Raw genomic sequence first — 144,179 nt, forward strand, 5'->3', positions numbered from 1 at the left:
TGATCTGACAATACATCTGTTCTTTCTCATTTTGAGATGATAAAATATCTACCCTAGTTTGTTGTGGCACAGTGGGAGAGAAGAAATATAGTCCTATTAATCATTCTTAACTATCAGCTTATTAAGTTATACTTTCTCAACAGGCATGTCTTACATGACTGTTAATAGGCTGCAGGTGTTTTTGTAAAGTCTTTTTATAACACAGTTATGTCATAAAGAGACAGCATGGTGTTAAAAATTGTGGACTAAAAATCAGAAAATCTAGGTTTGAAATTCCAATTTGATTAGCAAGCAGTCATGAAACCTTGAGCAAGGCACCACCCCTTTGCTCTCCAATTATCTCACTTGCAAATAAAGGGATTGATTGTAAATTAGTAAGGTTGTATCTATTAGCACCCAGACCTGTAGGCAGGGGGCCATAACTCAGAGTCCTAAGATAATTACAAATGGTGTTCTAATATAAATCTGCCCATATTCAGGCATCACAAGTTAATCACAGAAGAACTTGTGCTACTACGGCTAAGCATTTTCTACTTCTCTTTTAAAGATTTATTTATTTTTGTTGAAAGGCAGATCTACAGAGAGGAGGAGAGACAAAGATCACCATCTGCTGCTTTACTCCCCAAGAGGCCACAATGGCCAGAGCTGAGTCGATCTGAAGCCAGGAACGTCCTCTGGGTCTCCCACGCGGGTGCAGGGGCCCAAGATTTTAGAACATCTTCATTTGCTTTCCCAGGCCACAAGCAGGGAGCTGGATGGGAAGTGGAGCGGCTGGGACACAAACCAGAGCCCGTATAGGATCCTGGCACATTCAAGGCAAGGACTCTAACCATTAGACTACCACACCAGGCCCTACTGTTAATCTTAAAAAGTAAATTTTGTTGGGGGCCCTGGCTATAGCCTAGTGGCTAAAGTCCTCACTTTGAACACACTTTGAACACATATGGAGATCCCATATGGGCACTAGGTCTAATCCTGGCGGCCCCTCTTCTCATCCAGCTCTCTGCTTCTGGCCTGGGAAAGCAGTTGGGAACGGCCCAAATCCTTGGGACCCTGCACCCACGTTGGAGACCTGAAGGAAGCTCTTGGATCCTGGCTTCGGATGGCTCAGCTCCTGCCATTGTGGCTACTTGGGGAGTGAATCATTGGATGAAAGATCTTCCTCTGTCTGTCTTCCTCTCTGTATATCTGCCATTCCAATAAAAATAAATAAATCTAAATAAATCTTTTTTTAAGCAAATTTTGTGGGGCCCATTGTGATAGTCTAGTGGCTAAAGTCCTCGCCTTGAACTCTCCTAGGACCCCTTTTGGGTGCCGGTTCTAATTCCAGTGGCCTTGCTTCCCATTCAGCTCCCTGCTTGTAGAATGGGAAAGCAGTTGAAGACAGCCCAAGGTCTTGGAACCCTGCACCCATGTGGGAGACCCATAAGAAGCTCCTGGCTCCTGGCCTCAGGTTGGTTGAACTTAAGCCATTGCAGCTACTTGGGGAGTGAAACAGCAGATGGAAGATCTTCCTCTGTCTCTCCTCAACACTGTGTATCTGACTTCCCAATAAAAATTTTTAAAAAAAATTTTTAAAGTAAATTTTGTTGTCTAACAATTGTGAAAGTACACAGGGTCAGAGTAGAGTATGTAACCTGAAAAAAAAAAAAACCTGAATGATTCATATGAATGAAACTTTTTTTTTTAAATGAGCCCAGCACATTAAGCCATTGCCTATGTTGCCAGAATTATATACAAGAATACTGCTTCACATCCTGGTTGCTCTGCTTCCGGTCCAGTTCCCTACCAATGGGAATCAGTGAAATACAGCCCAAGTGACTGGGCCACTGCCACACATGTGGGGATCTGGATGGAGATCCAAGCACCTTGCTTCGGCCTGGTACAGACTTTGCCACTGTGGTCATTTGGGGAGTGAACCAACAGGTGAAAGATTTTCTCTCTTTCTCCCTCTCTGTCTCTCTCCATTCAACCCCTGCCCCTCTGTAACCTCCATATTTCAAATAAATGGAATATGTATTTTCAAAAAGTGCTGAAAGTATCCAAAAATTTAGTGTAGGCTAAACTGGTGAAGACACTTGTACTCATATACATACAAGAAAGGCTGCACTCCAAAAAAAATCTGTAAATCCATTTTTGAAAAACTCTATAAACAGGGGCCTGATTGTTACTCACAAAACATAAATAGCCTTTAAACCACACAGTAATAGCAAATGATTGAGTTCTTGGTTCTGTGTGGGGCTTGTATCATACAAAAGATGAGTTCCCAGCCTTGAGAATATATACAAACAAAATGAAATCTACATGTGAGCCAGTTACCAGTAACCCCACGGTTAGAGCAGTGCAATGCACAATAACTAAGATATGGAACCAACCCAAATGTCCATCAACTAATGGCTAGATAAAGAAAATGTGGTACATATATGCTATGGAATATTCCTCAGCCATAAAAAGAATGAAATTTTATTGTTTGCAGCAAACTGGACTCAGCTGGAAACCACTATGCTTAGTGAAGCCAGTCCTCAAAAGACAAATATTATATGCTGTCTCTGATCTATAACAATTAATACACCAAGCACAAAAAGCAATCTCTGTAAGTCATATTAATATACTTGAAATGGACTGCTATATATGGTAAGTGTCTATATGCATGAGTAACATTCTTATTTTAATTAACTTTTATTATCTGTAGTTGTATTATTTCCTTTCTCCTTTACCAAAAGGTAAACTTTCTAATAATTTGAGTAAAAATAATCCAGGAGGAAATAGAGAGGCAGAAGGGGAGGGGAAGGGAGGAACCCCTAGGCTTCTAAATCTACATCATGAAAAATGGGAAATCTACTCGTTTTATGTGAATTTTAACAGGTAAATGCAAAAAAGGATGGAAAAAAAACTGGAAACAAAAGATGAATTTCTTCCTCAGTTCTTGGGAAGAAAATTGGAAGTCAGCGATTATTAAAAGAGCTTGGTCTTGGTGCTGGCCTCATGGAGTAGCAGGTAGGATTCCATATGCAATAAGAGCATCCCATATGGACATTGATTTGTGTCCTGGCTTCTTCACTTCTGATCCATCTCCCTGCTAATGTTCAAAAAAAGCAGCAGAAGATGACCCAAGTGTTTGGGAGTCCCAGATGAAGCTCCTATCTCCAGACCTTCCCTTGGTCCAGTGCAGTCTATTGTGTCCATAGAAGGAATGAATCAGTGGAAGGGAGATTTCTCAGTGAGACTCTTTCAAAATAGATAAAATTTAAAAAAAATAATAAAGAATTTAGCCTTACAGACTTTTCTCTCTCTTTCTAACCTTTTGATGCTGCTGAAGGGCATCCAGTTCTCAGTGTGCTTCTACTGCAGTCCTACCCTGTCCTGCAGCCTCAAGGGCTCCACGTGGCTCCCAAAGCCCTTTCTTGTTTTTCTTTTTTTCCTACTTCCCTTGAGCTGCGTGTGTGTGTGTGTGTGTGTGTGTGTGTGTGTTATGGTACAATTCCATAGGGTCTCCGATTCCTCCCACCCCCCACGTTCCCATCCCCGGCTGATTTTCCCCATATTATTACATAGTGTAGGTTTTCATAAGGAATTATAATTCCATCAGACAATGAATAACCAACACATGGGCACCACTGAACTAACATGCATGGGTGAAAAAAAAAACACAAAAGACTCTTGGGAGAAATGATGGCACCATGCAATACATGAGCCAGTGATAAATTTAATAAGAGAAGTCATTTGGAAGAAATGAAAATATTATCAAAAACATTAAAACAACAAGGGAGGCACCAAAAACAGTATGCAAACAGTTATTGAACTTACAGTTTCCATGATGACTTCCTTATATTAGAAAGAACATATGCTATTTGTCTTTTTGGGATTGACTTTATTCACTGAGCATAATGTTCTCCAGTTGGGACCATCTAGTTGCAAATGGTAGAATTTCATTGTTTTTAATGGCTGAATAATATTCCATGGAATAGATGTCCACAGTTTCTTTAACCACTCCTATTTGGACAGGCATCTGGATTGTTTCCATATCTTTGCTATTGTGGATTGTGCTGCTATAAATATAGGATTAAAGATCCCCTTCTCATGCAATTTTCATTTCCTTTGGATATATTCCTAGAAACAGGATATCTGGGTCGTATAGCAGATTTATTTGCAATTCTTTAAGGACTCTCCATACTGATTTCCATAGTGGTTGTACTAGCCTGCACTTCCACCAGCAGTGAAAGAGGCTACGTTCCCCTCACATGCACTCCAGCAGGTGTTGTTAGTAGATTTCTGAATGTAGGTCAATCTCACTGGAGTTAGTTGGTACCTCAATGTGGTTTTCATGTGTAGCTCCCTGGCAGCTAGGGAGCCTGAGCATCTTTTTAAATGTCTGTTAGTCATTTGAATCTGTTCTTTTGAAAAATGTCTGTTCATTTCCTTTTCCCATTTTTCCACAGGTTTTTTTTTTTTTCCTTTAACTGTCCCTGGGTTTCTGAAGCTCTTTGCAAAGTCTGGATATTAGTTTCCTATTGGTTGTGTAGTTTGCAAAGATTTCCTCCAATTCTGTTGGTTGCTTATTCACTTTGTTAATTGTTTCCTTTGTTAATTGTTTCCTTTGCTGTACAGAAGCTTTTTAGTTTAATGTAGTCCCATTTGTTTATTTTGTCTTTGCCTGTGCTTTTGGTGTCTTTCCTAAGAAGTCTTTCCCCGTTCCTGTAACTTGGAGTATGCTTCCTATGTTCTCCTTTAATAGTTTGGCGGTTTTTGGTTGTGGATCTAGATCCTTGAAACATTCATAACTGACTTTTGTACAATGTGACAGGTGTGGGTCTTGCTTCTTAATTCTGCAAGCTACTATCCAGTTGTCCCAACAGCATTTGTTGAAGAGACCATCCTTTTTCCCTGGGTTGTTTTCAGTTTTCTTTCAAAGATTAGTTGTCTATAAATGTGTGGGTTCCCTTCTGATGTTTCTATTCAGTTCCATTTATCTTCTTCTTCGTTTCTGTACCAGTATCAGACTGTTTTGATGACCACTACTCTGTATAGTATGTCTTGAGGTCTGGAATTGTGATTCCTCCAGCTTGATTTTTATTCTTCAGAATAGCTTTGGCTATTCGTGGTCTTTTGTGTTTCCAGATGAGCTTTTGTATCATCTTTCCTATTTCTGAGTTGAATGTTGTTGGGATTTTGATTGGGATTGCCTTAAATTTGTATATTACTTTTGATTATATGGACATTTTGATTATGTTGATCCTGCCAATCCAGGAACATGGTAAGTTTCTCCATTTATCAATGTCATCTTCTATTTCTTTTTCTAGTGTTTTATAGTTTTCATCATAGAGGCATTCCACATATTTAGTTAGTTTAATACCCAAATATTTAATATTCTTCTCTGCTATTTTAAAGGGGACTGTACATACAATTTCTTTCTCAGCAATGCCGTTATTTGTGTAAGTAGTTCCATCAATTTGTGTTCATTAATTTTGTTTCCTGCTACCCTGCCAAAGTCTCTTTTTTTTTTTACTATGTTTTTATTTTTTAATTGTTAATAACATTGTATTATGTGATACAGTTCTATAGGTGCTTGGATTTCCCCCGCTCCTCCCACAACTCTCCCCCGCATGGTGCATAACCACAGTTCAAGGTCAGCTGAGATTCCTTCATTGCAAGCACACACCCAGCATTGAGTCCAGCATCTTATTGTCCTGATAACTTCAGCGGCTTCTTGGGGAGGCCTTCCCTGGTCTGAAGGCAAAGCTAACAGAGTAAAATCCTGGTCAGTTAAAAGCCCCAACAAAACATCATCAACAGTATATAGTGTTATGGAATTGATTGACATAGTATTGAGTAAACAATATGTTAAAAATAATGCAAGTTCAACAAAGTCTCTTATGAATTCCAATAGTCTCACCCACCGTCCTGTAGCTCTTGACCATTTGCACCCCAATTATCAATGTAAAAACCATCAAAAAATTGTACCTTGTTAACTATAAAATTATTTTTGTTTGAAAGGTTTATAAAGAGAGAGAGATGAGAGAACTCTTTCAGTCACTGGTTAATCCCTAAAAAATTACTGTAATGGCCAAAGCTGAACTTCTGAAGCCAGGAGCCAGAAGTTTCTTCCACTTTTCTTCTCTCACATGGGTACAGTGGTCCAAGGACTTGAGCCATCCTCTACTGTTTTCCCAGACCATAATCAGGGTGCTGGATGGGAAGTAGAGCATCTGAGACAGGAACCAGCATGCCCATATGGGAGACTGGTGCTAGTGTATGGAAATAAGACCACCACAGACTCAACAGCCACTTGTGGAAAAGAAGTAACCATGTCTTTACTGCAGAGGATGTCAGCTGACATTTCTCACCAATGGCTGAGCTCCAAATTTCTCATCATGAGCTTCAGTAGGGTGTGGGAGCAAGCAAGCAGGAAGATACAGCTATTAGCCTTGAACTGTCAAAACATTACACAGTTCCTGACACTTTCTATATGTTTAAAGAACTTTTTACCTCAGCGCTGATGGGACCAGCCTTGTCTCTTTTGACTCAGATTTAGCTTGTCTCCCCACATCCGCTGTACAGACCACCTCCTACGCCTCCTAAGTGACCTACAGGTGAGCCTGTTTTTCAATGAGACCTTCAGGCAAGCTTGCTTTTCTCCTTCACTAGCCGGTGGAGGATTAGCTGGTTGAGCCACCACAGTGGTCGTCCCTATATACAGCTTTGAAAGAGACTACCTGTTATTTACAAGAGCAAAAACATGAAAAATCTAAATGTTCATTTTAGAGACATGATCAAGTAAATTCAGATACATTCTACTATACTATAATCTTAATATATTATGCAATCATCAATAGCATAGCAGTATGAAAATGTTTATAAAAAATTTTAAGGACATATGTTTAAAATACAAAAGAAAGAAACTAAATGCATGTTCTTTATGGACTCTAGTATATAAAAAATACACTGGAAAGATTAGAAGGAAATATGACTGTAATTATTGCATAGTGAAATCACAATTAATTGCTTTTCTTTAATTAGTAATTAATCTTTGCCTTTAAATTTTCCTCTATCACTTCAGTAGCACTTCTATTATTTAAAAAGAAAGAAAAATGAGGGAGGAAAAATGTTCACACACATAAATCTCTCATTGAAATTTTAGAAATTAAAAAGTATTATTAACTGGCAATTTGGAAATAGAATTTTGTGGAAAAAGGAGCACTCCCTTTCCAATTTTTTTTTTTTTTTTGCAAAAGATTTTAATTAGGAGACTTGTTTTCAAAGAAACACATTAATTTAAGTTACAAAATTATATTTTGCGATTCTGAAAATAACCCTTATCGCTACTGCTTTGACATTTTGTAGATTCAATGAGAGATAATACTGACACTTAGCCTCTGAATTAAAGAGATTGGATTATATATTTATATATGTTACACATACATACATATATGTGAAAATAACACAGGCATACCACGAAGAGAAAAAGTGGAGGGGAAGAGGATATGCAGTGAAAAAAATCTACCCCCATTACAATTCTTGGCCAAATGAAGCAAGTAGTCTCTGGCCCATCTCTGCAGAAACTTTTCTTGCACATTATTCCATGTACATGATGTTTCACACTAAGCAGTCATGTGCCTGTCACCAAGAGCATAGGATCTCGGTAAAGGGAGAGGAGACACAGGGACGAGGGGAGACAATTGGGTATTGACAATTGAGTATTGGTTTGGCCCTTAGAGCTTGCTTTCAAGGGATGTTTCCAAAAGATAGATGTTCTAACAATATACAGCGAGCCGGACCACCACAACCAAAGTCAGGAGCCAGGTAAGCGATACAATGCAGACTTACTTAACATACCTGGTCTTAAGATGTTGTTTGAGCAAGAAAGGCCCCCTGCCCAACCCCTTTTCTACATGCTGGATACTTCCCCAACCCCTATTTGAAAAACACTGGCCAACTGAGTCTCATTTAGGTACTATATCTTCCCGTTGTTTGCTTTATATTTTCCAACTCAATAAAGCTTTCCTCTAAGCAACTCTCACTTGAGGCCAACTATTTGGTGATACCCAAGTGACCAGACACATTGTGTACTCTAACAAGACTGGAGATCCAGATGGAGCTTTCCCTAGCCTAGGATCAGAGTGACTAAGAGCAGTAGCAAAGCAATTGCCAGCAACAGCTTGTCCAGGGTTTATAAAGACTATGTTCTGAGCCACTGGCAAGGGAGGTTTTTCTTTATGCCTACCCATCTTAAGTTTCTGACTTGCGGTTAATGTACCTAGGAAAGCAATGGAAGATGTCTCAAGTAGTGGACCACTATCACTCATGTGGGAGACCCAGATTGGAGTCCCTAGAGCCTGATTTCAGTCTGGCCCAGTCCCACATGTTGTAGCCATTTGAATAGTGAATCAAAAATCTGTGTGTGGGGGGGGTGGGGGAGAGATTCTGCCTTTCAGATAAATTAACAGCAACAATTTTTAATTGAGAATTTCATGCATGAAAAATGATAAAAATTGTGACTCTCAGTTTGCCTCTCCCCTACTTTCTGGTATCATGCCTAGAATTTAATTTATCCTTGTATATATATTCTGTAGTAATTTGCAAACTGCCACTTTTCTATGCCTGCTCCATTGGGGTACAAAAGCAAAACAAAACAAAACCACTTTCTTTCCACGATGTATACTGAAGGATAATTACCGGGCTGAAACAAACTTCCCCTATGGGGCCACATCCTCATCTTGGTGGAATGTGCAGTTTTCTGTGCCCTCAACATCCATTCCTTTGTGAGTCCCAAGATGAAGAGAAAAACCAGATGAAAGAGTCTAGCACTATTGAGAACCACTTAATTGGAGTGGGGAAAGTAGCTTGAAACGATCTCTTTAGCCCTGCCAAAGTAAGAGGAAAATGGGGCAGAGCCATTTTTGCCAAGAAATCTCTGAGCCCGAACCCTCGGTTTCTGGTCCAACAATCTCCAAACACCTCCCTCCCTAACCCCCTGACTTTCTGGTTAGCCCTCTATATACACAGGAGCTTCTCAGTTGGCACGATATTCTCCGATTCTCAATGGCATGACTGGCATTTCCAGTGGCACTGGAGGAGTGGTAGAGGGATGCTCCTGGCCCATCAGGTTCCATATGACTGATCCATGCATGTGTGCTATTCACCACCTCTCCCTTGTAAAGTTGGAAGATTAAAGTCTGAAAGTCAACCAGAGGCATTGCTGTCACAGACAAAGGCTACTTTCACAAATCTCAACCCTACCTGGGCATATCGGGCAAATTCAATGACTCAGTCTTGATGACCATCCTTGTAATAATGAAAGAAGAGTTAGCTGTGCTAGCAAAGGCTAGGGGACAGGATGACAAGCACCTGCCAATCAATGTGACAACTGTGTGCAAAGATCAGCTGAGCTGTTTTTTCCACTTCTGACTCCAAATCAGGATTCCAATATACCAAAGGTCAAAGCATTGTGGGAACATGTTGCTAAAAGGTATGCACATTGTCAACAAGCTCCCTCTGCCTTCATGGAGCAAGCTAAGGGAGATGCAACCAAAAGAAAAGCCCTCTCTCTTGCTAGAGACAATGAGAGGCCATCTCAAACAGTGCTCTTTGTGGGACTCTGAAGTATAAGGATATCAGGTCATTCTAAACACCTACTTCATAGCACAGACTCAGGGGCTTTTTCCTGCCAGCAGACCCCTGAAACCACCAAGGAGGTTGAGGTGACATGAACCTCAAGAGACAGTCTGATTGAGCATGTCCATTTACTGTAATGCAAGCACAAACTATCACGGACTAGGAAAGGGACAGGCAGAAGGGCATTTCCAGACAGTCCTCCCACCCAGCAATGAGACTGTAATTGGCTAGAAGGCATGTCTATCTCTCTGGACCCTCCAATGAAGTCAGAGGTTACATATAATGCATAGGCTGGAAGGAATGCCTCAGATCAGAGGCAGGTAGACCTTGAGTTGCATTTGACTTCTTAGAGTTGCTTATCAGAGAAGTCCCAGCACAGCTCCTCCAAGGACAGAGAAGAGAGGCTGGGGTGCATCCTCCTACTCTCACTGCATGACCAGTGAACAGGCCAGGTTGAGATCTCAGCCGAAACCATCACTGAGGGGTTCCTGCAGGGACACGGTGAGCCATGTGCCTACGACCTGCCACATAAACTAAGCAGGCAGAGATCCAGGGGCAATCTCCCACAACAGACTTGGACACACACAGAAAGCCTCAAATATTGACACCAGTCCCCGGATCAAATCTCTTGTGTTAGCCATTACTTTTAAAGTTTTCAGCAGCCAAGAAGTATGAGAAGATGAGAAGGGTGACCAAAACAATGGGAACCAGACAACTTTATGAGTAGGTGTTCTCTGGTTTGCTCCAAGTAACTCTAGACGCTAAGGGAAGGTATCATGGGTAGAGAACCCCAGCCTCTAACATAGTACCAGCAATAGAACATCAGCTAAGTTAGGGGATATCTGAAACAGACAAGATGGTAGCTGGCAAGGGGCAGCTAAGGTCCCTTCTCCTCCCTACAACTCCACTTGCTTGTGCTATAGTTTTGGCAAAATTGTCACCCAGAACCAGCACCACATACACAAAAAAATCACCAACATGGCTGTCTCATTTCTGTCCTTGTGATGACCTACCAGTGGTGTTTATATTATTGTAATAAAATGTACATGACCAACACGCCTTCTGCTATAATGCGCATGACAGCTTTAACATTTGTCATCAGCAAGATGTACTCACAGAAGAAGGACCATTCTCTCTTAACCTCAAGAATGAGGAGCAAAATGTCTCAGTGGAGATTTAAGAAATGAGACTATAAGCTTTGGGCAGAAGGAGGCTATTGGAATGGCAGCAGATAATCTAAAATAGTTTGCTAGGCATGGTTAATTTTTCAGAGGATATCCTGGAAGGCTTATCTCACAATATGGCATGCAGAGGCAACCAGAGCACCACAAACAAGAAAAGCTGAAAGAAATCAGTCTGATTCAGGTTATATAATGTCTCATGTATGAAAACATTTGTTGGATAAACAAGAAGGGCCTTCTCTCTTTATCTCTCTCATTTTAAAAATTATTCATTTTTATTGGAAAGGCAGATTTTACAGAGAGGAGAGACAGAAAGATCTCCATCTGCTGGTTTACTCCCCAAGTAGCCACAATGGTCAGAGCTGAGTCAATCCAGTCAATGGTCAGAGCTGAGCTTCATCTGGATCTCTCCTATGGGTGCAGGGGCCCAAGGGCCTGGACCATCCCCTACTGCTTTCCAGGGCCACAAGCAGGGAGCTGGATGGGAGGTAGAGCAGCTGTGACACAAACCAGCAAAGGGTCTTCTTGGGGCAGGCATTGGCATAAGCGTTAAGCAGCTGCTTGGAATGCCCTCCATCTTGTATCAGAGCGCCTGTGTTCCTGCTTCCTGCTAACGCACATCCTGGTAGGCATAAAGTGATGGTTCTAGTACTTGGCCCCCTGCCTCCCACATTGGAGATCTAGATTAAATTCTGATCTCCTAGCTTTGGCTTGTTCCAGCCCTAGCTTTTGGGAACAATTGGGAAGCAAGCCAGCAGATGGAAAGTTTCCTTCTGTCTATTTCTCTTCAAACAAATGAAAATAAATAATTTCATTAAAAGGGCCCATATGCTCTCCATTTTCTATTTCCTGAACACTCCCTTTGACCTTGCTATTAATACTTTGGGAAGTTGCTTCTCAAGGAGACAGTTTTGTTAAGGAACTAAACTTTTTCACTGTGTTTTTATCACAAGCAGGTGAGCTTGATTTTGAGTAGCTCCTACTGAAGGCTTATTATTTGATGACACCTCGAGTGCCTAGTCTCTTTGTGTCTACTGACATGCACACCTCGCTTACTTCACTTAGCAAACCTTAGAGATATTTCCATATTGGTAGGTATTGAATTGTTTCATTCTATCAAATCCTCTATTCTATCATTATAACACAATGTTAGTCAGCCCCCTACTGATAGACATCGAAATCATTCCAAATTTTTCTTTATTACACACCTGGGCCAAAGACCTGTGTTGATTCCAAAAATCTGATACTTCGAAATCTCCTTCCAAAAAATTTGGCAGCCATATTTACTCCAGGGAAAGGTTTTTGATCAAGATAGATTGCTCATGGCAGCCCTGAGTGCCTGCAATGGCCAGGAAGCTAACACAAATGAGTAGATCAGGCTGGGATAATGAAATGACAAACTGCGGAGCACAGCCAGTTGTTCAAAGAATAAGTTTCTACTTGGTCCCAACATCCTAAGGACGCTTCGGAGGAGAAGCACCCAGTGCACGCTGTGCTATATTTCACAAGATGCCAAGAATCTGAACAACTGCAAGAAACTGCTAGATTTTTTTTTTTTTGTGAAGTTGATAACTCATTCAGAATTTTAGAATTAGCACAACAAACAAAATGCTCATCTCTTAGCAGGAATCATCTGTGGAGCCTTCAGCTAAGCTTGCTTGTCCCCTATATCTAGCAGACTGTCACAGTAGATGGGGTCCTGGTCAGCAGATTGCTGCAAAGCTGGGGTTTCCTTATACTGCATTTCATTCTTCAATTTACTTATCTATATTAAATTTTGCCTGGATTTTATTAACTTCATGGTTACTATCCCCTCAAACTATTTGGATAACTTAATCTGCTCTTGCCCCAAGATTTTCAGTAATCAGTTGCTGACAATATGCTTGCCTGTCTTGTATTTTTATTCCTTTGGAGTGCTGTATTTCTGGTTCTTTCCTTATATGGAAGTACCACATGTTTTAAGACTTGAGTCGCTTTCCTATTAGTATAATCTCTTTTTAGCCAAAAGGAAAGAAAAACTTTGTAATTATTTTTTCTACAACCTTGCATTCAACATACATCAACTCAGAGAAGAAACTATTGGACTGGAGTAAATCAAAAAGACTTGAGTTGTATTTGCTAATCCATGTGAAATTTTTTATACAAACTACACTGTTGTAAAAAGAAAGTCAATATGAAAGAACAAACCCTAAAATTGTTACCTATATATATCAATGTATATGCATGTGTAAGTCAAATCCATGTTTAAAATGTCATAAGATATTTGATATCTTATTATTTTCCTATACAAACATTCACAATAGGACCCATCTGAGAAGGACCATTTTGTTTGATTTTAAGTAGAAGTAAATGTCTGTAAACATAAAAATAATAGTCATAATCAGGAGTGTTGGGTTCACACAAAAGAGAATCAGAACAAGTTTCCTTGCCTGTTTTTAGAAGGCGCTACTGAAAAGCTGATCTTGCGTCACTGTACTCAGAGAGGACCAAATCACTACAAACAAGGAAAGTGGTGAGGAACCATCCAGATCTGTGAGCAAACCATTCCTCGCAAGACGATGTGTGATTTAACCAAGAGGAATCCTCTGGTGCTTCCTTTTATATATCTTGGATGGACACACCCCTATCCTTTAGAAAGTGCTTCCTAAGGAGGCAAAAGTTGAGAACTGGGAAATAAACCCAGATTTCCCAGTTGAATGGCAAAGACCCAACTACTTGAGCCACCAACTGTCTCCAGGGTGTGCACTAACAAAAAGTTGGAATGGAAAATAGACCTGGGACTCAAGTCCAGGCACTCTGAAATAGCACACAGGCATTCCAGCAAAGCAAAGTGTCCAATTCTATTGTAATTTTGCCTTTTAGCAGTTTTGGCAACCAAGAAGGACGCAAAGTATCTGCTGAGAAACACAGGAAATCACAGTTGATCCCTTTTGAGGTCTCCTGTCTTCTTCACATGGCCCCAAAGGTTGTAAGAAAGTTCTTCTAAGGATGGCAGTGTGGCATAACCAGTAAAGCTGACACTTGCAATGCAGGCATCCCACATGAGCATGGGTCAACTGGAGAATTAGTCGTTCCACTTGTGATCTAGCTCCCTGCTGATGCAAGGCAATGGAAAATGACCCAAGTGATTGGATCCCTTCCACCACATGGAAGATGCAGAGAAAACTCCGAGCTCCTGGCTTCGGCCTGCACAGTCTTAGCTATTGTATCATTGGAGGAATGAACCAGAAGATGGGAGATCTCTGTCTCCCTGTGTCTCTGTCTCTGTAGTCCTGCCTTTAAAACTTAAAAAAATAAAGAACAACAACAACAACAAAAATAAGTTATTCTCAAGTTGGATTCTTTCCTTTTTGCAATGCTTACCCTCACTCAGTCTTTCTAGCTTTTGAGTTCAAGGTTAGTTTATGCTTTGAGACCATTTGACCATCTGGGATTTGCAGTATCTGAGTCATATAAAGCCTGGTGGTACACAGCAGTTACTGTGGGGGGATTTTGTGTTTTATCCTCTTTATTTGTTTTTCTTGTCAGCTTAGATGGAGAAACATCATTGGCAAAGTTTTATATAAATTTTGTCTTTGGCTCTGAGATCATTCATATAAACAGAAGAAATATGTTCCCTGTCTCATGCCATGTGGTGTGTTATGCCACCTCAAAAGCACACCATCATGAATAGAATACCCTTGCCAAAACAGTGGTTATATCATTTAGGATGGCCACGTCCCATATTGGAGTGCCTGGGTTTGAGTCCCAGTTCCACTCCCAATTGCCATGAGTACTAACTCCCTGACATCCAACTATAATATCTACTTTGAGTTCCGGGGTCCTGGCTTAGGCCTGAGCCAGCCCCAGAGGTTGTGGGCATTTAAGAAATGAGCCAATGAATGTGATCTTTCTCTGCTTGTCTCTGTTTTGTCTGCCTGTCTTTCAAACAAAATGAAAATAAATACTTTATGCATCTAAACACATATATCATATATATACAGAGTGCCATCACCAGAGGCTGAACATTTGGGGCCTGCTAGATCCTGGGCTATCACTTCCAGAAGCACCAATCAAAACGAGTCTCTGTTATTTATGAAGTCAGCTTGCCTACAATATTTAATTCCAGTAATGGAAAAGTAACTATTACAACACGTTTTGAGTATTTAAATGGAGTCATCACATCGGCTACCTCAAAAATGAGACTTTCAAGAGAGGATAAACTGGTCACAGTAGGGGTTAGTTGCTGGGAGGACCACCGACCTGACAGAAATGTCCATGTATCAAGGCACACTGTGAAACCTTTACCCAGCCCAGTCTTGTGCCTCCCTCTTAGGCTTTTATCTCAGACTCAATGCAAATATACAATACAATCCTTAATTTCTGAATTTTATATGTTTGAGAATTTTTCTCCCCACCCTGAGTTTGGGCATTCACCCTAGTACATAAGCTGTCAAGAAAGACATCCACATCCCATGTGAAAATGCCTGGCTTTCAGTCCTGGCTCTGCCTTTCACTTGCAGCTTCCTACTAATGCCACCCTGGGAGGCAGAGAACAATGGCTCAAACAGTTGGGCTTTGGCCACCCACATTGTAGATAAAGATTGAGTTCCTGACTCCCAGTCTTGCCCTGGTTCAGTTCCAGCCATTATGATCATTTATAGAGAGAACCAGCAAAAGGGGTGGTCCTTTCCTCTATTTCTTTCTGTCTTAAAACAAAAATAATGCCCTAGAAACTGCAAATATTTACAAGAGGCAAAAATCTTAGTAAAGATAATTTATGATGTACATTATATTGAACGTTTCAGATGAGTAACATCACAGTTCAGAATGAAGGTGTGCAGGCAGGGGAGACATTTGGCATAGCAGTGAAGATGCCAGTTAAGATACCCATGACCCACATTGGAGTACATGGGATTGATACCTGACTCTGGAGTCTGATTCCAGTTTCACACTAATGCACACTCTGAGAGTTTGTGGTAATGGCTCAAGTAATTGGATTCCTGTCTGGCATACACTCTTCTTCTGGCTTTGGTCTGCTAGCCATTTCAGGCACTCTGAGAGTGAATAAACAAGTAGAAATGCTCTCCATTTGTCTTTTTGCTTCTCAACAAAGTAAACACAACAACATATTTTACATAAAAAGAAATATAAGGATGAAGTTGCTTTGGTTTGAATGTATTCCCTAATAGTTCATCATCAAAACTTAATCCCCAAATTATATGTTAATGGTGTTTGTGAGTATACTTTAGGAAAGTTATTGGAATTAAGTGAGATTGTTATGGGGAATTCAGCACAAAAGACAAAGGCAACCTTTGTTCTTGTCTCACACGAAAGAAGAATTCCCAAGCAGACAAGTGCAATGAGTGACTTATTAGTTCAGAAATCTTGTTCTGTAACTGCAGGAAGGGCTACAAGAAAGATCTTCATTCTTGTGAGGGTAGAACTTTCTAAACACAATTTTGGGATAAGAAAAAAAAATAGATCAATTAGAGGGTAGAGATGAAATTCAAGAAAAGGCCAGAGTGGTAATCTTGTCTAGTTTGCTCAAAACAAAAAGCCATCAGTAAGGTGTGACTGGTAACTTCTTCCCACCCTCATGATAAGCTGAAATCAGACACTGAATCCTTGCTTCCTCATGATAAAACTGGAGACTCAAAGAAGTGAGGCCTGACACTTTGATCTGGTCCAAGATAGGTATGGGGGAGACAAACACTTTGCATTCTCTTGAAGAGATTTTCTTGCTTCCTTCTTATTTTGTGATAAATATGGAAATTCGGGGAAGTGCGATTCACATTACAATAGGGGCTCCACCGAACAGCCCAATGGTTGATATTATCATAAAACTGGAAGCCAGGAGGAACTTGATATTTTGCTTTTTCAAAGATCAAAATAAAGGAAAAGCAAGGTCTTACATATTTTCTAGGGGACTCTTTTGTTCTCATTTCACCAGGGACCTGAGTCTCAGCTTGGGCCCCCATGATGGCACCAGTGGCTTTATAAGGAAAAGAAGGGGAGACTCAAGCTAGCACGTTTGCCCTGTCTCCCCTGGTGATGTCATCCATCATGGTATGCTCCAGCAAAAGGGCGCTCACTCGATACTTAGATTTTTTAGCTTCATATCCATGAACCAAATATACTTCTCTTTTCTATAAATTCCTAGGTACTCAGTCTTAAGTGTCTTGTTACAGCAATAGATGATGACTAGGACAAAGGTCTCCTGATTAGCCCACCTGGGGACACTTATTGATGTGCAGAACCTTCTAAAAAGGTTACAAACTTTTATTGCCTCCCTTAAAAGACTGTTTATAAAAGACAAATGGAAAGCCTAAATGATTAATCAATAAGAAAAATTGAATCTGCTACCATTTTCACTTAGCTACCATTCCATCCAATGACAAGAAGAAAGCTAAAATGTTTTTTGCTTCTCTGATCAAATGGTTTTGCTTCTTTATTAGAGTCCAGGTATATCAAAACACTTTCTCTGTCACGTTCCTTTAGGGTTTCTGTCTGGAACTCAGACATGTAGCTGAAACACAGAAACTAAACTGAAATGAGTCTCATTTCAAAATACAACTCCCTAGGCATTCAGTTGGCTACCTTGAAAAGCTTGTGTTGTGATTTGAATAAAATGTGGCTCCAGAACACATGATGGACTTCAAGTCTAAAAGCCATGGGTGATGGTACTAAAAACGTGGAAAGTGAATCCAGTTATGCTTAGTCAGATCATCATCAAGGGCATCACCTCTTAAGGTGGCTCATATGAAATGGCTGGTTATATATGAAACACGCCGGATCCAGTACTACTTAATGTCTTACCATGTGACCCTTTCTCCACTCCAATTCCACACTCTATCAGAAAAAAAATCATCACTGATTAACAAACCAGTGGGGCCACTAGATTGTGAACTGTGAACCTCAAAAACCATGAGCCAAAACAAAGCTCCATCCTTCATAAGTATTTTTTTTTTTTTTTTTAGAATAAGGTCCTGCATTTCTTTTTTTTTTTTTTAAGATTTATTTTTATTATTTTTTTTATTGGAAAGGCAGATATACAGAGAGGAGAGACAGAGAGGAAGATCTTCCATCCGATGATTCACTCCCCAAGTGAGCGCAACGGCTGATGCTATGCCGATCCAAAGCCAGGAGCCTCTTCTGGGTCTCCCACGCGGGTGCAGGGTCCCAAAGCTTTGGGCCGTCCTCGACTGCTTTCCCGGGCCACAGGCAGGGAGCTGGATGGGAAGCGGGGCTGCCAGGATTAGAAGCGGCGCCCATATGGGATCCCGGGCGTGCAAGGGGAGGACCTTTAACCACTTGCGCCACCGCGCTGGGCCCCATAAGTATTTTTTTTTACATAATTCTTCTAGGAACCAAAAGTTAAAATAGCTTTGTAAAAACTTTCCATCTATGAAGGAAATGCCCTTTTGTAAAGGCACTCCCTCTCTGCATCAAGAAGAAGAAAGGGAGGATTTTTCTAAAAACTCCTACTATATGGAGAAGGCATTGGCCTAAACTTACTTAACAAGCCTTCCCTATATTTAAGGTGCTGTTTTTGGTGATCTTGGCTGTGAGTTTAACTGAATTTCTTGGCTTGGACCAATTTAGTACCAGCTCTGCACTTTGGAGTGCAGAATTTCCAAATTGCTTTACCCTAAGTGACTAATGGGTAGATGGCATATACAGCTTGGACACATCAGTCTGTGGGGAGCCATGCAGTTGGGTCTGATGGCATGGGTGTGTGATGAGCACTGCTCCTCAGTTAGCAAGTCTGCGAGGCAAGGCCCGGCAGAATGTCTCTGGTAACCTCATTGCTGCCTCACCTCATTGTATGGAACTCAATCACCTCTCTAATGTTTCATAGCATTCTTCTGAGGGTGTTGTTGTTGTTTTTCTGCTAATGTGATGTGGTTCCTGTAACTGGTATGACACCTTTAGTAATGTAAGGCTATGACACACAGCTAAAAGTATACAATATTACAATTGAGCCCACAATGTTTCCAAATATCTTGTTATGTGCCCACTTTTGTCCTGAAGTTTGCCCTAATATAATTAATGTTTTCCTTAAGAAATGGCTTGATAATATCTTGGAACAGATGGCAATCACGGAGGTAAAAAGAGTTTGTTTACCATGCACCTCGAACTTTACAACACACAATATGACACATTTTAGTCTCTTACCACAGAAAGCAAAAGTATATGAGGCATCTTTTATAAAGAAATAGATGTGAACCCCCTCAAAATGGCTTATAATCTTAATCTTATATTGGCACTTATATTTAGGGAAAGAAAACAGTTTATATAGATGAAAGAAAGTTTCTTGTAAAGGCCCTCTGTTTGTAGATTGGCTGAGCTGCCTTGATCCCTTTCACTGCCCTTTAACAAAAGAATGAAAAACAATTGAATTAGCACTAGGTGAAGGTGACAGTAATTAATGCATGATTTGATTACAAGATTTAGCAAAGAATCTATGTTATATGCTTTTATAAAATCCTTTAATTTATGATCTTTTAATTCTGTATTTTTAATATTTCAAGCAATATCAGTTTGTGTTTAGTAAAAATTGATTTTACGTATAAGTAAACCACTTGTCACTATGTAACCACATGCACTGCCAAACGTGAGTTCCTGGCTTCAGCCAGGTGACTGCAGGTTTCAATGAGTAATGGTTTGTTGAAAATATTTTCCTTAGGATTGTTTTTTGTATTCTCTTAACCATGAAGTAAAAATAAAACAATTGGATATTGTGCAAAAGTTTGTGATGATTTGTGTATAAATAAAGAAGACAATTTTTCTGAGTTGTCCATTATGAGCATCATGCCATAGCGGTCCGTGTCTTATCTCTTTTTCCTATCATCTCGCCGATCCATGCATCCTTTGCAAGCTCTCAGTCAGCTGGAGCTGGTCTCCGGCATCAGTCAAAAGGATGATACATGTTCCTAGCACAATGGTATAATATTTTATACTTTAAAAGCTATAAATTGTTAATATCTGGAATTTTCCATTTGATGCTTGTGAATTCTGTTTAACTTTGTGTATTACAGAAAGCAAAACCATAGATAAGAGTACTGTATCAGGCTCCAGACTCTAGTCCCCATCCCTTAGAGCACCATGTTGGTCATTTTACATCACAAACTTCAGGAGGACGTTGGCCAGCGATTGGGATTTTTGTGATAAAACATGGGCATTGGCTAGGAGTGGCCAATTGGGAGCAAGGAGGGATTGGCATTTTGATGTAGGGGAATTTTATAAGCTTGACATACATTCGTTCAAAGCCTAATGGTCCAGACTTCTTGGGCTGTAGGATAATTTTTGAAGAAAGTTCCTGCCGCATGTGAAAACATTGCTCCCTTTTCTGTTTGAACTTAGAGGAGTGCCCCAGAATTGACCCAGATGGGCCCTGGGCAGAAGATCAGAGAAGTGGAGGGGAAAGGCAGAGACATATAGGTGGAGGGGAATAAGAAGAGGTAAAATCAGCAGTCCTTAGCAAAACTTGCATTTATATTATTTATTTTAAAAATTTATGTATGTACTTATTATTTTAAGCCAGAGTTAGAGAGAGAAACAGAATCTTCCATCTGTTGTTTCACTCCCTAAATGGCTACAATGGCTGAGGCTGGGTCAGGCCAAAGCCAGGGGTTCCATCTAGGTTTCCCACACGGGTGACATGGGCCCATAAAAACTTGTCATCTTATTCTACTTTTCCTTGGCCATTAGCAGGGAGCTGGATAACAAGTGGAGCAGCCAAAACATGAAACAGCACCCACAAATGATGACAAAGTGGCTGGTGACAGCTCTATCTGCTCTACCACAATGCTGCTCCCCTACATCTGCATTGGTTAGAAGTGGCAAGGCGATATATGGTCAGGAAGTACTTAAGTAGGGTTTGACAGAAGGGGTACAGGACAGCTGCCAAGAGAAGCACTATAAAAAACCATTTTTGGGTATTAGAGTTCAGAATAAGTAGAACAACTTATTCTGAAACTTAGAATAGGCACTCAAAAGTGTAAGCCACAAAATCGCCTTGGATGAAACAGTCCCACATGGAAGGAGTCACTGCTGTGTTTGGGTGGAGGATGGCACCTTTAGAGAAGGGTCAGAACAAGATCATAGAACTGTCCAGGATCAGATGGGGGTACGGGAGACTCAGTTTTGAGTAGTATGACTTCCTCTTCTGAATCCTTTGGAGTAGTGGTGAGAAAAAAAAAAAAAACAACGATGTGGTTGCAAGGAAACAACGATGTGGTTGCAAGGATTTCAACTGCCACTTTCTCAGGTGATTGTTATCTTCCTGGGTTGGGGCAAATTTTAACTTTGAAAAAAGAAATCCAGGAGGGAAAACTTGACAGTTTAAGCATCCCTGGTGTTGTCAAAATGACCAAATAAGGCCCACTGAAATTGGTTTGGAGTGGCTTTAGGTTGAGAGTTTTACGAAGACCTAGTCTGCTAGGATAAGCTGTAACACAGGCAAGTGATGGTAGAGTTTTGGGGAGGAAGGAATCCAAGCAATGGTGCAGGAATTGGCAAGCCTGGCCTGATGCTGGAATATAATCTCCAAGGGAGAAAGGTGAAGAGGGGAAATTGCCTAGAATGAAAAGGGGCTTGTACATTAATTGAAAAAGGCATGGCGTGGGAAATGGGATGTGGTGCAAAACCCCTGAAGATACAATGGGAAGGAGGGACAGATGGTTTAGGTTTGGAGTGTAAGTTTTGTGAGATGAATCTTAAGAGACCATTCATTCTTGCCACCTGACTTGAGGATTGTGGGTAACAAGAGGTATGCTGTTTCCAACTTACACTTAACCTCCTGGTAACTTAAGAATGAAAGCTTAGGCCTAGTGCAATAGCCTAGTGGCTAAAGTTCTCACCTTGTATGTGTTGGGAACCCATATGGGCACCATTTCTAATCCCAGTGGCCCCATTTCCCATCCAGCTCCCTGCTTGTGGCCTGAGAAAGCAGTGGAGGATGGCCCAAAGTCTTGGGACCCTGCACCCATGTGGGAGACCTGGAAGAGGCTCTTGGCATCGGATTGGCACAGCTCTGGCCATTGCAGCCACTTGAGAAGTAAATCAACAGATGGATGATCTTTCTGTCTCTCCTCTCTCTGCTATCAGCCTTTCCAATAAAAATAAGTAAATCCTTTAAAAAAAAAAAAAGAATGAAAGCTTGTCCATTATCAAATGGATTAGAAGTAGGGAGGTAAAATAGAGGGATGGCTTCTTGTACAAGAAGAGTGACCACCATGTCAGCCTTCTTTGATAAGCAAAGGAAAGCCTCTACCTACCTGCCCCCCCCCAAAAAAAATCACCAAAACCAAGTACCTGCTTTATCTTTCTGAACAAAGCCATGTAAGTAAAGCATACTTGCCAGTCCTGTCCAGGAATTTGCCCTCCGGCCTGGTGGATAGCAGCTGAGATGGCAAAGGAGAGAGGTCTTTTGAGTTAGGGCTGGCCTGAGTGACAGCAGAGAGGCAGCATGAGAGACAAGGATAAACTCTGAAACGGGAAGTAAAAGGATGAAGAGTTTATTCCTACATGAAATTGGTTGTGAAGGGAAGTGAGAAGACCCAAAGCCTCCTGTTTCAGAAGTTTTACCTAACCATTCTTAAGAAACAGACTGTGCTGTGTAATTGCCAAATCAGTCCTTTCTGCTGAGTACAGCAGAGGCTCATGAAGGTAGTGTTAAAAGCAGGGAGGCTGTGGAAGGCTGGTCCACACAGCGTGATGCATTGCTTCTCTGATTGCTTTGTTGTCTCCCAGGGAAATAAAAGGTTTTTTTCTTTGATGTCTTGTTCAGTGGAGGATGGCTACCTATTGTGGGAGTTTTAGAATAAGGCTTCCATGGATGAGGAGGGAGCCTTAAGTTGTAATGTACCTTCTTTCTCACCAAATGGAAACTGGAGAATGTATAATACGATAGGCATATTTGGAGTCTGTGAAAACACTTACTTTTAGATCTTTGAGGGCTCAGGCAAAAGCAATAATCTCTGCTTGTTTTGTAGTTGTGCCTGGTGGTAAAGGACTCCACGTTGTATGATGGCAGAGCCCATCAAAGAGAAGCCCTTAATCGTAGTTGAGCCCCTGTGTATAAGCCAGCACGGGGGTGGATGCGTGGATTTACACAAGGAGAAATTGCAACTGTCAGGAAAGAGGTTTAGGAATAAATCAAAGAATACAAACCAGTTGTGTTGGAGATCTTTAGAGTTAGTGGGGGTGGGAGTTGAAAGGAGAGTGGCAGGATTGAGAGGAGCATCTCTGGAGTTTGACACTGGGTCTCTGTAGTAGTGACACAGAGGGTTTATAAATGGGTAGCTGATATTATAGAGATGGCCTGATGAGATAAAGGGGTCTGAATACAATATGAGATGTGTATTGCGAGATTCTGAGAATTAATTTTCAGCTTTCTAGTATTAGCTGTGAAGTTGCAGCAAGGATACACAGATTGGTTGGCTAATCCAGCATGGTTTTTCCCAGCTGCTTAGAGAAGTAAGCTACTACTGGTTGAATATCAGGGCCAGAAAATTGGGCAAGGGCAAGCAGTCCAAGTGTGAAACTCCTCTTTGCTTCTATATACATAAATGAATGGGTTTAGAGGACTTAGGAAAGCAAGGGCTGGGCTGGGGCTGAAATAAGAGCCTTATTCAGCTGACTAAAGTCAGCCTTATAGAGGCTGGGAATTCAAAGCAGTGATGGGGTTCCCAGAGACTGCCTGACACAGGGATCTAGTGATAACACAAAATTGGGTATTCACATATGAAAAATTGGTCAATTCTAAGAAAGATAACACATTTGATTTTGATTGGGGAATAGGGACTTAACGAGTTAAGGACTTGGGGTCTTGCGTAAACCTCCTGTGTGTAAGGTGTTATGAGTAGTCCTAGCTGGGTTCTTACCTTGGTTTAAAAAAAAACTAATCCTTTTGGGAGGAAACTTGCCAGTGCACCATAGGTTAGAAGCTTGTTAGTCTGTGAGATACATTTTGTTAAGGAAGAGGGTTACACAGGAGGAGATCATCTACACACTGGAGAAGTGTTAGGGTGTAAGGATGATACACAGAGACAATTTGATAAGGCCTGTCCAAAGACATGGAGGCTGTCCCAAAAACCCTGGGGGAGGAACGCTCAGGTAACAGTTAAGAAATTTTAGCACAGGGGTTTGTTTAAATAAGTGCAAAAAGACTTTGAAGGAAAGGATTAAGGATAGTAAACAAAGCATCTTTCAGATCTATAGCAGTGGCACGTGTATGGGAATAGAAGAAAGGAGGGGTTGCAGGCTAGGAAACAGACAGAACTACAGAAAGCACAGCCTCATTTATGATATGTAAATTTCATAACAAGTAGTGATTCACCGGGTGTCTTTTTTTAAAAAAAAAAAAAGGAAAAATGGGGTATTATAAGTGGAATTAGCTGGTCTGAGTCTCCCAGCTGATAGAGTAATGAGTATGGGTTGAAACCCTTGTAAAGCCTGTGGATTCAAGCGACATTGAGGATTTTAAATAAGGAGTGATTATTTGAGGATATTTCTTATGGGAGTATGGTGGAGTACAACTGAGGGATGTTAAGTATCCCAGAAAAAGATGTCTAACTCCTAGGAAAGATACCTGGAAATTCTGAAAGATGTGGAGTTCTGGTTGGAGTGCAGGGGTGGGGAGGGCTAGCAATACGAAGGTAGGGTAGGCAGGCAAGGGTTTGAAGACTATAAGGTAATGTTAGAGTATAGCTGAGACAGTAAGTCCCATTCAAAGGACAGAATCAGACAGATTGGCAGGATAAAGAAAAAGCGAGTGAAGATAGCAGATCCTAATGAGCAAATAAGGCACTGGGTTTTAAGCAGCTCTGAAATTTGGTCATTGGGGCCCAGCGCGGTGGCGCAAGTGGTTAAGGTCCTCGCCTAGCACGCCCGGGATCCCATATGGGCGCCGGTTCTATCCCGGCCAGCCCTGCTTCCCTTCCAGCTCCCTGCCTGTGGCCCGGGAAAGCAGTCGAGGACGGCCCAAAGCTTTGGGACCCTGCACCTGCGTGGGAGACCCGGAAGAGGCTCCTGGCTTCGGATTGGCATAGTATCGGCCATTGTGCTCACTTGGGGAGTGAATCATCGGATGGAAGATCTTCCTCTCTGTCTCTCCTCTCTGTATATCTGCCTTTCCAATAAAAAAAAATAATAAAAATAAATCTAAAAAAAAAAAAAAAGAAATTTGGTCATTGACCCCTGTAACAGACAGAGGGAAGGACTGAAAGTCCATGGGTTCTCACAAAACTGAACATATAAATCTTAGAAAAAAAAAATACTGAACATACATACCAGAGTGAAAGGAGAAAGGACATCATTTTACCTGGTCCCTTGAGGTCTGTACTGGTGTTAGTGATGGTGATGGCAGAGGCCCTCAACTCAGGCTTAGTCCTCAGCAACTGGTTCAAGATCAGGACAGCATAATCCAAGCTCAAGTGTGAAACTGGAAGGAATGACCTCTCTCCCAAGGAGGCAAGGGCTTTCAGACTTCCAGGTTCCTCATATCTTACACACCAGATGTGGCCCCAGCAGAGTCCAGGGATTGCAACAAACTCTTGGCCAGCATCCTTCCATGTTACGCCTGAGATAAGGCCCTGGTAGCTCTGAAGGACATTGATCAAAGGTTTTCTTTTTTCTTTTAACCTAGCTTCCTTGAAATGCAGAAGGAAGTAGTTGGCACTTAGTTTTTCATAATTCCCTGCCTTAAGGGCAGTCTTTTTTATTACCTCTAATATGCATGCTAGGAAATGGGCCATTTTCACACAATCTACAGATTTGCATTGATAAGTCCTCTTGCAGGCATTGGTGGATTAATTCCAGCAGGGTACCAGTTAGGGTCCTGTGTGGGTAAGGAGTTGGCAAAGCTTTGTGATGCCAGCCTAGACACAGGTCTTCTCTTCAGTTGTAGCTGGAGAGGCAATAATAACATAACCTCCTGAAAGGTTGGGTCACAGCAGTGAGTATGACAAAGGAATTTCTTGGTGTCTTGGGCAGAATCTGTGGCACTGGAGACTAGGTGCTCTTCATTTTAGGCTGGATCAGAAAGCGAGGATAGAATGTGGCCATTAAGGACACCTCTGCAACAGCCACTTCTTGGAGGGACAGGATAAGGGCTGGCAGTGAATGGTGAACAACAGAAGGCAGCCGTGGCTATTACGAACATGGAAGAATGCGAGAGAAGGGAACTGCGAAGGTTCACAGGGAAGCGAAGATTCCTTCAAGTGGCTGCCAGGAGCATGATCGGGTACAAGGAGGATGGGCTGGGGGCAAGAGTGGGAAGAAGGAGCACATGAACGGGTCGAAGGGGGACGGGGTGGAGCATGAGTGGGAAGGAGACCTGGTGAAGGATTCGGATGGAGGAAGCTTCCACAGAGGGAACTGAGGTGGTGTAGGGAGGACAGGACAGAGGGACATAATCTTCAACGTTAGAATCAGGCTCAGATTTGGTGTCTTAGAGCTTCAGGGGTTAGGCACCTGATTTTCAAACTGAGGAGAACTTGACAGATGGTGCAGGACTGACAGAGCAGAGGGCGACTATGGAGGTAGAATGGCCATACTTAGGGAACCTCAGATCACTTCCCACTGAGCTTGATGAAGCTAGGTCCTAAAACATCTGGGAGTCAAAGGTCACACTTTTGGGCCACTGACTACTATTGTCTAATTTATATTGTAGCCAAGCCAAATTACAGAAAATGATGAGTCTCTTAGGCTTATTCACCCCTAACACCCAATAAAGACTTTTAAGCTTCTAGAGGAGACACCCATTAAGTGAATCCTTAGATGATCAGGAGTGTGTTTCTCATGTGGAAAGAGAGTTCCAGAATGGGGGAAGGAGAGATGCGGGCATCCCCATATCTAGCTACCTTAAGACACTGAGACCATCTCTGGGTTCTAAGCATCCCCAGGGTTCCAGAAGTCACTTCCAGAAAGGACAATTCTTCAGGCCAGAGGAAGGACTTTGACCAAGTGCCAGGATTTTCAGACAGATAAAGTCCAGTGAGGTTCCCCATATAACTCAAAAGAATTCATCTCACTTCCCAGGATCATGTGGTGTGTCCAAGGAGCACAGACCAGTCACCTTCGTAGGTTTTAGGATCTTCTATGTCTCCATAGAGTCAGGTGGTAGCCAGTAAAGGATAACAGTGTAGATTATTATGCCAGGAGATGTAAGATTCATACACAGACAGCAAGTGGGGGAGCTGAAAATAGGTTCATCCCCTTTCTGCTCTCCTTGCCTGAGGAAGAGGCGTTGCCTACATGCAGAGACCCACATCCACAGCAATGAAGTGGGTGTGAACAGGCAGAAGACACCCTTGAATGAATATGTCTCTCAAACCACATTATACAAATAAACACACTATCTACACACTAACATGAGAAAATCTACAATATGACTGTCAACAATGATATATCTATTTTTAGCTTCTAGAGACAAGGTCCTAAATCACAAATCTCCCTGCTAGCAATTCTGCTATGTGTGAGTGTTCCCATTCTCTCAAGTATGCCATAAGAACTGGAATACTGTTTTTTCAAACAAAACAAAATAAAACCTGATCAAATTTTTAAACAACATTTAAAAAAAAAACTTCAAACACCTCCGTACTAGGCATATATCATAAGAATGTAACATTTTAATCACAAAAAGTAAAATTACAAAATAAAGAGGCACAAATTGTAATCTGCACATCAGATTACTTCTTTCAATGTGTCATCAGCCTTCACAAATAAACATAATAAAAACAAACATGGTAAAATATATATTTAATATTACCTTCATAATAAATTAAAATAAAGCATATGAAAAACGTTGGAACCATGGTATGTACATATGAAAAACTGACCACTGAAAGATGAAAATAATTAATATAACAGTGTAAGTTTTAATATATAAATTAAATGTCATTTCATCAGCTGTTAGTCACATTACTGTAAATTTTATATCATATATTAAAATACTAAAAAGCTAAAAAATTCATTGCAATATAGATACAATGTGGGAAAAATACATATTTGTGGCTATATACACAATCTAAATCAATCAGTTCTATATAACAGCTTTCCAAAATATAAATAGCACTTTACATGCAAGAGAACATACCAGTTGGATGTCCTCATATGAGAAAAATACCCTTTTAATAAGATAGTCACATGGCAGGAGTGGAATGCAGAAGAACATTTGCCTTATACAATCTTGGTCAAGATTTTAAAAATATGAAAAGGGACAGTTTTTTACTATTTTTAATTAACAGTTAAAAAAATTAAGTCTACTGTGATTGTATGTTCTCTAATCATATCACAAACAGAGAAAATGTAAAAAGGGAAAGAGAAAAAAAAACAGAAAACCTGATCCTTTATGAATTTTAAACATCAGCCTGCCTATGGGCTGCATTTAGGCTGCTTTTCTGTCGACAGCTTCCTAAATTACTTTTGCCACTCTGAATTGTGCATCAGCAGTCGGATGAGTTTTCCAGGCTTCATTATGCCATTGTATAACCATAGCTGCCACAATGTAGTGCCACAAGAAGTCTGTCCTTGAGGATTTCTTTACTTGGGTATTCAGGTAACTTCAGCATGTTGATGCTTTAGGAGAAAAATACACCACCATTACACAGGATATCTATGAAACGTCTGATTGTTTTGTCTAGCTGTGAAAACACTGCTCATAATTATAAAACCACTCTGAAATTTGCATTCAAATTGGAAAACCCTGAAGTAGTATTGAAAAAAAAATCTGCTGCAATGCAGTTTCTTTCAGCATGCAAATGTAGTAGAAGAAAATAAGTTCTTTTGAGCTGAAAATAAGCAACAGAGCAATTTAATTTGAAGTGACTGGGTAACTCAATGATACGTATGACAATGTAACCTCAGTGATACTTAAACTATATTCAATTAAATTACAGGTAGCGAGGAGTTCTCCACAAATTTCCTCTACTCCAAAAAGGGGGCACAAGAATCAATGAATAAGTACTTATTTGTCATCAGTGATTCTAAAACCCAAAACAGAGATAATAGTTAAGGTTGTCTTCTCAATGTAGTAGTACTATTGTCAGAGCTTTGAACATTCAGAATTAATACGAGGAAGGCATTTAGGCTAGTGGTTAAAATGCCAGTTAAAGCACCCACATCCCACATCACTGGAGTGTCTGCTTCAATTCCAGCTCCACCTTCTACTTCCAGTTTCCTATTAATGTACATGGTGGCAGGAAGTGGGATGGCTCAAGTAACTGGGCTTCTACAACTTTACATAGGAGACCTGGATTGAATTCCTGGAGTCCAGCTTGGTCTTGGCCCAGGACCAACCTTGATAGGCATTTGGGGAATGAATCAGCAGATGGGAGCTTTCTGTCTCTGCCTCCCAATTGAGTAAATGAATAAAGGAAAACAAAAGTAATCAGGCTAATTTCATAACAAATTTTAAGTAGATCAATTTAACATACCATGTGCTTGAAGTAGGCAACAGATTCGGGGTATACGGCACAGCAGCAATCGTAAAGTTCTGTAATCCACTTCCACCCATGATGTTAGCAAACCCACCATGCGGAACCCTGGAACTAAGAATTCATGTCTTAGTATACTGTAACCATGAAAGGACATTTTTTTTGTGATAGGTACGCCAAATATACTGTTAGGATAAGATTTTGAGAGTTGCAAAACTACAATTTATTGTTGTAAATTGTTTTGTGGCCTATTAGAAAGCTTCCATGGAGACATTCCTCCATATTTTTATAAGCTACACCATGCTTTCAACTGCCGATGCCCACATCTCTACTATTTTACTTAGACTGCTGTATTTACCATTATTTGCTTTTATGTATCTTATAGTTAACTACAGTTATTTTGATGGCCCAAACTGGTCATATTTATATCTGTGTCCCTTGGGATAGTGAAACATCTGGTATCTAGTAGATACTTGTGGACTACTTGTTCAGTAAATAAATGTTTGGCTAATTCAAGCAACAAAAGCTCTTACATGTATTCCAAATGGTTTCTCCATTTGTGGAAAATACATAAGCCCAAAGGCTTTTTGTTCTGCTTTGCTTTTCACAGCTGGTAAGCTAGAATTTTTTATTTTTACATTTCCCTTTCCTTTTTTAGAAACATTTCATTTCAGAATATTTTTAAACTTAGAAAACAAACTTATTGGACACTGAGAGTATTAACCACATTTAAAAAAAAATAACAACTAGCATAGAGGACCACAGAAAGGCTAACTTTTAATTATAACACATTACTAAGAATTTTAATCTTGAGTTCATTGCTATAGAGAATGCAATCACAACTTCTCAATATCTGCCTAGTTGAAAGTCATATGTGAAAATGTGATACTATAGTGCTTTCTGGATAAATTAAGAATGCTAACAAAAAAAAACCTAGTGGGTAAGTATTAAGTGTATATTCAAGACAGAAGCATGATATTGCAATTCCAAATATTTTCTAACACAGGATTCAATGCACAAAGCATAATTTGATTGACTTATTATTGAACCTTAAAGAGCCAAACAATGTTGAAAAAGAAAAACAAAGAAGGTTCACACATTCTGAATTCAAACTCTTTATGACCTACAGTAATCAAAACAGTGCAGTACTGGCATACAGACAGGTACATAAACCAAAAGAACAGAACAAAGAACCCAGAAATAATCCCTCATATACATGGTCAAATCATGTTCAACAAGAGTGTTCAATAAGAGTGCCAAGACATTCAACAGAAAAAGGACAGCATTTTTCAATATGGCATATTGAGAAAATGGAATATTTTCCACAAAAAAAGAGGTTGGACTCTCAGCTTATATCATAAACAAAAACTAACTCCAAAGAGATCAAAGGCTTGGACCCGGTGGCATGGCCTAGCAGCTAAAGCCCTTGCCCTGAACGCGCCGGAATCCCATATGGGCACCGGTTCTAATTCCAGCAGCTCCACTTCCCATCCAGCTCCCTGCTTGTGGCCTGGGAAAGCAATGGAGGATGGCCCAAAGCCTTGGGACCCTGCACCCATGTGGGATACCTGGAGGAAGTTCTTGGATCCTGGGTCCGGATTGGTGCAGCACCACCTATTGCGCTCACTTGGGGAGTGAATCAATGGACGGAAGATCTTCCTCTCTGTCTCTTCTCCTCTCTGTATGTCTGACTTTGCAATAAAAATAAATAAATCTTTTTTTTTTTTAAAGAGAGAGCTCAAAGGCTTAACTGCAAGAGTTAAACTAGGGGTTGATGTTATCGTATAATAGTTAAGCTGCTGCCTGCACCTTCTACAGGCATCAGTTCAAGTCTACATTCAATCTAGCTTCCTCTAATGTGCATGGGAAAGCAGCATAGGAGGTCTAAGTGATTAGGCCCCTGTATCCATGTGGAAGATCTAGAGGAGGCTCTAGGCTCCTAGTGTTGGCCACTGTAGCCATCTGGGGAATAAACCAGCAGATGGCAGATCTCTGTTTCTGTCTTTAAATTACATGGGAATAAGTATATTTAACTTGATAAATTTATTTTTTATTATTTTCTGTGATACAGTTTTATAGGTATAAGATTTATATAGGTATACATAGGTATATACAGGTATATACCTGTTCCCTACTCCACTGCTGGTGGGAGTGTAGACTAGTGCAGTAATTATGGACGTCACTATGGAGAGTGCCCAGACAACTGAAAATTGATCTACTATATGATGCAGCCATCCCACTCTAGGGAATATATTAAAATAAAGTGAAATTTGCATAGAAGAAAGCAAAAGACTATAAAAGTAATACAAAATATTAGTGAAATTAAAAGTTGTTTTTTTAGAAGATAAACAAAATTAATAAATATTAAATAACAATAACTAAGTGAAATAAAAAGACTCAAATAAATAAAATCAAAGATGAGAAATGACATGTACAGCTGATACTACAGAAACACAAAGAATCATTAGGAACTATTATGCTCAACTATGTACCAACAAATTGTAAAACCTAGGAAAAATGAATAAATATCTGAATATTAAAATTGAACTATGAAAACAGTTCAATCTTGAAAAGACCAATAATGAACAATGAGGCTGAATAAGTAATCAAGTATCACAATGAAGAAAGACCAAGGACCAATTAGCTTCATTGTTGCACTCTACCAATTTTTTAAATTATTGATTTTTATTGGAAAGATCAGATTTATGGAGAGAAAGAGAGACAAAGGTCTCCATCCACTGGTTCACTCCCCAAGTGGTCACAACAGTCAGAGCTGAGCCAAACCAAAGCTAGGAGCCAGGTGCAACTTGCAGGTCTCCCAAAGCTACAGGCCATCCTCTACTTACTGCGTTACCAGGCCATAAGCCAGCAGGGGGAGAGAAAATGGAGCAGTCGAGACACAAACAGGCGTCCACATGGGATCCCAGGCATGCAAGGTGAGGATTTAGGCATTGAGCCATCGCATTGGGTTCTCTATGAACTTTTTCAGGATGAATTAACACCAGTTCCTTTTGAACTACTCCAAAAGTTTGAAAGGCACAAACTTGTGTAAATTCAGTCTATGGCGCCAACATAACCTTAATTTCAGAACCAAAGACATAACCAAAAAATACCTATTTGCTCGGAACCTTGAAAAACAGATGGAAAGATGCTCAAAAAAAACAGTACCAAATCAAACCCGACATCACATAAAAAAGATACTAATTATAAAAAGTGGGATTTACCCAGAGATTAAGTATGATTCAATATATGCAAATCAATAAATGTAATACATATTAACAGAACAAAGGATAAGAATCATACAATCATCTCAATACAGAACAAGTTCAACGATAAAAAAAATTTCACGATAAAAAAAATTTAAACAAATTAGGTTTAGATGGAACATAACTCAGCATAATTAAGGCCACACATGACAAACCCACAGACAACACATGGGGAAAAGGCAACAGCACTACTTTTATGATCTGGAGCCAGAAAATATGCACTCTTTCTATTCTTGTTCACAATAATACTGAAACAGCCATTAGGCAAGAGAAAACAATTTTTAACAGCTCACAAACAGGAAAAGGGAAAGTCAAATTACCCCTTTTAGAGATGACATTATTCTAAAGACAGAGAAATCAAGAACTATTAAGTGAATACAGTAAAGTTTCAGGAAACAAAATTAACACGCAAAAATCAGCAGTTTTTAATACACCAATAAAAAGTGCACTGAAAAGGAAAGTGTAACAGAAATCCCACTCACAATACCTACCCCAACAGAACCCTACCCCAACAGAATACCTACCCCAACAGAACACCTACCCCAACAGAACACCTACCCCAACAGAACACCTACCCCAACAGAACACCTACCCCAACAGAACACCTACCCCAACAGAACACCTACCCCACCAGAACACCTACCCCAACAGAATCTTAGAATCAGTTTCACCAAAGATATGAAAGAGCAGTACCACAAAAATTACAGAACACTGATAAAAAAAAAAAAAACTTAGCCACAAAAAATGAAACAACTTTCCATTATCATGGATTAAAAGAATTAAAACTGTTAAAGTATCTATATTGTTCAAAGCAATTTAGAGATCTAATATAATCCCTTCAAAAATCAATGAAATAGCTCACAGAACTAGGAAAAAAAAAAAAAAACTGTCCTACAATTCATCCTGAAGCGCAAAAGACTAAAAATAGACCAAAAAAAATGGGCCCGGCACGGTGGTGCAAGTGGTTAAGGTCCTTGCCTTGCACACCCAGGATCCCATATGGGCGCCGGTTCTATCCCAGCAGCCCTGCTTCCCAATCTGCTCCCTGCCTGTGGCCCGGGAAAGCAGTCGAGGACGGCCCAAAGCTTTGGGACCCTGCACCTGCGTGGGAGACCCGGAAGAGTCTCCTGGCTTTGGATTGGCATAGCATTGGCCTTTGTGCTCACTTGGGGAGTGAATCATCGGACGGAAGATCTTCCTCTCTGTCTCTCCTCTCTGTATATCTGCCTTTCCAATAAATAAATAATAAAAATAAATCTTTAAAAAAAAAAATAAAAATAGACCAAAAAAAAAAAATAAACCTTGAATGAAAAGAACAGAACTAGAGGCAACCTAACACAAAATTTCAAGACACACTACAGAGGTAATCAAACAAAACAGTATGGCACTGGCATAAAAATATAGAGAGCAATAAAGAGCATACATCCCAGAAACGAATCCATGTATTTACTATCTGTGACCACATGCCAAAAACAAACATTGGCAAAGGACAGTCTCTCCAGTAAATCATGCTGCAAAAACTGGATATCCACATACAGAAAAGTTATACCTTACCTATCTACATACACCCTATAAAAAATAAAACCGAAATGATCAATGGTCTAAATATGACATAAAATTATGAAACCACAAAAAACCCCTGCAGAATTATAAAAAAAAAAAAAAGAGAGAGAGAAGGAGAGAGAGCTTCTGAACAGCAGAGGAAACAATCAGAGTGAAGAGGCAGCTGACAGAATGGGAAAATATTTCAGACTATAGATCTGACAAAAGATTAGTATCTAGCATATATAAGGATCTAAAAAAATCTCAACAACAAAAAATGAATAATACAGTTATGAAATGGGCAAAAGACTTGAACAGGCATTTCTCATAAGAAATATAAATGGCAAAAAAATTTATTAAAAAAAGCCCAATATCATTAACCATCAGAGAACTGCAAGTCCAAATCACGATGAGGTAACGTCTCACTCTAGCTAGAATGGCTAATTCAAAAGAGGAGGAAAAAAAACCCCACCAAAAATTATATCAGGATATACAGAAAAGGGAACCATATACATTGCTGGTACAAATGCAAATTAGCCATTACAAAATGTGTGAATGTCCCTCAAAAAACTAAAAATTGTATCTAGCACATGATCCAGCTATCCCAGTTCTGGTTATATCTCTAGGAAATGAAATCAGCACAAGAAAAAGATGCCAACACTTGCCTGTTTGTTACAATACTATTCATGATCACCAAGATACGTAGTCAATTTAGGTACCCAAGAATAGATGAAAAGAAAAAGAGAATATGGTATACAGACACGACAGAACATTAACCCATCGCCAAAAAGAATGAAATCCCGACATCTACAAGAAAGTGGACAGAAATGTTCCATTATGTTAAGCAAAAGAGGTCAAATAACAGAGGAAAAATACCATATGTTTTCTCTCTTTCTGGGAGTTAAATACCAATATCTGATATGAACCTTGGTTAGTTACTATACTAGCCACCCGAAAGAAGAAAGGGAGTTGGAGCAAATAGGATAAGGGATACCAAAACACATACAAGTAACAAGCTTAGAGGTCATAACACTGTGGACAACTATAGCTCACAATAATGTAAACTGCATAAAGTGGAAGCAAGGAACAGATAGGCTCCAAACACAAAGAGAAAGAAATGAAAAAGTAAACTGCCTGGTTTCAACGATTCATGTCATGTAAGTATACTAAAATATTGCATTATACCTCATGAAATGTACAAATCTTGCATGTTACCCAAAAAGCTATTAAAATAATTGTGGGAGAAAAAAGAGTATGAACATATAAAATGCAGTAATATTGATACCCCTGACTAGAACTGTCATTTAATACATTCAACATTTACTGGGCAGTACTATAAATGCATTATCTTGAATATCTAAATAAATCTCTCCTTATCTAAAGTAATGAAAAGGGAAGTAAGACACGGACAATTCAGAATAGTAGCTTTTCATTTTAGTTACTCTCTAAGCTGTTGAAAACAAAATATGCTAAGTTCTTTCTATCTTGTCATAGAATCAACTCTTACCTGCCAGTAACAAACTGTAAAAGAAGAACTCTCTCCTCTTGAGTAATGTCTTCCACAACTTCCCAGAACCACTAGCAACAACAACAAAAATCAACTTAGCTCCTGTCTCAAAACTACTGCAGACTTCTTAATACCAGGAAATCATGCAATATTCATAAAGCATATTTTGTTCTCTGAAACTCATTTATCAAAAATGATTTCATACAAACGTTTCTCATGCAATATTCCCACAAGCAGAATTTAGTGAAAAACTTTACTTTGTTAATTAACGTACATTTTCATCCAATAGTGCTGAAAAGCTTACAAAATTAAATGGCAAAACTTAACTTCATTCTAAGCTCTAGAGAGATTTTACCTGAATAACCAGATCTTCTCTTTCATAGCCACTTGTGTATTCTGTATTTTTCATCCAATCACTCACATCAATTTCTGGCATGCCAGAAAGTAGTAGTTCCTTTGGGGAAGAAGAAAAATATTTCATTAGTCTTCTTTGGAAAAAAAAAAAACCTTATTACATTTAAGCAGCAAATTTGCCTTAATTAGAAACTAATCTGATGTAAAACTGATTTATTTTGTGGCAGCTCCTGCATGCCATCAATAACAAGCACTACCTAGGAGAGAATCTTTGATACAGATAGCTTCAGACATTCAGATCTGGAGATGTCTCCACCTTGATAAAATGTAATGAAAACACAGTAAGAGACAGTTTGTATGTTTATATGCAGATATGTATGACATAGCAGCTTACATGCGTAACAATTTTATAAACATTATCCTTGTTTCATTTTTTGGCTTCTTTGCAAATTCATTAACTCTCTAAAGGAGACTGTATGCATTTCAACATTAAAGTGACAACCAAAACCTGAATAAATTACTGGACTAAACAAATTCATTAATTTTGGAAAGGGAAAATTCATTAATAAATCCTTGAAACTAAGAAAGAAAAGGTAATATAATAAAAGCAGTTATTTTTAGAAAAGGATTTATGACTTTCAGAAACTCCTTTTTGGATTAATTAGAACTTTTAAAAATCAACTTTCCTCAAGATGAGAAAAGTATGTAATTCTCCTAACGGTCCTTGACAGACCTTTTTCCAGGATAATCAACACACAACACAATACCACACACACACAGGATCTCAGTCAAGCAACTAAAAATGAAATCGAGAAATGATAAAGCATCTACCGCTAAGTTTGCCAAGGGAAAGAGAAGGAGAGCTTGAGCACATATCCGTCAGTCCGTATGTCACAGCTGAATATCTTAGTGAGCAGAGGCAATGACTAGCTTATACTTACTTACACAGCCAAGTTAGAAAAGCATGTTGCTTTTTTTCCTTACAAGGACATTATGTGGTACCAAATCTTGTCTCCTACAGTATTACTCAGAACACATACCTAGCCAGGTAAGTGTGTCACCTGAATAAAAGCAGTGTAATGGCCATTTCAGGAATGAGTGGTAGATGAAGATATCTCTCTCTTAACTCTACCTTTCAAATAAATAAATAAGTTAAGTCTTAAAAGTAAGAAAGCAGCTATATCTATTTAATACACTGTGTTTTATTGAAGATTTAGACAACTCAAAGCATTTGAAAGTAACTTATTCTCAAAAAAATACTGAAAGGGAACTTAACAGAATACATACATAAATAATATAAAATTAGAGGCTGGCAATGTGGCATTTCAAGTTAAGCCGCTACCAGCAACACCAGCAAACCAAATGAGGCCAGCTCATGTCCCTGTTGTTCCACTTCCGGTCTAGCTCCGTGCTATTACACCTAAGAAGAGCAGCAAAAGATGCACAGGTGCTTGAGTCCCTGTCACCCGGGTGAGAGGCTCCTGGCTTCAGTCTAGTTCAGCTCTGGCCATTGTGGCCATTTGGAGAGTGAATCAGAAGATGGAAGATCTCTCCATTTCTCCCTTTCTGTATATAATTGCCTTACAAATAAATATATCTTCCACCTGTTAGATCACTATAAGGAGAAGGCAAGTTAAAGGAACAAAATATTAATTAGAAACTAAAGACAGTAAACCTCCACAGAGATTTTAGAGAATTTACTACAACAGCAAAAAAAAAAACCCTATTCATTATTTTAAGAAAAGATGTCAGTATCCGCAGCTCTTCTTCACATGCCAAATAAACTCAGAAAAAAATGTGGAATATTGTTTTATGAAAAAACTAGCCCTCAGCGTGTCCTATGTCTACTTCTAGAAGAAACAAGAAATACATTATTTTTGCTTATCAAGAGCCTCATCTCTTTTAACATTACTGATTGCTATATAAGAGAAGCACAATCAAAAATCTTATAACAAATCTCTAAGAACAATGAATTTTGTCTCATTAAATACCATTCCATTCAGTATAATACTTGGACAATTTCTGAATGACATCAATTGGAATTTAATTAGTAGCAACAATTACATAATGAGTATTAACAAAAGGACTGATGCTTCCCTTACCAATTCATACTCATCAAAAAGCTGAATGAGGGAGGGTGGAATGAACATGTGAAAGCCCTGCAGGAAAGCATTGATCTGCGGCTGAATGGCTCTCGTCATTCGAAGTTCAGTAACAAGCTGGACATACTCCGCCTGTAAAAAACAAATTTGTGGTTCTTTATTGTATTGTGGTTACAATATAAGCAGTAAAGATGCTTTACTGAGTCATGGCATGTGCATAACAATATACCTTTCTTCACCCACATTATGATCATTGTCACAAATCCCTCATTCTGTGATATTGAGACCCCTCTTTAAAAGAAAGCATACTGCAGGCATGTACGTATATAATATCTACATATACATATGTGGCAGAATGTCAAAACTGGTAGATATTACAAGTAAAAAATACATTCATGAAAAGTTTCTAAAAGTATTTGGTGATGACTTTTTCCTTTAATTTCACACACTTTATGTACTTTTAATATAGTCATTTCTCATTTAAGGAGTGAAGGCCTAGAATTAATTTAGCACCAATAATCATACACTTCAGGAAACCAGTAAACCACCATTCCCTAAGCAGCTTAGGTCAAAAATTCTACCAACCCATCATCCATGTCTTTTCTTACATCTTCTTATCAGCAGGTGCTGTCAGACACACTTTAAAAAATATTCTCAATCTGTCTTTGACTCAAGACTGTTGGGTTCTGGGGAGACTGAGAGACTCTGGGGAGAGAGCCTGATGAATTGCTCCCTAGCAGGAGACAGCCTGGGATCACTTCTACATGGCAGGGTGACGACGATGTGAGGGGAATACACAGCACTGGGCTTTTATACATTGTAGGCGAGGGATATTGGAGAGGGTAGCAGTTCCTCTGTTTGCCCAAGTGAGTGACCTGTAGCTCTGGGTGCTCATGTGGTGGGCTGAAACAAGGCCTGCGTGGTTCCAGTACAGCAGTCCAGACATTGCTGAGATAAGGCCAGGACAGTCCATCGGACTCACTCTCACTCTGCCTCAGGCCAGCATCCTGCCCTGTTCACCCAGAGGAAGACCTCCACTAGTAGAATCATGATCCAAGCTTTCATCATCTGTCACATGACTTTCTATCTGACATCCCTGTTTCCATTCTCTTCCCTGTCTTCATACCATGGGTTTTAATCATACCAAATGATTTTTTAAAATAGATGGCGCCATTCCCCCAACCCTGCCCCAATATACACACACAAAGCATAATTCAGGTCTTATAAATCTTCAACTCAAAACATTACAATGACATTGCATGACACTTAGAATAGAATTCAAATACATTTCCTACTTCTTAAGGCACTAAATGATCTGGTCTTAGCCTTGCAGTCTGGTCCTGTTTGCTTCCACTCTGGCCATAACTCACTCACTCATTCAATCCAAGTTTCGTTGGCCTTCTGGCTACTCCCCAAGCACACACTTGTTCAGGCTTCAATGTCTTCACACTTCAAGGTCTTTCTGTCTGAACTGTCTTAATAGAATATAATCTCAATAGACCAATCTCTCAGCTTTGTTATATATATGTGTGTGTGTGTACATATACCCTGTTCCTAAAAGGTAGCTGCTTTCTAAGTGTATGTGATGAACTGAATGCATCAAATTCACTGAACACAAATTTGAAATTAATAAAATGGCTCATTTGGGCATAGCTGATTCATTTCTAAGTTATTTTTTCACATTCTATTTTAAAATATGACATCAAAGAAAACATTTTCATTTAAAATTTAGCTGACAATTTACAAAAAATGTATTCTAGCCCAGACCAGAATTAATTATCATACATACATGGTATGTTTATGTGTGTGTGTGTGTGTGTTATTTGTATGTGTGTGTATAACCTCAAATGTTACGCCTTGTAGAGATACTTCTAAATGAAAACTTCATAAGTTAAAAAGCAATATATACCCTAGAAACTGTTAAATTTATCCGGACAATAAGATGCTGGACTCTATGCTTGGTATATGTTTGCAACGAAACAATCTTGACTTAATTTGAACTGTAATACTGCAACTAGATGGAAAAATCTACCAAGGGGGAAGGGATCAGGGAGGGGATGGGGGAACCCCAGAGCCTATGAATCTGTGTGACATAATGCAACATAATTAATTAAAAAAAATAGTAAAGATTAAAAAAAAAAAACAATATATAGCTCTCCCCTACCAGGAACAAATACTCTAAACGCAGGAATGAGATAGGAAAGGCAGCATGTTTAGCTCCCTCTGTTTATTGTTTTTGGCAGTAATATGATGCCGGTTCAACAACAGCAAAAACATGGGCCCGGCGCGGTGGTGCAGTGGTTAAGGTCCTCGCCTTGCACGCCCGGGATCCCATATGGGAGCCGATTCTAATCCCGGCAGCCCCGCTTCCCTTCCAGCTCCCTGCCTGTGGCCTGGGAAAGCAGTCGAGGACAGCCCAAAGCTTTGGGAACCTGCACCCGCGTGGGAGACCCAGAAGAGGCTCCTGGCTTTGGATCGGCATAGTATCGGCCGTTGGGCTCACTTGGGAAGTGAATCATCGGACGGAAGATCTTCCTCTCTGTCTCTCCTCTCTGTATATCCGCCTTTCCAATGAAAAAAAATAATAAAAATAAAATCTTTAAAAAAAAAAATACTCGTCACTAACACAACTTCTACTGTATCTCCTCTATTTCCTAATGACTTCCCCATTCCACCCTTATTTTTTTTTCCTAGTCTGGATGAATGTAATAAGTAGTAATGCAAGATAATGATACCATTTAAAACCCATGCGGCTATCATTCAAGCTAGACCAGAAGATCTACACAAAAAGGTCACATCTCACTCAAGAATTTATGATTCAACAATATTTAATTCTTAGCCAAAAAAAAAAGAGAAAGAAGCCAGAGAAAATAGAACATTTTTAAAAAGAGATAATTATGTGAATCTAACTTTTCAGCTGATAGTAATTCAGTCATTTTCAAAAGTGAAACTATAGATATTTTCAAAATTTTAAAACATAATTCAGATACAAAATTAAATTTAAAAACACTAAAATTCTAATGTAGAACTAATATATTACTTGCACAAAAATTTGTCCAAAAGTTTACAGAAAATAAATATATTGAAATAGTCCTGCATTGACTTCAGAATTTCTTTGCATCAAAATATTTACTGTTTAATTCTAATTTTTCCACAAAGTTTTTTCAAGTGCCCTAATATTTATTTCACATATTACTTTCTAATCTGAGGATATTTTCATCTATTTGGCTTCACTCTGTAAAAACTATTTTGATAAAATTTAGGAATAAATGACTCCCCCTGTGGAAATGCTTACATTGGCCCCTTCTTTTACTAACAAGTCTGGCAAGCCCTATAAGGTTCAACACGCTCACAATTAAAAAGCCAAACTCCAAAATATAGGTAAAAGTTTGGCTCTAAGATGACAGAAAAGTTTTACATGACAATATTTATAAAAGAGAAAGCTTGACAATTTCAAATTAAATTTTATAAACTGAGTAATAATTTAAGAGTAAATTCAAGATGTATATATCTAAAGTTTTTTTTACACATGTAAATGAATCAGGTTACTTATTAAGTAAGCATTAAGTGTTTAAACATATAAATGTGCTGTACAATTTTACTTAACTGTGACTGGCAACATTAGAAAATGAAGTTCAATTTATTTAAAATATTTACATCAGGAAAACAAAAATTAATGAATTATTAACATTAATGACTCAGAATTTGCTATTTTTCAATCTTAAGCATTTAAAAAAAGTTTGCAAAGCATTTGACCTAGCAGTTAGGACGCTGTTTAAGGTTCATACATCTCGGGCCCGGTGGTGTGGCCTAGTGGCTAAAGTCCTCGCCTTGAAGGCGCCGGGATCCCATATTGGCGCCAGGTCTAATCCTGGCAGCTCCACTTCACATCCAGCTCCCTGATTGTGGCCTGGGAAAGCAGTCGAGGATGGCCCAAAGCCTTGGGACCCTGCACCCATGTGGGAGACCCGAAAGAAGCTCCTGGATCCTGGCTTCAGATCAGCATAGCATCAGGCCGTTGTGCTCACTTGGGGAGTGAATCAGCCGGTGGAAGATCTTTCCTCTCTCTCTCCTTCTCTCTGTATATCTGACTTTCCAATAAATAAATAAATCTTAAAAAAAAAAAAAAAGGTTCATATATCTCCTGGTGGGCATTTAGTACCGCAGGTGTGATGTCACTTGGGACGCCCACAACCCATACTGCAGTGCCTGGTTCAAGTCCAGCTCCATTCCCAAATCTGGCTTCCTTGTAACACACACCCTGGCAGGCAGCAGCAATGACTCACGTACTGAAATCTCAGACACCATCCTGGTTGTATTCTTAGCCCGGTCCTAGCCTGAGTGTGCACTTGAGAGTGACCATGTAAGAGCTTCTGGGTTCTGGTTTCTCAAATTTAAAGAGAAGTCTAAACAAAAATCACACCCTAATGGGAGGGGAATGGCTAGGGGTTGTTAGTCTAAATACAGCTATGTAACATACAGTTGTTGAGTGTTTATACCTTGTCATATAAAATGTACTAGAGGAGTGACGGGTACGCTCACCAAAATATAGTATCCACACGAAAGAAACATTTATGGTTCTTTATAACAGAGTATGACTTAATTATCCTCACTTAAGGGTCAGTATCCACTAAAAAATAAGATAATACACATACTCAAGGAGGACAAAACTTTTTAACTCAAATAGATTTAAAAATCAATTGAATTGCTTTGCTATTTTAATCTACAGCTTAGCAGCACTCATTTCATTAAAAATCAATCAAGTTCTCCTTTAGCAGGATTAACTTCATATGCAGTACTACGAACATTAGACTTGAAATTAGGAGATCACGCTTTTGGTCCCATCTTTGCCTCTAACTTCTTTTTTTTTTTAAAGATTTATTTTTATTATTTTTTTATTGGAAAGGCGGATATACAGAGAGGAGAGACAGAGAGGAAGATCTTCCATCCGATGATTCACTCCCCAAGTGAGCACAACGGCCGATACTATGCCGATCCAAAGCCAGGAGCCTCTTCTGGGTCTCCCACGCGGGTGCAGGGTCCCAAAGCCTTGGGCCATCCTCAACTGCTTTCCCAGGCCACAGGCAGGGAGCTGAAAGGGTAGCGGGGTCGCCGGGATAGAACTGGCGCCCATATGGGATCCCGGGCGTGCAAGGTGAGGACCTTAACCACTGTGCCACCGCGCCGGGCTCACCTCTAACTTCTTAAGAGTTACTGTCCTCGTGTGTAAAATAAGGGGGCAGAATAAGGAATTCTAAGTATAACTATTTAACAACAGCTAATTTTATTTGCAATAATTGAACTTCATTGTTTTGCATTAGTATCTAGATTTCAGAAAGTAAAATTATGTGACATAGGTTTTCAATTCCATTTATACATGTGTGTATGTGTGTATCTATATATATATACATATATATATATAGGAAAACAAGATATATAATACTATCCAGTAGTAACAAATATCTATGCTATATTTTTCACTTTACAAAAATGACTGTTCTGTATTGCAGGCACTACTATCCTAATTCTACAGAATACAAAGTTGAGGTTCAAGGAGTTGTTAAAAACAGGTGCTTACTTTTACAGTAATCCATATTTTCCTAAATCTATAATCTACATAAAATGAATTTTTTCTCTTACACTGAGTTGATTCTGATGCTACCTTGGAGTTGTATTAAAAACAGAAAAATATTTCAGTCTTATTTGCCTAGAAGTTGGTAACCATTAGCAACAGAAATCTTAACCAGATTTCCTGATTTCAAACAGCCTATATAATATATCAAAACATAAAACTATTTATGTTGTGTAATGTCTTTTAACAATGAAATATAGGGCCTGGCGGCGTGGCCCAGCAGCTAAAGTCCTCGCCTTGAACGTGCCAGGATCCCATATGGGCACCAGTTCTAATCCTGGCAGCTCCACTTCCCATTCAGCTCCCTGCTTGTGGCCTGGGAAAGCAGTCGAGGACGGCCCAAAGCTTTGGGACCCTGCACCTGTGTGGGATACCCAGAAGAGGCTCCTGGCTTTGGGTCGGCATAGCATCGGGCCGTTGCACTCACTTGGGGAGTGAATCATCGGATGGAAGATCTTCCTTTCTGTCTCTCCTCCTCTCTGTATATCTGACTTTGCAATAAAAAGAAATAAATCTTTAAAAAACCAATAAAATGTAAAACATACATTATATTTAAAATTAATATATACAGAGAAGATAACATATAAAGCACTCAAGCTATCAAGAAAGCTGACAGATTTACTGGATTCCATAGACCTGCACAAAGCTTAAACACCTGGATTTCTTTCTTCCCCTACCAGAACTATTTTTAATAAAAGACGTGGCAAGAATGAAATCCTAACTATTGTAATTATGATCTTGACTTAAGGTTATACTTCTAACCACGTTTTTCAACATGTAGAAAATCAATTTACAGAACCAGCTGAATAGTGCTCCGGTATACTTTAGCAACTTTCTTAGCATGGGTAGCACAAGACAAAAAGGATCTTTCCTAATTCAAAAATTGATATTTGGAAGTTATTTTTTTTTATGTATTAGCAGTTACAAAATAATAGTGAAAGATTTTCTAGCAAATGCCAGAAGAAGTTAGAATACTTAGCAAACTCTCAGGTCCAAGTATAAACAGCGGCCAAGGTAAAAAGGGAAACACTCACTTTGTTATTTTGTGTCACAAGAATACTTCCTCCTCCAGGTTTCAAAGGCACCTCTTCCATTGCTCCAAACACATCAGTCTCAACTGAAAAAGTCAGTTCTAAACCCAGGTCACTAATATCATTATCTAAAATCCACTGCAAATTTTTGGCATATTCAGGATCAATGGATGCCACATCTTGGTAATTTACAGGAATACCTAAAATGTCCAAACATAAAATAGTTAAACTGTTTCCAACATTCCTCATCTATTTGATGGTAACACACTGCCCTCTACAGATATTCTGAAAAACTGCAAAATATTATCCAATTCACAGTATGTTTTAAATGGATGCTAATTCCTGAATCTGGAAAATCTATTAAATTAATCCTATTTTTCTCCCTTATTCCTACTAACATAATTTAATATTTCTTTGAAATAATTAGTCAAGGTTATGAACTTCAAAAGTGCCCATTATCTTAAGTATACTCATATTAAAATAAATTTTTAGCGCAAACATAAATCTAACAAAATGGGGAAAAATTAATCTCTTAGCAAAAAGCACTTTTAGAAAGCAGGTCATTTTTCTCTCTACAGTCCCCAAATGCCTTACATACCATGTCTGATCAAAATTAAAATGATCTCATTCAAAATGCACTTCCTATCTGCTTTGTCTACCTTAAACAAACTGTAAAATTATGTCTGTTTAAATAATAATACAGCCATACCAAGAATATGCTTGTAGAATGATCGTGTAAAGTAAATATTGACCAGCTGTCTGTGATTCAAAGCTAATCCCAAGATCTGTCCAGCAAACCGAAAATAATTCAAGTGATCAGGATTCACGTAGGAGTTGCTATTAGGCTGGAAAGTGGTTCCTATTGAAACAAATACAGTGAAATTCACTCTTAAGAATCTATTTGCAGAGAAGAGATAATATGAATGCTGATATTAACTCACAACAAATTGAGAAAATCCTAGTTTACATTTTATATCAATTTCCACAGGCAAGTTCTTCATGGAATATATAGCAGACAGTAGAATTTGAAGATAGGAGATAATCATTTATTCACAGATTTTTATCACAGTAAGTATATTAGGAAGAGAAAAAAAAAATTAGAGTACTTTTGAGTAACAGTAGTTAGAATAGCATCAGAGAGACCTTGGAAATAATATAGTAAAGGATCACACACACACACAAACACTTTCCTAGGCAATGTGGCAATAACTACTAAGCTCTAAACTAGGGTGGACATGGTCTCATTCGCCTATACATGGCCAGTGCAACAGGTATACGTCAGCTTTTGCTTCTTAAGGAATGGAATACTGGGGAAATAACTAAAAACTATAAATGTTACAAATGTTCTTAGATGATAAGACACAATTGGCAAACTTGATGTTTGCTAACGATGATCAGAAAATCATCCAAGTCCACAAGTTCTTCCAACTGCAAATAATGAAGTTTAAGTAACTACTAAGAGGTGAAAGTAAAAAATGGCAAGGGTAACATTTACATGTTACTGTAAAACTCTAATGCAATGCAGCTAGACTACACAATTATGAAATATCTAGAACAAATACATTTACAGGGACAGAAAGCAGATTAGTCATTACCTGAGGCAAAGGGAAGGCTGGATGAAAGTGACTCTAATAGGTACAGAATTTCTACTTGGGAAAATGAAAAAGTTCTGGAAATAGATAGCGGTAATGGTTGTACAACATCATGAACGTACTTAATGTCACATACTTCCCATTTGTCAAATTGGCAAGTTTTATATTATATACATCTTCCTACAATAAAAGAGTCTTTAAAAAATAGAGTTCAACAGAAAAACCTAATGCCAATACCATAACCTTAAATAACTTTCTCCTTATTTTTCTGTGATGGCCACTAAAAAAACTCACTCACTTAACAATCTCTGATGAGTTCATATTACATTATTTCCATTTTAGACACAAGAGCATTAAGAGCAAATACAGAAAACATTAAAAAAAGAATCAGGAGGTGAAATGTTTGTTCATCCGGAAGGCATACTTTGACAGTAACCCACTCTACATTTCATTGATCTTTTATTTAACAATGTTGATCTTGGATTTCACTGCCATCAGCAGCTCACTCAGATACATGGTACAAATTTGGAAGATTATGGTTACATCACATAAATTAAACTACATGAAGCTCCTCATTTATTCTTAAGAAACTCTGAGAATAATTCCCAGTCACATGAGATAAAGGTAAACATTAAAAAACAAAGCAAAGCTTTATGAAATAACAAAAAGATTTAAAATACAAATATAATTTTAGCAATACAACATCCTGACAACAATTACAAGTAGGATTCTGCTGTTAAACAGAGATTGCTTAGTGTTATGGCTGAAACAGCAAAGATGTCTGATGAGACGACCTACTTCCTTCCCTAGCACTGTATATTAATTCCATCTTGATCTCAGTCCTTTCTGAGAAATCTGGGTTCTTAAAAAGAATAAGTATAAGCAAAAAAAAAAAAAAAAAGACAGGGTGGATGAAATTTTCAAAGAAAATAGTTTTAACTTGAAAATTACTTAAGACAGAACATTAAGGTTATGTTAAATCTTAAGTTCAAAATAAACACAGCAGTGACTATCCTAGTTATTTTCATGACTTCGAGAAAACTGAAAAACATTTTCATAGACTAATAACAGCATCCTGTATCTCATGCTTTTACGTAACAGGTGTGTGTGTGTGAAACACATATTTTCACATATCATTTAATTGCTTGTCACATTATAGAACAGGTTATCTTTTTCAAATGAGGAAATCAGAGGTCAGAAAGGTTAAGTTCACTGGCTTGAGATCATATAAAAAGGAGCAGAAGAGCCAGGATTCATATCTAATATAATCCCAAAGGCCAGATTCTTTAATCACAATATCATACCACATTAGTAAGCAACTTAATTTGACCAGAAAATAAGTTTGCTTCAAAAATTTCAGAGAGCCGGCACTGTGGTGCAGAAAGCTAAGCTATCACATAAGCTGCCAGCATTCCAAACAAGTGCTAGTTCAAGTCCCCATTGCTCCACTTCTGATTCAACTCCCTGCTAATGCACCTGGGAAAAGCACAACAGATGAATCAAGTGCTTGGGGCCCTGCACCCATATAAAAAACTCGTATGGCCTGGGCCAGTCCCAGCTGCTTAAAGCCAGTTGGGGAGTAAAACAACAGATGGAAGATATTTCTCTCAGTTTTTCCCTCTGTGTCTGTAACTCTTTCAAATAAGTAACTCTTCTTAAAAATTATTAGACATTAGGTGTCATACATTTCTCATTTTGAGAACTCCTATAGTTCTCTACATATCAATTAAACATTTAACAAGAAGTATTTCCCCTTGATCTTAATTCATTAATAATACCCTGACACCAAAAAAAAGCATATAGCTTACAAAAAATCAAAATGTTTATGGTCTATGTGCAAAACTTTTATGATATATGTGCTTCAACACATACTCTGTTACAAATCTATATTACTGAGGAAGTACCTTAACTAGTAATTATATACCAAATCTACTTTTCAAGTACTGAAATAAACAGATCTAGAAAAGGGATCACAAAGAAAGGGAGTCTAAAATATAACACTAACTCCAGCTTCAAAGATTAAGCTTAAATAATTTAAATCTGTTTCACTGAACTTCTCAGAAAATCAAAGATACCAGTTTCACCTCACAGCAAAGTTTACAGAGTTAAGGCAGGCAGTTCCACATCCCTAAGCAGTTTCAAATACTCAAGGGATGCCTAATGAACCCACGACAGTGGCAAATGCCTGTAACCCCTAGGTTGGAAGAAGCCCACCCCTGGCTTGACTTCCTTAAAGTCGTCCTTTTTATTGCATGAGGGTTTGCTGTTAGTTTGGGTGGAAACAACCAGAAGCTACAATGAGTCACGTATTCTCTCCTTAGAAAAGAATGTAAACACTGGGGGAAAGAAAAACAAACAACTTACAAAGCATTTGAAAAGTGAAATTCCACTTTTACTAACTTAGAGCACTCTTAAAAATAGCTCACACAAATCAAGTGGTAGCCATTTCCACTTAGCCTATGATATCAAATGACAACCCTGCAGCTTGCAAACACAGTTTGAACAAAGAGTTGCTTATCTGTATTTTATGGCTATTATATAAGTGCATTTCACCTGCCAGTCTTCCTGTCTCAAAAGAACTGAAAATAAAGTAGTATACAAAAACAATTTATGCATTAAGATTTAGTATCATGATTTGTACATAGGTTTCCAAGACCAATGTATTTTAAAACTTGGAAACTCAGGCAAAGTTGACAAATTTTTATTGTTCCAAATAATTACTGCTTTTTAAAGTTCATCTACTACTATCAAAGTTTTATGAAAGGAGACTTTTAACTGCAAATATTAGATTAAACAGAAGTCCTTAAATGGAAGTGATTTCAAAAGACTATGAGAGCTTCCTGTGGGCCGGCAAAATCCCCGAGGGAAACACTGGGAGGGAAGAATGCTGGACTGAGCTTCCACTGAATAACTCTAACACTCACGAACTGTATGAATCTAGAAAAACTCTCCAAATTTCAGTATTCTCTTCTAGGAAACGAAAATATCTCCCTCCTATTGCACAGGGCTACTGTGGAAAGCAAAGATAAACTGTATTGAAACAGTTTTGGAAAAAAAAATGTCAGAAAATCACAGAAAAAAATCATCTGCATCACACAACTTACCATCAGCTGACTGCGTAAACAACGCATAATCAGGATTGACGATTTCATTAGACAGAATATCAAACCACTCACGCACAACACCTTGACCCTAAGTTCAGGAGAACAAAATTATGCATCACCAGAAATATACTGGGCAATTTCTCTAAATCATAAAAATCAGATTACATTTCTTGCCTTATAAATTAAGTATTAGCTTTACTGAGGTACATTTCATTCTTTCACAGACAGCAATTGCTATATCACTTATTCTTATACCCACCATGCCTTCTTCTCCATGGAACCGTACAGCAATTCCTTGCTTTAGCTTTGCACAATTCGCTTTTGACACTACTTCGCAGCTACTCCTAAAAATAGAATCTACATATGTAGCACTGATTAATTTTACATATTGCGATTTACATTTACAAGCATTTTGTGTCTCATGCATACCTCAGTTTCTGTTAAACATACCTCGGTGAACCAGCAGGATATCATTTTCATTCACTGGCCTGTGCACCATGTCTGAATCTGGTTGTCCTGAATGCAAATGTTCATAGAACCATTCACAGCGATCTTTAAACGGCTAGCCCCCAAAAATGACAATAAACTATGTCAGCATTTCAGTCACTTAAATACCAACTTTACCAGCATGCTAAATGTCCTTTGTATAATCATTCTTGGACATTTATTTATAAGCAGTTATTAACTCTAACATTCATGCCACTATTCATGAGAAGGTAGATCTTAGATGAAACATTGAAAACAGTCTGGCTTCTGAAATTCCTACATTTGCAACAGAAAAGATTTAATGTTAGGTTTTATTTATAAATATGAACTTCATAAAATGCACACTTGGACAGATTTACTACCAATTTTTATTAAATCTAACATGGTTTACAAAAATTTCCAGATTCAATGAATTCTGTTCCATTTAATTGTTAATGAAAATTGTCTTTAAGTCTTTCTTAATTCTTGTTTATATCCTTTGGGATATTTTTTAGCAACTAAAAAGGAAGTTGTTACCCTTCACTCTTTCCTTCTTCCTCTCTAAAGATCCCTTGAGCAGTATTCGTTTATAAGTCAGGGAAGCAAAATGCAAATGATTGTTATAGTTAAATTAGAAAGTACAACTGAATCCATTGTATGTGCCAACACTGCAGGTAACATAAGAGCAGTAAATAACTAAAATTTCTTTGCTATAAAAACAATTTAATACCATTAAAAAAATGAGCTGAACACTGAACAGTACAGTACATACATTTTTTCAAGCTCTTAACAGTGCATCACAAACTACAGAAGCACTAAGAATATAGAGACTCTGCAGAAAATTGGGTCGTGGTTTGAACCAGGACTTAAAACTTGGATATTGCTTACTCAAGAAGGGAAGGGAAAGGTACATAATCAACTACAGAGAAAGAAAAAGGCACAGAAGGAGAAAATCTCCTTGAAAGACAGAATGAAGGCACTGCCATAGTCATAGTTCTAACCCAACTTTTCTGTAAGGAGTATATTTGTATAAGTAAACCAAGTACAGAATTATGGATCCTAAGAATCAAGTAAAAGATGCAAAGACCATTCACTGCAGACATTCAAAGGAGCACTATGAGAAACGCAGTCATTAAAAAGGGGTGTGGCACTAACATACAGGGAGACCATTCTGGGTATTTGCATAGATTTCATGATAAGACAAATCTGGTTGTGGCAGGAAAGAACAAAGTCAGTCTAAGAAATACTATTCCTTCTTGACTGAATTTGAACTGTAACATTGCACCAAATTGGAGGAATCCACCATGGGGGAAGGGAATGGGGAGGGGTGGGGAGGAATCCCAGAGCCTATGAAACTGCATCACATAAAGCAATGTAATTAATATAAAATAAATAAATAAATAAATCTTAAAAAAAAGTTGAATTCAGAAAAAAAAAAGAAATACTATTCCTTTAAACAAAGACAATACATTGAGAGAATAACTCCAGAGATAGAAGTTACTGACAGAAAAAAAATGAGAGAAAGAAAAACAATCCTCATACAACTTTGTCCCACCCGTATTTCTAAAAGGCCCTGGTGGAAAGATAGTAAGTTTCTATATAGTCTAGAGAAGGGAAGGGATTATTGTGGGATTATAACTATCAAGGACTTGGAGGTAAACACTTGATTGTGCTACCCTGAGACATTAATGAAGCTGAAGTTGGAAACAAGGTAATGTTCCTTTGCAAGAGATTAAAGACACAGAGAATAAACACCAAGGAGGAAGAAGTCCAGGATCACAGGGCAGGTTTAAGAATCTGCTCAGGAAATGACACATACAACTAGAAAAGTCAAAGCAGAACCAGGGTGTTGCAATACCACAAAAGCTAAAACGTTTCCAGAGATAAATAGGATCAAAACCATCCAACATTACCAAGCAGTTATCTTTCAGATTTTTAGAACACTAGTAAATTTCTTCACCTGAGCTAAATTAAATTGCTAGTTTTTCTTTAAAAGACCTAAATATCACTTTCATTAATTCAGTTTTTTTTACTTTCACTAATTCTTAATGAAAAAAGAATTAAGATAACTGATGAATTATTTTCTATCTTCAAACAGTTGCTCTTTCAGAAAGGAAAGAGCAGATAGTTCCCTTATCAAAAGTGTGCAGTTTTTCCCAAACTTCTAACGATCTTCCACGTTTTAAACAAGGCAATGTTGCTACTACATGTTATAGTATGCACTACTGTGCATAAGTAAATTTTTAATTTTAGTAAACAAGCAGGAATATAATATACTTAAAATTTTAATATTGTTTTGTTAACAGTTTGATGAAACGAGAGATTAGGAAAAAAATACACAGAAGAAATGTATTTAAGTATGGACTTTGATTGACTTCAGACAAACATGATTTGAAATCTTGGTTCTGTCACTGAATAGATTTGGGATCTTAGGGAAATAACTAATTCTCTCAGAACCTCAGGCTTCTCACATGTAAAACAGAAAAAAAATATTGACTTCCAGGGCTAATTATGAAAATTAAAAGAAACCATTCAAATAACCAAAATAATCAAAATTATAATCATATTTATATTTATTAAGTGTCTTTACACCAAGTACTATTTTAAGCACCTTACAAGTATTCCTCTATAATCCTCACAATGCTGTCGGGATTTCAACTTGTCTTACAAAAGAGAAAAATGCATTCTCAAAATGCACTCTCAATTGATGCTTAACCATTAACCAGGAGTAGTTTCCAAGTTATAGAAAAATTCAAAGAAGAAACAGAATACAAAAATACCTTTTTCTCCCTGACATAAAAATAAGTTGCCAATAGACTATCCAATCACCCATAAATATTTCAGTATGAATTTCTTACACACAAGAATTCCATAAAATAATCAGATTAAAATCAGGAATTTAACACTGATACATTACTATATCTAATTGTTAGACTTAAATTTTTGCCAATTCCCACAATTTTATACCAAGATGATTCATGAACTGTATTTGTCCTATGCTTTCAAAATCTCTCTTAGCATAATACAGTTCTTCAATATATTCCTAATTGTCATTGATTTTATACTTGCAGAGGCTACAGGTTACCTAATTTTTCAGCATGCTCTCTAACTGGAGTTAGTGCAACATAAACACATGATTGCCCTTAGGGTGTGCCTCTTTGGCAGGAAGATCTCAGAAGTGATGCTGTGTTTTCCTCGGGGCATTCTATCAGCTGGCACATGGGTATGTTTGTTTTTATTACTGCCAATTTTCTCTACCATAAGACCTCATTTTTGTGTTTATACTTAAGTATTCTATGAGGATAAACTCTGAAAATATCCTACTCCTCTTCAAATTTCACATTTCTAATTTTTTTTCAGTGTAGACTCAAAGGTTTCTATTGTATTTATACTATGTGGCTACTGTTATGTATAATGATGTTTAAACTGTTCCAGTGACCACTGGGAGTCCATTCAGGCTAATTTCTGGATCATTCTGAAGTAATCCTATCAATCCTAAGCATTTTCTTAATTTCTTATACAACAAAATGAACCAGGCTCACCCTCATATTGTGTCTTGCCTGACCTAGCTCTGGAATTAGCCATTCTTCAACAAGCCCTGGTTACGTAGGAATGGTATTTGGAGATCCCACTTTGCCCACCACTTCAAACTTCCCCAGCTCCCTTGGTTGAGATGAATCCCAGGTTTGCTCTATCAACTAGCACAGTTTGAAAACTCTTAAGCTCACATTGGTAAACCTCCACTCTCGAGGGTCCCTCTAGGTGGAGTGGGACTCAAGGTGTGACATCCGTGCTGAGAAGAAATTTGGACACAGGGGATGCAAAGGCAAGATGAACCAATGCACACTTCATTGAGTTATACTGGGCAACTTATACCATAATTTTGGCAGAGCAAGCAGGCAGATAAAAGTTACTAGCTAACTAAACAATAGCATATAAGCTACTCTACCATTAGATCATGAGGGATTTGGAAAACAATCACCAGGTTTCAGGAAACAGGATAAGTACACATGAGTTATAGGACCCAATATTGGTAAATAAACAAATCTAACTAGAAAAGAAATCTAACAGAACTTTGTACTCAAATATATTCAGGGCACAATCACTAAAAGAAGGAAATAATAGTGAAGATGCCTCACACCTATCCAGGCATGCTTTGTCAACAAGGCCGACCGCAATCTCAGCAACAAGTCCACTTTCTGCATAATTGTCAGTCTGCCAAGAACGTCTGAGATTCGGAGTCTCTTGGACATTTGGTGGTCTGGTTCAGGGGGCACGTCTCCGCAATTAGCAAATCTCCACACTCCACCTCAAATCCAATAGCACATGTTGTGTTACAGTGTCCTTCATTTTGTAATTCCTTTCTCTGACGGTGAGAAATGAGGCTCCATCCGTACTCATTCATTCAATCCTCAATCACCACCAGCCCAGTTTATAACTAACCTCAAGCTGCTCACACAGCCTTTTTACTGCATGGATACCTTCCATCTGCCCATGGTTCAATCAGATAACCCTATCAGCTGTCACCACCCTCCATCTGGACCTTCTCTTTGTGCTAACCCCAACTCACCAATCCCACATTGGCCCCTCTTCTCCCCAGACACCCTGCTTACCACACTCAAACTGCACTATGCCTGTGGGGTACTTTCCTCATGCTGGTTAGACAACAGAACTTCCTCTCTGGGTCAACTAGTTGGACAATTAAGGCTCATGCTTTTAACAGAACTGCTCAGGATAAGACAAGGTAAAAGGAAATGACAAGCAGAGACAGCACTAAAAATAATGAACTATTTCTTTCAAAAACTGAAATTTTTTTCCACTTATCCTATCATTTACCCTGCAACAGAGTCACAAAGTGTAGATTATTAAAAAAACTTATTAACCAGACACCACTTTTAGATTTTGGTTTTCCCATTTAGCAGCTAAATGGCATAAACAGCCAGAATTTCCACCTCCCATAATTATTATGAAAATAAATAATTCATGAAAGTAAAGATATATAACTTAAAAGAGCACTTGGTGATTATCACTGCTTTCTCTTTTATATTATCAACATTAGATAGGTATTAAATGATCCCCACATATGTGCATTATTTTTTTTAAAAAAAAGCTTATTTAACTTAAAAGTCAAGGTTCTTAATACTAACAAACCATTTTTGATGTTTATTAACTAATGACTACTAACCCAACCATAGCCTCTAATCTATTTTATGTATCTGACAAAATGTCAGGATTGTGTTTATCTTTCAAAGAAAACTATGAGTGGTTACTAATAGTCTAGCAGATCCTTCAGTGTGCTAACAAAGGCTCAACATATAATGATCCCAAACTGTCTTTACAGAACTGTTTCATTTTCCCAACCTATAAAGTCTTCCTGCTGCAACAACTAACATTTTATACACTGCTCTGTTCATGTGCCCGGGTCCATATCTTGCTCAGAATTTCATCTTCCTGGCTACCCCAATGAAAATTTTGCAGGTCTTTCAAGCATTTCAAGGTAGCATAAAGCTGATCTCTTTGAAATTGCCCTTGACTACAGCAGCCAGAGGCAAGGTCTTACTCTCCTAAACTCCTGAAGAACTTAATATAATTACTATTTTATAGGTGTATCCATTTTCTCCCTTGCTAGAATAAATTAAGATCTCCTTGGAGACAGGCTGGTGTGGTAGTTCCAACAGCTAATTTTCTACCCGCAAATGCCAGCATCCCATACGGGTACTGGACCATGTCCCAGCTGTTGCACTTCTAATACAGCTACCTGCCTGTGGCATAGGAAAGCAGCAGAAGATGGCCCAAGTTCTTGGGGCCCTGCACCCATGTGGGAGACTAGAAGAAGCTCCTGGATTCTGGGTTACACTGACCCAGCTCTGGCTGTGGCAGCCACTGAGGAGTGAACCAAAGGATGGAAGATCTTTCTCTTCTGTGTCTCTCTTCTCTATAAATCTGCCGTTCAAATAAAACTAAATAAATCTTTTTAAAAATCTCTTTGGAGAAAACAAATATCCTTTTAGTTACCAAACTATTTACATCTTTCAGTATATGTACTAGGTTGAGGTTGGTGCTATTATCTCTACATTAAAGAGGAAAAAAATCAAGGCTCAGAAATGTTAAACAATGTGCCCAAAGCTACATTGCTGTTAAGTAGTAACAGAAGCTTTTCCAAAACACATTTTACTAAGCATAAGTTATATGACAAAGAAGTTCTCAGGTCAAATAACTTTGGAGGATTAACAAAGTTACATCCCTGTTTTTACCTAAGGGCTTTTCAAAGCATTTAACAAACTGCTGATATGTTTTCTAAGTTCCTAAAGGACATTTTTTTCTATTTCCCAAGGGACTGGCGGAAAAATCGCTTTTGTGAAAAACTAATGGCCTTTAAAAGATGAGTGTTCCATGAAATTCACTTCAGCAAACACAGTAATGTCTTATCTTTTTCTTTCTTTAAGATTTATTCATTTTTACTGCAAAGGCAGATTTATAGAGAGAAGAGACAAAGGTCCTCCAACTGTTGGTTCACTCCCCAAATGGCCACAAGTCAGAGATGAATTGATCCAAAACCAGGAGCCAAGAGCTTCTTCTGGGTCTGCCATGCAGGTGCAAGGTCCCAAGGACTTGGGCAGCATGTACTGCTTTTTTAGGCTGTAAGCAGAGAGCTGGATGAGAAGTGGAGCAGCAAAACATAAACTGGTGCCCATACAGGATCTCAGCACTCACAAGGAGAGAAGTTAGCCATTGAGTCATGGCGCTGGGCCCACAATGTCTTCTTGCATAGTCATTCCAATATGGTATACATTCAATATGCATTTCTCAAAAAAGGAAATTGCTAGCAGTAAAGACATATGTAATTGCATTACTTTTAGTTTTTCAATAATTATTCCATCAAACAAATCAAACTTTTAAAAGTTAAGTTCATTAGATTAAAAACAAGCTAAAGACAATATCTACCTGTGCTTTTATGATGTGCATGAATCTTGACATCAACTCAGGACATTCAAGGAGAAAGTGAAAATGATCAAATATAATTTTTGGATTTCTAAAACAAAAATAATTTTTTAAATGAGCAAGAGGAATAAGCAGCAGTAAGTGAAATGCAAATTCAGATATATGGATATTGAAACAAACAAACAAACAAAAAACATATTAATTCACACCAATTAGGTGAATAACTCTGAGAAGATTGGCTAAATCTGCTCTTTCTGAAAGAGGAACTGTTTACTCTTCCACATGTTATTGAACATCCTTTGAATATGAAATAAAAGTAACATTTCTTTTTGTTGAGATGAACCCATAAGAGTAAAGAGGCTACACAGCAATCCATTCATCTCAGAAAGCCTCACCTGTTAACAAAGCATTTTAAAACTTCATCATGTTTGCAGACAAATTCAATAAAACGAGGTGAAGTCATTCTGTGGGAAGTAAAGAAGGTATAGACTGATGTCAGATATAAAATAGCAAATTTGGCAAACATAAATTCCATTGGACTTTCTCCTTCTCTTAGTCTAGAAAAAAAAGATAGCTTTGGATTGTCTTTATAAATTCAGAAATCACAGACACACCTACTCAGTTTGTCAAATAGAATCAAACATCAACTCCTCATCAACATTTCAAAAACATAATTAAGAAATCCTCTACTGGGTGACATTCACTGTTCTAAACAGAAACAACTTATATATCAATTGTTTGACATTTCAGTATTTTGTACTAGACCTGGATTAGCACAAGTATCTTAAACAAGATCTGACTAAACCTAACAACACTTTATTTGTTGTTGGTAAAGTGATAAAAATATCACAGAGTTCTTCATCAGGGGTAAAGAAATAATAATAATAAGCCAAAGCCTTCTTACCCTGGAGGCATCTGACAAGAGCAGCACATATAAAAAGCCTGAATGACAGCACTTAGCCGGTTAGCTGTCATAGAAATAACATCCTGACAGTCTGCACCGGTTTCCTGTTTCCCTGCAAGGGCATCTGGTTTAGATTCCCCTGTGCCAGTGGATACGTTTTCATAGCTTGTAGGTCCTGGAGGTTCAAATGGTGCAATGGAAGAAGCATTTTGATCTTGGCCTTTTTGCTTCAGTAAAATAGAAGTGATATCCGTTGAGTCCTTTTTGTTTTTCATCAATTCTGTAGCTATTAAAACTAGCCATTCATCTAATGAGTGCCAAAGCAATTCCAGAGGCTGAGAAAAAAGAAAAACAAAATGTAAGACAACCTTCTTAAAGCTATGGGGAAAAAAAATCCTCACAGCCAAAGCAATACTATAAAAGGAAAAAATTATTCTAGATACTTCCATCTTCCCAATATGGCATTCTGCCTAAAACAACAAAAATATGTGACAGTTGTACAAATGATGATTTCTTCAATTGCAGCAAAAATTTAATTTGCACTAATTGACTAAAAAGGAAAATATAACATATAAACAAAAATTTCAAAAGCATTTTTTCTTTTAATTCTCAAATATTTTGCTTCAAAAGTATATATTACTTCTAAAATCCCCAAACATATTAATGGGATACATTTTTAACAACTTTCAATTAGATAAGTCTTTTTTCACTTAAAAATGAAAATTCCTATGATCAATTATGTTAAATTTTAAAAATAAAAAAATCCCTAAAGATGCTGGGAGCAGCTTAGTTTATCATGACTCCTCTTTACATATAATTTTAGAATTTTGATAATTTATGACAAGAAAATTTAAAATGCAGTTTAAACATACAATATATGCTTGTACTTAGAATGCGCCACTAATAATTAACTTTAAAAACAAGAAAAAATTATTAAGCCTCCTTCAAAATTGTGAGTGGCAAGTTCCTAATTCCAAATAAAAATGAATAGCTTTTTAAAGGAAAAGTGGAATGAAATAAAAGATTTTTTCTTCTACTTTATTAAAAATACTCCTACTGAGAATGAAATTTCTTGTAAATTAATAACAACTGTTAATTTGCTTTTTAAATCACTTTATCAAAAATGGTTCCTTAGAGCTAGAAAAGATCAAATAAAAGCAAGATCCATAATAATTAGTAATTTTTAAAATAATCAGACTATAAATACCCATTATTAAAAGATCTACTAGAATATTTTTAATTCCAAATAAAGATTAACAGTTCAAAGGGAGAAAGGACTAAAATAGTATTCCATCTTTACTGTTTTAAATATTCTTATTGTAAATGATGAGCTATTTTTCTGCAAATAAATGCTAACCTTACATTTGAATCTACTTAGATCACATATTCACTAGACTACACACTAGACTATGTCCTTCAGAAGACTCCATCCTTAAGGCATGTCAACTAAAGAAACGGTTTTGCTTCTTTTTTTTTTAAGTTTTATTTATTTCAAGTGACTGGGGGTGGGAGGAGAGTTACAATGAGAAAGAGATTTTCCATCAGATGGTTTATGCTCCACATGGTGCCAACAGCTGGGGTTGGGCCACACCAATACCAGGGGTCAGGAGAACAACATTCGGTTGCTTTTCCTGGTGCATTAATATAAGGAAGCTAGACTGAAAGAAGAGTAGCCAGGGCTTGAACCTACACTCTGCTACAGCACGGTGGTTTCACAGGCAACAGCTTTACCTATTGTACCACAATGCTGGCCCTGAATTAATCTTGGTCTTAAAGACAACTATGGAAAAAGATTGTACAATCACATTTGTTTAAACAACCTGTTATTCCAGGAAATTCTTCCTAATTCATATCTAATAAATACTTCTAATACAACTTTAGCTTTTCCTCACATATTGAAAATACAGTTTCTTGGGAGGACTATTTTACTTAATATATTCACAAGCATTCCAATCACATCTAGGCCCACATTTATCATTATTCTAAAGGCAGAAAGAAAGTATGTAACAAACCACTTCCACTACAGTCAACACAAGCCAAATTCACTAAGTCAGCAAATGTTTAGTTGGCATGAACTAGTCAGGCAGGTATGTGTAGTGTTTTCCTTTTGAAAGAAGCTATCTCCTCAGTCACAGGTGCTTTTCCATAGTCAGGCACAGCAGTTGGGAAATTTGAGTCCCTGAGATGCTAAAGGAAGGCAAAGCTTCAGCAGCTGCTATAAACCCTTACATGATACCTGCCCTGGAAATGCTAACCATGAGCCACGTCTGAGCTGACAGCTTGTCCTCATGAACAAAACACTAAACCTGCTGCAGAAGACAAAAAGGAAATCTTTATGTCAGCAAAACTATTTTGCTTTACATCAGAAAACTAACTTCCAAAATGGAAAGAACAGGTGGTGACAGAAAGCTGCTTTAAAAAAAAAAAAAAGAAAAAGGAATAATTTGGTCTTTAAATGAGAAGGGATAAAACCTGGAAAATCAGCACAGTTACACATGCTGATTATGCAGATGAGCACTGAGTCTAACACAACAATCTCATCTTCACATTGTGACAAATTAAACACTCAAAGGAAATTGGGAAGACTTGGGAAATAATATCAAAGAAAAAACAGCTGTATAAAAATGACAGTGACAGTAAACATATTAAAAAAAAGCTAGTGATGTCAAAGGAATACGGCAAAGAACTGGAAGAAACAAGTAACCAACCTGGACTTTTACTTTTCTCTTTTTTCCCATGTTCTCTTCCTCAATCAAACAATAACACATTTACTAAAATTAAATCGCAATGGGTTTTTTTTTCTTAGATTTATTTATTTGTATTGGAAAGTCAGATATACAGAGAGGAGGAGAGACAGAGAGGAAGGATCTTCCATCCACTGACTCACTCCCCAAATGATCACAACAGCCAGAGCTGAGCCAATCCAAAGCCAGGAACCATGAGCTTCTTCTGGGTCTCCCACAAGGGTGCAGGGTCCCAAGGCTTTGGGCCATCCTCGACTGCTTTCCCAGGTCACAAGCAGGGAGCTGAATGGGAAGCAGGGCCTCCAGGATACAAACCAGTGCCCATATGGGATCCCTGCATGTTCAAGGCGAGGACTTTAGCTGCTGGGCTACGCCACTGAGCCCTAAATCACAATCTTAAAGTAACTTCACTAAATCTTTCATGATCTATTCAGAAAAGTCAACATTCAAACACAGCACATACATATACACACACAAACATCTCTCTGAAATTTAACTTTAAGATCTAATTGAGAAAAGACGCCTAGACAAAAATGATTAAACTAAAATTTAAAAATTAGAAACAAACTATTGCATGTTATATCTAGGATGTTTTCTATGAATACAGTAATGCTAAGATATTATTTAAAATAGAAAGCAACATCCACCTCTACTATTACTGAACAATGAGTCAATTAGTACGAAAAATAGTAGCAGTATTCTTGGCACTGTGAATATATTGCCTCATTTCATATTACTGAATGATCCTCATTGCAATTACATTTCTATATACAGTAAGAGTAATATTACAACCACACATGACTTAAAAATATTTTTACATTACTATAATATACAATCCCAAACTTTTTTGACAATTTTGTAAAACTTCAAGATGTGTCCATGTCAGAACACCAACACAAAAGTATTACCAACAACTTTTACAATGTCTAGCCAGGCAGTTCTCAACTGGAAAATATCAAATGCCACAACCAAAGATAAGATCTTAAAGTTAAAATATCTTCAACCTTTCAGTTCCTAAATTTTACAAATTAAAATTCTATGAAATCAATAATAATCAAAGAGTAATACTCACACACACACACACACAAAAAGAGCATGTGAAGATTCAGGAAGCCTTTATTGCTGACCCTGCTTTGATAATAAAAACAACTTTCCAATACTCCAAAGCTGCCAAGACACTAGATAAGAATCTCAACACTGAAAGAACAGCTAGCTGTTAAAATGAATTCAAAACACTTTTAGAATAAATCAAAATATTAGTTACAGGATGTTAAACCATTTCACCTACTAAAAACACATGGCCTATAAACCCACTCATGCTTAATGGAAAACCCATTAGTTAATCCCAACAATAAAGTAACATGTTAGAACCCCTGGTTAATGAAATGGAAAGTAGGGAACAACTGTTAGTTTAGACAAAATGTGGTAAAAATTATAACAGTATTCCCAACCTAACATTCCCACAACAAGTAAACACTAAAGGCTTCTAACAAGCTGGATCCTCCCACAGCGAGCCATAAGCCCACGCACGGATGGACAGTTTTATTTTTCTGAGGGAGAAAGTAGGTAGTTTGTGTCATCCTCAAGAATCAACTAATATTCATAAAACAGGATGAGAAGAGATTAATCAATTAAGAGCTAATACTAGATAATGGATTTAAGCTTTGAAAAAAAATTACCAAAATGGAAATTCAAAATTTAAGAGAAAAATAAATGATCAGAGGAGTTATTAATAAAGTACCTTAAAAAGCAAAATTAAGGTATCTCATTTTATTTATAAAAAATAAGATACCTTATTTTATTTATATATCACAGATATGCAAGGGCACTCTAGAATATTTTTGGAAAATGGAAAATAAGTTTATTTTGGTGTAAAATATTTTTGAAATTAGGTTTATGTTATAACACTAAGTCTGGATTCTACCAAAAAAAAAAAAACTAAAAGGGAAAAACATGCTATTATTTTTACCTATTAAAACAAATATCTGAACCAAGCATTAAATGGCTAAACAGACTATTCAGCTCTTATTTATTTTCTGATATCATTAGCAGGTAGGTGACAGACTGAAATTTTAGCCAAAAAAAAAAAAAACAGAAAATAGTGAATAATAATATATATGCAATTTTTATAACAGTGACCATATCTATAATTAAGTTGACATTCTACTTATCACTACAGATGAGTTTAAAAAATGAATAGAAAGCAAAAATCAGGGTAGATTCACTCCCTAACAGAGTGAGCCAAGACAGGAAGACATTAAGAACAACCTTGGGAGAAAGTCCAGCACAGTGGCCAGGTCGCTGCTTTGACCACCCATAATCCTCTATGAAGCAGCCTGCCTTGAGTCCCAACTACTTCCAATCCAACTTGGTGATAATGCCCATGTTAGGAAGTAGATGATGGCTCAAATAGCCGAGTCCATGCCACAACCATGGGAGACCCAAACTGGTGCTCCAGGTTCCTGACTTGCGTGCTGGCTGCTGAGAGCCTCTGAGGAATAAGCCAGCACATAGACAATATGCTTCTGACTCTGTGCCTTTCAAACAAATTGATTTTTTTTTTAGGAGCCCTTTGTGGGAAGTGAACATTTTAGCATTAAAACACACTTAAAAATTCACTGGCAAAATTTTAACTAACATTTCAGATTCAAATTGCAAAAGGACAATAAAATTATACATCAAAACAGTGTTCCAGGAAGTGGATATGAAAAGCCAAATTTTGAATTACAAGATGCATAATTTCCTTCTTCCAGGAGGTGGCACAAGAGAGGAAAAAATACACACAAAAAACTGAAAAGCTTTCAAAGTGAAACAAATAGATGAACAGAGATGTATACCTTTCTAAAACACTGCTAAAATATCTCCTGTTACCACTTAGCAATGCTGACCACCAAATACCAGTTCATGCTAAAGCTTTGGCACAGGGCTTGTCCAGTAGACACTCTAACTGGATTAAGGCTACCACCAAGGAGCACGTGGGCTGGAATGGGGGCTGTGTTCTGATCCGGTTACAGTGAAATCCCCCTTGGCACAAGTGTGGACTGGGACTGGACGCACCGGCTGGACCAGACCCCAGTACTGTCTGGTGCTCCTGGAGAACCAGGATAGAAGTGAGACGGATTATGCTAAGGTCGCAACCCCTACTGAACCATGTGTGAGCCGTATGTGGGAATGGACTGGACGAGCCATGGCTGGGCTGAAATATCCAACAACAAGAACCAGCTTGGGTCGAAAGCTAGTCAGGAACTGGGCTAGGGCTGGCTCATGGACCCACTGGCATGCGCAAAATCCGGCACTGGGAGAGGTTCTGATGGAGGAGCCTGGGCAACTCCTCTGGCAGGACACAGACCCCACTGGTAAGCGCAAGAAGCATGAATGGAAACAGCCCAGAGCAGGCCACAAGAAGTTTCCCACTGGCAAACATTAGGCATGGATTGGGGGCAGACCAGGCTAATCAGTTAACCTCATCACTGGCAAATCCGAGCACCCGAACAGAGTAAGGGTCGAGCCAGGTTTGGTTGCGATAAAAACCAGTCCACACTACAGAAAGCCAGGAGGAGGTTGACTGTGCCGGATGTGACTGCAGTGCCCATCCAGCACACGTGAGAAACAGGAGGGGAGGGGACAGAGCCAGCGGGGGAATAAGGGGAGGTTCCCCTGCTGGACAGCTACCCCCACTGGAGAGCATGAACTGGGATGGGGGCAGACCAGACTAAGCAGGGCTACAACACCTGTGCGCCTCATGTGGACTAGACCAGGGAAAAGCCAGGATGGGTTGATTGTTCCTTGGGTGCAACCTACAATTAGAATGGGAGAGGGCTGTTTGGGCATAGCCGTAGCATCAGCTGGCTGAAACTGGCACTGGGGGCTAATCCTGTCAAGTTAAACTGCAGAACCACCTGGAAAGTGCACAATCCGGGAGTGAGAGACTTGGGAGGGAAATAGTGGGTTCCCCCCTCTTGGGTTACCACTGCCACGGGAAGGCACGAGAACTAGGACAGGGGCTGGGGTAGCTAGACAGAGAGGCACTCAACCACACCCGTGAAGGCTTGACTGTTGAGCTGGGTAGATGGATCCAAGCTTCAATGCCATTTGCCATGTACGACAACCAGGGGGATGTGGGTCAGATTGGACTGGTCTGCCACACATATTGGCAAACCAGGGTAGGGGGTTGGCCTGGTGGGGGTTACTGTGGGCCGCTCTCATCAGGATGCAGCTCCCACTGGTTTAGGTGAAGACCAAGTATGTGCTGTACAGAACCAGGCTGGACTGCAACACCCATTGGTTCCAGTAGAAGGCGGGGCTGAAAACAGAAGCAACCTAGCACTTGCAACTACCAGCTGACCGGATGATGGACTGTGCTGGGCCCTGTGCTTGCTGGTGCATACGAGTATCTGGCCTGGGAACACCTCAGACGAAGTTTCTTTGGTGATCTGCCCAACTGAAATGCCAGACTCAGAACACAAACCATGAAGGGACAGCAGATGGAACAAGTTAATCAACCACCTCAGCAACAAAATACCGGGCAAATAGAGACGCTATGATGGACAATGTCAATTAATGGATTTTTCAACAACCTCATCGTGTTTGGAGAGGCAAGATTGGCAGCAATTTCAAAACTGGTGACCTATTGAAACCACTTCAATGAGTATCCCGGAGCATGCCCCACATGTGGGACTTGGGGTGGGTGGGAAATCAGGTGGGGCTTCTCCCTCAATATCCCCCTCTACCTCAGATATATGAAGGAAACAATATGGAAATAATAGTCTTACCCACTTTCCTGTAGCCCTTGACCCTTTATGCACTAATTAACCATGTAAAGATTGTTAAAATTAAAAAAAAAAATATCTCCTGTATAGTATCTATCAACCTACTTATTTTGCGATTTGACCCTAATGTGAAATTTACTTGGAAAATAACAGAGTATTTGTTACAAGGCATTATCTCTAAGGTTAATGAGATGCAATAACACTGAAACTGAGTAACTTCCAAAACAGAATTAAAGAGTAATACTCCAGTATAAAGTAAAGCTGCAACTAGTTTTTTGGTTATTCTTCTGCAGTGAATCCACTGCTTAGAAATATAACAGGTGTTTACAAATAGTAATATGTGATAATTACCACTATGTTTCAACACTTGTAAGAATTCTAGACTGTGGTCCTTTATTTTTAAGCTCTCTGTTAAATACCAAATACCAGAACTCCAAAACATTAAAACAATCTCCTAGAGAAAATGCTTGCAAAATATTTATTTGTAAGTACCTGTAAAACTGTCCATGTAAGTAAAGAATCATTTAACTCAAACTCATTACTTTAGTTTTGAATCTTACAAATAGCAAAGCCATCCATTCTACCTAAATTTCAGGAAGTGATACATAAAAATATTTGCATCACTTTTTGTCACCCATGTGGGCAAATGGCCTGCCTTCTGAGCTTCAGCTTAGACAGAGCTCCCAGAGAGAAGAGCATCTGGAGAATGAATCAGTGGCAAGCAGGCATTGTCAAATTCACTTATTTTATGTCTAATCTTCCAGAAAAATACATTTTTCTGACCTTGAACACTTGGCTTCTTGGAGTTTTATTCCCATTGTAGCCCATATCAATTCCATTACTGGGGGAGGATGGACCGATCCGAAAGACATGACAAAATATTCCTACAATCCTTAAAAGGCTCTTCATTTGAGCATCATAATTACTTGAAAGGCTGAAAATAAGAATTAAATATGACATATTAAATGGAATAAACTCATCATATATGAAAGCATTTTAAAACATTTTAGCTCACTAACAATACATTTCACAAGCACAGTAAAATCCCTTTCCCGTAATGACAGGAGATGGAATGGCTTAATAGGAAGTTCCCAAATATGTATTATTTGGCTTATTAACTTTTTTAAGATTTATTTATTTTGTATTGCAAAGTCAGATATACAGAGAGAATGAGAAAGAGAGAAAGGTCTTCCATTTTCTGGTTCACTCCCCAAAAGGAGTGGCTTTGGGTCATCCTCCACTGCTTTCCCAGGCCATAAGCAGGGAGCAGGATGGGAAGTAGTGCAGGTGGGACATAAATTGATACCCATACCGGATCCTGGCACCTGCCAGGTAAGGACTTAGCCACTGAGTCGGGCCTGAAGAGTTAGTTTCTAAAGGTACCAGATACAAAGTAATTCCCAACTTTTAGTTCTAAAAGTATATTCAAAAATCAAACTGCTTAGAATGCTGCATATCTTACACAGGAAGCATTGGTATACATGATTATGTTCTTGGTCAACCCACAACTGAGCTCTCCTAAGAGGCTGAACTTGCCATCATTCTATTTCTCTAATCATGCTTCCCAGTCCAGAAAAATAACCATGTGAACATTCAAAAATTGAGTATTTTTCTTAAAGATTTATTTAGTCTTATCTGATTTATGGAGAGAGGAGAGATAGAAACAACCATCTGCTGGTTCACTCCCCAAATGGCTACAATGGCCAGAACTGAACTGAACTAGGAGCCAGGAGCTTCTTCCAGGACTCTCACATGGATGCAAGGACCATATCCTCTGCTCCTTTCCCAGGTCAGAAGCAGGGAACTGGATCGAAAGTGGAGCAGCTGGGACTTGAACTGGCACCCATGTGCAATGCAGGTGCTGCAGATGGAGGATTACCACATTAAGCCAACATACCAGCCCCAAACTGAACAAAGTTACTGATTAGGTTCTTCAAGGTTGTTCTTTATAGAAAACTAGGTTAACACTAAGCCATACCTAAACTTTGACAACCAAAAAGCTTTTCAGAGTTTCATCACACCTAGAATCGGCCATTATCATGACTATCAGTCACTACTCTTCCACCAAGAAGTCGCAGGAGTTTAAATTTGTAACTTTAAAGAAGATTTTGTGTTGCTCAAGGAATGGTTTTATGTTCAAATCTCTAGCACCAGTGCTATGGCTTGTGTTGAAAGCTTGATCTCCAGAGTATACTCTTGGGAAAGGAGGCAGAACATTTAGGAAATGGAGGCTGGTACTTAGATCATTAGGCATACCTCCAAGGAGACTGAGGAACCCAGGTCTCTCCTCCTCCCTCTCTGCTCTGAGATGTGAGGGTTCACCCCAACTGGTGCTCCTGCTATTGCCATTCCTTATTCATTACTGATCAAAAATAGTCCACAAGAACAAGAAATGAGCTACAAGTGTCAGTAAAATATAAAGGCTGTTACCATGTATATCATATCTGACAGAGACACATATCACAATAGAAAAACACTTTCTTTGCTTTAGTAAACTTCAAATACATACACACATAAATATGTACACACATATAAACATATATATATGTTTATATATATATTTTATATATATATAAAATATAGTTACACAGGGCTTTTTAAAAAGATTTATTTTTATTGGAAAGGCAGACATACAGAGAGGAAGAGAGACAGACAGGAAGATCTTCCATCTGATGGTTTACTCCCCAAGCAGCTGCAATGGCTGGAGCTGAGCCAGTCTGATGCCAGGAGCCTGGAATTTGTTCCTGGTCTTCCACATAGGTCCAGGGAGGGTCTCAAGGCCTTGGGCTTTCCTCAACTACTTTCCCAGGCCACAAGCAGGGAGCTGGATGGGAAGCAGGGCCACCAGAATTAGAACTGGTGCCAATACGGGATCCCAGCGCATACAAGGTGAGGACTTTAGCCACTAGGATATCGCACCAGGTCCTGTATAGGTTTTTATATATTTACTAAATGCTTCTAGTTTTATACGTAAGATTGGTTACAGTGATAAAATAGAAATACAGTTTGCTGACAATTTCTTTATTGTGTTACAGCTCTTTGAAGTTACTTATAATAACTTGAATTAAAAAGGTATGAATTTAATTTGTCTCTGAAAATTAACACATACACAAATATTTGTTTTACATACCTGTTATAAGCAGTACTTTATCAGTTATATTTTCTTTAGGAAGTGTTTTCTTAAGTAACAAATTGGAGTATCATCCTAATTTATTAACATAGACTAATAATTTTCTATCATCTTACCCAGCTAAAGCTTCTTCCAAGCAGGACCGCTTACACAACAAAAGGCTATTTTTTTTTCCAATTTCCAACTGTGAAATATCCTTTTTGTATTATATGTGAAAGTTATAAAATCCATACTTCATCAGGCCTTTCTTCCAGGTGATTATGAAATGACTGCTCTTTCAAAGCCTTTGCATGTCGATATCAAAACTTACTTTTCTAAATAGTTGTGTTTTGAAAGGCAAAGGTATGGACAAACAGACACTGCATCTGCTGATGAACTCCACAAATAGACACGACAGTAAGTCCTGGGCCAGACATAAACCATTAGCTTCATGTGGGCCTCTGACCCGGGAGACAGGAGCCCAAGTACTTAGATCATCAAGCACAGCTTTCTATTCTTGTTTTAAGAAATATCCAGGGTGGTTGCAGATTGCCCTGGGAAGGAGGTCTGAGATGTGTTGGAGTAGGAAAACCTGAGGGCATGTTTGGCCAGGGAGGAATGACTTCGGGGGCTTCCATGGACTGAGACATTGTACTTACAGGTAAGTGAGGGAGCTGAGACAAAGTGGCTTATGAGGGGGAGACTAGAGGGTATGTCTAGGTCAAGCCAAGGCACATGTCCTAGTGGGAGACCTGGGCTGGGCTAAGTAGCACTGCCTGCCACCCACAGACGCATGCAAAAGCTAGGATTGGGGGAATGCCTGGTTGGGTTAGACCATAGTACCCACCCATGAATGTTGGGGCAGGGAGTGGACCATGTCAGGCTGAAACTCAGCACACAACAGAACATGAAAAGAACCAGATCATGGAGCAGATTCTGTGGGGGAATCTGTGGACTTGCCTCTATGGGACTGTAGCATCTGCCAGTTAGCATGGGAGCTAGGTCTATCATGAACTCACCTTACAGAAACTCTTCTGACACTCAGAGAAGCCAAGACTGGGAGGAGGCCTGGCCGAACAAGGGTGCAGCAGCCACTGATATAAGTAAGGGCCAGGATAGAGGACAGACCATGTCAAGCGCAGCCACAGCACCCACCAGCACATTTGAGATCCAGAACTTGGAGTGGGCTTTATAGCAGAAGTTGGGGAACAACCCTACTAGGCCACTACTCTGCTGGGGAGCACAAGAGCTGGGGTTGGGGGTGGCCTGCATGTGTGTGAGATGGGTCTGGGGACAAGCTGGGCCAGGCCTGGTGACAGCACTGACTGGCATGCACAAGAGCCAGGACATGGTGTGAGCTGCACCCAGTAGTCTAGGTTGCAACACCTACCAATGAGAGCTAAGACTGCAGGTGGACCATGCCAGGCTTGGGTCAAAGCCCCCACCAGCAAGTGCAAGAATGGGGCTTGGAACAGGCCTAGTAGGGGAACTGTGGGGACTCACTTGCTAGGTTGCAGTTCCCATTGCTGAATTGAAAGCAAAGGCTGTTGGCCGACTGGGCTGGGCAAGGCTAGTACCTATCCATGCATGTGGGCTAAGTCTAGGAGCAGTCCAAACTGAGCTACGCTTCAGTACCTCGCTGGTGCTTGTGAGAGACAGAATGGGTATAGGACAAGCCAGGCTAGGGTAAGGCACCTGCCAAGTCACATGAGAGCCAGGTCCAGGGTAGGGCCATGCTATATTAGGCTGTAGCATCCACTGATGAGAGCCAGAATGGATGTGAGCCAGTCAGGCTAAGTCGTAGTACCCACAGGTGAATGTCAAGACTGGTCATGTCAGACTAGGCCACAGTATCTGCAGCATTCGTGAGATCTGGGTCTGGTAGCAGACCTGATAGGGAACTCCCCTGCTATGCTACAGCTCCTGCGGGAGTGTTAGAGCTGGAGTTGGGAACAAGCCAAGCCAGGCTGAGCAACAGCACCAATCAGCATTCTGCGGACTGGTTCTGTGGGTGGGCCAGGCTAGGCCAGTCCACGGCACACCTCAGCACAAGTGAGTCATGATGGAGTGTAGGTCTGACAAGGTTGGACTGTAACAACCATGGGTTCACATGAGAGTTGTATCTGGAAGTGGGTCAGGCTGGATCAGACTCCTGCACCCACCAGTGAGAGCTGGGACTGGGAACAGGACAGTCTCGGCAGGGCTACAGCACCCATAAACTGGCATTTGGATTAGGTCTTGTGGGCAGGCTAGCAGGGATAGACTGTCGCATCCGCTGACACAAAAGAGAGCCAGAATGGGTATGGGCCAGCCAGGCTAGCTACAGCACCAGCAGGCAAGTGATGGGAGTAGGTGCAAGTCATGTCAGGCCAGACCATGGTATCCCCTGGCAAGTGAAAGATCCAGGGCTGGGAATGGATGTGGTAGGGGAACTGTAGGCACCCCTCTGCTAAGCTGCAGCTCCCACTGGTGAGCATGAGAGCCAGGCCTGGGGAGTAGGGCAGGATGGCCAAGGCAGCAGCACCTATTGCCATACATGTGGGCCAGGTCCAGGGCTGGGTTGGGCTGAGTTAAGCTGCAGCACCCATGGGTGTGCACAAGAGCCAAATGAGATACAGGATGGACTGTGTGTAAGCTGCAGTGCACGCCACTACACAAAAATCTGATTGGGGGTTCGCCTGGTGGAGGTTACTGGGGATTTCCCCAACTAGGCCACAACTACTAGCACCCATGAAGATCAGACCTACAGTTGGCTTTGCTGGGCTATATACTGTAGCACCACCCATCACTTTGACAGATGGGGCTGGGAGCCAAACTGACCAGGCAGCTGCATCTGTCTCAGTATGTGTGTTGGCTTGTGCAGGTGATAGATCAAACATAACCATGCACTAGCTGGCAGACACAAGAATCAAGTCTGAGGTCACCCCAACTGAGGTTTCTCAAGGAACTCCCAAACCAGACAGCTAGAATCAAACACCAGCCACTAGGAATATCACAAGATATGTCTTCTACCTTGGAGAGCATGTATTAGGACTGGGCTTCCTCAATTTCTGATGTCTGTGCAGTGGACAGCATGCCCAAATGTACACAGGGGACATGGCAGCCAGCTTATCTATGCCACCCTTCCAACTCCCTGTTGTGGCCTGGGAAAGCATTTGAGGATGGCCCAAAACTTTGGGACCCTGCACCTGTGTGGGAGACCTGGCTTTGGATCAACTCAACTCTAGCCTTTGGAATGCCTTGGGGAATGAATTAGCAGATGGATTCATCTCTCCTTCTTTCAGTAAATCTGACTTTCCAATAAAAATAAATCTTATAAATTAGTAATCAAGATTCCTGAACTAGTTCCCAGACTCTTTTTCACATACATTTTCTTATGTAACTATTGTAAGTAATCATTTCATAAAATCCTAGACACACATATACCCAAACTCAATTAAGTGTACTCTATTTTTAGTTTCTTTAGAGAGGTTAAACTCGAATTTTGCAATAGTCAATTATACTGACCCTTCAAACTAGACAATGGCAAGTCAGAAAACTTTAGAACAACTTACCATTGACCAAAGTCATCCAACAGAATAAACTATTCAGAAGATGAAGCCAGCAGATACTGCTGCTTATTGATTTGCTCTCCCCTGGAAACACTCACCTAAGCAGTTTATGACCATTTGTTGTGGCAACTTCAGCAAGGCTTGTTAGAATCTTCAGGTACTGGCTTTCACTTTGCTGAGACAAATGTTCCAGAACTTGCCGTAGCTACATTATAAACGTTCAAAAATGCAATTAAATAATCTGCTACATTTTATCAATAACAACAAAGAAGTATTTATCAGAATAGTAAGATATTAAGTCTAAACAATGGAAATTAAATCCTTTACAGCTACATTACCCTATATAAATCTGAAATTCACACAAAATGACACAGTATTCAAAATCATTCAGTAAAAAAACAATAGAACTATCAAACCTCTTGGACAGAACCCTAGAAATATGTACACACTGAGACTCTGGGTCGATATGAGATGGCGATTCCTCATCTCTGGATACTGGGATGTGTGGTTTCCCCCTTTGTCTCTCTCCTTCCCCAAGGAACAACAAGAAGAAATAGCAAATTTGGAAGCAATTAATTCTCCCAATTTTCTCTGAACCTCGATCCTTCCTACCCTGATCAACCATGTAGCCATTATTAAAAAAAATAATTTTTTAAAATGCAGATAAAATAGTATTCACCAAATACATCTCAGAAATGTAAATCTAAGCTTATAAATTTTAAAAGAATTCTAAACCCTGCAACTTTTTTCTTAGAGTAGAGCCAGTACAGACACAGGGCTCAGTTGACTATTGACTACCAATCTACCATGATATTCCTCCCCAGACTCTTTGACCCCATCCACAGTCTAGTCCTGTTCAGGCGAGACTGAAGTCTCAGAAAATAGAAGACCAAGGCCAAATATTAGCACAGTTTATTCACTACTGCAACAGCTGTTCCTCCACACTCAAAGAGCCCTGATATGAGATTTTGGCATGATATTTGCATACAACCTACACAAATCTTTCCATATACCTTAAATCATCTTTAGATTGCTTACAATAACTAACATAATCTAAAAGCTATATAAATTATTATTCTAAAATATCATTTAGGAAGTAACAACAAAAACAGATTTGGTACATGTTTGGTACACTCAACTTTTCCAAATACTTTTGATCTGCAAGTTGAACCCACGGAAGGAGAATATACTACAATCAATGCCTATCCTATACTACAGAAAAATAAATTTAAGTAATTAAAATATTAATAATAATAAAATTACTAAACAATTTATAAAATGTCACATATGCTAAGCATGAACATTACTCATTTACCAACTAGCAAGAACTGTATTACCATGTTTTCTCGAAGGTCTTCATTCTGTGTCATTTGAATAATTGTCTGGAAAAGTCTAGGGTGATACTGAATTAATACTTCACAAGTCTCTCCATATCCACCCTAAAAACAAGACTTAAATTTATCCAGGTTTAAAAACAAAGTTCCTTTAAAAAAATAAAATAGTTCCTTTTATACGTCACATTTCACACAGAGTAATCTTTGTATTTCATTTAAGAAAAATAATTGTGCTTCTCAGTTTCTACTATGAATATAAGCATCTCAGAATATATATTAAAAACACACCTGTACACACAGATCCAAAGGGGTAACTCCATTTTTATCTGGTAGATATTTGGCTCCTCGTAATAGAAGAATCTGTGCTGTATCCCTTTGACCGTGACTGTATAGAAACAGAACTGAGTTAAAATAGCATTTTATAAAAGTTTTCCTTATAAATTATAGCTGGTTAACATGAGTGAAAGAATAATGATTCTTAAAAATTAGCATAGAAAGATCTTAACTATAACTTCAGTAAGTATTACATTATATTTTCATTAAGTAGACAAGAAAATGACATTAAATCTTAGCACTGAACTTGGGTCACATTTGGTCACATTAGCTACAATAAGTCGTAATATTTGGGGATAGGTAACTACTACTCAGGCTAATTATTTTTGTCTTCTATTTAATCTCTTTCTTGGCTCTCACTTGACCTTCCTCCAACCAGACATAAATTTCTTTAGTTCAAAAGAAATTTAATCATCAAAACAAGCGTTCAGTCTTTGGACTTTAATACTTAAAAAAAAAAAAAAGAGGAGAAAAAAAGTATCAAAGCAAGACAAGCGAGGAAGAAATGTAAGGGGGAGTTTCCAGAAAAAAAAAAAATACTAACTAGCTTGCAATCCCATTCAGTCTGATTTCTGCTGATAACAAATAAACAACTCCCCTATTCTCTATCCCTTACTCTGATTACACTCTTTTTTGTAGAAGGGGGGAAAAAAATTAGCTACAATTCTTTTGACAAAGGCCAAGCTAATTTGGGGGCAGAAAAAATTCCCTGTTCAATGAGTTCCCCTTAATCTTGGTAAAGACATCCCAGAGAAACCACTGCTGTGCTGTAGGCGAACTGCTGTATTGGTTAATTTTATGACATTCTTAGTTGTTTTGTAAACACACACGGGATACCCTGGACAATTTTCTGGTTCCTGCCTCTGGACCAGCCCAGCTCCAGCTGTTGTGGCCATTTAGGGAGTGAAGCAGGAGACACATCATTTCAAAAAAATAGGCTTAAACCAAGGAACAATAATACACAAAAGCCAGCATAATGCAATTAGTTTCTCAACTGCCTCATCTGTAGTATTACAACAAATTAAATCTAATGACAGACTTTCAATGTTTCACTGAAGACTTTTCAGTTCAAGTAACTGCAAATATTTACTCCTAAAAGAATCACTATTTAAATTTGATGCTACTTGCTTTTAAACTTGAGAGAGCAAGTTCTTACACTGGTTCATTTCCCAAGTGCCCCAATCTGCCCAGGCTAAGCCCAGACTACAGGCTGGAGTCAGATACCAGGAACTCAATCCAGATCTCCTAAAAGGATGGCAGAAATCCAAATGCTTGAGTTATCTGTTGCCACCCAGGGTCTGCGTAAGCTGGAAGTTGGAATCAGGAGCCAGAACTGGGAACTTCAACTCAGGCACTCCAATGAGTCGCTGGCATCTTCAAAGTGTCTTCATTACGAGGCTAACTGTCTATTCCAAAGTCACTTTTAAAAATGTTGATGGATGGAATATTCTCTCTTCAAGTAAATGTCGATCTGTCATACATAAACTAAGAAAGCTGGCTAAAACATAACTTGTAAGACTGTGGTAAAGTGAACAAATCCTCTGTTTGTGACACAAGCATCCATAGGAGCACTGGCTCAAGTCCCGGCTGCTCCATGTCCCACTGAGCTCTCTGTTAATGTGTCTGGGAAAGCAGCAGCAGATGGCCCAAACCTGTGGGACCTTGACAAACCTTCTGAGAGACCAACTGCATCTTTAGCGATCATTTGAGGACTGAATGAGCAAATGAAAGATCTCTCTCTCTCTCTTTTCAAATAAGTAAGTAGCTTTTAAAGAGACAGAGAAAAAATAACTTATAGTAGCTTTTAAAGCAGTTAGAAATGATTTCTCCAACACCTTCAGTCCTAAGAATTTGAGAACCTGGCCAGAGTGTATATAGTTGGAACAGTTTTTGCAACTGATTATCAAGAAAAAAAAAACATATTAAAAAAAAATCCTTCTATATTCTCAAAGTGTACAATTTCTAGTCCAAGGGCTGTTTTATACAGCTACTTTGATCTTGAGTTTTCTAATGTAGAGGAGTTATTTAGCAGTAGCTACAGATTCACATACTTATCCTCACTTTTTTCTGCTAGAAACTTTTACCACACCATAACTGTCTCATTAACTTACTTTATCTACACAGCCTAACTAAATCTTACCTTTCATGATAGAACAAAAATTATCTGAAGATACAGAAAGTTCCTTAAACCATTATACATTCCAAATCTTCATTTGAAAAAAAAGCAACTGAAGGAATGAGGAATATTATAGCTGAACATAAAACTAATCTAACAAGTAATCTTCAAGTATTTACAGCAGTCATGCAAAAGACCTAAACAAGGTTGTGTAACACTGTCAGGTGAAAGCAAAAAAACAACAGTGTGCCTATAGTTCACAGACAAGAAGCCTTTGAGTAATAATGTCTTATCCGTAGTACCTAAAGAAAAGCGGCTGTAAAAGACTTTCTGTCAAGACCTTAACATCAGAATAAATTTGAGAATGACTCAGAGAAGCACTACATTATTCAGCAGTTTTCAAAATTAGAACAGAAGTAACACAAAGAGAAAATGAGCAGAGTAGAAGAATCATTTCTCAGAAGAAAATCTCATAAAAAATAAATCAAATGAGGACAAAATAATTTCTGCTCACTAGGGAGTAGCCAACACACTCAGGCCCAGCAGCACGTTCTCAATGCTGAATTATCTGCAGAACATTTTACAGAGCCATGTCATTTAATTCTCACTACAGTACTGTAAGGCAGAGATCAGCACTTCTGTTTCACCAAAAAGATTAAAAGCTTCAGAGGTAAAGAAACATAACTAACGTTGCATAGCTTTAGTTAGTCCTCGGATTTTAACACTGCCTCCAGAAATCGAGCTCTCTCTGCTTTATCTCAATACTATCTACTGTAAAATTCAAAGAAAAAGGAAGTTTAGGCAAGTGCTGTGGCACAGTAAGTCAAGCCACTAATTCTAATGCCCAATACATTAACAGAGTGCCGGTTCTGATCTCTGTGACTCCGTTTCAAACCCAACTTGCTGTTGACACACCTGGGAAGGTAGCAGCTGATGTCTCAAGTGCTTAGGTCCCTGTCACCCACATCAGATGACAGGATGAAATTCCTGGTTCATGACTTCCACCTGGGCCAGCCCTGGCTATTAAGAGCACTTGGGGGAGGGCCCGGCGCGGTGGCACAGTGGTTAAGGTCCTCACCTTGCACGCCCAGGATCCCATATGGGCACCAGTTCTATCCCGGCAGCTCCACTTCCCTTCCAGCTCCCTGCCTGTGGCCTGGGAAAGCAGTCGAGGACAGCCCAAAGCCTTGGGACCCTGCACCCGCGTGGGAGACCCGGAAGAGGCTCCTGGCTTCGGATCAGCATAGTATCGGCCGTTGCGCTCACTTGGGGAGTGAATCATCGGACGGAAGACCTTCCTCTCTGTCTCTCCTCTCTGTATATCTGCCTTTCCAATAAAAAAATAATAATAATAAAAATAAATCTAAAAAAAAAAAGAGCACTTGGGGGATGAACCAGTAGAAGACCTTCCTTCTCTTTCTCTTCCCATCTCCCTTCTCAGTAACTCTGCCTTTTAAATATTAGTTTCAATATTTTACCCTTGAATATATGATTCATCTAGCATTATTTTTTTAACCAATAAAACTTATTTCATATTAGTCTTTTGCCTTAGAGCCCTGTAATTTTTGCAGAGATAACTAATTCTATTTCCCACTGAGACAACTGATCAGAGACAGTACACTGGGAATAATTGATATTTAAGTGTATACCTGTATCTAAATATCACACAAAAGTTTGCTTGTAAATGAACCATGCTGGGCACCGATCATCCTTCCACAATGCTGAATTTCATTTCCAGATTGATTTCTCATTACATACGTGCCTAAGCATTTTTGTTCAGAAAGATCTAATATTTGCCAGAAAGTGTTCACAAAAACATCCCCATATTCTAGAGAAATATCCCACTTTGTATAAGATGAATACACCTATAATTATTAATTACTATAAATGGAAGTACTTTATACATTTCTAAAGCATGCAATTGTAGTGACTCAAAAATATTTACTAAGTATTTAAGTACACTGAGTATAATGTGTTAGAGAAAATATCTAGGCGCATCTAAAACATATGTCTGCCTCCTCCAGTGAACAAAAGACCTCAAACACCTCTTCAAAAGGCGAAAAGACATGAGTAGCCTTTGCTTTCACCATATCAAGGCTACTGCATTGTAAGGCAACATGTTTTACTTTCCTCTTCTCTTCGGCCTCTCTAGAAGCTGTTATCGGCAGAAGAAATCCTCAATGAGTTCTTGTAATATAGCATTAGAAGACCTCAATATGTCACATGAAGCTAATTTTTAAAACCCTGACTACTGCTTTAGAAAATCTGTCCTATACTTCAGACCAGCTTCAACAGCAAATATTCAAGTCTGTAAGTATCTGTCTAATGTAGTCACGAACAACCAACAGGCTTTAGAGTATATATTTATAGACAAAGAAGAGCCTGTGCAGTGATTAACAGAATCTGTCTTTGAAGTGAAAAGCATTAGAAGAGTTGAAGAAGGATACCACATGATGATCAAGGAATCCATTATGTAAGAAGAAATCAACATAATAAATGCATACACATCAAATGCCAGGACATCTAGCTACATTAAACAAATATTAATGGATTTAAAGGGAGAAATAGACTCCAATACAATAACAGCGGAGGACCTGAATACCTCACTAATCTCAGTGGACAGATCAATGAGACAGAAACTCAGTTAGGAAACAACAGACTTCACCTTTTCCTTAACATTTTAAATCTTTACAAGCAACCCAGATGACTTTACAATTGTCTAGGTGCACCCCGGTATCTGGGAAATAATAAAATATAATCTTCCCTTCATAACAGCATTCCACTTACAATTTTTTTTCTAATTTCACTCAAACTGACTGATAAACTTGTCTACTTCAGATTCCAACAACTTCTCAGAGGAAAGAGGAACATGCAAGGAACATAGCCATTGGCACCATCTGGAAATTCTGTGGCTTCTGAGGCAGACACTTTCAATGAGATAAGGAGATTTTTGAACTTAGGATAGGAAACCTAGATAGGGTTAGGGACCTACATCCCTAACAATCAGGAAGTAGTTACAGAATATGTGATGAATCTGCATCCTTCAACAACCCTTTAAGATTAAGCATCAGAAATCTCTGCACAGGAAATGAAATGGAATAGGTAGTTATGTAAGCTTAGGGTCACAAATTGGAAGCTACAGCTCCCCCCCCCCGTCTAGGAAATTCTATCCACCTACCTATCAAATGACTCCTTTCCCAAGATGAACTTTTCCCACTTGCATTTTGAAGAAACAAAAGAACAGTGAGGAATAGCAAAGAAATCAGAGAATCCATTTAAGAGAGCGCTACAGTTCTATAGGTAAGGGGCCACAACTTTAAGGTGGTGTTGATGAATTGGAGAAAAGTAGAGATTCAAAATACACTTGAAGGTTAGATTTACAGAACTTAACAAATTCTAACTCGAAAGAGACAGATTTAAAAATTCTGGTTTCCAATTAAATAATTAGGTTAGGAGATGTGACGGGGAAGTGGCAATGGGGACATGGGAAGTCTGTGCTAATACTTTTGTTTTTTAACTTAAAATTTTGGGGAAATAAAATCTTCTTTTACATTAAGTAGATTTTGGCTCTTAGGAAATATAAACTACTTTTATTTCTTTTTATTGGAAAGGAAGATTTTTAAAGAGAAGGAGAGACAGAGAAAGATCCTCGCTTCCCATGTGGCTGCAATGGCCAGAGTAGAGCTGATCCAAAGCCAGCAGTTTCTCCCAGGTCCTGAGGCACTGGCCATCCTTTACTGCTTTCCCAAGCCACAAGCAGGGAGCTGGATGAGAAGTGGAGCACCCAGCACACAAACCGGCACCCATATGGGATCCTAGTTCTTGAAGGGAGAAGATTTGCCAATCAAACCACTGCACTAAGCCCAAAGTAAAATCTTTCTAAAAATAAGCAATTAGTCTATCTCAAAAGCTCCTATTTACAATTTTAATACACTGGCATTTAAACACAAAAGAACATACTTCTCATATAGTTAGGTATATACTATAATGTTCTTTAACATTGAGAAAACAGGAATTTTAGAACTTACAGAGAGATGTTTGCTTAGATATACATCATTCTTAAAGAAAAAAAACTGAATACAAGTATCATACCTGCAAGCAAAATATAATGGAGTGGCTCCTGAGACATTCGGCCTATTAATGTCAGCACCACTGTCTAGTAAGCATTGCACTGTCTGGAAAGGAGAGAAACAATTTAAAGTTAGCCCAGAGGAATCCAACAAAAGGCACCATTATCATAATTATAATTCATTTAAGGATCACTCTTCCCCAAACCTGAATCTCTAAAGAGAAACCGAGTAGACACATGAAAACTATGACACAGAACAAATTCAGCTTACTGTAAGTTCTCTGAGCTTCTCAGGTACTTAATTATGTGAGCACCAGAATTATGTGAACACCAGAAAGACTGTATCTTAAGAGAAAGATTACAGCAGAAGAAGAAAAATAATGAAGACTATATAATAAACAAAATGAAAAACATTCAATAACAAAAGACAAGTCATAATTCTGAATCTATGCAATTAATAATGCAGCACAACTGCTGATTTAAGGAACATTATGTGAAAGAAAAGTTATTAAGGAGTTTATGATCAGTTCCTTCATCTGAGCATTTTTAAATAGAAGTAATTTAAAATCACATTGCAAGGACAGCAAGTGGGTAGAATGCACCCCTCCAACCACCCAAACTACTTTCTTCCAACAAGAGGATGTTGGAATTTTTCATCATGTTTATCTCTAACAAAACAGATGCAATTTGTATGAAACCATAGTAAATATTATTGTTTCTTAGTTACAAAAAAAGTAAACCTTTATTCAAATATTTTAAAAGTCATCAATATCTGAAAAAGCACTGCTTGTTATGAAAGCAAGAATATGAGCACTCAATGATAAATTCCACAAAGCTTTACGGCTCTAAGCTAGTGGCTGGCTCAGCACTTCTTTTTAAGATGTTTTGCAAATATATAATGTAAAAGCAGATTTAGACAGAGGACAGACAGACAGACAGAAATCTTCTATCGTTGGTTCACTCCCAAATGGTCACAATGGCTAGAGTTGAGCTGATCTTAAATCAAGAGCTAGGAGCTTCTTCCAAGTTTCCCAAGTGTGTGCAGGGACTTAAGCCAACTCCACTGCTTTCCCAGGCCATAAGCAGAGAGCAAGATTGGAAGTAGAGGAGCCAGAACTAGAACTAGTACCCATATGGGATGTCGGTGCTGCAAGAGGATTAGCCAGTTGAGCCACCATGCCAGCCCTAACTCACCATCTTATCATGCACTCCTGAAACTCACTCTAAAATTAGAAGATAAATTTCAGATAATTTCTTTATCACCTAACATTTTAATTCAAAACACAGATACACTTTTTAAAATATTTTCAATGGAATTTCTGTTCTACTTTAAAACTGTAGGTATATATTCTATAAATACATATCCATACTCAAACTTTTAACCTTAAAAACAAAATTCTTGACACTTGCATATGCTAATTTTATGTCTACATGGCAGCAAGTTCTGGAAACTTTTACTTTTTAAAAAAATTTTTTTTGCAAAGTCAGATACACAGATACACAGAGAGGAGGAGAGACAGAGAGGAAGATCTTCCGTCTGATGATTTACTCCCCAAGTGAGCGCAATGGCCAGTGCTGTGCCAATCCGGAGCCAGGAGTCAGGAAGCTCCTCTGGGTCTCCCAAGCGGGTGCAGGGGCCCAAGGCTTTGGGCCGTCCTCAACTGCTTTCCCAAGCCACAAGCAGGGAGCTGGATGGGAAACAGGGCTGCCGGGATTAGACCCAGCACCCACATGGGATCCTGACGCGTTCAAGGTGAGGACTTAAGCCACTAGGCCACTGTGCTGGACCCTGGAAACTTTATTCTTAAAGGAGATTTCTTTTTAAAGGTTTGTTTACATATCTGAGAAAGAGGTCAGACCCATGGTTTCACTCTCTAAACAGTTGCAAAAGCTAGTGGCTGGCTCAAGGTTCAAGAACACAATTTGGTGGCAGGAATCCAATCACCCGAGCCATCCTCACTGCTTCCCAGGGTCCCCAGGAGCAGAAAGGTAAAGTCAAGAGCAAGTACTAGATGCTGAAGTAAGTATTCCAACGTGAGATCTGGTCATGTGAACTGCTAGACGAAATGTTTGGCCCTGGGAACTTTCTAACAAAGGAACCTAAGAATTAGCTCTTTGAGACAACCAAAATTACACTTTTCTAAGTTTAGCATTTTTACTAGAAAGCAAGAGTTGCAGAAAGGGAGGAAGGGAGAGAGATAGAAAGAGCTTCCATTTGCTGGTTCATTCCTAAAATGGCTGCAATGGCTAGGGCTTGATTGGTCTGAAATTGGAAGCCAGGAGGTTCTTCCAGATCTCCCATAGGGATGCAGGCGTCTAATGCCTTGGCCATCCTCCCCTGCTTTCTAAAGCCATTAGCAAAGAGCTGGATCAGGAGTAAAACACCAGATCTCTAATCAATGCCAATATGGGGTGCCAACACTACAGGCAGAGGATTAGCTAGTTACACCACTGTGTCAGCGCAATTTTAGCATTTTTTTAATTTTGAATTTTGGAATTTTATGGTACAATTTCATAGAATCTGGGATCCCCTCCAACATCATCCTCTGATTTTCTCCACGTTGTTACAATAGTAACTCCCTTCTGGGAGTCATGATTCCATCAGCCTGTTATTTAAGTGTCCCAACATTGCTGATACAAACAATGTCACAGTCCAGCATCCATTGTCTACTCATGTCCAACAGTTTCACTGAGAGTCCATCTTTGACTTGTAAGCAAGGATTCATACTGCACAGTATCCCCACATCTGGAAATGGTAGTCTCTATTACTCCATCACTATACATAACGCATCTGGCAAAACTCTCCTTTGTTTTTGAAAATAAAATAAAATTCTTCCACAGTAAAGAAAAACTCCAAGAATTTGTCTTTTCTAAACCTGTCCTACAAATGATGCGCAAAGATGTTCTCGTGGAAGAAAAGAGGAATAGCAACTGCCAAAACCAAAGGCAAATGTAGACAACATCCCACTAAAAGGCTGGCAGAAGACTAAATCAAAGAACAACCCATTGCTAAAATGACAGGACCAAACTGCCACCTATCCATAATAACATTGAATGTAAATGACTTAAACTCATCAGTCAATATGCAAGGAGGATACAAGAGATGCAAATCAATAAATGCAGCACATCACAGTAATTGAAGAATCAAAACCATATAATTATCTCAGTAAATGTAGAGAAGGTGTGTGATAAAATACACTATCCTCTCATGACTAAAAGAAAAAAAAACACCAAGCCAATCAGGTATAGACCAAATATTCTTCAACACAATTAAGGCAATGTATGACAAACCCACAGGAAGCATTACATTGCATGAAGAAACGTTGGAATATTTCCACTAAGATCTGTAAGCACACAAGGATGTTTGGTTTCACCATTTCCACTCAATAATTTTCTGGAAGTTTTAGCTAGAATAATTAGGCAAGAAAAAGAAATCAATGAACTAAATAATAGAAAGCAGGAAGTCAAGTTCTCCCTGATGGCAGGTACAATGATTCTATATACAGGGAAACCGAAAAGATTCCAATAAGAGACTACTAGAACTCATAAAAGAATTAATAAGGCTGCAGGCTATAGAATCAACACACACAAAAAAAAGGGCCTTTGTATACACAGACATGGCTGAGAAAGAACTTATCAGTACCATTTACAATTGATACCAAAAAAAACTGAAATATATTGGGAAAAAATTTAACCAAGGAGGTGAAAATTCTCTACAAAGAAAATTACAAAACATTAAAGAAACAGAAGGTACACAAAAAATTTGGGAAAAAAATGCCACACTTGTGGATTGACAGAATTAATATCATCAAAATGTCCATACCACCACCCAAAGCAACTTACAGATTCATTGAGATGTCAGTCAAAACACCAATAAAATCTTGTCAGATTGAGAAAAAAAGAAAATACTGGAGCTGGTGTGTGACATAGTAATTAAAGCCTCTGTGTGCAAAGCTAGCATTCTACATGGACAAAAGCTTCTATTCCAGCTGCTTCATTTTCAATCTAACTTCCAGCTAATGATCCTGGGAAAGCACAGGAGGATAGCCCAAAAGCCAGAGCCTCTACACCCATGTGGAAGTCTTGGAAGAAGTTCCTGGCTCCTGGCTTCAGATTGGCCCAGCTCCAGCAAATGAGGCCATTTATGGAATGAGTCAGTTAATGGAAGATCTCTCGCTCTGTCTCTCTCTCTCTGTAAGTTTACATTTCAAATAAACCATAAATATTAAAAAAAAAAAAAAGGGGGGGGGGCGGATAGAGGGAGCAGTACAGTAGCCTAGTGGCTAAAATCCTCTCCTTGCATACCCAGGATCACATATGGGCACCAGTTCTAATCCTGGTAGCTCCGCTTTCCATCCAGCTCCCTGCTTGTGGCCTGGGAAAGCAGTTGAGGACAGCCCAAAGCCATGGGACCCTGTGCCTGTGTGGGAGACCTGGAGGAAGCTCCTGGCTTTGGATCAACTCAGTGCCAGCCATTGCAGCCATTTGGGGAGAGAACCAGTATATAAAATATCTTTCTGCTTTTCCTCCTCTCCAATATTTTTCTGTTTTCCTCTCCTCTCCAAATTTGCTTTTCCAATAAAAAATAAATAAATAAATCTTAAAAAAAAAAGAAATGCTAAAATCCATATGGAAACATGAGACCTTGAAAAGTTAAAGTAATTTTAAACAATCAAAGCAAAACTGAAGCCATCATAACATCAGATTTCAATACATACTACAGAGAGGTATATATATGCAGATCAATGGGAAGAAACTACCCACATGTCCAAAGTCAACTAATTATTTACTAATGACCTAAAGTCAGTCCTCAAAAAAGAATTTCTCCCAGTCTCTTTAAAAAATGGCACTGGGAAAATAGACCTGCCCGTGTAGAGGTATAAGACCACTACCTATACTTCGTTAAAAAGGAAGAAAAAAGAAACAATCCAAAATGGAATCAAGCATTTAAACATATAACCTGATACCTTCAAATTACTAGAGGAAAACACTGGGGAAATGCTACAAGACTTCTTGGAAGGGAGCCCAGAAACAGGCAATCAAAGCAAAAATAAAAACAGAATAACATCAAGCCAATAAGCTTCTGCAACTCAAAGGAAGGCATCAACAAAGGGAAGAGGCAATCAAAGAATGGGAGAAAATATTTGCAAATTATGCATTGAATGTGAGGATTAATATTCAGAATCTATAAATAACTCAAGAAACTCAACAGCAAAATACACCTAGCAAAGAAGCAGTAGGGAATGAATAGGCATTTCTCAAAGTACCAAATAAAAGTGAACAACATGAGGGTAAGGGAAATCCCAGAGCCTTTAGAATTGTATCATAAAGTTAAAATAAAATAGATGGAACAAAAAAGGAAAAAAAATGAACAACCCACACATGAGAAATGCTCAAGAACTCTAGCCACCAGAGAAATACAAATAGAAAACTATAATGAGGTTTCACTTCAATCCATTTAGAACAGCTATCAATCCAAAAACCAAGAAACAATAAAATGCCGGGGAAGATGTGGGGGGTAAGGTACCTAATGCATTGTTGGTAGGTATATAAACTAGTGCAACCATGATGGAAAACAGCACAGAGATTCCTCAAATATCTGAAAACAGATCTATACAACCGGCCAGCGCACTCCTGTGAAATCACCCAAATGAAATGAAATCAGCACATGAAAGAGTTATTTGCTTAATTCACAATAGCTGAGATAGGGAAACAACCCAGGGGTCCAACATTGGATGACTAGATAAACAAAATGTGCTACACACACACTATGGGATCCTGCTCAGCCACATGAGATTCTGCCATTTGCAATGAAATGGATGCAACTAGAAATCATTATGCCAGTGAAATGACCCAAAAGACAAATACCTTATGTTTTCTCTGCAATGCAGCAGCTAATATAAACTACAAATCTATATATATAATAAATGATCACTTTGTGCTATGATTGTTTTTAGCCCATGTTTACACTCCAGTGGAACTGTGCTATTCCTACTTCTTAATTGTTTAACATTATTTTAGTGACAAATTAATATAGAGTAGATTCAAACTATGTCCTTGCAAAACCAATTGAGGAGAGGAGAGGGGAGGGAAAGAGGGAAGAATATGGAGGGGGAACAGGAGATTAGGAAAATGCGATCCTCATCTTGGAATTTTACCTATGGAATACACAGAATCTGTTCCCTTTATATTCATAAAAAAATTTTTCTAAAAACCTGTCAACCTAGCAGTAGAATCATAGCTTAGAAAAGGAGAAACTATAACAATCCAACTTGAACTAGTTAATTAGTACTGGTTCTTACTTTTCACAATATCTAACAACAGTTACGTGACCTTAATGGTAAAAATTAAAAGTGAAAAAATCATTGCCTTAGGCTATCGGCAAAGTATATATAATAATTTTAAGAGTATATGTCAACATATGATATTCCAAAACTTAGTACATTTAGCAATTAAAATTTAAGAATCAGAAATAAAATTGAAACCCAAATTATAAATATTTGGAGCAGATTCAAAAGCACTATTTCTATTCGTCAATCCACATAGAATAAGATTTTGCTATAATGCTTCATGTTCCCAAATATGCAATGAAAAGCGTTTCAGGAATTCAAGCTTTTCAGTGACAAAAACACACGCAACTTCAAATCCTCATGGTGGAATTTACCGTCTTGTGACCATTCTGGCAGGCCACATGCAATGCTGTCTGTCCCATGGCATCCTCAACGTCAACGTCACTGACATGCTGTACAAGGTCATGCAGCAGTTCTGTCCTTCCATTCACAGCCAGCCAGTGTATCTGGAAAGCCAGTTATTGAATTAACATTTGTGCAAGAGTACTTTACATTACAAACAGATAAATAATGCTGTTGTTTCTTAACTGAGCTTGACAGACAAACTGAAGATCTTAAAGGCCATATAATTATTCCTATTTATATAAGAAAATACATACATCATCGTTTATTTCAAAACTAAGAACTCAACGGCTCAGGCCCGGCGTGGTGGCCTAGCAGCTAAAGTCCTCGCCTTGAACGCACTGGAATCCCATATGGGCACTGGTTCTAATCCCGGCAGCTCCACTTCCCATCCAGCTCCCTGCTTGTGGCCTGGGAAAGCAATCGAGGACGGCCCAAAGCTTTGGGACCCTGCACCCGCGTGGGAGACCCGGAAGAAGTTCCTGGGTCCTGGCTTCGGATCGGCATAGCATCAGCCATTGCACTCACTTGGGGAGTGAATCATTGGATGGAAGATCTTCCTCTCTGTCTCTCCTCCTCTCTGTATATATCTGACTTTCCAAAAAATAAATAAATCTTAAAAAAAAAAAAAAGGAACTCAACAGCTCAAAACAGTAAGTATCACAAGCTTACCAAATACTCTGTTTCTTACATAATTCTAGATTTCTATGCACAGCTGTCTCTAAAAAAAGGAAGCTGGAAACTTTTCCTGCCTCAGGAGCTAACATAAGTGAAAAGCTAATAATTCTCTACTTCCTATATTTCAGAAGTAATACATACAGAAATATACCTATGTATAAATATACATCATATGAATAGTAGAAAAATAAGGACTAAAGAAATAAAATACTTAGAAGTCTTCCACTCAAAGATAGTTAAAACTGGACTTTATAGTGCATGTATTTTTCTTTCTTTCTAAGATATTCATTTATTTGGAAGACAGAGCAACAGAAAGAAAAAGGAAGAGCCAGAGATCTTTCTGCTGATTCACTCCTCAGTGACCGCAATAGCTGGGGCTGCTGCAGGCTGAAGCCAGGAATTTCATCCTGATCTCCCACACGGTTCAGTGGAAAAGGCACAAACACTAAGGTCACCTTCCACTGCTCCCCTAGGTATACTAGCAGGGAGCTCAATCAGAATTAGAGCAATCCAGATTCAAATTAGGATGTTGATATGGGATGCCAGCATCATGGGCAACAACTTAAGCTGCTATGCTACAACACCAGTCCCTGCAGTTTTCTTTCCATTAAAAAAATAATAATGAAAATTGCAGGCAGGCATTCAGCCACACAATTAAGATGCCAGTTAAGATGCGATGCTCCATACATCAAAGGACCTAGCTCAGTACCCAGCTCGGGCTCACGACTCCATCTCACTCCTTACATGGCCCCTGGAAGTAGCTGCTGTGATGACTCAAATAACTGGCTTCCCACCCACATTCCTGTTTCCCAGTTTTAGCACTGGCCCTATCCCAGCTGTGTGGGCATCTGGGAAGTAAACCATCGGAGGGAACCACTCTAATTCACTATCCATTCTTTACCTATCAAATAAAATTAAAAATTTCAAATATCACAAGACCTCTAATTTAAAATGGCAGGTTGAAGGGCAAGTGTTGTGGTTATCTAGCTTTCAACTTGTGTTCCTGAGAAGGTAGCAGAAGATGGCCCAAATACATGGGCCTTGTCACCCACATGAAAGTTCATGATGGAGTTCCCAAATCCTGGCTTAGGTCTGGGCCACACCTAGTTGCTGTGGTTATTTGAGACCAAGCCAGTAGATGGAAGATGTTTCTCTTTTTTTTTTTTAAGACTTGTTTCTTCTTATTGGAAACTCAGATATACAGAGAGGAGGAGAGACAGAGAGGGAGATCCTCTGTCCGATGATTCACTCCCCAAGTGGCAGCAATGGCCAGAGCTAAGCCAATCTGAAGTCAGGAGGCAGGAGCTTCTTCCAGGTCTCCAGCATGGTTGCAGGGTCCCAAAGCTTTGGGTCGTCCTCAACTGCTTTCCCAGGCCACAAAACAGGAGCTGGATGGGAAGCAGGGCTACTATGACATGAACTGGTGCCCATATGGGATCCAGGCACATGCAAGAAGAGGACTTTAGCTGCTAGGCTACCACACCAGGACCTAGATGGAAGATTTTCACTCTCATTCATATTCTCTCTTTCTACTCACTGTTTTTGTAAATAAAAGAGTAAATTTTTTTCACGAATTAAAAATAAAAGAGCAATAATTAAGTTCTGGAAGCTGGAAAAGATAATGCTTTATTTTTTTATTTTTGTTTTTTTGGTCATCAAATACTGCTGATCTGTCAAAATAAAAACAGAGCCCTAAATTAGATAGGACACGAGAAGGCTTAGAAACAAAGAGTCTGTCTCAGTGAGACACCAAGCACAATGAACCAGGAGTATATCTATGAAAAGGGAAGATTAAGTGCAAGTTCACAAAGTGAATGCTGGGGCCCGGCGCGGTGGCACAAGTGGTTAAAGGTCCTCGCCTTGTACGCCCGGGATCCCATATGGGCGCCGGTTCTAATCCCGGCAGCCCCGCTTCCCTTCCAGCTCCCTGCCTGTGGCCCATGAAAGCAGTCGAGGACGGCCCAAAGCTTTGGGAAACTGCACCCGCGTGGGAGACCCGGAAGAAGCTCCTGGCTTCGGATCGGCATAGTATCGGCCCGTTGCGCTCACTTGGGGAGTGAATCATCGGACGGAAGATCTTCCTCTCTGTCTCTCCTCTCTGTATATCCGCCTCTCCAATAAAAAAATAATAAAAATAAATCTTTAAAAAACAAACAAACAAACAAACAAAAAACACAAAGTGAATGCTGGAATCTCAAAGTATTCTTCCCTACCCAGCATGCGGGCTGCCGAGACCTTCCTGGCACATGGAAGCACTCCTCTGAGGCACTGGATCAGCTCATGGGTAAACACCTACAGGACAGGAAGAGGCCTAGAAGCAAATGCTCAAGCTGGTCACCACAAACCTTGGAGGCAGAGCTTTTACACAGCTTTTTTCCTTTCCCATCAGACATTTGACAAATGCATTTTGAAGACCAAAACATAAAACAAAGTAAAGGAGGAACTGTGAATATTCCAGAAAAACACGCTGCTTGTATACTTGAAATAAAAATATTTTTTGTGTGTGAAGCAACAACACACACAAAAAGCTTAATTGGCTAATCCTCTGCCTCCAATGCTGGCATCCCCTTGGCTGCTGGTTCTTTCCTGGATGCTGCACTTCCCATCCAGCTCCCTGCTTACAGCCTGAGAAGGCAACCAAGAATGGTCCAAGTCCTTGGGCTCCTGCACCTACACAGGAGACCTGGAATAAGCTCCTGGCTCTGGGTTTCAGATTGGCTCAGGTTCAGCCACTAATGCCATTTCAGGAGTGAACTAACAAATGGGAAATCCAATGAAGATAAATAAATCTTTCAAGAATTTTTTGGCCTGTATCCTTTTCAGACTTTTTTCTTAAGCTAGTGGGGTTTTTTGGTTTGTTTGCTTGCTTGTTTGTGTTTTACTATCATAAAAGTTTATTTAAAAACAACCAAAAAACCCCAAAAAATGTACGTGTCCCAACTTTCATATCATATCATAGCAAAACAGATCCTTTTGGAGAAGGGGTATGGATCTCTCTGCTGAACACTCATTATACTCGTTCCAAGGATTCCAACATGATGATACTATTGCCTCATATTACCACCATTCCAATATTGTTCTACTGTCCACTATTTGCAATCTCCACACATTCATCCATCACCAGATTCATGAAGAGATCAAATCCTCACAGTATTGCTTAGACACATCTGCGGCCATTTAATTTCAAAGACAACTTCTTATCCATAAGTTTTTTCAACTCGGGAGGGTGAGCTTTGCTCATGGCAGAGGCTCGGAGCAGAGACTTCTGGAAATGCAATCGGCAGCCTTGCCACGCCCCTGCCCAAGCTAGTGTTTTTTATGCATTTTGCCATATCACTATTTGGCAAAAGTAAGTTAATAAATATAATTTTTATATAATTTATGAATTATGTACATAAGAAACATAGCTTATTATATATAATACAATATAAAAGGGATATGGTAAGGGATATTGGTGTACTGCTGAAAATTTTAACAAAATTATTGTTTCATTGGAGTAGAGATGCCCAGATGCCATATCAAAGTGCCAGTTTGAGGCTTGGTTACTCCACTGCCAATCCAGTCCCTGTGAACGCTTCTGTGAAGCAGCAGATAGAGTTTCTGGCATCTAGCATGAAGGCCTAGGTGGAGTTCTTGATTCTTGGAAACTGGCCCAGCCCTAAATTGTAGCTACCAGGAGACTGAATCAGAGAATGAAAGATCATTAGCAAATAAATAAGTGATTTTTGTTTAAGGAGAAGTCAAGAGAATTATGTGACTGTTGAGCAATTACTCTTGAGTTACGGAACAAATTAAGTTTTTAGTAAATGTACTCTCCTTTTAGTACTTGTACATTTAAAATCTTTTAATTTGTGAATAGAGAATATTGAATATTTACTTACTATGCCAGTTTCCAAGGTCTTTTGATTAAACATTTAGGGGAAGAGGAGTAACTAAACAACCTCCTGCAGACTTGAGTTGTACTCTAAGCGGCCTATTATAAGCTTAGTCAGTACAGCTATATGGAATCTATTGTTCTTATCAAAATTTAGATTTTATTGTATATCAGTAGTATAATATCATCTATTCTATAAGGAAAGATTGTATTGTGTATATTCTATTTACAGGATATGTAGTGATGTGGTATGTGCTGTAGAGTATTATAAAACCCAGCAAATGACACTGGTCTTTTCTTCAGGCATGGCATCCTTTGACTGTGGCAAACAAAACATGATCCTGCACAGTTAATGAAACTCATACAGAACTTAGCTATACACACACAGAAGCAAAACTGGAAAAATCAGCAAGAGACTCTATCAATGTCACATTCTTGGTCGTGGCATTAGATTATAATTATGCACAGTTGCTACTGATTAAAAAGTGATAGAGGAGAAGAGGAACATCTTCCATCCACTGATTCACTCCACAAGTAGCCACAACAGCCAGAGTTGAACTGATCCAAAACCAGGAGCCAAGAGCCAGGAGCTTCTTCTGGGTCTCACATGTAGGTAGAAGGTCCCCAGGCTTTGGGCCATCCTCTGCTGCTTGCCCAGGCCACAAGCAGAGGGCTAGATGGGAAACAGGGCTGCTGTGGCACAAACTGGCATCCATATGGAATCCCGGCACATTCAAGATGAGAACTTTAGCCACTGAGTTACAGCGCAGGGCCCTCCAATCTGTTTTTTAAAAAACTGATTCTTGCCTTATTGAAACTTTAGATTTTAAACATTTTAAGTGCTTATAACTAAATCATCACTCAACTTTCTCTTAACTTTGTAAATGTGTTTTTTAAAGGATTTATTACATTTAAACATTTATTTGAAAGAGAGATGGACATGGACAGATTCAAAGAAATCTTTCATCTACCGGTTTATTCCCTAATTGCCCTCAGCAGCAGGAGGTTGGCCAGTCTGAATTCAGGAGCTGTGAACTCAATCCTGTTCTCTAATGTGCGGGCCAGTGACCCACCTCCTTGAGTCATCACCCCTTGCCTCCCGCAGCCCACATTAACAGGAAACTAAAGCCAAAAGTGGAGCTGAGAGTTGCATCCTGGTTGTGTCCCAATCATTGTCTAACTGCTGTGCCCAAAGCCTGTCTCTACTATCTTTTACTCAAACAAAAACATTAAAGTCAATTACAAAAACACAATGAAAAACAGCTCTCCTATAATGAACTTACAACTTATTTCCAAGATCCTACCATAAGTTTCTTGAAACCCACTGACAATAGCTGAGGAAGTAAGACTTCAAATTAAATGCAGTATGGAAGAAAGGAAGGAGCAGTCATTGTGGCCCAATAGATTGTCACCACTTGGGATGGCCATATCCTCTATCCCATGTTGGAGTGTCTTGGTTTGAGTCTCAGCTTCACTCCCAGTCCGGCTTCCTGGGAGGTAGCACAGGGTGGTTCAAGTACTTGGGGTCTCCAGCACCAACATGGGTGATTTAAATTGGCCTCTGGCTTTGACCTGGCCCAGCTTCAGTTGTTGGAGCAATTATTTGGGGGGGAAAGGTGAATCACTGAATGAAAGACCCCTCTCTTTCTCTCTCTCTTTCTGTCTGTACACATGTAACCATACCTTTCAAATAAACAAATAAACAAAAATTGTTAAAGCTCATTTTAAAATTTATTTTTATTTTACTATAAAAAGGTAACTTCAGAAATACTTATATTACGCTTTGCATTACCATCACATTCATCATTTTCAAAAAAGCACTTTAATAAAAATGATATCACTTACTGCTGTAAGGCCTTCATTATTACAAATGTTGACATCAGCACTGTATTCTAATAATTTACTCATACATTTTTTTTGCCTGAAGAGAAAAACACAGTCGCAGATCATTGATACTAGAAAAATATGCAACATTTTACTAAAATATTAACAATAATCAACAGTAGTAGATAATATCTATATTTGTAAAATATATAAATAACATTTTCAATAAAATACAAAATTGTTTTTACAAAGAAAAGGTACAATTCAGTTTTATGCCACTTTAACAAATTTCACATTCAAATTACAGACAAACTTCTGGCACTGACTAAATACATGGAAGAATAACCTTCATTAGAGACGTAAGAAAACAGAAGCCTAATGAAAAGGGAACTTCTCAATGCTGCACCCTATACTCTTAATTACAAAATGTTCAAAAGAAAGCACTAAAGTGCATTATAAAACATAATCAAACTAGTAAACTGCAAGTTTATACATTCTCCTATCCACTTCTATTTTTCTTCCAATCATTTTTGTGATAAAATACATACAGTTTAAAATTTACCATGTTACCCATTTTTAAATGAACAACTTCGTGGTACTTTATTTAGTACATCACACTTGTTTCATCCATGTTGTAGCACATGTCAGACTGCTTTTGTTTTTAAGGCTAAGTAATATTCCACTGTACATATACACCATATTTAGCCTGACCATTTACTAGTTAATGGGCACTCAGCTTGTTTCCACATTTTGGCTACTGTAAATAATGCTACCATGAACATGTGTGTAAAACTGCTCTTTGGGAACTCTGTTTCAGTTCTTTTAGATTTTCTCCCAGAAGTGGATCCCCTGGATCATTTTGCAATTCTGCTGTTCAATTTTCAGGAACTGCTACAATGTTTTCCACAGCAGCTTTGCTATTTGCCATTACTACTGGGTGCACAAGAGTTCCCGTTTCTCCACAGCCTCACCAATATTTGCTATTTTCTATAAAAATTTTAATGAGTGTGAGTTTTTCTCTCATCATTTGTTGTTTTTCTTTCTCCTGTGTGCTACTTAAAAGGCCTTCCTTTCAAACAACAAAAACAGAACATGACAGGTTTCTTGGCAAACCAAGAACCACTTTTCTTTCAAATCTCTTATCTAAGACCTATTTCTTGGCTCTTACACTGAAATCATATAACTAAGTCTCCTACAACAATAAGAGTTGACCTTTTACCCTGCCCTGAACCAATGTGTTCTTCTGTTTACAGCTGCTGACACTGAGTGCTGAGATATTTTAATAAATACAACCTTACATTGCCATCATCTTACGAATATATGGAAGGGTATAGCCAGATGCAAGATAAATTCAGCAGAGGAATGAATCCGTTACCCTAGAACCTTGGATGTCAACATATCTAATTTGGCTAATCATTACAAAAACGAGTGTTCAACAGGCACACTGTAATCTGCCAGAACAATGGACAATTAAATTGGCTCACATGCTAACTCAGGAAACAAGGAAGATCAGACAGGTCAAAGGCACATGCCTTTCCCCTACTAATCCTGGACATCACTATGACTCTTATCTTTTGAATTCTACTTTAACCCTCATATAAAAAAATTTGGCTTCAAATCAATGCATCTTATTTAGGCAGCAACCTCAATTATCTAAAATCCCAGATCAAAATAAGAAGCAAAAATAGCTTCAAGAGAGACAGTAGTAGTACACTTGCAGAGAGAATTCTTACAGTGTTTGCAAGTTCATAAGGATAGGTGTTTGGCGCTAGCTGTTGAGATGCTCAAGTCCCATACAGATGCCTAGATTTGATACCCAACTCTGCCCTGAATCCATCCTCCCCCACAAATGCAGTTCCTGAAAGACAGAAGCCATAGCTCAAGCAACAGGTTCCTTCTGCCTATGCCCGAGTTCCTGACCCAGCTTCGGCTTCCTCGGCTGCGTCAAGCATTTGGGCAGTAAATCAACGCATGACCTCACTTACTCTTTCTCTCTCTCTCTCTTTAACATCATTTTATTTTTACTTTTAAATCATAAAAATGTTAAGTTTTTCAAGCCCTGAATCAAAACTAGTTCTTTTCATTCTAAACATAATTCTAATCATTTCGGCTTGGTTTCTCAGTCCAGCAGAATTTTAAGCAGGGAAAAACAGTGATACAGGCAGATACGACATCTGACACTCCTGGAAGAAAAGAACAGGGAGAGCGGAACATAAAAATTGTAGTAGGGTTTAAAATAGCACGAAAAAAAGAATTATGATCAAAATAATGTTGGTTATCAGGAAAAGACAAAGTATATATCATCTTTATCACTTTTTAGAAATGCCAACTTTTACATTTTTAGGCACATTATTGTTTAGAAAATTTTGTCAGAGATAAAATGAAAAATAGATTCAGCATTGAAAGAAGATCGCAGTCAACACAATGGTTCAATTGGCTAATTCGCTATGTACAGGTGCTGACATTCCCTATATATGCCAGTTCATACCCCAGCTGCTCCACTTCCCATTCCGCTTCCTGCTTACGGCCTGCAAAAGCAGCCAAAATGGCCCAAAGCCTTGGGACCCTGCACCCATGTGAGAAACCTAAAGGTTTCCCAGAGGCTCAGCTGCAGCTGCTGAGGCACTTGGGGAATGAACCAGCAGCTGAAAGATCTTTTTCTCTGTCTCTGTCTCTCTGCAAATCTGTCTTTCAAATAAAGACTTTTAAACCTTTTAGAACAAAAGTAATATTGTTCTAGTACAGCTCATTCTGTAATAACTATAAATAAATTGAGTATAATATATTTACTATAGGCCACAGAGTTAAGAATTGCAAAAAATTAGCAGAGAACTTGCCAATAAAAATGAAGGAGAAAATTATGGTTTTCAGAAAGAAAAATGTCATAATATAATAAGCAATAATGAGTTTCCAAAAATATATTCAAGAAGAAAAATATCAATGAATAATTCAGTAAGTTACCAAATGTGGTAGTCATTTGAATATTAAATGTAATGACCCAAAACCTACTCCAAAGAGAAAAGATCAGATAATCAACAATATCCTTAGAGACAAAAAAAATTATAGAAAATAAAATATGCACATTATCTTTTTAATTTCCCCATTGCAAACACTGGGAGAAAAACATCAAGTAAAAGTGAAGTGTCATATATTTTTAGTTATAACTGATAATACAACTTAAGGCACTTAAAGAAACCAAATATTTACCCATTTCTAGCTGCCAGATGAAGGGGTGTACAGCCCGAAATATCTTGGTAGTTAGGGTTTGCACCTTTCTTTAGCAGCAGAACCAGGCACTCCACTGACCCACAGCTAAAAGACAGTTTAAAAAGACAATTCAGATACAGTCAACATACAGCCATAGCTGACACACCTTAACTCAATGAGGAAAAAATTCCATGTAACACATTAAGGTCCACATTCACCTATACTTTGATTTAACTAATAAAGATCTTCTATTTTCAATATAGGACATTCTACAATGAAAGTTATAAAGTATTTGAGAAATTCAAATAAAGTATTATTTTATGAAAGAAATCATACAGTGCTGTCAACTTTTTGGAATTTCCGGATACCTGTGTAAGGCTTGAAAAGAGAGCAGGTGTCAATTAGTGAACTGATGACACACTGGAAGACTCTATAAACAGAAATCATTCTCCCACTCAGGTTAACAACACATAAAGCCACCGGCTTCAGTGCAGTCAGTTCATCCCTCTATCACTCACGCAGATGAGATAAAAGGAAGGTGTGGCTGATGCACAAACAAGAAAAATAACACCCATTTTCCAGATCAGATCTACAACCTGAGACAATAAGGCAGGATAATAAGACTTGAATCGAATTTAAAAGTTATGGGCCTGGCGCAGTAGTCTTGCAGCTAAAGTCTTCGCCTTGCACACCAGGGATCACATATGGGAGCCGGTTCCAATCCTGGCAGCCCTACTTCCCATCCAGCTCCTTGCTTGTAGCCTATTGAGGAGAGCCCAAAGCGTTGGGACCCTGCACCCGCGTGGGAGACCTGGAAGGGGCTCATGGCTCCTAGCTCCAGCCATTGTGGCAGCTTAGAGAGTGAACAAACGCAAGCTCTTCCTCTCTGCTCTCCTCTGTATATCTGACTTTCAAATAAGAAAATAAATCTTTGAAAAAAAAATTACCAATTTAAAGAGGCAAAACTAGGCCCTAACCTAGACAAAAATCACTCAGCTGATCTCTCCGCTCAATCACTTGCAATAATACTGATTTAAAACTTATTTCTCCTTCAGAAACACTTTTTAATCCCAAGTAACTTTTAGTCTTACTTTGCTGCAATGTGAAGCAAACTTCTTTTCACACGTCCAAAAGCATAATTGACATCAAATTTAGAATTTGATAGTAGTTCAGAAACAGATCTATGTAAAAAAAAAATAAAAGGAATCAAAATGTAAAAAGCTTGGTAACAGCATGAAATCATTACCCAAGATTATATCCCCCATCAATCAGGAAACAAGGCATAGATCTCCAAAGGCAGCAGGGCAGCCAGGGCAATACCATTCAAAATCACCTGCTCGGGCCCGGCGCGATGGCTCAGTGGTTGGGGTCCTCGCCTTGCACACCCGGGATCCCATATGGGCACCGGTTTTAATCTCAGCGGCCCCGCTTCCCATCCAGCTCCCTGCCTGTGCTCCAGGAAGGCAGCTGAGGACGGCCCAAGACTTGGGACGGCCCAAGGACCCTGCACCCACATGGGAGACCCGGAAAAGCCTCCTGGCTTCAGATCGGCATAGCATCGGCCATTGCGCTCACTTGGGGAGTGAATCATTGGACAGAAGATCTTCCTCTCTGTCTCTCCTCTCTGAATATCTGCCTTTCCAATAAAAATAAAATAAATCTTTTAAAAAAAAAATCACCTGCTCTGACCAATAAACTGCGAGCGAATGTTTCCTCGTGTGCCACTTAACCAGCGCTATGTTAACTGCCCTGACGATACCTGATCAATAAACTGGCTTCAGCTCACCCCCGATTCTTACAACAAAATGTCTGCTGCTTCCCTTGCAAAAAGTTGAGCCTATCTATATTCATTTTGGCTAAATAAAGTCAGACAAAAACATTTTCGAATTATACCAGACAAGAAATTTAAAGCAAATACTTTATATTTTGACCTTATTTCAAAATACAGCTTAGCTTCACTTTGCGCTTATTACAGAAAACTACTCCCAGCTAACTGCAGAATAGCTGACTGCTGAGAGTATAGAGGGCCCCTCAGGCAGCCAGTGGAGTGTCAATACACTAGTAAAACCAACAGGGCAGTCAAAGAGACTACTCATTCCCTCAGTCCTAATTTTTTGTCATTAAAGGTTACAAGTGACATTTATATGAAACCATCATAATACTCTCTGTCAGTGACCAAACCATACTTGATTTAATATTTGACAATTCATTTAGAAAACCTCTTATACAACTGTATGGCTGCTATCAGTCCTAGAAAATTCTGTTTATAATTTCACAGCTAGAAAATTGTAACAACATAAAATAACTTTCCTCAGGATGATATGTCTATTTCAAAACTGTATGTGGGCATGGGCGCATGTATTTACATATTTACAACAATTTACATCTCTCAAAAAGCAAAAATTTATGAAGTAGTCTCTCACCTGTGTTGATCAGCCATAACCATTGGCATCAATGTATAAACAGCAGTTTCGTTATCTGGATAAAAAAAAATGAATGAATGAATATCCAAAATCTGACACTTAGAGATCAGCATTTTTTAATTCTACATAGAAAGAGAAGAGCAGTAAAACAATGTAAAACAATGCAAACATCAGAAGTATAGCAAAACCACAATAGCATATCATTTCGTATCCCATGTATTGATTATCGCATTTATTTCTACATTATGATAAAAGAACTTAACTTTTGGATATAATGAAATAACTGGAAATTCAGTATTTTCTGCAGCTTTAACAAATGAAATTTCTTTCACTCCTAAAGAAATGTTTATAGATATCATGTTTTATCATGCTTACATATGCATTGAAAGAATTTTAAGTATCTAAGGACACAAAAAGAAATATATTCCAAAATAATTGTTTCAGATTTATTTATTTAGAAGAGTTAGAGAGAGAGAGAGAGTGCTCAGTCTGCTGGTTCACTTCCCTTACAGTTCTCAATGGTCAGTCTGGGCCAGCCAAAGCCAAGAGCAGGGGCTTCTTCATGGTCCTCCACATGGATGGCAGGGGCAAACACCTTACTCTGCTTTTTCCAGGCCATTAGCAGAGAGCTAGAACAGAAGTCAAACAGCCAGGGAAAAAAACTGGTACCAGTAAAGGATGTCAACATTTCAACTGGCAGCTTAACCAACCACATCATAATCCCAGACCCCTAAAATTTTAAAACTTTAAATATACGTACTATTTGTTCCTTGCCAGTACTATTTTTAAAACAACTCATTTTTAGAAGTATTAACACGACTTTAAAGTCCTAATTTTACTTGTCATCTTATATTACAACATAATATAGGATCATATTAAATACATTAAATGTGGCATTTATATGTTATGGAATAAAGTAATAAAATTATGATCCAAAAGAAAATGCTGGAAGTCACCGTCTATGATGCTGTATTATACCTGTGCACATTGTAACTGACGTTTTTATTTTTATGTATTTCTGATTCTCATTTCTCAAGGCATTTTTAAAAGTTTATATTTTTTCATATAAGTTTATATTTTTTAGCACAATGGTTCAACAGGTTAATCCTCCACCTTCAAATGCTGACATCTCTTATGGGTACTGGTTCATGGCTCAGCTACTCCACTTCCCATTCAGCTCCCTGCTTATGGCTTGAAAAAGCACTAGACAGTCCACCCATGAGACCCTACAACCCACTTGGGAAACCCAGAAGTTCCTGGCTTCGGATCAACTCAGCTCTGCCTGTCGTGGTCATTCTGGGAGTGAAGCAGCAGATAGAAGATCTTTCTCTCTCTGTCTCTTCTCCTCCTTCTTCTCCTCCTCCTCCTTCTTCTTCTTCTTCTTCTTCTTCTTCTTCTTCTTCTTCTCTCTCTCTCTCTCTCTCTCTCTGTCTGTCTCTCCTTCTCTCTATAAATCAACCTTTCAAACAGAAGTAAATAAATCTTAAACACAGAATGAGTAGTTTCAACAAAAAAAGAAGAAGAAGAAGAAGAAGAAAGGCAACTCTCACAACAATCACTTAGCCCTTAAAAGGTAATACTGATACTAAAATTAGTAGTTCAAGTTTTATGGAAAAATAAGTTATATACATAATATAAAGCTAGCTCCCAAAAGTGTTGACTAACTGGAAATGAAAGCAGTGAAGTTACAGTGAAAAATCCAGCAAATAGGACCTAATCAACTGATACGGGCAGTATCACAGGAAATAATACACATCATGTAGCTTTCTTTATGAGAAAGTCACCATTACTTTTGCAGTATTCTGGCCAAAAATGTGTAACTTCAATCAAATCAGAAGAAAACACCAAACAAGTCCAAATTAAGAATTATACAAAATACCTAACCAGTCCTCTCTTGGCATCTTTTAATTTTTTGATTAATTTGTCACACCTGTACATTTTCATGGAGTAAAGTGAAATATGCTTGTGTTTATTTGAGAAAGACACTGAAAGATGCCAACGCTGTTTCACTCCCTAAACACCCACCAAAGCCAGTGCTGAGCCAGGCCAAAGGCAGGGGCTGAGATTTCAATCCAGGTCTTCCATGTGGGTGACAGGGACTCAGCCACCTAAGTCACAGCCTGCTGCCTTCCATGTGCACTGAGTAGCCAAGAGTTGAGCCAAAGAACTCTAATATGCGATATGGGCATCTTAACCACTAGGCCAAACACCCACTCCAATTTCTTACTTTCAATGACTATATGATCGTTACATAACATTTCTTATGAATTAGGAGAATGTAGATGAAAACTATACAGAACTCTATACTATTTACGTAGCTTATCAATCCTCTACAGTTACTTTTTAATTTTTTTTAAGGAGGAACAACTGTTGTAGATTGAGTCTTAGAGATAAATCAACCAAATGTAGTGTATGGATCATGTCTGGATATTAACAGCAACTGTAGGGCCATTTTAAAGATAATTGGGAGGAAGGGAGGACTCAGCGCAGACTAGATATCTGAAAATAGTAAAAAAATTATTGCTGGGATCAGTGCTTTGGTGTAGTAGGCTAAGCCTTCACTACTGTGGTGTCAGCATCCCATCTGGGCACAGGTTGGAGAACAGGCTGCTCCACTTCTTATTCAGCTTCTTGGCTATGGCTTGGGAAAACAGCAGAGGATGACTCAAGTCCTTGTGCCTACACCCACATGGGACACCTAAAAGAAGTTCGACTCTCGGCTTTGGACCCGCCCAGCTCTGGCCATGACAGCCATTTAGGGAGTGAACCAATGGATAGAACAGCTCTCTCTCTCTATGCCTCTCCTTCTCTCTCTGTAGATCTTTCAAATAATAATAATTTTTTAAATCAATTGACATATAAAGGAATGCCAATTAAATTCACAGCAGACCTCTCACAGGAAATTCTACAGGCCAGAAGAGAATGGAGCACATACTCTAGATTCTAAAAGAAAAAAATTGTCGGCCCAGGATAACATACCCAGCAATGTTTCCCTTTGTCTTTGAAAATGAAATAAAATTCTTCCACAGTAAAGAAAATTTAAAGGAATTTGCCCCTTCCCAACCCACCCTACAAAGGATACTTAAAGATGTTCTCTTGACAGAGAGGAGGAATAGCACTCACCAAAACCAAAGGCAAACATAAAGAACATCCCAGTAAAACAACAACAGAAGACTAATTCAATGAACAACACATTGCTAAAATGACAGGACCAAGTTACCACCCATTCATATTAACCCTGAATGTAAATGACTTAAACTCATCAACCAAATGTCACAGATTAGTAGACTGGATTAAAAACACAAAACTCATCTATTTGTTGCCTACAGAAGACATATCTCATCAATAAAGATCAGCAGAAACTGTACCTCATGCATTTTGATTTTTTTTTGTTAGTTTCATCTCTTCAGAACATTTTCTCATTAAATTCGTCACTAACTCACAGCTCATATAGTAACATCATTTTCTTCAAGAAGGTTTTTGATTTTCATTTCTTCAGTGACACATTAGTCACTCAATAGCATTTTATTTAACTTTATGGCATTTTTAATTTCTTTTTTTCTTCCTATTGTTGATTTCATATTGTAGCTTTCCACTTAAGGAGATGTATAGTAACTGTGTAATGGAGACTATCATATCCAGATGTGAGGATACAATGCAGTATGCATCCTACTTCCAGCACTCTACCATTGTCCATGCCTGCAATGATGGACATATAACTGTTTATGAAGAACTATACTATAGTAATAATACAGGGGAACTCAGTTGTGGGAAGGAAACTTGGGGAGGGGTAAGGGAAATCCCAAGGCCTATCAAAATGTATCATAAAATAACAATAATAATAATAAAAGAAGGAAAGAAATAAAGAAATGAGAAAAACAAATAATAATTTTTAAATTATTACTAATTGGCTCTACTATTACTGGTGGCTGTGTTTGAAAAGCATGTTATTTATTTAGACATACATACTTAAGTTATTTATAGGTGAAATAAGCTAATTGCATTATTTCACATTTATAACACTTTCTTTTAAAGATTTATTATTGACTTATTTGAAAGAGAGAATTATACACAGGGAGGAAAAGAGACGTTCTGTCCTCTGGTTTATTTCCCAAATGGCTTCAACAGCAAGGGATGGTCCAGGCTGAAGCCAGAAGCGGGACACACCATCTGGATCTCCAATACAGGTGGCGGGGGCCAAGGTCCTGTGCATCATTTGCTGCCTTCCCAAGCACATCAACAGGGAACTGGATCAGAAGTGGAGTAACCAGCCCCCAGGACTCTAACCAGCACTGCAACATGGGATGCCAGAGTGAAAAATAGAAGCTTAATCACTGCATCACAACACCAGCCCTTACTTCACATCTTCATTCATAATTTTACTACAGGTGAATATATACGTATGAAATGCAATTTAGTCCTATTCAACATTCAAAAGTCCAAGATGCAGATACAACAGCTCTTTCATTATAAGAATAAAACAATAAACTCTATTAATAACCAAAGTATTGCTTTAAAGAGTTATTTGTCTATTTGAAAGGCACAGTAACATCTGGGCCAAGCAGAAGTCAGAAGCCAGAAGCCAAATACTCCATCTGGCTCGCCAACACGGATGACAGGGCCCCAACAACTTAGCCCATCACCTGCTGTCTTCCTGAATACATTAGAAGCACAGCAGCCGCGACTCAAACCAACACACTGATACAAGATGCTGGCATCCCAAGTAGTGGCACCACAACACCAGCCCAGCCAAATGTTCTCAAAACTACCACCTTTGCATGCAAACATCATCTTTCCATATATCCCCATTCCACAAATGAAAAAACTGAAACAATAAGCAACAAGCCATATAAGGGTAGCTGATTCTAGAGCCTCCACAATTCAACATCTTCTAGTATAGCCAGGATGGATACCTGTAACAACCCAAAAGTCTATGATAGAATACAACTGTTCACAAGTGCAATTCACTGTAATGGGTTTTATCTTATGCTACTTATTTTTTTAAAATGCTGATTGCAACTACTAAATTCTTCTCAGTAATAACAAATGAGTCACCACAATCAGAAGCTGAAAACACTGCACTAAGCCTGGGCACGACAACATTATTTATTTATCACATAATGCTTGTCCGAATAGGAATCTGAATGTCTAACCCATGACAATTTCAATTAAGTCACTCCAGAATAAACAAAAGCTTTAATAAGAAATCTCCTTATAAGCTGAAGATTACCAATCAAAATAGTACCTAATTTCAAGTGAACATTAGTACGTTAAGGTTTACATTGTTTTTATTAAGTTTATTTGAGAAAAAAAAATTGTTTACTTGAAAGGTAGAGTAACAAGAAGCAAAGAGAGAGAAAAGAAGACACGGAGAGATTTCTCCTATCTGCTGATTCACTACTCTTATGCCCACAACCGGTGATGTGAGACTGGGCCAAAGCCAGGAGCAGGAACCACCGCCAGGTCTCCACACGGGTGTCAGGAGCTCATACATTTTGGGCATTGCTGCCGCCCCCTGGCTACATTAGCAGACAGCTCTATTACAAGTGTGGAGAATCCAGGCTCAAACCAGGCACTCCAATATAGGATCCAATCATCCAAAGCAACTTACTCTTTGCCATAACACATGCTCCATACGAATTTCATTTATATAAAACTTAGATGTGGACCTTATTTCTTTTTTACAAAGAGACAGAGCTCCTATCCACTGGCTGATTTACCATATGCCCTCCTTGGCTGAAGCCAGGAGGTACGAATTCAATCCACGTTTCAATATGCTGATGGCAGGAGTCCAACCACTCCGCTTCTGCTCCAGTACCCTGCAAATGCTGCTGGGAAAGCAGCAGAGGACTGTCCAAGCTCTTGAGTCCCACTACACCAATGTGGGAGACCAAGAAGAAGCTCCTGGTTTCCAGCCAGCCCAGCTCCTACAGTTGTAGCCTTGTCAGGAGTGAACCAGTGAAGATCTTTGTTTGTCCATCTCTCTGTAATATTTGCCTTTCCAATCAAAACAAACATTTTTAAAAAAGGTAATGTTGACATTATTAGATACTATTCTTCTAGAAATTGATACTAAGGAAATATTTAGACAGGAAAACTAATTCTTAAGTATAGAGCTGCTCCTCTTAAAGTCATTAATAAACACAAAAAAACAGATTCAACAGTTATTACACGTATCCGTGGAAAGCCTGCAAAGTCATTAAGCATATTTATAGATAATAAAAACTTCATAATGTTTTCTACATGCAAAATTAAAGACTGTATTATGATCTTAACTTGGTAGAAAACAATAAAAATAACAATGGAAGGAAATAAAATGCTAACATTGTGTCATTACTGACTGGAGCAATGACAGATATCTTTTTTTTTTTTACCAAATTTTCCATGATCAAACATAATCTTCAACCCATCCTCTAGGGATGAGCATTCTGGCACAACAACTAAAGTCACCACCTGCAATGCTGTCATCCCAGGTGGGTAGAAGTTCCAGTTCCCACTGCTCCACTTTCCAGCCCACTCCGTGCTAACTGGGCTGGGAACGCAGCAGAAGATGGCCCAAGTATATGGGACCTGTCACTCAGCATCCAGGAGCTCCACCTCTCCACCCTGGAAGCTGCTCTGTTGAAGTCAACAGCAGAGTGTACCAGTGGACAGATCTCTATCCCTCTCTCTTTCAAATAAATAAATACATCTTTTTTAAAATTTCCTTATTAAATTCTCCTGAATTACATTTACCAAAAAAGTACTAAGATTATAAAAAGTCTTGAGGTTTGAACTAGAAAATACAGGGCCCCAGGCAGTAGCCCAGTGGCTAAAGTCCTCACCTTGCATGTGCCAGCATCCAATATGGCTGCCAGCTCTAATCCCAGTGGCCCCACTTCCCATTCAGCTCCTTGCTTGTGTCCTGGAAAAGCAGCAGAGGCAGCCCAAAGCTTTGGGACCCTGCACCTATGTGGGGGACCAAGAGGAGGCTCCAGGCTCGTGGCTATGGATTGGTTCAGCTTTGACCATTGTGGCCACTTGGGGAGTGAATCATCGGATGGAAGATCTTCCTCACTGTCTCTCCTCTCTGTATATCCGTCTTTCCAATAAAAATAAATCTTTAAAAAAATAAATAAATAAATAAATAATTTTTAAAAAAAAAACTAGGAAATACAAAATGCAAAGTCAATGAAACCTACAGGCAGCCTTCATCAACAAATGTCACCAAGTTGACTATGAGAAATAGGTGAGTCACAGCAGCACTTGAGAAATGAATTGGATTCAAAGGTTGGAAAGAAACAGACAAAGCTGAAACTGGAAGTCAAGTAAGCAAAATGAAGATTACTTTAAGTCAATTATTTTATGCCAGTTGGGTATCAGGTACTAAACTACTTTTGAGAATTCACCACCACGAAACCTCCCAATTCTGCATCCCAAGCAGAAACTAGGCAAACTCATTCAAAGAAAATGATCCCTAATGCCCTAGTCTCACATTCGTTCAGGACTCCTCTCAAGGCCTACCTTGCTAACCTACAAACCTCCCTGGCAGCAATCCAAAGAAAATTGAGAAAAACACAAAGACATACACATCAAAGAAACAAAACAAAACAAAAAACCAGAAACCACCAACTATAACCCCCTCCTAATTCCTGTCTCACTTGGTCATTAAGAGGCAAATTTTTTCAAAGAAGCAATGCCAATCCCGTTATCACTACACCCCTTGGACTCAGGGGGCTGCAAAGAAAACTTTTTTTATTCTTCCTCTTTCTCTTTTATTACTGGAGTTGTACCAGTCCCGAGGACCCCCGGTACGCTGAAGTAAATGTTTAAGATCAATGCTTCATCTAGCCGCTCCCCCCATCTCAAATCCACCCACCCCTGATGAACAGATGAAGAGTTGGGGATATGCTGTGCGTGTTAGGAGGGAACGGAGGGCACACTAGGTAGGAACACTCAGCACTAAGAGGACCTGCCTCATGTTGGGCATTCTTGTTTGTTTTCAAAACACAACCAGAAACTATACAGTAACAGGGCCTGTAACTGTAATATGTCCTGAATCCTAGTCTCTGCCGGGTCGTCTGTCTCTTGGCCAAAATCCACAGCGGAGGGTCCGGAGACTTGGGTCCGGAGACTTGGGTCCGGAGACTTGGGTCCCGCTTTGCCCGCCGCAGCAGGAGCCGCACCATCGGCCCTCCCGCGGACGCCCACCTGCGGGCCTGGGAGCGGCCGCCGAAGGCAGGGGGTCGCCGCCAGCCCCTCCCAGCTAGGGCCAGTCAAGACGGGGCGTTCTCTCAGCTTTCGTTCTTTTCCCATTGGACCCTGACGCGCCTCGAACCCCGGGCCCCGGAGCCGCCCCCTCCTCCGGGTCGCCCTGTGGCCCCGCTCACCCTCGGGCAGCTCCACGGTGCGAGCGCGGCGCAGCGAGCGCGTCAGGCGGTTGAGCTGCTCCATCGCTCTCTCCATCCTCGGCGCGTCCTCCGCGATGCCCCCCGCCAGCCGGCGGGCTCCGCGCCCAGCGCCCTACATCCCGCCCCCCGACCGGTCCAGCGGGAGGAGGAGCAGGCTCGGCCGGCGCCTGGGGCTGCTGGGGCTGGTGGTCAGGCCCGCGTCCTCCGCCCGGGTACCAGGGGCTGCCTGTCCGACCGCCGAGGGGAACACCGCCGCCGCCCCTGAGAGCGCCTTTCCTGCCTCCGCCGCCGCGGCTTCCCTCCCGGGCTCGCACGGCCTTCTGGGAACGGTAGTTCGGCCTGGCGACGCCGCGGGCCGAGGCGGAGCCTCACTGGGCGCGCCGGCGGCCCAAGGCCCGGAGCCTAGCTCTGCGGGCAAACCTATGCCTGGTAGCGTTTGTGCGCGGGGCTCAACGCCAGGACCGTGGGTACCCACGTGTGTCTGGAGAAGCTCGCCAGGCTCTCTCACGCCTTCTCCAGGCCTCCAAAGTTGTGCAGGAGCAGTCTTGTCACTCCCGTGTGGGGCTGTTTGAAGGTTTGCACAACTGTTCCTCAGTTTTAAGCCACCACCCAAGTTCGAGAATTTGTTCTCCAGATACTTGACCTCTTTATTTATCGTATCTCCATTTGAAGAGTAACAAAACCGAACGAATGCAAAAGCAAAATACTCCTTTTTTTCTTTTTTCTTCCTTCTCTGAATGTACCTTAACAGCCCACCTTCTTGTGAGATGAATTCAGGAGGGTAGGAATTTGGTTCTGGCTTGTGGAATCCCGAACTTGGCCATAGCATCTGGAACAAACTTGGACTTTGGAAGACTAAGTAAATGTTGACAGTCTGAAAATGTTTTTTATTTGCTGCAATACTGAAGTCTCCGGGTGACACAGCCAATCCTAGTGGGCATCTCTGGCGTTGGGGGTTGCCAGCACTGCACTGCCAGCCAGCAGAGTGGAAGACATGAAAGAGAATTGGGGCATGGAAGAAAAAGCGGATAGCAGCCCATTTCTGAGCTCTTCACAGTAGTTGTGTACCAGGCTGGGTTAAAAGGGAAGTCGGAGTGAGCAGAACCCATCCAGCTGAATGTGAGCTCAACAGCACTGACAATGTAAAGCTAAGAGGCAACTGCTTTCTTCATGGATCCACCACAAGAGCCAAGAAGATGCTGATGTAGGAGAGTGGGGAGCGGCTTCAACTCAGCTCTTCATAGAGGCAAAGCAATAAATGGGCAAGAATATCAGTGATAGAAGGGGGCATATGGTGATAAGCCTGGGTGTTCCTTTCCTATGCCATCCTGCATGAGTTCCATCCTGCAATTTGTGCCCTTTGACCCAGTGACTTCAGGCTCAGGGAGCACGTCCATCATCTTCATGTAACCAGTTGGTTCAGATGAGACCTGAACCAGTCTGGCAACGAAATGGGAGAGGCCAAAGCTTCAACAAAATTCCAAGTGGTATGGGTCAATCTTGGCCGTGCCCAGAATACCAAACGGTATGAGTGAATCTTGGCCGTGCCTAGCTCTTGTAATCTGGCTTCAACAGGAAATGCCCCCGCCTTGGTTACTTCCCAATACCATGCAAACCAATCAGGATGCCCACTGCTGAAGAGAAGTGAGGCCCTTGACCTGTTGACTGACAAAGTTTCCTAGGCAGTTGCTCCATGTAAATCGTCTCTGGTGTCCCATGGGAACCAAGCCTGGAGTTTAGTAGCCTGTTGAGTACTGCAAAATCAGTACAGCTGATTTTAAATTTGTATTTAAACAATTAATAAAACAGCCACATGTCCCTCATTGTTACCATATTATGGTGGCTTACCACACCAAGTTCACCTTGTACCACAAATTCAATTATCAAAAACATAAAGTTTTTTCCACATATAAAAGTGAGATGCTTTTGTGACACAGATAATTTTAACTTTCTTTTTTTCCTATTTCTTGATTCTCCTATTTTGAGAGTTCCTATTTTGGAACTCTCCATGCTAGTGTCTCTCCTTTTTTGTTTGTTTGTTTATTAATTTTATTGCATTATGTGACACAATGTTAAAGGCACTGGGATTCCTCCCACTCCTCCCCAAACCCTCTCCCCATGGTGGATTTCTCCACCTTGCTGCATTACCACAGTTCAAATTCAGTTGAGGTTCTTTCATTGGAAGTATTTACCAAGTACAATGTCCAGCATCTTATTATCCTAGTGAGTTCAGCGATTTCTTGGTGAGACCATCTCTGGTCTGAAGGTAAAGCTGGCAAAGTATCTTCTTAATCAATTAAAAGCCCCATCAATAACAATTTACAGCATTATGGCATTAATTGGCATGGTATAATGTCTCTCCTTTTAAAGTAAGAATCTTGAAAGAGGGCTGGTTCCGTGGCATAGCAGGCTAAACTTCTACCCCCACCACCAACATCCCATATGGGTGCTGCTTCAAGTCCCAGTTGCTCCACATCTGATCCAGTTCCCTGCTTGTGGGCTGGGAAGGCAATGGAGGATGCTCAGTCCTTGGCCCCCAGCACCCATGTGGGAGACTGTACAAAGTGCCGGGGTCCTGTCTTTGGATCCCCTCAGCTCTGGTCAGTATGCCCATTTGGAGAGTGAATTAGCAGATGGAAAACCTCTCTTTCGCTCACTCACTATTTCTCTTTTTCTCCTTTCTTAATTCTACCTTTCAAATAAGAAAACCAATTCAGCAAAACAGAAGAAACATGAGGAGGGCAACCGAGAAAAATCATTATTAAAAAAAAAAAACAAGCGATAATAGAAACAAGTCCCAATACATCCACAGTCACAGACACTATACAAAGCAAACTCAATGACTAGAGAGCAGGTTGCAGGTTTTATGTTAAAAAAAAATCATAAAATAGTGGCCACAGTTTAGATATATCCACAGTCAACTGTGTAAAATCATGTCACCAAAGCAAGTCATCCTGATTTCCCCCAAAGACATTATCTCTTATCATAAGCACAAAATGTAGCTTTTATGTTCCTATCAGTATGATTCATTAAAATTAAACTGATCAACTTAGATGATTATTTTCCCTTTTAAAAAGCACATAATAATAGCCAATCACACACACACACACACACAGTCAGTGAGCTTTTTCATTTTATGCTTTATAAACTTTGATGAAAATTCAATAAAGCAGGCTTCTTACCATTGACTCAAACTCTCCTGGATCACAACCTGTGCTTTTTGAAACTATGAAATTTTCCCTCATTTTATGACAATGAAAAGGTAAAACAAAATAGGTATTTACTGGATTTTTTTTTAAGATTTATTTATTTTTATTGGAAAGTCAGATATACAAAGAGGAGAAGAGACAGGAAGATCTTCTGTCTCATGATTCACTCCTCAAGTGACCACAACGGCCAGAACTGAGCTGATCCAAAGCCAGGAGTCAGGAACCTTCCCCGGGACTCCCACATGGGTACAAGGTCCCAAGGCCATCCTCAACTGCTTTCCCAGGCTATAAGCAGGGAGCTGGATGGGAAGCAGGGCAACCAGGATTAGAACAGGTGTCCATCTGGGATCCCGGCGCGTTCAAGGCAAGGACTTAAGCCGCTTGGTCGTGCCGGGCCCTGTATTTGCTGTTTCTAAGAGATTATCATTCCCAGGATATCTCCATTTCTAAAAGGAAACAGAAAATATCTTCACCTACTAAATACTAACCAAAAATGTGAAATAATTGTTAATCATTTGGTTCTCCAGAACCAATAGAACATACACACACACATTCCATTTTATCATAAGGAATTGGCTCCATAGCTATAGAACTTGGTGAGTACAGATTCTGCACTGTGAGCCATCAGACTTAAGACCCAGGATATCTCATGCTGCAGTTCCAGTGCAAAGGCTGGAGAGCTGAGACAGGAGGTGAAGCTGGAAGGTCATCTGCTAGAGAATTCTGTTTTGTTTTAGAGGGTTGGTCTCTTCTAATTAAGCCTTCAGCTGGATGGGGTAAGACCCATAATATGGAAGGCAATCTACTTTATTCAAAGTTTACCAATTTAAATATTGATCCATATGAAAACACTCTCCAACTTGACACATAAAATCAACCATCACAGCAAAGTAAGCTGGAAAAAAAGAGAATCACCAGAAAGTTTCTAGTAGTTCTGAGCCTGTAGCTAACAACATAGACTAATAAAGCTAAACTTGACAGTACCACAAGAATAAATTTAGCTTCCACCATGGAATATTTTTTTCAGTGCTCTTCTTTCTGAAACTGACAGGGACACAAAAGCTAGAGTAAGAAACCCTGGAGTTGGGTCAAGAAAGACAGACACATTCTCTCATTTAGTATCTATTACACAACAAAATACAAAACCCTGCATTTGTCCTATTGGCTTTCACCTTCAATTATTAAGGCCATTAGGAGCCAGGCTGGTGGCGATGAGGACTGAGCATCCCATATTGGAGTGTCGGTTCAAGTCCTGGCTGTTCCAGTTCTGGTCCAGCTTGCTGTTAATGTGCCCAGAGAAAACAACCCAGGAAATGTTCAGATGGAGTCCCAGCCCAATCCTCTGCAGTCATATAGGAAGTGCAACAACAGATATAGATCACTTTTATCTGTCTCTTATCTCTCTGTCACTCTGCCTTCCCAATAAATCTTTTTTAATTATTGTATTTTTAATATTATTTGCATAGTTTAGAGATGTACTTTCATGTGGGTCTCCAATTTGGGGAGGGCTGAAACATAGAAAAGGTGAGTGGGACAAATGTTTCAATTCTTTTTTTTTTTCTTTTTCATTCTCCTGTGGCAGGTGGTGGGGCTGGGATGGAGAGTAGAGGAGGGAGCCACACCTTGCCATTAAGCTACATTAGTACCAAGGATAGGAAATGACCATTTGATGACACCTTGGAGACCTCAATATGGGCAAAAACGTTCCAAGGATGTTACTTATGTGATTTTGATAGTTTTAGACATTGTCAGCTTCGTTGTACCACAATTGATAAAATCCTGTAAAGTTCACCTCATTGCATCCACAGACATAGACATTTGCTGCAAAGCTTGGCCAGGAGAGTTGTTCAACCTGTTCTGCTTTCCATCCTCTGATGAGTCACTCAGTGTTCTCTATTGGCCTAGATGAGCTGGCTGTCATGACTCCCTAGTGCATATGAGCATGTTGTCCACTGCACAGGCATCAGAACTGAGGAGGCCCAGTTCCAATACATGCTCTCCAAGGGTGGAAGACGTATCTTGTGATTTTTCTAGTGTCTGGGGTTTGATTCTAGCTGTCTTGTTTGCAAGTTTCTTGAGAAACCTCAGTTGGGGTGACCTCAGACTTGATTCTTGTGTCTGCCAGCTAACGCAGGGTTGAGTTCAGTCTGTTACCTGCACAAGCCAACACACATATGTTGGATGTAGCTTCTTAGTGAGTTCTGCTTTCAGTACCATGGATCACACAAACAGGTTTTTTTTTTTTAAAGATTTATTTTTATTATTTTTTCATTGGAAAGGCGGATATACAGAGAGGAGAGACAGAGAGGAAGATCTTCCGTCCGATGGTTCACTCCCCAAGTGAGCGCAACAGCCGATGCTATGCCAATCCGAAGCCAGGAGCCTCCTCCGGGTCTCCCACGCGGGTGCAGTTTCCCAAAGCTTTGGGCTGTCCCCGACTGCTTTCCCAGGCCACAGGCAGGGAGCTGGAAGGGAAGCGGGGCTGCCGGGATTAGAACCGGCACCCATATGGGATCCTGGGCGTGCAAGGCGAGGACCTTTAACCACTTGCGCCACCGCGCCGGGACCACAAACAGATTTTATAACCCACCCCAACTCATCTTAGGCCTTGTCTCCACACACACCAGCTGGTAGCATGGCCTAGTCTGGGCAAACCACAATAACCCCCACCAGGCCTGTCCCCAGATCTATTTTAACATGTGCCAGATATGCTATGGCCTAGCCTGGCTCTACCCACATCCCATCTGGCTCTCATTAACACCTGTGGGTGCTATGGCTTAGCTCACCCTGACCTGCTACCAGACCTGGCCCACACATACACTGACAGGTGCTGTCACCTTGTCCAGTCTGACCAGCCTCAGCCTTGAGCCTCATATTCACCAGGAGGAGCTGCAGCCAAGCACGGGTTACCCACAGTTTCCCTACCAGATCCATTTCCAGCCTCAGATTTGCGATTGCCAAGGTATACTATTGTCCAGCCTGACATGACTGGCACGCAATCTTAGCACTTGCCAGTGGATTTGGCAGCCTAGCCCAGCCTAGTCTTCCCCCCAGACCCAGCTCCCATGCTTACCAGTATAAGCAAAAGCCTAGGAGAGGAGTCCCAAGTTCCTTACCAAGCCTGTCTTGTACACTCCAGGGGGTACTGTGGCCCAGTGTGGCATAGCCTACCTTTATTCTAAAGCCTGGCTTGGTCTAGCTCCCAGTCCCAGCTCTCATCACTGGGTGAAGAATAAAATAAATCTTTCAAAAATTATTTAAGCCCTTATTACAACCCAAAAAGATTTCTGTAGGTCCTGTGCCAATGCTTGATGTCCTTCCGTGCTGATTATCATAAGGCAGATCTGATAAGCTCCCTTTCTAAGTCGAGGTTTAAGCCACAGGTAAGAAGAAATAAGAGGGGACCAAAAAAAGGACATTTAGGGTCCAACACAATGACTCAACCAGTTAATCCTTCACTTCCAAACACCAGCATCCCTTATAAGCACTGGTTCATGTCCAGGCTGTTCCACCTCCCATTCAGGAGATTACTCCCATTGGGGAGTAAAGAAGCAGATGGAAGATCTTTGTCTCTATCTCTCCTTCTCTCTGTACATCTGGCTTTCCAATGAAAAGAATATAAGAATTTGGACTGGGAACACCACATAGTTTTTTTTTGAGATCTCCCCAATCGAAATGCCGGACCTAGAACCCTAACCAAAAAAAGACAGAAGACAGAACAAGTCAATCAACCACTGCAGCTATATGTTGGCAGTGAAATACTGGGCAAACGATATTATGATGGACTATGTCAATCAGTGAATTCTTCAACGACCTCATTGTGTTTGGAGTGGTGAGACTAGCAGCGATTCATAACTGGTGAACTATCAAAACCACTTGAGCAACAATCTCGGAGCATGCCCCACATCCGGAACCTGGGGTGGGTGGGAAACTGGGTGGGGCTTCTCCTTCAATATCTCCCTTTACCTCAGATATATGAAGGAAACTATATGGAAATAATAGTCTTACCCACTTTCCTATAGCCCTTGAACCTTTTTGCCCTAATTAACTATGTAAAGACTGTCAAAAATATAATTAGAAAATGAAAAAAAGTCATTACTAAATATTCCCCTTATGATCTGATTCAATTACGGGCTCTTTTAGAATGCCTCACCATCTATTAATACATTTGCATACACATTGAATTCCCTTAAGATGGCCTTGTACTTTCTTTCTTTAAAATTTATTTATTTCTATTGGAAAGGCAGATTAGATCTACAAATAGAGACAGAGAGAAAAATCTTCCATTTGCTGGTTCACTTCCCAAAAAACTGCAATGGCTGGAGCTGAAACTATCCAAAGCCAGGAGACAGGAGCTTCTTCCAGGTCTCCCATGCAGGAGCAGGCTCCCAAGGATTTGGGCCATCCTCTACTGCTTTCCCAGGCCACAAGTAGGGAGCTGGATGGGAAGTGGAGCAATCAGGACATGACTCTATATGGAACCCCATTAGTATTATGCTGGGTGACAGCTTATAGATTTTGACCTATTCCTTCACCCCTGGACATACAGCCCAAGAAAATAATCCAAAAGAAAAAGATTTATCATAAATATATTCATTTATTCATTTGGAAGAATATGTCAAATACTTCCCATGATCTAAGCACTACATGAATAACAAAATCCTCAAGATACTGTCTATGGGAGGACAGAGACACTTCTTATGTAATTATTGAATAATTGTATTTATGAATGTATAAGTAAAATATTAAGCACTCTGAAAGTATAGAAACTCATGGCCTGGTGCGATAGCTTAGTGGCTAAATCCTCACCTTTCATCTGCCACAATCCCATATGAACACCGGTTTGTATTTCGAATGCATCACTTCCCATCCAGCTCCCTCCTTGTGGCCTGGGAGAGCAGCAAAGGATAGCACAAAGCCTTGGGACTCTGTACCCATGTAGGAGACTCAGAAGAAGCAACTGGCTCCTGACTTCAAATCGGCTCAGCTCCAGCCATTGCAACCATTTGGGCAGTAAACCAGCTAACAGAAGATCTTTCTCTCTGTATTTCCTTCTCTATATATCTGACTCAAGCAGACAATTGATTCACTAATAAAGGATGAATAGGAGCTATCCAGGCAAAGGAAATAGGGTGTCAAAAAACGATCTGCATGGAGGGCATGGAATTGCAAAGATCCTTATGGTACGAGTCATGCTCTAAGAACCTAAAGGAAATTATCTTTTGATTTTGTTTCTGAAAACCAAAGAGTAAAAGGGAATATGTACTGCAATGATGAGAGTCGAAGCCATCCATACAGGGCTTTGAAAGATGTGTTAGGATATTTAGCATAGAGCAGTGGACAAACATTCGGAATTTTCAGCAGGTGTAAGGGTCGTGGCCAGATTTGTGTTTTAAGGGGAAAAGGCCACTCCACCCTAGTTCAATCATTGGGTTGGATTGATTGAGTAGTAAAGGAGAATATTTAGTGATCTACTTGTTAGTTTAGGTAAGAAATCATTTGGGGGCAGGTGTTGTGATGCAGAAGGTTAAGTCATAGCTTGGGTTGCCCAGATCACATATCAGAGTGTTTGGAATTAGGTCCTGCTTGTGCCTTCACTTCTGATCCAGCTTCCTACTGATGTGCCTAGGAGGCAGTAGGTGATAGATTAAGTACTTGAGTCCCTGACACCAAGTGGGAGAGTCATCTGGACTTCTTACTTGCTGGCACTACCTTTTGTTGGTGTTTGGTAGCTGATGAGATATCTCTATTTTTCTCCCTTCCTTTTAAATAAATTTTTTAAACCCCTTTTTGCCCCAACTGTAGGCAAAGGCCTAGGTTGCTTTGTGCCTAGCAAGTGTTACACTCCTGGAATAAAAGCAACTAATAGGTAGGATGCATCCTGGACCTGGTTAATGCCAAATTTGTGTTAACTATATACCAGCGTGCCAACACAGTCATCTGTTTTTTTGTTTTTTAAGATATGTGGGGGGTAGATACCACCATGCCAACAGAATCTGCAGACCTGCACAGGAGTGTATGTGGGCCTTGGGTAGGCAGGCTGGCATGGCACACTGCCAGAGGACTGGGCATCGGGGACTGTGAATTGTGTTCTGGAGATGTGTGGGAGGGAGGACTACTGAGAGAGAATATGAGGAATTAATTTTGGGAGTCTTCCACCAACCTGGCTAATGCACTTGCAGGTAAATGATGGGGCTGAGACCAGATGGTTTAGAGAAGGAAAACCAGAGGATCTTTGGGGTCAAATCAACACACCTACCTACGTGGAATACCTGAACTGGGATTGTTGGTATCAACCACTGCCTACCGGCACACAAAAGCCATAACTAGGGAGCCTGCCCGGCAGTGCTCAACCACAGTACCCGCCAGTAAGTGTTGGGACATGAGGTGGATCATGTTAGCCCGGGCCATGGCACTAACCAGCTCAAGAGAGAACTGGATATGGGAGCAGATTCTGTGGGGGATCATGGTCTCACCCTATGGGACTGCCATACCAGCTGTTTTGCTCAAGGACTGGCATGGTGACAGGCTAAGCTAGGCATGACCATGGGATTTAACAACACTCATTGGTGCTTGGGCTGGTAACAGCCCGGGCTGGTCCAGGCTATAGCACCCACTGGCACACATGAGAATTGGGTGTGGGGTGGGCCATGCTACAACATTTACCAGCATACAAATACTGACACTGGGGAGCAAACTGCCAGGTAAAGGCCTAGCACCCACTGGCACACATGAGATCTGGATCTAGGGTGGGCCTGGTGGGGGAATTTGGGGAGCTTTCCTGGTGGGCTATAACTCCTGCTGGTGAGCATGTGAGTCAGGGCTGGCTGTAGGCCAGGCCAGGCCAGGCTGCTTCACTTGTCGGCAGGGGTGTGGGTTGGCTCTGTAATGGGGCAAATCAGGCAGGGCTAGGCCAAACCATAGCACACTGACATGTGCAGAAGCCAGGATAGGGTGTGGGTTATGCCAAGCTAGGCTAGGTTATCACACCTACCAGTATGCATGAAAGCCAGGAATAGGGGCAGGCTGGGCAGGGCTAGGCTGCAGAACCCACCAGCGAGAATTGGGATTGGGGTCTATGCCAGGCCATGTGCAGCATCTGATAGCAAAGGCCAAGCTGGGTAATGTGTTATGCCAGGCTAGGTCAGAAAAACCACTGGCGTGTGCAATCTATAGCTGGGAGTGAGATTGGTTGGGGAGCTAAGGGGGTGGCCCTACTAGACTGTTGTTCCCACTGATGAGCACAAGAGCTAGAATGGGGGCAGTGAACTACACTGGACATTGTTGCAGCATCCCTCAGCACGGGCATGGACTGGGTCAGTCTGGGGGTATGCCAGGCTTGGCAAGGCTTCAGCACGCACTGGTGCTCTTAAGAGCCAGAGTAGGTGTAAGATGGGGTGATCTAGGTCTCTGCACCTACTGAGCCATGTAAGAGCTGGTTCTTGTAGTGAACCAGGCAGTTAAGCTGTCGCACCCAACAGTAAGAATCAGAATGGGCGTGGGCCTCTTAGACAAGGCCGCTATGCCTGCCAGGACAGGAGCTGGCTAAGTCAGCTTGGGCAAAGGACCTACTAGTGTGTGTGAGATCTGCCACTTGGAGGTGACCTGATGGAAGAGCTTGGGGAACTTGTCTTTCAGGACAAAGTCCCCACAGGTGAATGCAGGAACCAGCACACGTAAGACCTGGGGTGAGAGGTGAGGCAAGCAGGGGAGCTGTGGGGCTTCCCTGTTGGGTCACTGCTCCAGCTAGTGAGTATGAGAACTGGTAGCGTGAGATGACCAGGCTGGGCAGGGCTATAACACCATTGGCATGCATGTGAGCAGGTTTGGGGGAAAGCCAGGCTGGGCTAACCAACTATATCCACTGCTGCATGCATGAGCCAGACTAACTGCAGGCTGGTCAGGCTTTGCTGCAGCATTTCCCAGCTGGCAAGTGCTGGCAATGGGAACAAATCCTGTCAGACTAGACCATAGAATCACTTGGAAAGGGCAAGACCCCAAGGCTGAGAGTTGGCCTAGTAGTGAAACTGTGAGCACCTCTCTGATGGTTTGCAACTCTCATTGGTGATCATGAGAACCATGGTTTGTGGTGGGCCCGGATAGACAGGCAGTGACACCCACCAGCATGAGTGTGAACCAGATAGTGGGGTTGGTTGGATTGAGCCAGGCTTCAACGTCCATTGATGTGTACAAGAGCAGAATGGGATGTGTGATGGATTGGACCTGTCAGCTGCACATATTGGCATGCACAGGAACCAGGGCTAAGGGAGGGCCTAGTGGGGATAATCAGTGGTCACTCTGATCCAGCTGGAGTTCCCACTGGTGTGCATAAGGGCAGAGTGTGTGGTGGGCAACAATATGCTGGTCCACTGCATCCATTGGTTTGCATATGAGATGGGGCTGGGAACAGAACTGAATATGTGACTGCAACTATGTGTGTGTGTGTGTGTGTGTGTTGATGTGGATGATAGAATGAGCTGTACTCCACACTTGCTGGCACAAAGAAACAAGAGTCAGGTTGGGGTCACCTCTGGTGAGGTTTCTTTGGGTAACCCCCCAAACTAAATCACTAGATTCAGAACTGCAACCACTGTGCAACTCGCAGGATCTGTGGTCTTACCATGCAATGCCTGTGTCAGAACTGGGTCTTCACAGTTGTTGAGGCCTATGTGGTGGACAGCATGCCCATATGTTCACTGGGGACATGACAACTTTTAACTGAGGCTTGCAGAGGATTTAGTACCATAGAGGTCAGAACAAATTGGACAGCTCTCCTGAACAGGTGTCTGGTTGAATGGAGATTTTAAAGTGAACTATGTCTGTCAATGGACCTTGGAAGGAGTTCCACAACCCCGGAGCAACAAAATCAACATCTCAAAATTATCAAAACCACTTTAAAAATATCCCCGGAATATGCTCCACATCAGGGACCCTGAGGGGACATTGGGTGGCTGTCCCCATTCCTGGGTACTAATGCGGGTGGGCTCCTGAAAACAGCCCTCTCTATTTCTCTCTCCACTATTCCCAGATATCAGAAGAAAAAAGGAGATTGGAAGCATTTGTCTCATCTAGTTTCCTCCATTTCTCAGCCCTATCACCTTAATTGGTGGTCTGTATGGGCATACGTCCCTCTCAACTATGTAAACATGTTCAAAAATAAGATGAATTTATTATTTTAAAAAATGAAAAAACTTTTTTTGGTGAGATTTGTTTATTTTTATTGAAAAGTCAGATATACAGAGAGGAGGACAGAGAGGAAGATCTTCTGTCTGCTGGTCCACTCCCCCAGGGGCCACAACAGCCAGAGCTGAATCAATCTAACGCCAGGAACCCACCCATGTGGATCCCAGTGCATGCTACCACACCAGGCCCGAAAAAACAACAACAAAAAAGCCTTTTTTTTTTTTTTTTTAAGTAATGGTCTATGTGAATCTTAAAAGAAGTTTTATATTTCCAAAAATGAAGCGTTAGGATATCACTAGAGTTAGACAACCACTGAAATGCTATTCATACTTAGAATTTCATAATTTTACTACACAGAGCACAAAAAATATAATCTCTACAAATGAGATTAGCATTCTGGGAATTACCTGCCTTTTTAGCCTATGTCTATACTCCTGAGTGATAGTGGGGCTTCGGGTTTTTTTCCTTTTCCTTTCTTTTGTTTTCTTTTCTTTTTTTTTTTTTTATTCTGTTTCCTGTAGTTGCTGTGTCATGGTATCTTTATATATTAGAGGCTGAATTTGTTACTGTGAAGCAAATGGATAGGCCATTGTAATAATTTGAGGACAACAATAAGGCAGAGATGAGATAGGAAAGGAGGCAAGGGAGAGGCTCCTGTGCTTTTAGGCCTGTATTGTGAAAAACATGTAATCTCCTCTTTTATATTAATAAAAAAGAATTTTATAATTTTACAACATAAACATCAAGTCTGTGGGATTCCATAGAAAATGATATAAAATCAGTAATCAACCCTGAATTTTGGAGCAAATTCAATGGCCCTAGTGATCATTTGTGAAAGCAAAATGATATATCATGTTTGCTGCCCCTCTCAAAAAAGTATCAGGAGAACTAGTGGCACTGAATGTATATATTTGAAGCCTTTTTAATTTGTGTTTAGTTTTTTGGTTCCAAGTCAATAAAGTGTTATTGTTTTATGAAAAATTCAATCTAAGTTAGGTAAAAGATTCATTCCATCATCAATAACTCAGTTCCAAATCCAACACTGTATTTATGTGCAAGGTGGCAGTACAAGAAAAGATATGGTTTTCTTCCTTTCAAGGAATTACACTTCTGGAAAAAAAAAATCTAGTTGACATGTACACCTGTAACAGTTATAGATGGGTCATGCCCAAACCCCCGAGGATGTGAGGGAGAGAAACCATCACTTCAGTGCCAAACACAGTCAAATCAAGAGATGCCACCCTGAATAAGTTTACATTATATATGGGAATAGAAGCAAGCAGGACAATGTGATTGACAACAGAAAATAACAGCTGATACTTGCTGGGCATTAGTAGCTGACGTAGCGGAGGCTTATGGGAAGTTGGGGAATTAAGGCTAACACGTTGTTAGACTTCAGTCAGCCTTGGATGACATGCTTAAGAGCTTGAAACAAGTCCGAGCAATGAGAAGCAACTTAACTAGCTGGGACTGGGAAAGAGTGACAACTGAAGAAGTTGAGGCTGCCACAGTTAACCTAGGTGAGTGAAAACAAGACCCTATATTAAGCTGGGTCTGAAAGACAGCATGCAGAAACCAGATTCTAGATAGCCAGTGGACTATATGAGAAAGATTTAAGGATGACTCCACATGTTGCAGTGGTTAAGACACATTTATCTCAAATCAGAGTGCCTGAATTCAATACCTGGTCGATTCCTGACTTCAATTTCTTGCGGATACAGCCCCTGGGAGCCGGCAGGGAGGGTTCAAGTGATTGTGTTCCTGTCATATATGTGTAAGGCTTGGATTGCATTCTCAGCTCACAGCTTAGACTGGCCCAGTTCCAGTTTGCAGCGTGTACCAGCAGGTACAACTAAATAAATAAGAAAAAATTACACATGACTCCAAAGCTGGTGGTAGTCAGAATAGTTGTTAAGAATGAGGAAACCTAAACTTTGTAAAAATATCTTTTGACAGGTTTTCACGGAGAAAGACAACGTTTAAACTAAGTCATTCATTTCTCATAAAAGAAGGCAACGAAATTCAGAATTAATGTGTGGCATCTTTCTCCACTTTGATACAGTGGACTTATAGGTGAATGCATCTTATTGAATACTTCTCACTATTTTTGTACACATGCTGTGCTTCTAATTCTGAATCATTAGATTGCAGAGCTCTGAAAAGCCTTTGGAGCCTGAGACTGGCATAATGGATAGTTCTATAGTAATCTGAGTATTTGTTTTCCACATCCATATTGGGATGTGCTCATTTACAGAATCAGACATTAAGAATTTTAATTTGTTCACCTTTTCTTCAGGGCTGGTGCAAGGGGTCCTCCAAGGAATTTGTGGAAAAAGGTATAAAAATATAAGATTTTTTTTATGATTTTTAAAATCCATGCACAGTATGTTTCACAATATGTATTTCCATGTTTCACAATATGTATTTCCCTGGCCTTTTGAAAGCTCCTAATATTGCAATGAAAAAGTAAAAGGTCTAACTGCTCATGTAGAGTCGCTTAGGATCATGGAGTTGAAACACAACTGAACATAAGAAGGCTGTAATTCACTCAGACTTTCTGGCTTTACATTTCCTTATATGTAAACTGGAATTATTAATTGCAGGTGACAGAAATGTAATATTAGCTAGCTGATTTTAGATAAGAAATTCATTAATATGGTAAGGTAGCTCAGGGACACCAAGGGCAAGGCACGCTGACAGAATTATCTTTAGTTTGTGTAAGATAACTTGCTAAAGAACAATTTGAAACATTTCACTTCCTACGTGAGCCTCTGCAACTGCCCCCGTTCTCCAGAATTTAAAGGATAAACTCCTCTAAGCATGCTTGTCCAATCCTGACACCATCTTTAAAATGTATTATTCTATAAATTTCTCCCCAAGTGAGTGCAATGGCTGGTGCTGCACCGATCGAAAGCCAGGAGTCAGGAACTTCTTCCAGGTCTCCCATGTGGGTGCAGGGTCCCAAGGCTTTGGGCTGTCCTCCACTACTTTCCCAGGCCACAAGCAGGGAGCTGGATGGGAAGTGGAGCTGCCGGGATTAGAACCGGCGCACATCTGGGATCCCAGCGCAATCAAGGCGAGGACTTTAGCTGCTAGACCACCACGCTGGGCCATTAAATTATTTCTTTTAAAAAATTTACTTATTTTAATTGGAAACTCATGTTTATAAAATGAAGAAGAGACAGAGAGGAAGATCTTCCATGCACTGATTTACTCCCCAAGCAGAGCTGATCTGAAGCCAGGTTCTTGATTTTCACTTCTTCAGCTACACGTTGGACATTTAATAGCATGTTGTTTAACTTCTTGGTGTTGTTAATTTCTTTTTTCTTCCGGAAGTTGATTTTGTTTTGTGGCTCTTCATTTAAGGGAAGGTAAAGTAGCTGTGTAATGGACACTGTCATATCTAGTAACATGTCATTTAACTTCATGGCATTGTAAATTCCTATTTTTCTTTCTATTGTTGATTTTGTGTCATGATTTTTCATTTAAGGGAATGTACAGTAGTTATGTAATGGAGACTAACAACCAGATGTGAGGATGCAGTGTGGTCGGCATCTCTGTTTCCAGACAAAGATGGACTTACAGTGAAACTGTTTATATTATATTTTGACAATAGGATTCTGGAATCTCTGCCATTGTCCATGCCCGCAATGATGAACATATGACTGAGTATGAAGAACTATATGTTAATAATGATATAAAGGAACTGGGGGGGGGAGGGAATTGGGGAGGGGATAGGGGAATATGGAACTGTATCGTAAAATGATAGCAATAATAATAAAATGTGAAAAAAAAAGAAAAAAATTTACTTATTTTAATTGGAAACTCATGTTTATAAAATGAAGAAGAGACAGAGAGGAAGATCTTCCATGCACTGATTTACTCCCCAAGCAGAGCTGATCTGAAGCCAGGAATATGGAGCTTCTTCGGGGTCTCCTACGCAGGTGCAGGGTCCCAAGGCTTTGGGCCTTCCTTGGCTGCTTTCTCAGGCCACAAACAGGGAGCCAGAAGAGAAGTGGAGCAGCTGGGACATGAACCGGCATTCATATGGGATCCTGGCACATGGAAGTTGAAGACTTTAGGTACTAGGCTACCACACCCACCACTTAATTATTCTTAAATGCACAACTCAGTGGTATTAATCACCCATCACTATAATCACTAAACTTTAGCAAAACTGAAAATCTGTATCCATCAAACAGTAACTACCCTTTTATTTCCAGGCCCTCCAACCATCTCTCTACCTGTCTCCATGACAGAAGAGGTGTTTCTAAGCCACCAGCCTACATGGATTAACACCTATCGACATCCTGTTATTTTCTAGATCCTTTATCCTGTTTTATGCCTCCAGTTACATTATGGGCACAAATGACTTTTGTCTCCTACCACAGAAATGTGTGCTCTGAGTAAAATAGAAGGGGTCAGAAGGTAGTGTTTGGAAAAAAAGATCTATAAGTTGTATTTACAATCAACATTTTATTTCAAGCCTTGGCCTTTGCTTTGAAGTATCATTTGGTTGAATGGAGTTAAACTCAGATAGCAAACACAGGGCCAGTTTACAATTTCAGTACCACACATAGCATCCTCCTACAAAGCCTTTGCAAATATTGTTCTTGTCTACAGAACCAAAAACTAGGCTGGAAAGCAGAATGCAAGGAGAGTGGGCAGATCTTTTAGTGCAAAGTTGATTCAGAACCGTGGACAGTGCTACATACACTCTCACTTTCCGTGTCATCCGCATTGTGGATACTTTGCTTATATATTTCTGTGTATCTGAGTAACTAAAGCCAAGCCGTAGTCAAGATTCAGAGGCCAATTGCAGAGGCTAATATGACATCCACAGAGCTCAGACTGAAGCAAGGCAAAGACCATAAAACATAAAGACAACTACCCAATGTTCACACCCAAGAAATAAAAAGCCAAATATGAACATAAAAGGAAAAGCTGGGATGTAAGCAAAGGCTATATAACATTGAAAAGAGAAGGCATCACACTGAAGACTAGAAATAGTACTTTTCAGTATAGATGAATACAAGCAGTTCTCGCCAACAGTAAGATCTTCCTACCCTTTGATTTGAATTAAATTCAATTTAAATGGATTCAAATCAATTTAATAAACATGATTCAAATCAATGCATGTTAATAATAGTGAGAGTATTGTTTTAAGCTGTAATTTTGATGAAGAACAGATAAAAGCTAACAGATATATACATATATACATACATTTTCTACTTTCATAAAATAGTTTTCATATAGAACATCTATGTGTCTTTATGTATATGTGCATGTATGTGTGTGTGTGTACAAGCACTAATGTAGAATAGTGGATGAATATAACACCATAAAACACTTACAATGTAGCAAAGAACTCTCTGGTGTTGCTTTATGGAACAGAATTCTCAAGTCTGGGGCTAAAGGATTCTGTATTTGCCGGGCTACAATTACGTGGCTGGACCTGGCCCATTTCCATTTAGTCAATAAGCCATTTCTCCTCTGAGGGAGCAAGTGTTTCATAAATGTAGTATTTGGGTAATTAAACCAATTACCAAGAAAGTAGCACAGCTACAAATGGATCCCAAATATGCTAATTATCTTACAGAACACAGAAGCTACAAAGAGATTATGGTAATGACTTGAATGGATAAACAAATAGGTCAAGTAGAGATGAGTGAACTGATTTGTCTAATATTAGAAGTGAGCTCGATAAACCCCTGACCACACCAAGTCATGCAATCACTACTTTCAAAAATTTCAAGAACGTCTTATAGATTCAGAGTTTAAATGTTTCCTATATTTGCCAGTCTTCTGTCTCCGGAAGATTATAAGAGATATAAAAACACACTTACAAAACTTCAATATTACCCTGTAAGGCCTTCATGACTGCTTTACAGCTATTAAGAAATTTTCCAAATAAAAAACACTCAAAAACTACATGGACTCTGGTAATGAACAAATGCCAAGATGCAATGTAAATCTATTCTCCCACAGTACTTATGGAAGGATGCGACTTTGTGATTTGAGCAGATATTATAAAGTCCTAAGTTGGTGACCAAAGTAAAAGGTTTGCAGACCTCAGAGTCAAAGGACATAGACTTAGGTCAGTTCTGCCTTAAAGAAACTTAAGGCATTTAACTCAATCTCTCTCTCTCTCTCTCTCTCTTTTTTTTTTTTTTTTTCATTTTATGAAGCTTCTGTCTGTGGCAATGACATCGCTTATGTGCACCAGTTCCAGTCCAGGCTGCTCCACTTCTGATCCAGCTCTCTGCTTATGGCCTGGGAAAACAGCAGAGGATGGTTCAAGTCCTTGTGCTCCTGTACTCGTGTGGGAGACATGGAAGAAACTGCTGGCTTCTGGCTCCTGGCTTCAGATAAGCTCAGCTCTGGCCATTGCAGCTATTTGGTGAGTGAACCAATGGGTGGAAAAAGCACAGAAGAAAAAAATCTTTATATTATATTTTCCTTACTTTTAAAATGCACCATCTTAGAACCACAAAATGAAACTAGCAGATCCCATGAAAGAATAAGACTATTACCCACATACATTGGTATACCACTTAAGTAATGCTTTAGTGGAATGTAAACTTTCCATAGGATTAATTTTATGGTTTATTACTAAGTTTAAAAAAAAAAGCAAATACATTGGGTATATGATTTGACAACTTTTTCTTACCTAAGAGAGTTTGCAATTCTATCTTTACATTTCATCATACAAATAAAACCAGCACATTTTTGGTCCCATGACTCACATTTACAATTATTCTTTTGGGCCCAGTGCAGTAGTGTAGTGGCTAAAATTCTTGCTTTGCAAGCCCAGGATCCAATATGGCCACCGGTTATAATCCCGGCAGCCCTACTTCCCATCCAGCTCACTTCTTGTGGCCTGGGAAAGCGGTCAAGAACAGCCCAAAGATTTGGAACTCTGTACCTGTGTGGGAGATCCAGAAGAAGCTCCTGGCTCCTGGCTTCGGATCAGCGCAGTACTGGCCATTGCAACCACTTGGGTAGTGAATCAACAGACAGATCTTTCTCTCTATCTCTTCTCCTCGCTGTATATCTGACTTTCCAATAAAAATAAATAAATGTTTAATAAAAATTATTTTTTAACTTATCTTTTTATTTATTGGAAAGGTAGAGAGACAGAGTTGAGGATAGGAAAAAAGAGAGAGAATGGGAGCAGAAGATTTTTTTATTACTTATTTTTATTTGAAAGGCAGATTTTACAGAGAGAGAGAGAGAGACAAAAAGCGAGATCTTCCATCTGTTGATTCACTCCTCAAATAGCCACAAGGTCAGCTGAATCTGAAGTCAGAAGGCAGCAGCTTCTTTCCAGGGCTCAAATTTACGTGCAGAGGCCCCAAAATTTGAGCATTTCTCCACTATTTTCCCAGGCGTTAAGCAGGGTGCTGAATTGGAAGTAGAGCAGCCTGGACTTGAACCAGCACCCATATGTCAGTACTGCAGGTGAAGAATTAGCCTGTATGCCATTATGCTGGCCGTGAGAGACTAATTTTATCATGAGTGCCCTCCAAATGCTGACCACTGCTCCATTCAGGTCTCCTATGTGGCTGTAGAGACCCATCTACTTGGACTATCACCTGTTGCCTTCAGAGCGTGCATTAGCAAGAAGCAAGAAGCAAGAAGCAAGGCACTGAGCCAGGACTTGATCCCAGGTACTATGATGCAGGAAGCAGGCATCCCAAGCAGTTCTTACCTTCTACAGCTAACTCTTACCCCTACTTGCTCTTTGCTAAAATGAGGGAACAAGTCTTACTTGTCAGGCATGTAAGAATATTCCCAGGCCAAGCACAATGAATCAATGGCTAAATCCTACACTTGCAAGCATTGGGCACCAGTTCATGTTCTGACTGTTCCGTTTCCCATCCAGCTCGCTGCTTTTGGCCTGGGAAGGCAGTCGAAGATGGTCCAAAACTTTGGGACCCTGAACCCATGTAGGAGATCTGGAAGAGGCTCTTAGCTCATAGTTTCAGATCAGCTCAGCTTTGGCCATTGTGGCCATGAAGTGAACCAGTGGATGGAGGCTCTTTCTCTCTTTCTCTCTGCAAATCTGATCTTCCTTTCCAGCAAAAATAAATTAAATTAGATATTTTTTTAAAAAGACATTGTTATACTCCAGGATCAACTTGTAGAGGAAGTAATACCAACTGGTGGAGAGGCCTTCTCATTATCCTCCCCAGGAGCAGGTCCAATTTGCATTATCCCAGGCTCAGGAAGGTCCCCCGTGGTGCCCCGGCATCACACCAGGGTGAGAAGGACTGAGGAGGGTAGAGACGGGTGGGATCATAGCCCCTGTAGGAGGAGCACAGTGTAGGAGGTGTCTGTGATTTCTTGGTGAAATGCAGCCATTGCTGAATCATTCAGGAACTGAGAGTGGTTTACCAGGAAAACATGTATCACGGTCATTCACAATAAAATTTGAATATGTTGTTCTGCAGATTGTCAGCCACTCCGTTAAGTGCCTCCCAGGAATGACTAACTTAACACTTAAATTTATCTTTAGTAACTAAACAACTTTATTTATACATGCTGCCCAACATCTCAAAGAGAATTTGGTCAGAAGGAGTTTAAGTATGACCAATTGTTTCACCATAGGAGAAATGGAAGACTACCTACACGCCTGCATATAGTAGAGCCCCTATTAATTCAAGAACTAGCATTTAGAAATGTCTGGACTTGAATTTGACTTGTTTCTTCTTCCTTTAAAACTTAGTTAAATGCTTATTTATTTGAAAGGCAAACTGACAGAAAAGAGTTTGAGGGGGGGAGAGGAAAAAAAATGAAAAAAAAAAAAGAGAGAGAGAGAGAAAGAAGAGAAAGAGGAAGAAGACAGCAAGGCAAAGAAATCTTCAGTTGGTTGGCTGGCTTCTCAAATGCTTGCAACAACCAGGAGCCAGGAATTCCTTCTAGCTCTCACATAGGCGTGGTAAGGGCACAGCCCTTGAGCCATCCTTTGCTGGTTACCAGCATGCATTAAAAGAAGGCTAACTGGGAGCAAAGCAGCCAGCACTTGAATCAAAACAGTCTGATATAGCGAAGAGCAACTTAAGCTGCTGCACCATGAAGTCCACCCCAGACTTCATTTTTTTTTCTAATCAAGATGTAAGTGACATATAAAAAGCATGTATTCAAAGTATACAAGATTACAAATCTTGGAGCTAGCACTGAAGACAGTAGGGGATGGCTCAATTCCTTGGGCCTCTATATCCACATGGGAGACCCAGAAGACTCGGGTCCAGCTATTGCCGTTATTTAGGGAGTGAATCAGCAGATGGAAGATCTCTCTGTGCCTCTCTTCTCTATAAATCGCCTTTCAAACAAAATATATAAATCTTCTTTAAAAAGATGATAAAATTTGACATATCCATGCACCCGTGAAAACATCAACAAAATCAAGTTAGTGAGCATATCTATGATCTTCCAAACCCCCTTGTACCTCTTCGTAATTCTTCCTTTTTCCCCTCTCACCCCCACGATTCCCAGGCAAATGTCAATAAGCTTTCTGTCACTAACAATTAATTTGAATAATCTAGAATGTTACATATATAAAATCATACATTGCACACCCCATTGTATCTTTTTTTCTTTCACAGCTCAACTAATTTGAGATTTGTCTATGTGCTTATATCAATCATTTATTTTTTTAATTGATGATTAGTATTTCATTGTCTGTATATACATTATCTACACTCATGAGTATAATTCATTTATCCACCAATCTGTTGATAGATATTTGGGTCGTTTCTGTTCTCAAGTTACTGATGCTCCTTTAATTAAAAGATTCCAGGGAGGCAACATTTGGTCTGGTGGTTAAGACACGCAATTTCATATTAGAGTGACTTGGTGCAAGCTCCAATTTTGCTCCTGATTGCAGATTTCTGCTAATGCTGCTTTGGGAGGCAGCAACTGATGGCTGAAGTGTTAGGGTCTCATCCCTGCTACCCACATGGGAGATTTGGGTCAACTTCCTGGCTCCCAGCTTCATCTAGGCCAGACACAGCCACTGTGTGCATTTAAGATATGAACAAGAAAAAAGATCTCCATCACATCCCTCCACTCTGCCTCCTGAATAAAATATTTTTTACTTATGGGCCCGGCGCGGTGGCGCAAGTGGTTAAAGGTCCTCGCCTTGCACCCCCGGGATCCCATATGGGAGCCGATTCTAATCCCGGCAGCCCCGCTTCCCTTCCAGCTCCCTGCCTGTGGCCTGGGAAGGCAGTCGAGGACGGCCCAAAGCTTTGGGAACCTGCACCCGCGTGGGAGACCCGGAAGAGGCTCCTGGCTTCGGATCGGCATAGTATCGGCCCGTTGCGCTCACTTGGGGAGTGAATCATCGGACGGAAGATCTTCCTCTCTGTCTCTCCTCTCTGTATATCCGCCTTTCCAATGAAAAAATAATAAAAATAAATCTTTAAAAAAATATATTTTTTACTTAAAGATTCTTTTTTTTTTCCTTTGGGTGTTAACCGTGAACATCTTCCGCTGCCACATATTCAGTCACGAAGCCTTATCTTCCACATGCCTGATCAGCTGTTAGTCCTGCCTGGCATGCTTTCATGTCTCAGATGTTGCTCTTATCTTTAGAAATGCTATTGGATATTTTTAGGCCTTCCATGTTTCTATTTAATGATAAAGACATGGATTTACTATATTTTTCTGTTAATAATTTTTACGTCTGTTTAGAGTAAATTTTAATTGATTCATTTTTTTTTTTCTTTTTTTAGAACTCCCATTTTCCTGCTCCTTGATATGGTTAGTGATCTTGGACTGGATATTGCAAATCTTATTTTATTGTTGTGTATTTTTGTATTCCTCTAGGTTTTCTTGAGCTTTTTTCTGAAATGTAATTATTTGAAAAGTTTTTTCCTTTGGGGATAGGACAGTCTCAATTTTAAGACTTGTTTAAACCGACAGGCCAGTGTGGTGAGCAGTGTTAATTATTCTCCATCACCAAGGCAAGGCCTTTTCAGTATCCCACCCAATCATGAGTTTGTTTCCAGCCTGGCTGGTGGGAAGAAGCACTGCTTCAGTCTATGTGTGAGCAGAGAGCACTATTTCCTCTAACCCTACCAGGTAGCATTAAAAAAAAAAAAAAAAAGAGGGTGAGGAGGTTGAGCCTCTCTGAGTGGAGCACCTCTCTCTGCTCACTTACTCTCAGCTCTGGTCTGTAGCTAGGGAGTAACCAGGCTCTCCTTAACTTTGAATTCAGTCATGTGGTCCGTTTGACCACTGATCAAACAGTTGGTGATTGTAGCAGAGGTTTAGATTTGTGTGTCCACCACCTCCAGGATAAGAACACACCCTGGGAGCCTCCATCCCTCCATTCTGAAGCGGGGCCCCTTGACTAGCTGATGTGCACAGCAAACAATATGGAGATAAACATGATAGAGATTTGTGTGACTGATGATGATATAACAAAAACTGAAGGATACAATAACAGACATCTCAATCCTTACCCAAGGAACTTTCCTCTTTACTGTCCTGGTTATCTTTCACAATAATCTGTGAAACCTTTTCTTGAATTGTATTGATGGGGCAAATGATATTTACTAAGTGAATGTAATCTGCTCAAAGTTACACAGCAAGTAATGTGGTGGGTTACAGGATTAGAATTTTCTCTTTGCACCTGCATACCTTCATTTCCTGCTACTGCTCCAGTTGCTTGTATTTCTGCCTGAGCAATAACTTACTCTATACTATCATCTATAATTCTAGCCTTCACATACTGTGTTTCAGCAGGCATATGGTAAGTATCTAATAAATATTTATTGAATAACCAACAAATAAAAAGCTGTCTAGACTGCCTCTCTTGTCAAGTGAATGGTTAATAATCTTTAGAACTTGGTGTAGAAATTATTCCTATGTGGAATTCTGACTCTGATACTGGACATATTATTAATCACATAGTTGTTTCCCTTACTTTAAGTTTTTTAATGATAAACTTCACAAAAAATACATTTTGTGCCCCAAGGTCTAAGCTGGGAATAGCACATGCCTAATGAGTGAATGCTTTGATTCTAAGTGTTTTTTTGTAACTACCTGGATAGTGCTAGAATGAAGATCCTATGAAGTCCCAATGAATTTAGCCATCATGGCCACCCTGTGATGCTGTCTGCCCTCATAAACAGACATAAAATGAAACCAAAAATAGCATGCTTCCAGGAGACTGGAATATTGGAGACTGGAATATTCACAGACTTCATATTTGTCCTCTAGCACTTCCCATCTTTCTTCCAGGCCCTGTTAAAAACTGTTGCATGTAGCAGGATATTTTGAGAGGAAAGGACAGGAATTTGCAAATAGTATACTTAAAGAGGAAAACAAGTTTGAAAACTTTGTATTTAATACCAAAGTTTCTGAATGAATTTTTTTACACAGGTATTTTAAATATATGAAGCTTTATAAAAGGAAATAATATGACCCATGTTTTTAAGTAAGACAGAGAAAAAACATATTGAGAAAGCTTCCACCTGTCAACTGACTTTCCAAATGTCTGTAAGGCCTGTGGCCGGGCCAAAGTGGAGGCAGGAGCCATCCAGGAACCAGGATCACAATCCAAGCCTCCCAGGTGAGTAGCAGGGATTCAACTACCTGCTGGTGCTTAGAAACATTGGGAGCCAGAGCTGGGACACGATAGCAGGCACTACAAAACAAGACAGAGGCTTAACGAACATTTTCTCTGCCAGGCCAGACATTCATTCTAACAGATATTTTAAACCACATATTGTGATGTCAGCAGCAAAAAGAAAAAAATTTAAAACTACTTGAATAGTACTTTATCAAAGACTAGAAACAACCACTAGATGTCAGCACTTCTGAAGTGTAATACAGCCAACACTCCGATGTCGACTTCTGACTTTTAAATGATCATTTATCAAAAAAAATGCTTAAAAACAAATATAAAATGTCTGCCTCAAATATATAGGCATGCATGTGAGCAGGTTTAGGGGGAGAGCCAGGCTGGGCTAACCAACTATATCCACTGCTGCATGCATGAGCCAGACTAACTGCAGGCTGGTCAGGCTTTGCTGCAGCATTTCCCAGCTGGCAAGTGCTGGCAATGGGAACAAGTCCTGTCAGACTAGACCATAGAATCACTTGGAAAGGGCAAGACCCCAGGGCTGGGAGTTGGCCTAGTAGTGAAACTGTGAGCACCTCTCTGATGGTTTGCAACTCTCATTGGTGATCATGAGAACCATGGTTTGTGGTGGGCCCGGATAGACAGGCAGTGACACCCACCAGCATGAGTGTGAACCAGATAGTGGGGTTGGTTGGATTGAGCCAGGCTTCAACGTCCATTGATGTGTACAAGAGCAGAATGGGATGTGTGATGGACTGGACCTGTCAGCTGCACATACTGGCATGCACAGGAACCAGGGCTAAGAGAGGGCCTAGTGGGGATAATCAGTGGTCACTCTGATCCAGCTGGAGTTCCCACTGGTATGCATGAGGGCAGAGTGTGTGGTGGGCAACAATATGCTGGTCCACTGCATCCATTGGTTTGCATATGAGATGGGGCTGGGAACAGAACTGACCAGTTGTCTGCAACCACTCGTGTATATGTATATTGATGTGGTGACATGCTGAGCCAGATCCTGTAATGGTAAGCACACACAAGAGTCAGGAATTGTGTCACCTCAGAAGGCATTTTTTGGGGGAACCCCCCAACTCAACCACTGGACTCAAAACTCCAACCATGGTGAAAATTGCAAGATCTGTGGTCTGACCATGTAATGCCTGTATCAGAACTAGGCCTCCTCACTGGCTAAGACAGAGCAGTGGATGACATGCCCAAATGCACATGGAGGATACAGCAGTCTACTGAAGCTGGCAGAGGACATCTGGTACCATAGGGGAGGAAGGAGGGCAGAACAAATTGGTTGACTACCCCAGTCAAGCTTTGACACTAGATATCTGGGTGAATGGAGAGTCTAGGGTGGACTATACGAGGCAGTGGACCTTGGAAAGATTTCCTCATCCTTGGAGCAACAAAATCAGCAGCTTTTCAGAACTGTTGAAAACACCTGAGCAGAACCTTCAGAGTATGCTCCACATCAGAGACCCTTGGATGATATTACGTGGCCGTTCCCCATTCCTGGTACTGATGCAGTTAGGATGCTGGGTGCAGTTTTTCCCCTTCTCTCTCCTCTTCTGCTAGTTACAGGAAGAAGAAAAAGGAAGTTGGAAACAATGGTCTCATCCACTTTCTCCTAATCCTAAACCCTTCTTACCCTAATCGGTAGTCCACATGGGCATGCATCCTTGTCAACTATGTAAACATCATCAAAAATAAAATTTAAAAATAATAAAGTAAAAATGGCATGGTTTCTCCATAAGTACTTGACAGAATTTCATCAGTGGTCCCACCTGGGCCCGATACTTTCTGTTGTGCAAAGTTAAGTATTGATTCAATTTATTTACTAAGCAAAGTCTATTCAGGTATTCTATTTCATCTTGTGTGCATTTTTGAAAATTATATATTTCAAGGAATGTGTCAGTTTTATCTAAATTTGTAAATGTGCAATTGTTTATAGTATACTATTCCTTTATTGTCCACTCAATGTCCATGGGACCTATACTGGTGTGCCCTCATTTCTGATATTAGTCATTTGTGTCTCCAATTCTTTGGTTTGTCTCAGTTTGGCTCGAGGCTTAGCAATTTTATGGATATTTTCCATGAAAACAACTTTTTCATTGATTTCTGTATGAATTACCATTTTATTTTTAAAATTATTTTATTTTACTCTAATTCCTTATTTCCTTCTGATTTCCTAGTTTCTTCAGGTGGAAACATGGATGATGTTCTTTTTTAATATATGTATACATTGCTATAAATTTCCCCCTAAGCATTGTTTTCTTGGTATCCCATTATAGATAATGTTTTAGTACCAATACATTTTTTGTTTTTTGGGTTTGTTCTTTTTCCCTTTTTTCTTTTCTTTTCCTTCCTTTTTTTTTTTTCTTTATACTGGAAGGCAAATTTTACAGAGAGAGAGAGACAGAAAGAGAAAGGTTTTTCATCCACTGGCTCATTCCCCATTTGACTGCAACAACCAGAGTTGAGCCAGGATCCAGGAGTTTTTTCTAGGTCTCCCATGAGGGGCAGGGCCCTGAGGCTGTGAGCCATCCTCCACCATGTTCCCAGACCATAATCCAGAATCTGAATGGCAAGTAGGGCATCCAGAAGTTGAATGGACACCTACATGGGATGTTGGCACTCACATTCAGAGGATTAGCTAATTGAGCCATGGCACCTCCCCCTGGTATCCTATTTTTAATTGCTTGTTTGAAATACATCCCATGTTGTCTTATTCCAATTGTCTGTGTGTCCAAACAAGCCCTGGCAAGCAGTGCTCTGCTTGCTTTGGTTATGAGAAGAATGCAGATTGAGGTGAACCCCCACTCACTTTCAGGACTGGAACTCCCTCAGTCAGTCCACTATTTCCTCGGTAAACACTGAAGACTTCTCTCCTTTACCAATGCTTCCTACGCTACTGCTTTCATTTTCATTGTGATGTTGGTGCACTTTTTTACATCTCCAGCCACATTTTACTCCTGATCCCTGTTGTACTGCTACAACAGTGAAAGACAGAAGGATGATAAAGTATTCTTTTCTGTAATACCCTTTCAGTTTCAAAATAACATTTCCTGATAAGTGGGTCTTCAATCTACTGAAAATTCCTTCTCCACAAGTATAGTTACACTATCTATTTTGTTCATTTTCGAATATCCAGGAACACAGTTAATGTTTCATAATATAGTTTCAACCAATGTTCTAAGTCTTCCAAAAACTGGATGGAGTATTTTATATGGAAGTGTTATACTACTTATTAAAAAGCACCATTTTTCCTGAGATTCCAGTCAAGATAGAACATTTGTGTCACTCCAAATTCCTGCTAAGTATAATTATTAATCTCGGAAACAACACAACAGGTATCCCTCAGCAGATGAAACAAAAAGGAGGAGGCCAACTGGCTAAGGATAGTGACAGAATGCAGATTTTATGGTCATTCTCACCCATCAGAAGACTCCTAAGTACCAATGTCCTCTAGTATCAGGAGAAGGCCTAGGCAGCTTTATTTCCCCTAATTAAAGTAAGTTTCGCCAACAACACCTGGTAGGCCAGGTGACTAGCAAGGAGGACTGATTAGAACATACTTTGACAACAAGTGGCCCTGAGGAGCCACTTTTCATTCATGAAGGCTGGAGATTTCCCTCTCCCACCTAGAAACACTATCTAGAGGCCTGGACTGGAGAAGTGCCCATAGGAGGCAACCTCAGGATCAGTAGGAATTCTTGTGGTGTCGGAGTAACCAAGCAGACCAAAATAGCATAGCAAAAGACCTGGAAATTAAATTGCTTTTGAAAATATGATCTATGACTCGGTACAGTAGCCTGGCAGCTAAAGTCCTTGCCCTGCGTGTGCTCGGATCCCATATGGGCGCCGGTTCATGTCCCGGCAACCCCGCTTTCTAGCCAGCTCTCTGCTTGTGGCCTGGGAAAGAGGTCAAGGACAGTCCAAAGCCATGAGACCCTATACCTGTATGGGAGACCCAGAAAAGCCGCTGGACTCCTAGCTTTGGATCAGCGCAACTCCAGCTATTATGGCCACCTAGGGAGTGAATCAGCAGATGAAAGACTTTTCCCTTTTCTCTCCTCCTCTCTGTACATTTGACTTTCCAATAAAAATAAAATAAATATTTTTAAAAAGAAAATATAATCTACAGGTGGGAAAGGCTCTGCAAGCTGAACCTAAGCAGAACAATTGCCACGTAATGTAGATTCAAATAGGACTCAGAGAGAGTGGGCATTATGCCACAGTAATTAAGATACTACTTGAAATGCCAGCATCCCAGATCAGAATGTATGTGTTAAAGTCCATGCTCCACTTTGAATAGAGCTCCTCACTAATGCACACCCTGGCAGGCAGGAAACGATGGCTCAAGCAGCTGAGCCCTTGCCACCAGTGGGGGAGACCAGGGTGGAGTTCCTGGCTGCTGACCTTGGCCCAGTGTTGGCTATTTTGGGCATTTGGGCAATGAACCAGTAAATGGAAAATATCTGTCTCTTTTCTGATGGTTTGCCTTTCATATAAATAAAACCATTTTTAAAAAGAAAACTGCTGTTTCATAGAATTTTCCAAAAAAAAAAAAAAGCCTCAGAATTTCCTGATGCTATAATTCAAATGGCTAGAATATAACAGAATTACCTGTTCATATTAAAAGCCTATGATATTGGGCCCGGCGCGGTGGCACAAGTGGTTAAGGTCCTCGTCTTGCACGCCTGGGATCCCATATGGGCGCCGGTTCTAATCCCGGCAGCCCCGCTTCCCTTCCAGCTCCCTGCTTGTGTCCTGGGAAAGCAGTCGAGGATGGCCCAAAGCTTTGGGACCCTGCACCCGCGTGGGAGACCCGGAAGAGGCTCCTGGCTTTGGATTGGCATAGCATCGACCGTTGCGCTCACTTGGGGAGTGAATCATCGGATGGAAGATCTTCCTCTCTGTCTCTCCTCTCTGTATATCCGCCTTTCCAATGAAAAAATAATAAAAATAAATCTTAAAAAAAAAAGCCTATGATATCATGACTTAGACGAGATAGGATAGTTAATTGGTATGAACACATAAATTTTATGTTGGAATTAGCTGAAATTAATTTTGGAAGAGCTATTACAAAATTTTATATAACAAATTTTGGAGCCCTGCATGGTAACTTAGTGGCTAAAGTTCTTGCCTTGCACACGCCAGGATCCCACATGGGCATCATTTCACAACCCGGTTGCTCCACTTCCCATTCTGCTCCCTGTTTGTGGCCGAGGACAGCCCAAAGCCTTGGGACCCTGCACCAGCATGGAAGATCCAGAAGAGGCTCCGGCAGCTGGCTTCAAATCTGCTCAGCTTCAGCCACTGCAGCCACTTGGGGAATGAATCATCGAATGGAAGATCTTTCGCACTGTCTCTCCTGCTCTCTGTATATCTGACTTTCCATTAAAAAATAAATAAATCTCTGTAATAGTTCCTGATGATTCTTTGTATTTCCGAGGTATCTGTTGTTAAATCTCCTTTCTCTTCTCTGATGTTATTGATGTGTATTTTCTCCCTCCTTTTTTTGATTAATTGGGCTAGTGGGGAGTCTATTTTGTTAATTTTCTCAAGGAACCAGCTCTTTGATTCATTGATCTTATATGTTTACAAGTCTTCCTGGATGTTTTGACTTCTTAGTCTCTAGCTTCACTCCTTGATGGTCTCAGAAGATGCATGGTATGATTTCGACTTTTTAAAAATTTGCCAAGGCTTGTTTTGTGGTCAATTCTGGAGAAGGTTCCATGTACGGATGAAAAAAAAGTGTGTTCTCTGTAGGATGAAGGGTTTGTAGATGTTAACTAAGCACATTTGCTCTAGAATTTGGGTGATTTCTGTTGTTTCTTTGCTGAGTTTCAGGTTTTTTGACCTGTCCATTGATGTTAATGGGGTATTAAGGTCTCCCATTATGATCGTATTGGAGTCTATTTCTCCCTTTAAACCCACACAATCTACAATAGCAAAGACATGGAAACAATCCAGATGTGCGTCCAAAAAAGAGTGGTTAAAGAAACTGTGATACATCTACTCCACACAATATTATTCAGCTATTAAGAAGAATGAAATTATACTATTTACAACCAGGTGGTCCCAACTAGAGACCATTATGCTCAGTGAAATGAGTCAATCACAAAAGAACAAATACCATATTTTCTGCTATATAAGGAAACCATCATGGAAAGCGTAACTTCAATAATCCGACCTATACTGTTTTTTGTTTGCTTGTTTGTTTGGCTGTATCCCATGTGTTTTGATGTTTTTTTAAATCTCAGTTTTGTTTATTCCAAATAGTTTCTTTTCTCTTGTCAAATTCATCACTAACTCATGGATTACACAGTGGCATCATTTTTCCCAAGAGACTTTTGTGTTTCCTTTTTGTCACTCATGTGTTGATTACTCAGTGGCGTGCTTCTTTCATGGTGCTGTAATTTGTTATTGAGGTTGTTGTTTTGGCTGTTCTAACTCATACCAGTTGTTGACCTTGTTTCATGGCTTCTCAATTATGGAAATGTATAGTGATGGAGTACTGAGGTCTATCATATACAGATTTGGGGGTATAATGCAAAATGCATCCCTGCCTCCAGACAAAAGATGAATTCCCAATGAAATTGCTGGACATGTGTAGACAAAGGGATGCTGGACTGTTTGACATTGTCTGTACCACCAATGTCAGGGCACACTTAAATAAGAGACTGATAGAATAAAATTCCTTATGAAGAACTACACCATTGTAGTAAAATGGGGAAAATCTGATGGGGGGGTGGGAGTTTGGGGGGAATCCCAGCCTATAAATTAAACCATGAAAATGCTTGAAGAAAGAAAATAAATCTTAAAAAAAGAAAAGAAATTATGAATTTGCTTAGAATGAATGAAAACAGAAAGTCTCAGGAAGGAAACAGAAATTTTAAAAGCACATGTCTATAATGTCAGGGTACACTTAAATAACAGAAGGATGGACTTATGGCTAAGTGTGAAGGACTATACTATTTTAATGATATGGGGGAGATCAGTGGGTGGGGGTGGCAGTTATTTGGGGTTGGGGAAAGGGAATCCCAGAGCCTATGGAACTATATCATGAAGTAATAAAATTAATACATTTTAAAAATATATCAAACTTAGAATCTTCTGATCTTCAGATGCATTATCTATTGTGCCACTGGCCAGCACGTATGAAACCTGGGGCTGAGGGTATGCCTTGTGGGACAAGCTATAGTAATCTCTGGTGAATGTAAGAGCAGGAATTGGACCGTGTCAGAATAGGCCATAGTATCCACCAGAACACAAGTGGGCCAGAGCTAGAGGCAGATTCTGTAGATTTGTGGGCTTGCCTCTGTGGGACTGCAGTACCCACATGTTAATGAGCCAACTGGGGTGGTGATAGCTGAGCCTGGTTGGACTGCAGAACTCACTGATACTTATAAAATCCGGGCCTGGAAGGAGCTGAGGTAGGCCAGGCTGCAGCAAGTGCTGGCACACACAGGCCTGGTTGGGGAACTGTAGGAACTCCCCTGCTAGGTGGAAGCGACTGTTGGTGAGCACAAGAGTCTGGGCTGGGGCCTGGTCAGGCTGGACAGGCAACAGCACTCTCTAGCGTATGTATAGGCCAGGTCTGGGGGCAATGTGGGTTGAGCTACAGTTTCTATGAGAGCTAGATGGGATGCAGGATAGGCCTATCTAGATTGCAGCACAAACTGGTACACATGAAGACCGGGGCTGAGGGCAGGCATGGTGGAGGTTATTGGGGTCTGCCCTGACTAGGCCATGCCACACCCCTGGTGTGTGTGAGGACCAGCCTATGTTAACCTGGGTTGGGCATCAGCACCCACTGGTTCATGTGAGATGGGGCTGTGAGCACAACTGACCAGAGAGTTCTATCCAACAGTATAGGTGATGGCTGGTGTAGGTGACAGACAGAACCTGACCCTGCACTAGGTGGTACATACAAGAATCATATCTGTGGTCACTCAGGGAGGGTGTCTTGGGAGACTCTCCAACTTGATGGCTGGACTCAAACTCCAGCCACTGGGAAAATCACAAGATATGTCTTCCACCCTTGAAGTGTGTATCAGGACTGGGCCTCCTCAATTTCTAAAGTCTGCGGTGGACAGCATGCCCAGGTGCGTAGTGAAGGCATGACAGCCAGCTCATATAGGCCAGTATAGGACACCTAGTGTCTCATCAAAGGATGAAAAATAGAAAAGGTTGGACAACTCTCCTGGCCAAGCTCAGCAGCAAGTTTCTGGGTCTGTGGATGCAATGAGGTTAGCTAACAGACTTTGGATTTTCTCAACCCTGGTGCAATGAAGCTAACAACGTCTCAGATCTGCTAAATCCACTTAAGTAACACCCTCAGGACATTCTTCTCTACATCAGAGTCTCTAAGGAATCATTGAATGACTGTCCTCTACCCCAGGATGTTGATATAGACTGACAGCAAGGGAAAACCCTCTCCTCATCCCCCTCTATGGATATAGCAGATAAAAGAAAAGAACTGCAACATTTGTCCCACCCACCTTCCTCCATACCTGACCCTCCCCGCTCCCTACACTAATCGGAGGTCCACATGGGAGTATATCCCTTTTCACTATGTAAATATTTAAAAATAAAATTTCAAAATTAAAAATGTTATAAACACACACACACAGGTTCCAGAAGGGCTTACAGTGTCCTAGGCAAGGCACGTGTCTTTTGAGGACAGTTAGCAAGCACACTCAAGCGTTTTCCCTAATTAAGTCTCTCTTCCTACCTGCTCTATTGTTTTTTGTGTTCTTAATATTTTACATATCTTCCCGAGTTTAAATTGCAGCTTAAAATGTATTTTCCGAGTGCCCATGAGAAAACTACTTACTCCCACTCCACCCCCACTCATCTTGGTTTATTATAAAGTAATAATTATACTAGCACTTATGTCGTACTTTTATAGCAAAGATCAATTATGTAATAGAGTGCCCAAGAAATAACAAGGACTCAATAACTGTTAGCTATTATCACCCTTCTTGCTTCTGATATTGAAACATGTTATTCCTAGCTCTTTTACCTAGTAAAGAATAAGTTCTGTGAGAAGTCAAACTCATCTCTATGTATCACTTTAGGAAGCTCTACCTGAAGCCGACTGACCCTGCTTCATGATTCTTGTCAGTGTTGTTGTCACCAATACTGTGAACCTTGTGTTAAACACTTCATCAAGACTCCCTACCACATGAGCAAAAATATTAACAAATAAATCACAGGAGCTCTCTAATCTTGGAGAAATCCCATCCTTGCTTTCTTATGACATCAGATATAATAGGAAGCAGAAGGGTCCTGGTTCTATTTTCTTTCAAGGTTTCAATTAAAAGAGTCATGGATTGGCCCTGAAGCCTGGGCATTTACATTCCAATGACTGTGTAACTTCTTGAATTGTATAGTAATTTCCATTGGATTGCATAATGTGATCAATTTGTATGATTAATCATGATTTTACATGAAATCATGATTCTGTTCAAGCAAGGTGAAATTCCAAGCATCTTTTTCCCACTCTTTTTAAAAGTTTATTTATTTGGGGCCCGGCGCAGTGGCACAAGTGGTTAAAGGTCCTCGCCTAGCATCCCCGGGATCCTATATGGGCGCCGGTTCTAATCCCGGCAGCCCCGCTTCCCTTCCAGCTCCCTGCCTGTGGCCTGGGAAAGCAGTCGAGGACGGCCCAAGGCTTTGGGAACCTGCACCCGCGTGGGAGACCCGGAAGAGGCTCCTGGCTTCGGATCGGCATAGCATCGGCCCGTTGCGCTCACTTGGGGAGTGAATCATCGGACGGAAGATCTTCCTCTCTGTCTCTCCTCTCTGTATATCTGCCTTTCCAATGAAAAAATAATAAAAATAAATCTTTTAAAAAATAAATCTTTAAAAAAAAAGTTTATTTATTTGAAAGGCAGAGATTAGAGATCTTCCATTCACTCACCCAGTCCCCAAATACCCACAACTTCCAGGGATGGGTCAAGTTGAAGCTAGGAGGCAGAAATTCTTGCAGGCTCTCCTCCATGGAGGGCAGCAAAGCAGGTACTTTATTCATACAGTGTTTAGGATGTACATTACCAGGAAGCTGGATTGTAAGTGGAGATGAAACTTGATCTACACACCCTGAGTGACAGCTTAACATGATGTGCCACAACACTGATTTCTCATTACATTTTTATTTAGTTTCATTGTTTGAGAAACAGACAGACCAAGAGAGGCAGACAAACATAGCTTCCTTTTTTTGGGTTCACTCCTCAAATGCCTGCAACAGCTAGGGCTGAGCTACTCTGAAGCCAAGAGCTAGAACTAGGAACTGAATTCAGGTGTTCTATACTACAGGGACCCAACTACTTGAGCTGCCACGTAATTCCTCCCAGTGTCTGTTTTAGCAGGCAACCAGAAGCAGGAACCAGAACTAGTATTCCAATATTACAATATGTGAGGTAAGTGTCCCACCTACCATCTTAACCACTAGTCCAGATGCTGGCCCTTGTTCTGGCTTCATTAGTCTCCATTCTTAGTGTGGCCTGGCACAAAGAGCATGACTAAGGCAGCAGAGGCACATGCTTCCAACACTTCTGCCAGGCCTTAGCACTCTGCCCCTGGAACTGAAGTTAACCAGATTTGGTTTGGGTACCCAATAGAAGCAGTTACACATCTATAAATGTGCTGATCTCAAAATATCCTACTATATTTCTATTAATACCCACATCCAACTTAAATCTGTCTTTCAGAAACATGAGTGCAGGCTGCTTGTTTCTGTTACACCTCTCTGGGCTTGACAAGTTATTCAAGGTAAGGGGATTATCCCCAAATCTAGACTGTTTTGCTGTAGATCAAAGTGCTAGTTTTCAATGTAGCTTTTGTTTTAATCTCCTTCTGCTTCTGTTCTCTGTACATAACTGGGTTAGTCTTGGAAAAGGAAAAATAACTATAACTTAACACATCACCCAGTATTGCCTGACACTAGTGACAAACGCAAGGCATTGTTAGAAGAAAAATTGATGTAAAACAACAACAAAAATAGGTAGGAAAAAAGATAACTTAAGTAAGGAAAGCAAAAACAGTCATTAATAATTATTAATTATACTTTAATTAACACATAATTATAATTATTAGAATTATCAACAATTATCAAGAATAATACTGATTTTCCAAGCTATTTGTAACAGTTTATTGAAGAAGAAATAGGGCAAGTGTTAAGACCTAGAATAATAACCTCCTTCCGCTTTACTATGCTGCATTTATTTGCAGACAAAATCAGTAACGACCCTTGATGCCACAGAACTGAAATTGTATATGTAGCTTACTGCTTATGAAGGCACTCTGTTAGAGAGAGTTGGAATGTCTAGTCAGTTTAACAGCACCTACCAAAACAGAAAACTCTGCCATAGTTTTATAAGTTTCACATAATTGAATATGTCAGTTCTTTTGAATGTGTCCCAGTAACTATGTTGCAGAAAAATCTGAGTTAAGAAATTTAAACTTTTAGTAACTAAGTGACTTTGATAGAATTTGTGGAATACACTTTGGCAACCAGAAAGTGAGTTGCCTTAAAATCCTCTTCTGCAAATGGAAATGCTCATTCTTCATAGGTTTTACATAATAATATGATAATATATATAAATGCTAAGAGTGGAATCTGTACAGATTAAGCACGTTAATTCTTCACCACAACCCCTTTCTATTTCAGGAGTTGTTTTCACTGTTCAGGAACGAAAAGTGCTGAGTTGTAATTTCCCCCTACTCAATCAGATCACAATAAATGCATTCTGGCATTTAGCTAGATTTATTTCGGAATGGCTTTGCTGGTTGCTTAAAACTGGTTTGCTCTGCCCTAAGTTAACATTCATACACTGCCCTACTACCTGGAAATCAAGATGACTACCATAGTATTTAAACTGTGTCCCATATTTTCATCTAGCTTGTTCATACCTTAAATACTATGCACCTGAAATAGCAACTTTAACACTGGCCTTCCTTGGTTGGATCCGTAAGGCTAAAAGCACAGCAATTTCCATTTCTAAACTAGGATTAACTATGGAAATTACCCTGGGCACATCTTCACTAAGGAATTGTTCACTGATTAATTTATAATGATTTTTAAAGACATGAGTGTTTCCTATAATTTGTATTAAAAATCCCCCAAATAAGAAAACTTCTATGCGAATTGGGCAATATTAAAGAAATCTCCTATTTTTTGGGGGGGAGGTGCATTTCAAAATAAGGTACAATGAAATAAACCTGACATCTTTTTTTTTTAATGAATACATTTATTTTTACAATATTTATTTATTTTATCTGTTTGAAAGGCAGAGTGAGACAAGGAGAAAGAACTCCCACCCACAGGCTCACTCCTCAGATGACTGCAACAGTCTGGGCTGGGCCAAACTGAGGCCTGCAATCAGGAACTGCAACTGGATCTTCCATGTG

At 39.9% G+C, this 144,179-nt stretch overlaps 1 protein-coding gene and 1 pseudogene across 3 annotated transcripts; both read right to left on the bottom strand.

Moving 5' to 3' along the window:
* Positions 1 to 27,394: 27,394 nt before the first annotated feature.
* On the bottom strand, positions 27,395 to 107,091 carry HACE1 (HECT domain and ankyrin repeat containing E3 ubiquitin protein ligase 1). Of its 3 annotated transcripts, XM_040983830.1 has the most exons (24): positions 106,749 to 107,091; positions 98,380 to 98,434; positions 97,048 to 97,137; positions 95,957 to 96,061; positions 92,771 to 92,846; positions 86,346 to 86,477; positions 79,705 to 79,787; positions 73,452 to 73,548; positions 73,167 to 73,268; positions 71,928 to 72,034; positions 65,953 to 66,103; positions 57,657 to 57,991; positions 57,148 to 57,216; positions 56,756 to 56,843; positions 49,796 to 49,907; positions 49,605 to 49,702; positions 49,346 to 49,433; positions 45,359 to 45,508; positions 44,653 to 44,849; positions 37,987 to 38,118; positions 35,886 to 35,984; positions 35,531 to 35,601; positions 29,216 to 29,329; positions 27,395 to 28,358 (listed from the first exon to the last, which is right to left on the bottom strand). In XM_040983830.1, the coding sequence occupies exons 1-24, from the start codon at positions 106,822 to 106,824 to the stop codon at positions 28,256 to 28,258; spliced, it is 2,730 nt and encodes a 909-aa protein (XP_040839764.1). In that variant the 5' UTR covers positions 106,825 to 107,091; the 3' UTR covers positions 27,395 to 28,255. The 3 variants fall into 3 exon arrangements, with proteins under 3 accessions (XP_040839764.1, XP_040839765.1, XP_040839766.1); XM_040983831.1 differs by lacking the exon at positions 86,346 to 86,477; XM_040983832.1 differs by lacking the exons at positions 79,705 to 79,787; positions 86,346 to 86,477; positions 92,771 to 92,846.
* On the bottom strand, positions 89,979 to 90,373 carry LOC121158784 (annotated as a pseudogene).
* Positions 107,092 to 144,179: the final 37,088 nt, after the last annotated feature.

The sequence above is a fragment of the Ochotona curzoniae genome, unplaced genomic scaffold, assembly GCF_017591425.1.
Source record: "Ochotona curzoniae isolate NIBS_2020 unplaced genomic scaffold, NIBS_Ocur_1.0 contig_3819, whole genome shotgun sequence".
NCBI lineage: Eukaryota > Metazoa > Chordata > Mammalia > Lagomorpha > Ochotonidae > Ochotona > Ochotona curzoniae.

Coding starts and splice junctions, on each gene's coding strand:
- HACE1 (XM_040983830.1), bottom strand. CDS start 106,824: ATGGAGAGAGCGATGGAGCAGCTCAACCGCCTGACGCGCTCGCTGCGC. Junction 49,703..49,795: donor TATCCTGCTGGTTCACCGAG/GTATGTTTAACA, acceptor CTACATATGTAG/ATTCTATTTTTAGGAGTAGC. Junction 45,509..49,345: donor GTTTACGCAGTCAGCTGATG/GTAAGTTGTGTG, acceptor TTGTTTCAATAG/GAACCACTTTCCAGCCTAAT.